The sequence below is a fragment of the Zingiber officinale genome, chromosome 1A, assembly GCF_018446385.1.
Source record: "Zingiber officinale cultivar Zhangliang chromosome 1A, Zo_v1.1, whole genome shotgun sequence".
NCBI classification, from domain to species: domain Eukaryota; kingdom Viridiplantae; phylum Streptophyta; class Magnoliopsida; order Zingiberales; family Zingiberaceae; genus Zingiber; species Zingiber officinale.
Genome location: NC_055987.1, coordinates 184,784,872 through 184,929,050, shown reverse-complemented (window position 1 = coordinate 184,929,050; position 144,179 = coordinate 184,784,872). Strand labels below are relative to the sequence as shown.

Below are 144,179 nucleotides of genomic sequence, written 5' to 3'. Positions count from 1 at the left end.
TAATAACATATTATTAAATAAATAATCAAGATAAATATATAAATTATCATCCTTGCACTTCTATAACCAATATAATTACTTGCAAGCAAAGAAATTTAATTAGGAATCATTCAAAATTACTCCTCTTAACTATATCTTATTGCATGAACTTAAAGATCTTGGTAGATGTCACTTATCCTCTTGCCTTGAATGTTCATGCTTTAACCATCACTACAATAAAAACTATCATAGACAACGGATAAAATCCGTTGTCTTTGTCATTTAAAAATTGTTGTAATTGACATTGTTGTTAAAAGTGCACTCAACGACAATGATTTGAAATTGTTCTCTTTTAATACTAAAGATAACATTTTCACAATGTTTAAAAATTGTTATCTTTGAGCGCAATAGGCAACAGTTTTACAAGTTCTCCTCATCACACCCCTGGAGTTCGAATGTAGTGCCACATAGCATGCAGTTGTTGTTGCCTGTAATTATCCATACAAATCTATTATCATCTCATTTCCTGACTCATTTAGATATTTATTAAGATTTACATGGAATTATTTGAATAAACCAAGATTAAACTAAGGTGCAAGTTAATTTAGCTATATTGTTATATAAAAGAAAGTGATAAGCAAGTCTGATAAACTTGAGGTACATTTTTCCACAAGAAAGAAGTGTTTGTAATAAAGAAGTGTTTGTCCTGACATGAAACATTATTTAGTTTTGTAATTGACACAACAATTTTCATGAATAATACATGTATAAATTTCCAAGTGGTATATCCAAATGGTCATCTTTAATAACAAGCTTAAATTTAGCTACAATTAAAACAAACAAAAAAAAAACTGACATAAAAACTAATAAAAATCAATGGCTTAGCAAGATTAAAAAATCTATCAAAGTAGTTAGATGATTACCCTTTTTTAACATTGAGAATTTAACTAACCTTCTCTTTCCTAATAAGCTTACACCCCTTGATCAAATCAGTACTTTAAAAAACTTCTTGAAGAAGTGGTTTAGTAAGTTGAAGATGAACATTGCCTACTTAGCTGCAATGTAGTTACATTATAGAGGAGACAAATCAATTAGATTCAATTACATCATTAAACAAAAAATTTTAAAATTACAAACATAATGAGCAAAATCCTAAATATGTTATTGATTGCAAAGATTCAAGGACAGTAGCAGTATCAACATAGTTAAACATGATAAGAGCTTCCCATAAAAGAAGAGAGTTATATGTTTGATTACTTGTTTTGAAAGGTTATTAAGAAATATCATTAATCATATGACTATGGAAACCAATATAAGAGATATCAAAATATTAAAAAAAAATGAAAGTGTCAAATAATAACTAAACAAGGAACAAGATAACCCATGGACTAATGCACAATCTAGAGAGGATACAACACAATGTATAATTTTGTTATATGATACATGAAATGCTTAATTAATTTTCTATCTTGGTTTACCTTTGAGATTTTGAAATTGGATTACAACATCATCTTTAAAAATATTGACTTCTTCTATAGCAAGGATGGTATTTACCCCAATAAACTTCTTCATATATCAATAAGAGTCAACATATGAGTGTTTTATTGACTAAATTAAATGCTTAATAAAAATAGAATATGATAACCCTAGGATCGAATGTTATTACTTAGGATTTTTGATGTTTAAATGAAGGATTTGGATTTGAGTGCTAAGACTAAGAAATGAAATAGCAATACATGTAATAAAATCTAATCCTAATAAATGAAAACAATGCAAGTAATGGATATTTAATCTACCCTAAACTACAATTGTAAGAAAATTTATAAAAACATAAAGTAAGCATGACATGAACTTGACATAGAAATGTAATATAATCTAGCATAATTGCTCCAAAATTAAGAACAAGAATAAACATCCTAACTAAATTCAACAAGAAAAGTATTACATGAAATTAAACTAAACTAGTTATAACAATTAAAGTCTAACTAAGTAAAGAGACATTTTATCAGATACATTGTGGGTATGAATCAAATTAACTAAAATGTGTGTAAATTAATTATAGGAGATCAATTCAATACAAGAATTAACACGATTGAACAACGATTGTAGGCTCTTGCGGAGGGGCTAATGTCAAAATCGCTGGAAGATGGTTGCCCTCCTCTTCTAACCTGAAGAGGAGAATAGTTGCTGTCCGAAAGTGAAAGAGATGAACAGAACTCTCCTCTTCTAATCCAAAGAGGAGAAGGGGCTGCCGACGATAATGAAGGGTTGCTAGATGACAAAGTGGTCGGATCTCCTCTTCTAACTATAAGAGGAGGTAGAAATGAAGTCGTCAGATCTCTCTCTTCTAACCTGTAGAGAAGAGATGGCCAGAAATAGAGAAGAAGGATGGATGAAAGGTGGTGTTGGGAGCTTGGCGTCGAGTGTCTCCTTGTGTTGGTGTGACGAAGAGGTGATGAGGAAGGGATGTGGTGGAGGCTTGAGAAGAGGGATGGAGAGGAGATGAACAATTGACGGCGGTGCGGAAGGATGTGGAACCGTTAGACATGGTGGAGGAAGAGAAGAAGAGGGGTTGTTGACAACATCCAAGGTTGGCGTGGAAGAGATGAAATTCACCTGAAATACTTGACGTGAAAAGAGAATAGAGGGATTAAGTTTGTACAAAAGTACAACAATTTTAAAAAATCGTTATTGTAGCCCCCAAAAAAACATAAATAAACAAAAGTTTTAAAAAATCATTGTCATAGCCTCCCAAAAAAAGCATAAATAGACAACGATTTTCAAAAACCATTATTGTAACCCCCAAACATCATTCAAAGACAACAGTTTTTCACAAACTATTGTCTTTGATTTTAAAAAAATGCTCAAAGACAATGTCGTTGTAAAAAAAATGTAAAAAATAACAATTTTGGCATAAAACTGTTGTCTTTTGAGTGTTGTTGAATAAGGATTTTCTTATAGTGTAATTTAGGGGCTTCGATAAATTATTGAGTAACAATATGAACTTCAGGACTCTATATAATTATGCTACTTTGTCTCTATGATCCTGCCATGTTAAACTCAATTGACTGAATAAGGATTTATGGATTTCCTCCAACTTATAATCTATTTGATACGACGAATAGAGTGGGACCTTTAACATGAGTGTGGAAGTCAAACGGACCGAGGGACGTGGCGGTCAAAGTCCCAAAGGGGTAACTTGAGCGGTCTGGCCTCGGGCTAACCTATAGAGGAGGATCATGAAAACTAGCCTAAGCCCTCAAAATGAGAAAGGGAGTAAGGGCGCAATTCTTGGAGTCCCGGTCGAATACTTGTAAAAATCACTCAAACAATCTCGAGTAGGTTCCTTGAAAAGCTCTGAGCGTACTTTGTAAGGTTTCGAGAAAATGTTTACCCTATAAGGTTCCGAGCGAACATTTGACCTGTAGATTCGATAAACTTGACTTTTCTCCTCATGTCCGACTGGACTTACTGGACGAGCAGAGGGGAACCACCAGATGGATTGAATCATCAACAATCAGCCCGACTGCACTGATACTTAATCCCTCATAGTCGATCAGACATTTTAAAGCGGGAGGTCCGATCGAATAACAAAAAAAAAGATAAGGTCATTACTGAAACATCACTGGATCCCATCAAGGCCTTAAGGCCTTGAAAGGTTGACTGTTAAGGGATAATAGCCAATAGCCCATCGGCCCAATGACTCTTTTAACGTTTTGTGTAACTGTTGGTTGCTACTTGGAAAACCTAGAGGTTTCACTGTACAAAAATTTTGTACAAAGGTCTGAACCTTTTCCTAGCTACCATGTGTTCTTTTAAATTAAATCTTGGATCGCCTGCGGAACTTAACACGTTTGATCCAAAACTTAATCTATTCGTTCTTTTAGGTTTTGACTTGGATCTCCTGCGGAACTTAACACGTTCGACCCAAATCACCTTAAGTTATTAATTCCATTAAATATTAATTTCCATAATTGGTTCCCAGTACTGACGTGGCGAGGCACACGGCCTTCTTGGATATGGGAGCAACCACCACCGACTAGACAAAACCTTTTATAGAAATCTAATATTTAATTTCCTAAAATAACTTTAGGTTAACCGAAAAGAACAATCAAATCACAAGGAAAAGAAAAAACAAAAGAACACAACATCGAAAAACATATTTGAAATTCTAGAACGTAAGTCTCTTGTATTTGGTATTATTTCCATAAATAACTAGTATGACGCGGAAAGGAAAAATTACTAATTATACCTTGTAGAAAAACCTCTTGATCTTCTACCGTATTCCTCTTCTAACCTCGGACGTTGTGTGGGCAACGATCTTCCGAGATGAGAAACCACCAACCACCTTCTTCTCCTCCTAGCTAGGTTCGGCCACAAAGAAAGAAGCTTCACCAAGGAAGAAAATCAAAACACTAACCAAGCTCCAAGAGATGCTCGCTTCCTCTCCTTCTTCTTCTTCTCCAAGTAGTATCCGGCCACCACAAGAGCTCCAAGGAAAGCGAGGGGTTCGGCCACCACAAGAGGAAGAGAGGGAAAGGATGGCCGGCCACACCAAGGAACAAAAGAGGGAGAGAAAATAATAGAGGTTGTGTCTTGTGAAGGCACCCTCACCCCTTCTTTTATATTCCTTGGCCAAGGCAAATTAGGAAATTTAATTACAATAAAATTTCCTTAATTTTCTTGATATGATTTAATTGAGAAAAATAAAATAAAATTTCCCAATTTAATCTATATTGGCCGGCCACATCAAGGGGAAACAATTTAGACAAGTTTTAATCAACAAATTAAAACTTCCTAATTTGTTTCCGGAAATTTTAAAGAATAAAATTTCTCTTCAAAAATCTCTTCATGGTGGATAAAAGGAAATTTCTATAATTTTAATTTTACAACATGTGAATAATTTTTAAAGAGAAAATAAAATATCTCACCAATCTACAAATAAGGAAAGAGATCTAATCTCTTTCTTTAATCTTTTGTAGATCTTTTATAAGAGAGATATTTTAATTTTAATTCTCTTTAATAAATTATTTCTTCCACATAATAAAAATTAAAATTAAAATTCTTTTTTAATTTAATTTGGCCGGCCCCCACTAACTTGGGTTCAAGCTAGGGCCGGCCACCCCAATTTATACCTAGGCCGGCCCTAGCTTGGTTCCCAAGCTAGCTTGGTCGGCCCCCTATTGGTGGGTATAGAAGGTGGGTATAGGTGGGTATAGTACTCTATAAATAAGAGGCTACGATAGGGACCGAGAGGAGGAATTGGTTTTGGTCTCCCGATAAAATTAAGCATCCCGTGTTCGCCCCGAACACACAACTTAATTTTATCAATAATAATTCATTCAACTAGAGAACTATTATTGAACTACCGCACCAATCCCAAATTACATTTTTGGGCTCCTTCTTATTATGAGTGTGTTAGTCTCCCTGTGTTTAAGATATCGAATGTCCACTAATTAAGTGAGTTACTGACAACTCATTTAATTAATATCTAAGTCCAAGAGTAGTACCACTCAACCTTATCGTCATGTCGGACTAAGTCCACCTGCAGGGTTTAACATGACAATCCTTATGAGCTCCTCTTGGGGACATTATCAACCTAGTATCTCTAGGACACAGTTTCCTTCTATAATCAACAACACACACTATAAGTGATATCATTTCCCAACTTATCGGGCTTATTGATTCATCGAACTAAATCTCACCCATTGATAAATTAAAGAAATAAATATCAAATATATATGCTTGTTATTATATTAGGATTAAGAGTACACACTTCCATAATAACCGAGGTCTTTGTTCCTTTATAAAGTCAGTATAAAAGAAACGACCTCAAATGGTCCTACTCAATACACTCTGAGTGTACTAGTGTAATTATATAGTCAAGATAAACTAATACCTAATTACACTACGACCTTCTAATGGTTTGTTCCTTTCCATTTTGGTCGTGAGCTACTGTTTATAATTTATAAGGTACTGATAACATCATCTTCTGCATGTGGCACCACATACTATGTTATCTACAATATAAATTAAATGAACAACTACAAACAAATGTAGACAATTTGACCAAATGTGATTCTTTATACATAATGAATGTTTACAAAGCTTAGGCTTTCAGTATACACTCCAACAGTAACCACTATCAGGGAATCACCAGAATATTCTCCGTGCAACCTATACAATGGATGCTTCCACCATCTATGCGCAGAATTGGTTTGTACAATTTGGGAAAGACAGCAGGATGTTAGTATGGTGGGCCTTATTTTAGTAACATACATCGTTATTCGTGCTAAAAGAAATAACACTATATATAAGAGATCCCTTCTTCCCATCTAGGTAAGCTCTCCCGTTGCTCTTTACTATTTCTCATCACTGTCCTTTGATTACCGCTACTCAACCCCTCACTAACTTGAGCATCAGAGTAACTGCGCTGGGGACTTTGCCCTAGCCCGTCTACAATCATCTTCTTCTATCTTTGCTTTTCTGTGACGTGGCAGGCCTACCCTTTCAAAGTCTTCTTATTAAAGAAAAGATTCTAATTGATTGACATATTAAAAGAAAATATTCTAATTGATTGACACAATCAATTTAATTAAATGTGATATACAAAATATATTCTGATCTTGTCCGAGCGCTGAGTCGACGGACGCTGGGGACGTGGCACGCTCCGCTGTCTCCGGCTGGTGGTGTAGATCTCCGGCGAACCTGTAAAGAAGCCGAATCGGGAGGGGTTTCCAGGCGACGGCCCTTCGACGCTCAAGTCAGGCAACGAGAGAGGCAGCGTAATGTGGCTACAGTAGAGATTTGCGCATACCTTCGTCGACGTCTGGGGGTCCTTATATAGGACCCCGGGGAGGTGCGGGCACGCTTCTCGATGCGTGCATGCTTCCCCAAACATACCTTAACGAGCCTGTGTCAGAAAAGTACCCCTGACGCCATTCCGCAATCGTCCGAGCATATCCCGGATGTGACGGTGGAAGCTTCCGCCGTATGATCCTGTGTACGGCTCGGCCGCCAACTCTGCTGCTTGTCGGCGGCAGGTGTCTCGAGGATGATGTTATCCTCTGTCTCCTCTGTCCTCTTGCGTTCCCTGTCTGTTCCAGGGCCAAGCGAGACGGCCGCTCGGCGGGCGTATTACTTCTGTCGTCGATTGTAGGTATCGGTTCGACCGGGAGAACTCCCGGCCGTATGCTCGGATGAGATTGCTCCTGCCTCTGTTGCCTGGTGCCCCGGCCGAATGGACATTCCGCTCGGCCTTGAAATCTTTTTACCTTAGAGCATCGGAAACCCGACCCCTAGTCGGGTTGTCTTTCATTTGTCTGATCGGTCGGGCTGCTTCGCCTGATCGGCCGAGACTCAGAGTTGAATCTTTCGACCTTTGACCTCCATGTGTCGTTGACCTTCCGCCAACGAGGGCCCCCCCCGTCCTTATCACCGGATCACATGTCTCCCCTTCAAGTCTAGTCGAAGGAGGCGCTAAGTCCGACTGACTGGACTGCCGGTCGGCCTGCCGATCTGGAATGTCCCTCCCCCCGGCCGCTCGGCTCCTTCCGAGCGCTGGGTTTACTTCGGCATTGACAGTCAATGCTGACACCCTTCGATCTCCTCGGGATTCGTGCAAATCCTCTTTATTAAGACCGAGCATGCGCGCTGCGTGCCGTAATGGCGCTCATTAAATGCGCCCCTATGGCATGGTGCCACGTGGCGCCTTCGCTGGCCTCATCGTACGGCTCGGTGATGTGTCCGATGGGACATCGACGGTTTGAAATGAACGACCCGATGCGAGCCTCGGTTCTTGTGACCTGCATCCAATGGTTGAGGCCGATCGGGCTCGACCTTATAAAGCCTTCACCTTCTTCCTCCGCCGCACCCTTGCCTTCGCGTGTCCCGTATCCCTCCTCGGTGCTTCAGCGTTCCGGCGACTCCGATTTCCCCTCCGACGATTCTCCGCCTTCTTCCTTCGATCCTCAACTCCTTTGTAAGGTTCTTCCTCCTTTCTTCCTTTCATCCTAGTGTTTTCTCCGCGTTCTCGGCTATGTTTCGTCCTTTGGTTTCTGTTTTGCTCCTTTCTTCGCTTGCGCATTTGCTTTCCCTTTCGGTTTCTGCTTCCTCCATTGCTCTGGCGATGGCAAGCTCCTCTCAGCCTGCGGACCTAGCTCTCGACCCATGGTATACTACCATGGAGTCGCGGTTCGATCGGCGCGATGCCGAGAGCCTGTTCAATGCTTTTGATATCCCTTCCGACTTTGAGCTAATTTTACCTTCACCTTCCGCTCGCCCGCACAGACCGCCGAGCGGCGCCTTTTGTCTTTTACGCGACCAATTCGTAGCCGGTCTGCGGTTTCCCCTTCACCCTTTCATTGTTGAAGTTTGTAACTTTTTTGACATTCTGCTCGCCCAACTGGTTCCCAACACCTTTCGCCTCCTATGCGAGGTTGTGGTCTTATTTAAGATACACAACATTCTCCTCCATCCGGAGATCTTCTATTATTTTTATTACCCCAAACAGTCCGAGCCGGGCACTTATCTGTTTCAAGCTCGGCCCGGCTTAGTCTTTTTTGATAAGTTGCCTTCTTCCAACAAACACTGGAAGGAGAATTTTTTCTACCTTCGTGTTCCCGGGGCGGCTCCCCTTCCGTACGAAATGGCAGGTCGGACCGCCCATCTCTCCTGAGCCGAAGAAATATAAGACCCGACCGGACTATCTTCAAGCAGCGAATCTGCTAGCCGGTCTGAAGCTCGACATCAACAAGCTCCTACCTGAAGGAGTGATGTACATATTTGGTTTGAGTCCGAGCCGTACCCCTCTCCCGAGCAGCTTCGGTAAGAACTTCACTTGTACATTTGCCTTGAGTTCTAACTGATTTCCTTCTCTTTTCTTTGCAGCGAATATCGTAATGGAGTCGGTGCTGCTCGGAATTTTGAAGAAGAAAGTGGTCATGCTCGAAGCGGCAGCGGCCAAGGAAATGGAGCAACTGGGCATTGCTCCGGTCGGCTCTCATGAGGACGAGAGTGAGGCGCAGGCAGACGAGTCGGTCGCTCAGGCTTCGCCTATGGATGCTGCCAGCGGTGCAACTTCTGGTAATGTCACGCACCGGAGGAGTCCCTGTCCGAAGAAATTTCGACAACATCTCCCCTGTACGGCGGACAATCTGAAACTTTATACATCACCATATACCTCAGCCACATGCGGTTGAAATAACAACAGTAATAAATATACAACAATACAGACAACCACGTAGTTTATATAAATTTCAGCCTCCGACTGACACAACCACGCAGTTTAATAATAATTAAACTGAACAGTAGTACGATGACTCGAAAACAACCCTACTCAACTACACTCATAAAACCCAAAACATATTCCTACTCCACTACACTCGTAAAGCTCAAATCCGACAATAAAACCAACATACCTCTTCTGCCATCTAGGCAGGTATGTAGTAAAAGCAAATCCCAAAACCAAATCCATCGACATCACAAAATCCATACAATGTCCATACCATCAAACAGAACAAGTTTAGCATAATCTAAATAAGAAAACCAAAAGACCAACAATATCCTCGTGGTCTGCAGGGGACTAGCGGCTGGAACTCTCTCCTGACAGCATCAACCTGAAAAATAACAACAATGGAGGCGGGGTGAGTTCAACACTCAGCAGGTACAACTGATATGTAAAGTAGGGAAATAACATCTAGCACTAATCATGCGTACAGTCTCCTGATATAAAAGGATGAAGTGCAACTGAAGTAAACAGGAGAAAAACTGTACTAACCAGGACCTGAGTATAAGAACAAACAGTCCGAGTGGCATAGAAATCCTGTATGCATGTCAAACATAGGCGTCCAAACAATATACAACATATAAATGCAGCAAGCACAAATACAAGCAATAAATGCATCATGCATATGATGCCAATGATGCGTCCTGGTCACCCCTGACGCCAGTCGATCATCTCACACACAATAGTGAGGCTGAGTGGGTAGGGTTGTGACAACCGTGCACTCTGTCGTCACTACTCCTGATGAGTGACCGAGTGGACGGGATGTTGTCGGAGTACACCTATCCTCCTACCCCAAATCATAAATGGGGGAGCGCAATGCTCTCAACTCCCGATATACGATGACGGGGAGGAATCCCTGTCGGCTAACACGTTGCATCACGCTATCCATGAGCGGACCAACGGAGCCAAACAAAGTCCCTGCTACAACACACACTGCCTGAATTGACCAATAACCCATGAGTGGTGGTGTGTGAAGATCCATGTAACTGGCGATGTGCTCAACAATAATGGAGCGGACTATCGCACAACATGCAATCATGCAAATAGTGCATGACACTAACCACAAAATATCCTGAGCTAATCCATATATATATAAAAGTGCACCATAGATCAACGAATCAAATCAAAGGTACACTGAAGGTATAAAACCTAGGTCCTGAACATGGTGAAGCATGGTATATCACTACCCCTATAAGCATGTATCAACAGGTAAGGAATACATGAGATGCAAAATAAGCAATCAACCAATCATGTAACAGGTATCGGGTAGTGATTAACCGAAACAAATAAGAGAACATAATTATTGCTACTTGTTAAATTCACTACTATGCATATCAAAGACATAAAGTCAAAAGTACCCGCCTCCAAAAGAAAGGATCCAATCCGACGTCGAGATGCTCGTCTCGCGTCAAAGCCCTATAATATCAAACATATACGGATTTAGCTAATTCCTACATGTATCTAGTAGCTAAATCAAATTCCTATTAAACCAAGAACCCTAATCAACATCACACTATTATCATCCTTAATAGAAATGAAATAACATCAATACTCACCCAAATCCGGATGGTCTGCCGGTGATTCACAGCAGGAGACCACTTGCTGCCAATAGACCTGACTGGAGCGAGGTTGGAGCTGTGGATTTCCAAAACAATTTACCCTAAAGAACATCAATACATCCACAGATAAACATTAGATCCAATTACCAATGCATAATCACTAAACCAACCACTTACCCCCAATCGACCATTTTCTTATGGCCGGAACAGAGGAAGAACCCGGCACCTGGACACTAGGGCACAGCGTGGAGGCAGCCGACGATGTTCCGTGCGGCGGCGACGCTGTGGAGAGGTGCGGCAGAGAGGCTTGATGGTGGGTCGGTCCTCTCTGCCCGAGAGTGAACAGAGGGAAGCTTGATGGTGACTCGGTCCTCCTGGTGATCAACAACCAGTGATGTCGAGATCATGTCTAGGGCAGAGGGAAATGACAGTGGTGGCGTCGGCTAGGGCAAAGTGGCGGCAGCCGGAGCTAGGGCGCAGACGACTGGTGCCGGACCTGGTGACCGGCGCTCGTCATCGGGCAGAAGAGAGGAGGAAGATCTAGGGCTCGGGTCGATGCCGCTTGGCGCGAGGAAATGCACAGATCAAAGGGCTTTAGTCGACTTCCGGCGCTCGGAATGATTGAGAGGGAAAGAATCGGGAAGAAGGTGACCCTAGGCTTCCTTGGCCGAGGCTTCGTACGCGGAGAAGTGGCACCGTCGGGTGGAGGACGAAGGAAATTGGGAGAAGAGCTCGGTGAGGAAAAAGGGAAGGAGAGGCAAGGGGTTTGGAACCGCCGCGTGAGAGGAGAAGAAAAAGGGGCGGCATCGGGAAAACGAAGAATAAAAGAAAAGAGAAAAACAAAAGGAAAATAAAACATTTCCTCACTTAAACGGGATAGCCTAAACAGACTTTTCCGGACCCCGTTTTTATCCCCGTAAACTCGTCCATACGAGCTCCGAAAAATTCCTGAAAAATTTCCAAAAATTCTGGAAAATTCCCTTATGGTGTTATGCCCATTTCCGGTATTTTACATTCTCCCCCACTAATAAAAATTTGGTCCCCAAATTTCGTTATCTACCATCAGCAAGTACTAACAATAGACAGAAAGTATAAATGCTGAACGGTAAACTGAATCACATACCTCAAATGAAAAGATGAGGATATCGAGCTCGGATAGTATCCTCGAGCTCCCAAGTAGCCTCCTCGTCGGAATGATGTTGTCATCCAACTTTAACCAATCGGATTATCTTGTTCCGCAACTGACGCTCTTTCCGGTCCAGAATCCGTACCGGAATCTCCTCATAAGTGATGTTAGGCTGAACTAGAACTGAGATATCTGTCAGCGCATGCGTCGGTCATGTACGTATCTCCTTAGCATCGATACGTGGAATACATCGTGAACGCCTGCCAAGGACGGTGATAGTGCCAGCCGATAAGCTACCGCTCCAATCCTCTCCATGATCTGGAAAGGCCAATGTATCGCGGAGCTAGCTTACCTCTGAAGTCAAATCTCTTCACCTCTTTCGTGGGTGAAACTCGCAGAAATACATGGTCGCCAACAGAGAACTCTAGTGGTCTGCGTCTCCGATCAACATAACTCTTCTGACGGTCCTGCGCCTCTGGCATCCTTCGTCTGATAGTACGGACCAACTCTGCATTCTACTGAGCTCTATGAGGTCCCAACATCTGGGCCTCTCCAACCTCATCCCAGAGGGTGGGTGCCCGACAAGACCTACCATACAACGCCTCAAACGGTGTCAACTGGATACCCGAATGAAAGCTGTTGTTGTAGACGAATTCTACCAATGGCAAGTGGTCCTCTCAACTGCCTCCAAAATCCAATACACAAAACCTTAGCTGAACCGGAGGTCTCTATCCGAAATAATACTCAAAGGATCACCATGTAATTCGATGATCTCTCAGCAATACAGATCTATTAATCGATCCAAAGAATCAGTCTTCCGGATAGCTAAGAAGTGCGCAAATTTGGTTAATCGATCAACGATTACCCAAATCGCGTCATGGCCTCATCGTGTCCTCGGCAAACCCACCACACTTCCGTTGCACACTATATACACAAAGTCCATAGTAATATGTTCCCATTTCCACTCGGGAATAGGAATCTGCTGAGGTAAGCCGGCAGGTCTCTGGTGTTCAGCCTTCGCCTGCTGACAAACAAGACATTTAGCTACAAAAATCCGCGATGTCTTCCTTCATGTCATTCCACCAATAGAAACCCTCAAATCTTGGTACATACAGGTACCGCCTGGGTGGACAGCAAATCATGAGCGATGAGCCTCCTAAAGTAATTCCTCCCTGACCGGGTGAAATAGAGGTACGCATAAGCGACCTCGGAAATATATAATCACTGCTTCATCTCGGGTAAACTCGGTCTGCTGCCTGGAAACTATCCGGCTGCCAATAAACTACAAATACTGATCAGCAGCCTAGGGCTCTCGTATCCTCGTCCTGATCAACGACTGAGCAACCATGGTAACCAGAGTACCCTGCTCTGTCTGTCCTTACCCCTCAAGGTCTAACTCGGAGAAACCCCTGAACATATCTCCGGAAATATCGAGCTAAACAAAGGAAGTTGCGAGCCTCTTCTATAGACTCCGTCTACTCCCAATGGTAACAACCTCGATCTCCTGTGGAACCACGGTATACTCCTACTAGTGACCGTGTGTCTCAAACATCTCACAGAAGACAACCAAAATACGCACTACTGATCTTCACATCTAGACGTTTCCATCGAAACATCTCTAGAACTATGCAAAGATGATGTGCGTGACTCACCATGGATCCGAAATAGATCACAACATCGTCAACAAAGACAATGGAAACCGATCCAAACATCCTGGGAATACCAAAATCATCAAGTCTCTGAAAACATCTAAGGCTTCCCCAAACCCTAATGGTAAAATCATGACACATAATGTCCGTATCACAGACATTTCTAACTATAAGATCCCTGACAATAAGTCTGAAATATAATCACCAATAATACAAATCACCAAGGAATAGATCCACCAGTGTGAGAGCAACGCTCCATCACAAGAAATACCACATATGTGGGAGCAACGCTCTACCACAAACAATCCGTAATATGTGGGAGCAACACTCCACCACAATAATCCAAAATATGTAAGAGCAACGCTCTATCACAAACCAACAATAATATGTGGGAGCTCCGCTCTACCACAAACGATCCATAAGTGTCCAAGGCACCTAACTATCCAACTAGAGGCTGCACGAGATCACTCAACCACATATCACTGTGGGCAGCCAAAGGTATAACAATCCAGCAATCACATCAAACCCATCGTTAAATCTATCAACATCATAGTGAGTCACCACTGATAAGAATATGGGTTGATAGGGTAATCCAACAAATGACATAATGCAGACACTCCACATCCTGCATTCAATATAAGTAGAATTATCATGCTGCTACCAACAATACACCTGGCACACTTACTCACACAATATATGTATGATCGACATAATCCTCCAATTTGTACACACCCCAAATACTCACAACATAGGTATAATTCATCATGATACCTCCAACAATGCATACTGAACCCGTGTGCATATATCAACATAGGTATAATCAACAATACGCCTTAACAACACTCACATGACATATATACACCTATGCCAAGAGTATAATCAACGTAATACTTCCAACAAATCAAAATCGACACGAGTATACTCTCAGAACAATCATATAATAAACAAGATACCTCAAATATTACACCGAACACATCTGCACATATCACAACTCAGATTAAATCGATAAGATACATCCAATAAAACACTCAAACATATGTGCACATTTCACAACATAGTTTTTAATTGACAAAATACCTCCAATAAACAATCAGATATGTATGCCTAACCACTCGGGTATAATCTACTAGAAACCCACAATAATCATATGTATAAATGTGTACGACCCAAAAGAAAAAGTCAGAATTCAAGAACATCAAGACACTCTCATTTTTATCCTCAAAAATATCAGCCCACATAATATCAGGTGAATAAGTCTCTACTCCCCATGAGAGCAAGTTAGCATTTAAGACATCAAATCATTATTTATCCACATAGTCCAATATCAGAGGAAGCAAATATCAATTTTATCATCCTGTTAACTAACCACAACTAACCAGATTTATTAAAATCTCATAGGCACACTCAACCGTAAACTCTCTAGCACCCGATTATAATCTGATCACCAACTATAATCATCAAACCTGTGAATATCATACATGACACTCACTATGTCACCATCAACGACAACCCAAATAATAGATCATCAAAATAGTTATCCACTAATAGATCATCAAAACAAATATCTAGTAATAGATCATCAGACAACCACATAACATTTACTCTCATAATCATTAGAAATCAACATAACACAATATCTGATCTCACAATATCCCTCAACCTCAAACCATTCTCAACAATGATTAAACATGATAACTCCCCAATGACCAATTTTCATCGTATCGGGTACCCTAATATCCAAAAGATATGAGTATAAAAACTCTACTGGCTAAGTCAACAGGAAAATGTAGGTATCATCCATTATCCAGCTAACAATAGCAGAGGCTGGTATGTGCCTCCATCTCCTACTAGTAGTAACAGAAGCTAAAACTACTGATGGTATGATATGAAAAATCTCCTCATATCTGTTAAATTATATCACAGATATTACTACAAGTAGAAATAATTACTAAATAACATCATACCTAATTGCTGTCTGGAGATGTTCCGTCGCTGTCCAGTCCTCAAATTGACCTCCAAATTCCGTACATGAAAATCATCGGAAATCCATATAAATCTGAAACGGAAGTCCGAATCATAACATAACGAAAATCCGTACAAACCGAAGTAGATATCCAAATATCCAGAATACATAAAACAGGTATCATAACCCACTCTGATACCAATAAATTGGTATCAGATAAATCTCGAAAATCCAACACACGGAAATCAAACAAGTATCGCCAACCTGGCGCTCTGATACCATATCAATTGGTATCAGGTTATCCCAAATATCCAAAATACGAAAACAAAGATTGTAAAACTTAAGCTCTGATACCACTAAATTGTCACGCCCCGGAGGAGTCCCTGTCTGAAGAAATTTCGACAGCAGCTCTCTTGTACGACAGACAATCTGAAACTTTATACACCACCATATACCTCAGCCACATGTGGCTAGAATAACAATAGTAATAAATATACAACAATACAGACAACCACGCAATTTATATAAATTTCAGCCTCCGACTGACACAACCACGCAGTTTAATAATAATCAAACTGAACAGTAGTACGATGACTCGAAAACAACCCTACTCAACTACACTCATAAAGCTCAAAACATATTCCTACTCCACTACACTCGTAAAGCTCAAATCCGACGATAAAACCAACTTACCTCTTTTGCCATCTAGGCAGGCATGTAGTAAAAGTAAATCCCAAAACCAAATCCATCGACATCACAAAATCCATACAATGTCCATACCATCAAACAGAACAAGTTTAGCATAATCTAAATAAGAAAACCAAAAGACCAACAATATCCTCGTGGTCTGCAGGGGACTAGCGACTGGAACTCTCTCCTGACAGCATCAACCTGAAAAATAACAACAATGGAGGCGGGGTGAGTCCAACACTCAGCAGGTACAACTGATATGCAAAGTAGGGAAATAACATCTAGCACTAATCATGCGTACAGTCTCCTGATATAAAAGGATGAAGTGCAACTGAAGTAAACAGGAGAAAAACTGTACTAACCAGGACCTGGGTATAAGAACAAACAGTCCGAGTGGCATAGAAATCCTGTATGCATGTCAAACATAGGCGTCCAAACAATATACAGCATATAAATGCAGTAAGCACAAACACAAGCAATAAATGCATCATGCATATGATGCCAATGATGCGTCCTGGTCACCCCTGATGCCAGTCGATCATCTCACACACAATAGTGAGGTCGAGTGGGTAGGGCTGTGACAACCGTGCACTCTGTCGTCACTACTCCTGATGAGTGACCGAGTGGACGGGATGTTATCGGAGTACACCTATCCTCCTACCCTAAATCATAAATGGGGGAGCGCAATGCTCTCAACTCCCGGTACACGATGACGGGGAGGAATCCCTGCCGGCTAACACGTTGCATCACGCTACCCATGAGCGGACCAACGGAGCCAAACAAAGTCCCTGCTGCAACACACACTGCCTGAATCGACCACTAACCCATGAGTGGTGGTGTGTGCAGATCCATGTAACTGGCGATGTGCTCAACAATAATGGAGCGGACTATCGCACAGCATGCAATCATGCAAATGGTGCATGGCACTAACCACAAAATATCCTGAGCTAATCCATATATATATAAAAGTGCACCATAGATCAACGAATCAAATCAAAGGTACACTGAAGGTATAAAACCTAGGTCCTGAACATGGTGAAGCATGGTATATCACTACCCCTATAAGCATGTATCAACAGGTAAGGAATACATGAGATGCAAAACAAGCAATCAACCAATCATGTAGCAGGTATCGGGTAGTGATTAACCGAAACAAATAAGAGAACATAATTATTGCTACTTGTTAAATTCACTACTATGCATATCAAAGACATAAAGTCAAAAGTACCCGCCTCCAAAAGAAAGGATCCAATCCGACGTCGAGATGCTCGTCTCGTGTCAAAGCCCTATAATATCAAACATATACGGATTTAGCTAATTCCTACATGTATCTAGTAGCTAAATCAAATTCCTATTAAACCAAGAACCCTAATCAACATCACACTATTATCATCCTTAATAGAAATGAAATAACATCAATACTCACCCAAATCCGGATGGTCTGCCGGTGATTCACAGTAGGAGACCACTTGCTGCCAATAGACCTGACTGGAGCGAGGTTGGAGCTGTGGATTTCCAAAACAATTTACCCTAAAGAACATCAATACATCCACAGATAAACATTAGATCCAATTACCAATGCATAACCACTAAACGAACCACTTACCCCCAATAGACCATTTTCTTCTGGCCGAAACAGAGGAAGAACCCGGCACCTGGACACTAGGGCACAGCGTGGAGGCAGCCGATGATGTTCCGTGCGGCGGCGACGCTGTGGAGAGGTGCGGCAGAGAGGCTTGATGGTGGCTCGGTCCTCTCTGCCCGAGAGTGAACAGAGGGAAGCTTGATGGTGACTCGGTCCTCCTGGTGATCAGCAACCAATGATGTCGAGATCACGTCTAGGGCAGAGGGAAACGGCGGTGGTGGCGTCGGCTAGGGCAAAGTGGCGGCAGCCAAAGCTAGGGCACAGACGACTGGTGCCGGACCTGGTAACCGGTGCTCGTCATCGAGCAAGAGAGGAGGAAGATCTTGGGCTCGGGTCAATGCCTCTTGGCGCGAGGAAATGCACAGATCAAAGGGCTTTAGCCGAGTGCCGGTGCTCGGAATGAATGAGAGGGAAAGAATCGGGAAGAATCAGGAAGAAGGTGACCCTAGGCTTCCTTGGCCGAGGCTTCGTACGCGGAGAAGTGGCACCGTCGGGTGGAGGACGAAGGAAATTGGGAGAAGAGCTCGGTGAGGAAAAAGGGAAGGAGAGGCGAGGGGTTTGGAACCGCCGCGTGAGAGGAGAAGAAAAAGGGGCGGCATCGGGAAAACGAAGAATAAAAGAAAAGAGGAAAACAAAAGGAAAATAAAACATTTCCTCACTTAAACGGGATAGCCTAAACAGGCTTTTCCGGACCTCGTTTTATCCCCATAAACTCGTCCATACGAGCTCCGAAAAATTCCCGAAAAAATTCCAAAAATTCGAAAAAATTCTCTTATGGTGTTATGCCCATTTTCGATATTTTACAGGCAAAGAACCGTCCGTTCGGGAGGAAAGCTCTGATCCAGAGGACGAACTCCCGCTCAACAAGAAAAGACGGAGAGTTGAGAAGCCCCTCCGTTCGGCCACCTCCGCAGTGCAAGCGTCCGGGCGGACGGGCACCGCCTCTCCACAAGGCCAAGCCCCCTCGGTCGAGGCGCTATCCTCCGATCGGACTCCTCAACTGGAGGCGCCTGCGGCTCCCATCGAAGCGGTTCTGGTTGCCTCCCTTCCTCCTGCACCACGCCGAGTTCCCCGCTCGGGCATTTTGTCCACCGTGTCCAGCCCAGCCTCTGACCCTTTAGCGTCCGCTCAGACGACTCCGGGCCGGCGCCGCACTGTTAGAGCCACTTTGCACCTCCCACCAAAGCGTTCATGGCCGAGTCCGATCGGCCGACGGCCCCCGAGCATATGATCACTATGAAGGGGCCCCTCGTTGAGATGTGGGCGGACGCTCGGGCCCGTGTGGCCATGATACCGCTCGACAAGCTGGCTGACAGCCACATGCAGCAATCCACAGGGGTAAGATTTACCCCTTCTTTATGTAGTTTTCCCGATCGGCCCCTTTAACCTTTCCTTGTACATCAGCGATGGGTGGAAGAGATTGCTGTCTCAAACCGTTTGGCGATGGTGGAGGACGAGTTGAAGAGGCTAAAGAGTCAGGGCGGCCCATCGTCTTCTCGAGGCCTTTTCTTACGCCGAGCTGCAGAAGGAGCTCGACAAAACCAAGGATCTGTTAGAGGCCGAGAGAAAGAAGACGGCCGACCAGGCGTACATGCTGGAGCAGCTTAATAAGCAGGTCAAAAGTTATGACCACAAAATTGAGCTCGCCACCACTCGGAAGAACACTGCCATCGCCGATTTGGAAAAGAAGAATGTGGAAGCTCGGGCTCTGCAGCAGTGTGTGAATGAGCTGGCCGAGCTGTTGGAAGGTGAGCAGAAAGGTCGCTCGGAGGAGGTGACCAAGCTCAAGGATGATTTAAAGGACTTGCAGGGGGCCCTTGATGCTTCCCGTGCTGCCTTCAAAGAGTACCAAGAGGAGGAGCCGGGCCGCGTCGCTGCCTTGAGGCAAAACTACATCCGCTCGGCGGAGTCTGTAGAGAAGGTGTGCGACCGGCTGGTCATCGCCTTCGAGTTGGCCATCACAGCCACGGCGGATTATCTAAAGGCCAAGGGTCAGCTCCCCGAGTCCATGGTTATCCCTGTGACGGAGCACGTGGCGCTTCTTACTGTTGGATCGAGACGCGCTAGAGGGGGGGGTGAATAGCGCTCGCGGCTCTTTCATTTTTCGATTATCGAAAAACTATCGGAGTGAAAACGTGCAGTGGAATAAGCGGAAATAAAATAAAGAAACACAGAGACACAAGGAATTACTTCGTTCGGAGCCTAAGGCGACTCCTACTCGAAGGCCCGCGATCCTTGATCGCTTCCGGTGGGCAACAACTATAAGTACGAAAAGGATTTACAGCTTTGAAGTACAAGTAAATGCAAAAGCTAATTATACCGACGACAAGAACAGAATCTCGGAGCTTCGGGTCGTCGGAGACTTGTAGCAGCACTTCCAGGTGTCTTTAGGAGCAGCACGTTGAAGAAAGAAGACTTGGAATTCGATGTCTTGAGCTGCTGGTCGAGATCCCTTATAAAGGGTGTTCAAGGCGCCTTCTACTGTTCACTAAAGCGCCTTGAATGAGCCGAGTCAGCCGCGGAGATAAGTGCTGAACTGGTCGAACCTTATCAGGTTCAAGGCGCCTTCATCAAGCTGTCCAAGGCGCCTTGGCTTCCTTCAAGGCGCCTCCAAGCCTGCTTCGCAGCCAGCTCAAGTTTTGCACCCGAGGCGCCTCCAAGCCCCATGGAGGCGCCTCGGACACTGTTCATCCGAGGGAAAACATCATTATTTTGTACCTGCAAGACATGTTATTCCCAAACAATATCCTACAACACAAAGTTAGCAAAAAACAATATGATAAAGAATATTATGACAGTCTCTGGACTGTCCGGGTCTGACTTCAAATTTTCGTCCGGAAACCCTAGGTTGACCCGACGCTTATTGTTCCCTCTACGGGGAACGCGTCCTCACCTACTCCACTCAGGAGATTTACATGCTGCAGTGCGATCCTCCAGATCGACTGGACTTTTGCTCAGCACTCGACGCTTCCGGACTTTCTGCTGGACATCCGCTTCCCGGCTAGTCTAGTCTTTCACCTGGTTCGCGACACCAGGACTTTCCACCTAGGGTTACCACCCCCTAGGACTTTTGCCTGAAGCCATCGACCTGCCAAGACTTTCCGCATAGGGTTACCGCCCCCTATGACCTAGGGTTACAACCCCCTAGGGTTTTTCCTTTGCCTAACCGCAGTTAGGACTTTCCTGAAATACTCAAGCAGACTTGTTAGATCACAAAACATCTTAACTTTGAATCCTTTGCCATTATCAAAACACGAGTTTGATCGTCGGATGCTTCCTGCATCAACAATCTCCCCCTTTTTGATTATGGCAACTCAAATTCAAAGTTAAGTAAACAGATATCAAAAACGAATAGATGAACACATTTAACAAAAAGATAAACTCTATGAGTTTGAAGTATAGCGCCAAGTATAGGCTCCCCCTTAACTGTTACTCCCCCTTTAATATTCATTATTTTAAGTTTGAGGTATTTGAATTTAAGTATTTGAATTTGCTACTCTCTCCCTTTGCCATATATCAAAAATAAACAAAAAATTATCATTTTGAATTTAAGTAATTGTCATTTGATTTGACAAGATTTTGAAAACACTTAATAGTTTATAATTGTCAGTTGTTATTTTTAGCTAAGTGAGAAAATGATGTTAGCTCTTTGGAAATTATAAAACTACTAGAAGATGGAACCTTTTTGAAAAGCCAGTAAAACCATACATTTGAAAATTTGTTGGAGAAAATATTTTTGAAGTCGCTTTTAAATTTTGAAAGCAATGAGTTGAATTTTGCAAAACTGTGCTTTACTTAGGAAAGCAAGAATTTACCAAGTTAGATTTCAAAGTGAGCCAAGTTTTAAAATTTTGACAATAAAGATTGGAACTTAGCTTAGCTCTTTGCAAGTATTGGATTTTGAAATCTATAGCTTAGGTAAAAAAAAATTTAGCTTAATTTTAAACAATACTTATTAAATTTAGGACAAGGAGAGAGTAGAGTAGCTAAAAACATGGTTTAAGTTATTTATTCAAAGTCAGTTGATCCTTAAGTCCAAGCATGAGTCAGGTTCTATAGATTCACTTTAAGAGGTATCAGAGCCCTAAGGATCAAACATGCTTAACCAGAAAATTGAGTGTCCTTTACCAACTGTCTAACCTTTAGCTACTTGTTGATTGCCTACAAGGCAACAACTTTCACATGGTTAGTCAAGTTAAGTCAATTTGATCCAGTTAGATTTGACTAGAGCTGGAAAACTTGACTTGATTGATGTATATTGCGTGTTTAACGCCCAGACTCATATTGATGCACAGATATAAGCATTCTTGAGTCCAGGCTATACCCTATGCATCTCACACCATTCTATTTTTTTCAACCACAATCAAGGTATACCTAGGTGTTTGTGAGATGCTCTGGCTTAAGTCTAGGGGAACATGATTTCTAGGAGTAAACCTAAAGTAAGTCAACCTTTTTGAAAACTTCTAAGAAAAGGGATTTTAAAAGTTGTTTTCCTAGAACTTTTAAAATGATAGGTAAACCCAGATTATTTGAAACTGAGTGAGTTGTTGACTAAGCATGCAAATAAGTATATATCACTTCAAGAAGGTCTAACAAAATGAATAGATAGTGAAGTGAAGGTGTCCATAGTCAACAAATCATAGTACAATGCATAAAAGGGTCATATCAAATAGCAGGATCATCTACTCAAGGAGCATCAACTGGCGGGTCATCAGCGGGAGGTGGTGCATGGGGCTGCTCGGGTGCTGGCTGAACTAGACGTCGTATCTCGTCCCGGAGGGACGTAAATCCGGTAGCCATCTCGGATCGAATGGAGAGAACTATCCGTCGTGTCTGGATGGACTCGACCTCGAGTCGAGCAAGTCTGTCCTCGACGGAGAGTGATGCAGAGGTCAAAGGTCCAGCTGAGGTGGATGGTCCGGCAGACGAGGAGGGATCCGTAAAAAGATCCTCAACTAAGAAATCAGCCCACTCCTCTCCCTCGCCTGGTATATCCTCGGCTGCTGGAGCGATAGGGGCAGCCGCTGGCTGTGGTCGTCCTGTCCAGGCTAGAACTCTATCAACGGTGATATCAGCACTGGCTAGTCTACAACTACGAGATCCTAGCTCGTCATATATAGTAAGAGGAATGATTGTCCCCCTGGTCACATCTATGCCCTCTATGGTCGAAAAGAAGCGTGTCAAAATATGACAATAGGGCATGTGTACTATCTTGGAAGTGATTGTCCCAGATGCACAAATAATATTCTGGAACATATGCAAGGCTATATCGATATCTAATCGATGACACAAGGCGTACAAGAAAAATGAGTGTGAAGGCCTCATCTTCGGGACATCCCTAGATGAGATCGGCAAAATACATGTTGTCAGGACCCTATACATCACGTAGTCCTGAACCCGAAGAGAGACTGACCTGAACTCAGTCAGGCCAAGAGGTCTCTCTTCCCCTAAGAAATACGTATAGATAGTATCTAACGTAATATGGGAGTAAGGATCGCCAAATGGCAGGTCCCTACTGGGGTAGCATAGGAAAGCATACTCTAAAGCCCTAAGTCCTAGGGTTGTACGTAACAAAGAGGGAGTAAGCTCAATGTCAACACCAGCCACTCTGGTGGAGTACCTACTATCATCAACCCTTTCAAGGTTGTGATAGAACTATGCACATAATTCCTGATTTACTGTATCAGTGCAGTAAACCAGTTGGTCCAGCTGATAGTGCTCTATCATCTGGATAGATGGCTGACAATACTGGGTAAAAAAGGTCCTATTTACATATCTAGGTTTGATAGGTTCAAAAGTGTAATTAGCAAAGGTATCCCTAAGATGTACAGTAGGGAATCTGATATCTGCTGATGGAAGTCTAGCTGGAGTAGGATCGACGTGACAACGCTTCCTATTTTCAATGATTTTACCAAAAATTGGCAAAAACAAGTAGAAATTTTATGTAAAATTTGATCGGGAAAGATTGAGATTATACCTAGGAGGCATTGCTAACAAGTTGAAAATATCGATCCGACAGGTCAAAACAATCACCATTGTTGTTGCAGCAATAGGCTTGTAGAAAGTTAAATATGATGGAGGAGAAAAATAATTGTGGGATTATGAAGGAGGAGAATGGCACAATGCATTATATACATTAGATGCAGAATCAAATCCAAATCATGGTTGCTGAAGCAAAGGAGTTGTGCAACGAAAGAGGGAATAACTCTCGACCATAGAATTTGGTTGGTAGAGAATTTTCTTCGATTTTCGGTGGTTTCTGAAGAAGGTTTCAACTTGTGTTGGCTTGTTTCTAAATCCAATTTTTTTCAGTGATATGTAGTTCGAAGGCTGAAAAGACGATAGGCTGAGAATATAGTTCTGCGGTTGACGGGATAAAGATTCTACAATGTCCTACAAAACCAAGATCATTAGTACCGAGTCAGAAAAGAGGTCCCGATGTTAACCTTCCGATGCTCAAGTCTGTTCTCGGTTTAGTGGAGAAGAATAATAGAAATGAATAGTAGCATAGAGCGTGTAGAATAACGAAGCATCGAATACCTTCGTCTGTGGATGGAGAACCCATTTTATAGTGTGACTGTAACCTCTATGCACGCATCCCAAAGTATATGTATGTTTTTCAAAACGTCTTAGTAAAAGACAAGTCAAAAAATGTCTCTGACACTTTTCTTTAAACGAACATATAAATCTCTGATGTGGCAGACTAAAAGCTTCTAAAGTACTATTTGCTTGCTGGACATTCTCTGTTATAGGTGGTTCAATCTTCTAAAAGAGTACAGTAAGGTATGTATATGAGTCCCGCTATAGACCGACCAAGGGCCGCTCGACAAGGATGTCACCAACTAGGCCGTATTGAACGGAGCTATCGACTTGTTCCTTACTCGGCTTTACTATTGTCAAAGAGGCACATTATACCTAATCGGACCTAAGGTCCGATCGGACAAGGCGATGAGCTGGATAACTTAGTATTTGGCTTTGGACCTCGGCTGTGAGTTGTGGAGGTTGACTGCTCGGATGGTCCAGTAAGCCTTGCACGTTCAACCGGCTCTAAAGCCTGCTCGGCCACCCACAATTCGTTGTTTCATAGTGTACTCAACCCTGCGACTTTTACTGTTTGACTTTGATCATTTAACTTTGACCTCCACGTCAATCAGTCTTCATTGTTTTGACCCACTTTTAGAGGGGTTCATCTTTATCACCATATCAATTATCCTTATTAAAAGAAAAAGTAAAAAAAAATCCTATTTTATATTTATTCTTATAACAATATGGATATCTATTTAATTAAGATAAAAATTAAAAAGATCTTTAATTCTATTTATTCTTTCATTATGTGATTTTTTTAATAATAAAATATGATTTCTTTCACATGATTTTTTTTTTTTTTACTTGGGAAGAAAAAGTACTTGAATTAGTTTATCCCTAGCCAATGATAATCCTAATATAAATATCGCTTAATGTGCATAACATATAGGTGAATTTAAAATAATGAAAGTGAAATTAGTAAGTCTTAGGATGAATAAAAATCTAATTTTGCAAAACTTATTGGGACATTTTAAAAGATAAAACATCTAACTTTATAATCTCCTTTGTTAAATACGAAACTATTTTATTGTATTTTCTTTTTATAACTATGTAAAGTTCTTGTCCGAACAAGTTATCTTTGAAAAGTCATATTTTAAAGTCATCTAATGTTGCATAAAATAAAGTCATATTTTAAAATATTCATAATATGCATGAGTTATTCGTAATATGCACAAAATGGATCATATTTGAAACTTAATCAATTTAAGGCTATATGATCATGTTCGAATGAGGGAAACTGGAAAGTCGGAAATGGGGTGATTACTGATAGGATGAAGATCTCAATCCTATAAAATAAAATAAAATTAGAGAATAGGTCCCTAGTGTTAATCCTTCGACGCTCAAGTTAGTATCAGGAAGAGGGAATGAGTAATCAAGAAATAGATAAATCTTGCCTTTCCTCATATTTGGAGTATCCTTTTATACCTTTCTTTGTGATCGTTTATCTGTCCTTATTTAATGATATTAATTGCCAGAGGAAGGCTTTTTTGTCTTAACTTTCGTGCATTAATGATAGATGGAGTGTTATTCTTTATCTTGACTTCTTCATATTTCATGATAGACGGAGTGTTCATTTTTATTTTCTCGTCTCCTCTTGTGTAATGTCATTCCTTGCGTCAGACAGGTGGTTCGAGTGGCTCGTTTTCCTGCCAACCGAAACAACCGGCTACAGGTTTATCCATTCGTCCGACCGGCCCATGATGTCCATTCGTCCGACTGGTCGGGTAATCCGCTCGGCCACTCCTTTGTAACGCTCAAGTTTTGACTGCAAGAAATCCATCCCTATTGTAGTAACTAATTGGGCAAATTTGAAGTCATTGAAACTGAAGTAGTGTTAATCTACTATTGTAGGGTGTTGGATGTAGCACACTGGGAACGACAAAACTAGATTAATTTGCAAAATGTTGTTAAGTCCTAATCTTGGAAGCACAAAAAAACAAAAGGAGGTTGAGAGTTGACATCGTGAAGCGCAATGACAACACATAGTAATGAACAACAGGTTAAAGCCAGATAATTTTGTTTCAACAAAGTAAAGATATGTGGAGGTTGATTATACTGTGAGCAAATTATCTGACGCTTATGTTTCCATCAAATTACTTGAAGATGAATTGGCAAAAGCAAAAACGGATATGAACCAAAAAGTCCTACAGATTATAGCAAGGTGTAAGACATGGCACGTAGATCGTAGGAAAGATATGTGGTTCATGATGCTTCTGATGATGTATTCTTGGCAATGTCGAGCATGTTTCAGTGATCAGAATTGTACATGAGAATATAAATCAAAAAGTCTTGAATAAATGAAGTGACAATTCTCTATTTTTTGTATTTGTGTTTGTTTATTTTAGTGTTGAGCCCTACATGTTAGTGCCAATGATATGTGATTAGGGATGATATGTACAACTTTGTATGATATTGAATCAATTGAAACAAAAGTGCTACAATTCAGTAGAGATTTGCTAATTGGATTTCATTCTTGTAGAACTTTGTCATTCAATAATAAGATTTCAAGGAACAAGACACACTTTTATGCTTCCAAGCAACAATACACTAAAAGAGAACAATCAGAAAAGCGATGATAGTTAGGACCCAACGAAAAAATCGCAAAGAAGAAAGAAAAACGTTCAGTAGCTATGATTCTTCACCAGATTAGAAGAAGATAAACGCACCTTGGGACAAAGCCTGGTCTGGGCTGCTGGCGAGCCACGATGATCGCGAACTTGGGACCGGCTTGGGCGGGAAGGAGAGAAGATGGTGGTCATCAAAGGTGGAGCCAAGTGAAACACTACCTGGGTTGTAGCCCGGGGCCATTTTCTGTAAATTCCTTATTACCATGTAATGTTCTCTTTTAATTTAACCCGGGGCCCATTTTTTTAACTTCACAACCCGGGTGGCATCCAAATCCAGCGAAGAGACCAGGAAAAATAAAATAAAATTCTTTTTTTCACATCTGTCTGATTCCTGCATCCAAATCCAACGAAGTGTCCGTCTTTCTCACATACCCGCTTAATTTCTTCTCGATTCTTCTTCTTGCTCTTCAGGTTCCGCTCCTCTCTCGATTAGTCGATTGATTGCTTGCTCGGGCTGCAACATCCTCAAGGAAGTCATCTTCCTCTTCACCGAGAATCCCCGCATCTTGTCCTCCCTCCTCCTCATCTCTCTCTTTGCCAACTCCCTCTTTTTTTCCGCCTTTGAGTTTTCCACCTTCTCCCTCTTAGGCAGCAATTTTGCTGCTTTAGCTACCAGTCCACCACTAACCCCAAGAGCCTTGCCTACTCTGAACTCCTCTATCGGTCAGGTAAAAATTTTCTTGAAGAAAAATTCGAATTTAGGACTTTTTCTATCTGTTGTATTGTATTTATTGCATCTCTTTTTTCTTATTCTAGTTTGGAATTTCTTTGTTTTCCCTCCATGAATTGATATCTGGTTACAATTTGTTCATTTAATGCTATTTTTTTATTTGGTCATTCTTCATTATTAACATGACTTTTTATCTGGTTATCTACAATTTGTTGATTAGTCCAGCATATGAATAGACTAGGTTGAAACTTAACTGCCAATTTATTTTAGAAACACAAGGATATCTACTACAATTCAGCATAATGCTTTAAATTTTGATTGAGGGTCTCAAGTTTGCCCATATGTTCACATCTGCAGAAAGGAGACAAGTAGAAGGTTGCTCGTATCAGGGAGAAATGCTCTGATAGAATTCCTGTAAATAATCCATGTTATTGTTTTTTAAATAACAGTAGTTTCCATTGTCTCATGCTAATTGTTTGTATGCTACAGGTGATTGTGGAGAAAGCTGAGAGAAGTGACATACCAGACATTGACAAAAAGAAGTTAGTTATTTCTAACACATGACTCCTAGGATTTTGATAGCAAATACAAACTTTTTCCTATTTGCTTGCTGTATTATTTATTCGTTTATCTGTCAAGTAGCTTTATTTTAGAACAGATGTGTGTTTTTAAAGGTTTTGCTACATGATTTGAATTGCATGTGACTGTTTTATTATTTTATGGATAATCATCTTTTCTATCATATTTCAATATGGAAAGTCCTCCACGCGATTAAGTCCTTACTGTTGGTGCGGAAAGCATCCGACGATCAAACCTGAGTTTTGATAATGACAAAGGATTCAAAGTTAAGGTGTGTGGTGATCTAACAGTCTGAATGAGATTGCAGGAAAGTCCTAAGTGTACTTAGGCAAAAGCCCTAACTGTGGTTAGGCAAGGTAAAAACCCTAGGGGGTGGTAACCCTAGGTCATAGGGGGTGATAACCCTATGCAGAAAGTCTTGGTGGGTCGAGTGCTTCAGGCAAAAGTCTTAGGGGGGTAACCCTAGGTGGAAAGTCCTGGTGTCGCGAACCAGGTGAAAGACTGTATCAGCCGGAAAGCGGAAGTTCAGCAGAAAGTCCGGAAGCATCGAACACCGAGCAAAAGTCTAGTCGATCTGGAGGATAGCACTGGCATCAGGTAAATCTTCTGAGTAGAGTAGGTGAGGACGCGTTCCTCGTAGAGGGAACAGTAGGCGTCGGGTCGACCTAGGGTTTCCGGTCGGAAATCCGAAGTCAGACCCGGACAGTCTGATGACTGTCAAACTTCATATTTATGATATTATATGTGCTAACTTTTGTTTTGCAGGATATGTTTGTATTTTGGATCTAACATGTCTTGCAGGTACGAAAGAACAAGGTTAAGCCTCGGATAAACAGTGTCCGAGGTGCCTCTATGGAGCTTGGAGGCGCCTCGGGTGCAAAAGATGAGCTGGCTACAAAGCAGGCTTGGAGGCGCTTTGAAGGAAGCTCAAGGCACCTTGGACTGGTGGATGAAGGCGGCTTAGAGAGCAAAGAAGACGCCTTGAACCTGATAAGGTTCGACCAGTTCAGCCCTTATCTCAGCGTGTGACTCGGCCAACATGGAGGCGCCTTGGATGGCTTTCAAGGCGCCTTGAACATGTTGGTGCGGGAAGCATCCAACGATCGAACCTGAGTTTTGATAATGGCAAAGGATTCAAAGTTAAGGGTTGTTGTTATCTAACATGTTGAATGAGTGTTTCAGGAAAGTCCTAATTGCGGTTAGGCAGGTGAAAACCCTAGGGGGTGGTAACCCTAGGTCCTAGGGGGCGGTAACCCTAGGTCCTAGGGGGCGGTAACCCTAGGTGGAGAAAAGTTCTAGCTGCGGTTAGGCAAAGGTAAAACCCCTAGGGGGTGGTAACCCTAGGTCATAGGGGGTGGTAACCCTATGCGGAAAGTCTTGGCAGGTCGATGGCTTTAGGCAAAAGTCTTAGGGGGTGGTAACCCTAGGTGGAAAGTCCTGGTGTCGCGAACCAGGTGAAAGACTAGACTAGCCGGGAAGCGGATGTCCAGCAGAAAGTCCGGAAGCATCGAGTGCTGAGCAAAAGTCTAGTCGATCTGGAGGATCGCACTGGCAACAGGTAAATCTCCTGAGTGGAGTAGGTGAGGACGCGTTCCCTGTAGAGGGAACAGTAGGCGTCGGGTCGACCTAGGGTTTCCGGTTGGAAACCTGAAGTCAGACTCGGACAGTCCGGAGACTATCAATACTTCATTTATCATATTTATTGTATTATGTGCTAACTTTGTGCTGCAGGGTAGTGTTTGGGACTAACGTATCTTGCAGGTGCAAAGAAGCAACCTAAAGTCTCGGATGAACAGTGTCCGAGGCGCCTTCATGGAGCTTGGAGGCGCCTCGGGTGCAAGGCTGGAGCTGGCTGCGAGAAGTTGTTCAAGGCGCCTTGATGAACAGTTGAAGGCACCTTGAACAGATGAAGGCGCCCTGTGAACAGTGGAAGGCGCCTTGAATCTGTGATAAGATTCGACCAGTTCGCTCCTTATCTCCGCGGCTGACTTGGCCTATTCAAGGCGCCTTGGGTAGCATTCAAGGCGCCTTGAACACTATTTATAAAGGGGGTTCGACCAGCAGCTAATATCAACGAATTCCAAGTCTTCCTTCTGCATTCAGCTGCTAACGAACTCATCTCGAAGTGCTGCAACTCGACGCCGACGACCCGAACCTTCAATTTAGAATTTCCTATTGTTGGTATAATTTATTTATTGCATTTCTTGTAAATAATCTTTTGTAAATTCATCGAGCTTATAGTTGTTGTCCACCGGAAGCGATCAAGGATCGCGGGCCTTCGAGTAGGAGTCGCCTTAGGCTCCGAACGAAGTAAATCTTCCGTGTTCTTCTGTGTGTGTTTCTCCATTTCATTTCCGCTGCATTAATTTCTGAACGAGGCTTTAATTACTACGATAGTTTTACGATTCCGATAAACGAACGATTTAGCCACGAGCGCTATTCACCCCCCCTTCTAGCGCAGTCTCGATCCAACAATTGGTATCAGAGCCCGGACTGCCAGAAGGTTTAACCGCCGACTGTGCACAAGAGCTATGGTCATTGAGCCACGTGGGTACAATATTGACCTCGAACAAAGAAAATGGGAGCTCCTATGTTCGGATCAAGAGGACCAGACACTAGGCAGGAAGTCCTGGTTGCGACTAGGCAAGGAAGTCCTAGTAGGTCGGGTGGACCGAGGGGCAGGAAGACTTGGTGGGTCGAGGATCGGACGTGGGAAGCCTATGGTCCTTTGTTTGAGGGGGGGATTGTTGGGGTTGCAAGGTTACAAACATAGTCTCATATTGGAAACACATGGGAAAGATCATGAGTTTATAAGAGAAAAGATATCTCCATTGGCATGAGGCCTTTTGGAGAGAGCCCAAAGTGGACAATATCATGCTATTGTGGAGATATCTAAATTCTTTTCGATCCTACAGAACACCCTTTATAAGAGGGTCTCGACCAGCAGCTCAGAACAACGAATTCCAAGCGATCCCTTTGTAACTAGCTGCTAATAAGACGACCCGGAAGTGCTGCGACTTGACACCGACAACCCGGAGCTCCGAAATCTTCAGATTACTATACTGTTGTCGGTATAACTGTCCTTTTTCAATTGTACTTAATTGTAATACTTGTACTCTATTCGAGCTTATAGTTGTTGCCCACGAAAAGCGATCAAGGATCGCGGGTCTTCGAGTAGGAGTCGTCACAGGCTCCGAACGAAGTAAATTCCTTTGTCTCTATGTTTGATTGTTCTCTTTATTCCGCTGCTTATTACTCTGTTAGTTTCTCGAACGATTTACGAATTCAAAAATCGAAATAGCCACGAGCGCTATTCACCCCCTCTAGCGCTTCTCGATCCAACAATTGGTATCAGAGCGGGGTCGTTTTGAATCGGTGCAACCACCTTTCAAAACAAATTTTCGTGGTATTTTCAGATTTTTCGGAGTCAATTAGAATTTAGCTTTATGGCTATATTCTAATTCTTTTCTCGAATCGGTTTTTGCTCGAAGTTGGTGCAACACCACTCGAGTACGTTTTCTTTTAAATTATTCCCGCACTACTAATCCAAGACTTAGTCTTGGAATAGATTTTCGTTGTTTTTGTCATGCAGAAGTTCAAATGGCCCATCAAGAGGGTTATAGCACCGTTCGTCTCCCGCTCTTCACCGGAGAAGACTTCGGGTACTGGAAGGGGCGAATGGAAACATTCCTCAAAACCCAGTTCGCGACATGGATGATCGTTAAGACTGGACTACAACTCCCATCCGATGAAGATTGAAAGCTGACACCCTGCGAAAAATGGGAACCGACCATAATCAAGAAGGTGGAAGCTGATGCTAAAGCGACCTGCACCCTCCAGTGCGGACTGACCAAGGAGGAGCTCAATCGAGTTGGCCCGTTCACATCAGCAAAGGAGCTCTGGGAGAAGCTGATCGAACTCCACGAGGGAACCTCCGACACAAAGGTAAGTAAACGTGACTTGTTTCTTAATAAATTGTATAATCTAAAGATGCAGGAAGGTGAGACGGTGAGTTCACTGCACGCAAGAATTCAAGACATCCTCAACTCCCTCCACGGAATCGGGCAGAAGGTAGAAAATAGGGATATCATAAGGTACACTCTTAACTCGTTTCCCAGGAGTACATTATGGGCATCAATGGTAGATGCCTACAAAGTCTCTAAGGATCTATCTTGTATTAAATTAGATGAATTATTTTTGAACTTCACGAGCATACTAATGCACAACCAACCGAGAAGGGGGTTGCTTTGGTTGCAGGTACCAGTCGAACACGTGAACCGAGATCACGACGAATAACTGAACCGGAGTCGGAAGAAGAACCTGACTCAGACGATGAAGACGATGAATTAACAACCAAGCTCGTAAACCTCGTAAAGAAGCTCTACAAGAAGAAGAAGGGCTTCAACAAGAGAGATCTAAAGAAGGTGGTACAATCCAAGGAGGTTCAACCGAGTTCGAAGGGTAAGTTCGAGGTTATCTGCTACGGGTGAAACCAGAAGGGGCACATCAAGGCCAACTGCCCAAGTCTGAAGGAAGCAAAGAAGCAAAGAAGGAAGAAGGCCCTGAAGGTGACGTGGGACGAATCTTCCTCAGAAGATACTGACGACGAACTCGATTAGACGAGTCTCCTCGCACTGATGGCCCGGGACCAGATCGACGTGTCCGAGAGCGAGAGCGAGTTGGAGGCCGAGTCCGAGCGAAGCCACGGATCCGTATCTGTTTCCGAAGGGCCAGACCCCGCTGTGAGTATTTCTAGACTTAATAATCTAGTTAATTATTTATTACGAAAGTTAGCTAAATCAAACCTTAGAATTAAGTCACTTCTAAAGGAAGTAGTTGTCCTTAAAGAAGTGACTAACTCTGAATCTTTGACTGAACCAGTTTAGACTGGAAACTCAACTCAAGTCCACAAACTTGAGGAAGAGAATTCCAGCCTGAAAACTCAAGTCAAGGATATGGAGAAAACACTAGAACGGTTTTCTTTAGGTTCCAAAAATCTTGACCTAATTCTTGGGACACAAAGAGCCGTTTACAATAGAACTGGTCTAAGATTTAAACCAAAGAAAAAATACAAATCTTATTTATCTCTTGTACAAAAAGCAAATAGAAAATCAGTCCAAGCATGGGTCCCCAAGTCCAAATTGATTAATCAAGTTAGACTTGGTCAATATTGGGTCTCGAAGGATCAAATACACTACCTTGACAGACCATATCGAGGCTATGATCCAAGGGGACCAAAAAGAAAAACGATATTAATAAAACAAACATAATTTCAAATTCAATTTAAAAAAAACTTGAAATTAAATTAAAAATTAAAAATTCATTAAAAATTAAAAATTCGAAATTAAAATTCAAAATTAAATTAAAATTCAAAATTAAATTTCAAAATTGATTAAAAATTTGAAATTAAATTAAAATTAAAATTAAAATTCAATTAAAAATTCAAAATTCAATTCGAAATTAATTCAAATTCAATTTAAATCAAATAAAAAATAGAAGGAGGATCCAGAATAGCTGGCACCCCCAACTAAACTACCCGACTAGGTAACCAAACTTAATCTACCCGAAATGGGTAAACAAAAGTAGACTACCCGACAGGGTAATTAAGGTTAGATTAAAAGGAGCTAGGTTTAACTTGACCTATGGTACTGGTGAAGTATTGGATGATAGTACGTTGGGGAAGCTTAGTCATCGCATGTCTAGGAAGATATGGCTTCGACCTGGTGCATTTGGCTAAGTGGAACTGACCGAAGCTACCCTTTATGAATCCTAACCAGTTAGACCAAGGTTTTGTACTAAGTTTAATGGGTAGGACTATTTGGAAAACCTCGAAGGCATGGTTACTTTAATGATGTCCTTGTGACTCATCATAGCCTAGAAGTTTATCCAAAGAATGTCTACTTGTTGAACCCAAAGCTAAACATGAATCTAACACAAAGTTAAACCAACCCCTTAAATTGAACCTCAATTCATCTCATAACAATTATAGGAGTACCTGATTGAAAATTTAGATCGGGTGAGATGACTAAGTAAAATTAAAATTAATTCAAAATTCAATTCATAATCAAAATTAATTTACTTAAAATTATTTTTCAAAATTACATAAAATTATTTTTCAAAATTATTTAAAACTTAATTTCAAAATCATTTTAAAAATCTTTTAAAACTTGATTTCAAAATCATTTTAAAAATCTTTTAAAAAATCATTTTAAAAATCTTTTAAAACTTAATTTCAAAATTATTTGAAAAATCTTTTAAAAAATCATTTTAAAATCTTTTAAAACTTAATTTCAAAATTATTTGAAAAATCTTTTAAAAAATCAAATCTTTTAAAACTTAACTTTAAAATTATTTGAAAAATCTTTTAAAAAATCATTTTAAAAATATTTTAAAATTTAACTTCAAAATTATTTGAAAAATATTTTAAAAAATCATTTTAAATCTTTTAGAACTTAATTTCAAAATTATTTGAAAAATCTTTTAAACAATCATTTTAAAAATCTTTTAAAACTTAACTTCAAAATTATTTGAAAAAGTCTTTTAAATTATTTTTCAAATTAATTAACTTAAATTATTTTCAAAATTAATCAAACTTAATTAAACTAAATTCAGTGCTAAACATAATTTTAAAAAAATAGTTTTTAAAATTCATCATTAATTAAAAATGGAGTTAACCTAGTGTTACACTTATGTTTCAATCAAATTCAAACTCAAACTTAATCACTTCACTTTCTTTTCATAAAATAGAGTCCAATTCAAACAATTTATGTGTAGGAACATAAAGAATTGGATCAGTGGATGTTAGATAGTGGATGCTCCAGACACATGACTGGAGATAAATTAAAGTTCACAAAGCTCAAACTAAAGAATTTAGGGTCTGTTGCATTCGGCAACAACGGCAAACTTAAGGTAATCGGAAGAGGTAACATCGAACTTAGTTCCGATTTTATTATTCAAAAAGTTCTACTAGTTGAAAACTTCAATTTTAATCTTCTAAGTATAAGCCAATTGTGTGATAGTGGATACTTAGTTACCTTTGACAAATCTAGTTGTTTAGTTAAAAATATTGAAAACCCTGAAATCACACTTAAAGGGCTTATGAAAAATAACATGTACTCAATTAATCTACCCACTTCCTCAATAAAGTGTTTTCTAACACAAGAAGAGGAAACTGAGTTGTGGCATAGAAGATTGGGTCACACTCACACTAGACTCATTTAAAAAATGAGTCAAAATGGTCTAGTTAAAGGTTTGCCCAAATTAAAATTTATTGAAAACTCAATCTGTAATGCTTGCCAACAAGGAAAACAAACCAAGTCAACCCACAAATCAACTAATCTAGAAAGAACTAACTCTTTACTTGAGCTCCTTCACCTTGACCTATTTGATTCATATGGAGCCAAGTCACTAAGCAAGAACCAGTATTGCTTAGTTATAATTGATGACTACTCTAGGTTCACCTGGGTAAAATTTCTAAAAACAAAAGATGAAACTTTTGAAGAATTTAGTAATTTTTGCAAGTTAACAGAAAATGAAAAAGATACTAAAATTAAAAGAATAAGAAGCGATCATGGGGAGGGGGATTTGAAAATCATAGGTTTACCCAATTCTGTAAAATCAATGGATACCAACATGAATTTTCATGTCCTAGAACCCCCTAACAAAACAGTCTAGTGGAACGTAAAAATAGAACCCTACAAGAAGCCGCTAGAACCATGCTAAATGAATATAACTTAAATCATCAATTTTTGGCCGAAGGCATAAATACAGCAAATTATATTCAAAATAGAATTCTAATTAACAAATATCACAATAAAACTCCTTATGAAATGTATTATAATAAAATTCCCAACCTAAACTATTTAAAAGTTTTTGGATGTAAAGTTCATATTTTAAATACTAAAGATTACTTAGGAAAATTTACACTCAAATCAAACCAAGAAATCTTTTTAGGGTACTCCACAACCAGTAGCGCCTATAGAGTCTATAACTAAAATACCCTAAAAGTTGAAGAAACAACTAATATAATATTTGATGAAGAAAATAATCTACCTAACTTAAATGAAAATGTTGACATTAATCCAAGAATTATTGAAGACGATGAAATGCATCCCAACACCAATAAACCAGAGGAACCAATTTCTGACCCAAACATAAGACCAACTAGAACAAGTATCTCTCACCCACCTGACCAAATTTTGGGTGATCCAAACCTAGGAGTCAGGACTAGATCCTCTTATAGAAACTTTAGTCAGATTGCCCTTATTTCTAAAATTGAACCTAAGACTATAGAAGAGGCCCTACCTGATCCAGACTGGATCATTGCTATGCAAGAAGAATTAGCTCAATTTGATAGAAACCAAGTCTGGCAACTTGTACCTAAACCCTTAGATAAGTCAATAATAGATACCAAATGGGTATTTAGAAACAAGTTGGATGATCAGGATGAAATAATTAGAAATAAGGCTAGACTAGTGGCCAAAGGATTTAGTCAAGTTGAGGGTTTAGACTATGACAAAACCTATGCACCAGTAGCTAGGCTCGAATCCATTAGTATGTTGTTAGCCTATGCAGCCCATAAAGGGTTTAAGTTATACCAAATGGATGTAAAATCCGCGTTCCTAAATGGATTCATTAAGGAAGAGGTCTATGTAAACCAACCCCCAGGATTTGAGGACCTAGACTACCCTAATCATGTATTTAAACTGAAAAATGTCTTATATGGACTTAAACAAGCTCCTAGAGCATGGTATGAATGGTTATCCAATTACTTAACATCCAAAGGCTTTAACCAAGGTCACATAGATCTGACCATATTTGTAAAAACTATAGAAAAAGACATCTTCATAGCACAAATCTATGTTGATGATATAATTTTTGGCTCAACTAACTCTAAATTTCTAAAAAAATTCGTTAAATTAATGGAAAATGAATTTGAAATGAGTATGGTTGGGGAACTAAATTTTTTCTTAGGTTTACAAATTAAACAAACGAAAGATGGAATCTATATTTACCAAACTAAATATGCTAAAGAACTAATTAAAAATTTGGCATGGAAAACTAAAAAATCATAAATACCCCAATGGCCACTAACATCAACATTGACTCTGACCCAGAAGGAAAAACAGTAGACCCAAAATACTATAGAAGTATAATAGGAAGCCTACTCTACCTAACTGCAAGTCGACCAGATATAATGTTTGCAGTTGGTATGTGCGTAAGATACCAATCTTGTGCAAAAGAATCACATCTCACATATGTTAAAAGAATATTTAGGTATATTAAGGGCACCCTAAATATAGGACTTTGGTACCCTAGAACTAGCACCTTTGACCTTTTTGGCTATTCTAACTCAGACTATGCCGAGTGCAAATTAGACAGAAAAAGTACAAGTGGTAGCTGCCAAATCCTAGGTCAGTGCCTAGTAAGTTGGTCAAGCAGAAAGCAACATTGTGTTGCTCTATCCACCACTGAAGCTGAATACATAGCCCTAGGAGAGTGTGCCTCTCAACTTTTGTGGATGATGCATGCCTTAAAAGACTATCAATTAGAATACAAAAATACAAAAATCTCAATTGATAATATAAGCTCAGTTAATCTAACTAAAAATCCAATTCACCACTCTAGAACTAAACACATAGAGGTAAAACACCACTTTGTAAGGGATCATGTAGCTAAAGGTGAACTTGCACTCAACTATGTTGAGTCCAAATCAAACCTAGCTGATATTTTCACAAAACCCTTACCTGAACTTGAGTTCAGTACACTTAGAAGACAAATAGGAATGTGCTAGGTAGAATAGATGTTGATTTTCAAACTTATTGTCTTACTTAATCATCCTATTCTTTTCAAAAAACTATTTCAAAAATTCTAGGAAAAATAATGATTTTAAAATCCCATTTTCTTAGAATTTTCAAAAAATTGGACTTAGTTTAGGTTCTACCCTAGAAATCTTGTTCCCTTAGATTTAAGTCAGAGCATCTCACAAACACCTAGGTATACCTTGCTTGTGTTTGAAAAACATAGAATGGTGTGAGATGCATAGAGTACAGCCTGGACTGAAGAATGCTTATTTCTGTGCATCAATATAAGTCTGGGCGTTAAATACTTTATTAACAGCAATCAAGTCAAGTCTTCCAGCCTCAGTCAAATCTAATTGGACTAAATGACTTCACTTGACTAACCAAGTGAAAGCTGCTGCCCTCTAGGCAATCAGCAAGTAGCTAAAGGTTAGACAGTTGGTGAAGGAAATGGAAATATTAAGATTAAGCATGCTTGTACTTTAGGGCTCTGATACCTGATCAAAACCAACTAGATAATTTGATTACTATTTAACTTGACTCATGCTTGGACTTAAGGACCAACTGAATAAATAACCTAGATTAAATTTTTAGCTACTCCCTCTTCGTCCTAAAAGTTAACAAGTTCTTACTCCTATTTTTTCAAAAATAAGTATTGTTTTATTCAAATTAAGCTAAGTACCTTTTTAACTTAAGCTATACTTTCAAAATTCAATGTTTGCAAAAGGCTTAGCTAAGTGACTCATATAACAACTTTCAAACTTTCTCAAACTTAGCCACCTTTATAAATTTTAACTCTAAGTGCTAAAATACTTTTCTAAGTTACCTCTTAGATTCATTCTATACTTAGCTAAAAGTATTAAAAGCATATTTCTTTACTTGCAAAATTTAACTCATGGCTTTCAAAAGATTTTTTGCTAAGTAAAATGAGACTTCAAATTTCTTTAAACATAATTTGGCTTCAAAAATTCTTTAAAATCTAGCTAAGTTTTTTTTCTAAATTTAGTTAAGTATTTTTTTTTTTTAAAAACAACTAAGTTTAAAAAAAGAGGCTAAAGTCATCCTTCAAAGTCATCCATATATTAGCCTTTTTAACTTAGGAGAAAAATACTCCTTTTTAAGTCCTCTTTCTCCCTTAACTAACAATTTTTTCAGTAAAATTTAATATAAGCTAAGTGATACACAAGCATTTTTTCTTTCAAAGACTAAATCTATTTTTTTTTCTAAAAACTTAAAACTTGCTTTCAACTGACTTATTTTTTGATAAATGGAAAAGGGGGAGAGTAGGAAATTCAAAAGTAAAAATTCAAAAAGGAAGCCCTGTATTAAGGGGGAGCTTCACAAAAGTTTAAGTGTTAGCTTAAGTTATGCTTTTATTTAAATTTATATACTTAAGCTTGCTCACTTAAAACCTTTTAATATATTTATGCATTTGTTTTACTTAACTTTGAATTTGGGTTGTCATAATCAAAAAGGGGGAGATTGTTGGTGCGGGAAGCATCCGACGATCAAACCTAACTTTTGATAATGGCAAAGGATTCAAAGTTAAGGTGTGTGGTGATCTAACAGTCTGAATGAGATTGCAGGAAAGTCCTAAGTCTACTTAGGCAAAAGCCCTAACTGTGGTTAGGCAAGGTAAAAACCCTAGGGGGTGGTAACCCTAGGTCATAGGGGGTGGTAACCCTATGCAGAAAGTCTTGGTGGGTCGAGTGCTTCAGGAAAAAGTCCTAGGGGGGTAACCCTAGGTGGAAAGTCCTGGTGTCGCGAACCAGGTGAAAGACTGGATCAGCCGGGAAGCGGAAGTCCAGCAGAAAGTCCGGAAGCATCGAGCACCGAGCAAAAGTCCAGTTGATCTGGAGGATCGCACTGACATCAGGTAAATCTCCTGAGTGGAGTAGGTGAGGACGCGTTCCCCGTAGAGGGAACAGTAGGCGTCGGGTAGACCTAGGTTTCCGATCGGAAATCCGAAGTAAGACCCGGACAGTCCGATGACTGTCAAACTTCATATTTATGATATTATATGTGCTAACTTTTGTTTTACAGGATATGTTTGTGTTTTGGATCTAACATATCTTGCAGGTACGAAAGAACAAGGTTAAGTCTCGGATAAACAGTGTCCGAGGCGCCTCCATAGAGCTTGGAGGCGCCTCAAGTGCAAAAGATGAGCTGGCTACGAAGCAGGCTTGGAGGCGCCTTGAGCTTCGCCTCGGATAAACAGTGTCCGAGGCGCCTCCATAGAGCTTGGAGGCGCCTCAAGTGCAAAAGATGAGCTGGCTACGAAGCATGCTTGGAGGCGCCTTGAAAGAAGCTCAAGGCGCCTTGGACTGGTGGATGAAGGCGCCTTGGAGAGCAAAGAAGGCACCTTGAACTTGATAAGGTTCGACTAGTTCAGCCCTTATCTTAGCGTGTGACTCGGCCAGCATGGAGGCGCCTTGGATGTCTTTCAAGGCGCCTTGAACACCCTTTATAAGAGGGTCTCGACCAGCAGCTCAGAACAACGAATTCCAAGCGATCCCTTTGCAACTAGCTGCTAATAAGACGACCCGGAAGTGCTGCGACTTGACACCGACAACCCGGAGCTCCGAAATCTTCAGATTACTATACTATTGTCGGTATAACTGTCCTTTTTCAATTGTACTTAATTGTAATACTTGTAATCTATTCGAGCTTATAGTTGTTGCCCATGGAAAGCGATCAAGGATCGCGGGCCTTCGAGTAAGAGTCGTCACAGGCTCCGAACGTAGTAAATTCCTTTGTCTCTATGTTTGATTGTTCTCTTTATTTTGCTACTTATTACTCTGTTAGTTTCTCGAATGATTTACGAATTCAAAAATCGAAATAGCCACGAGCGCTATTCCCCCCCCCCCCCCCCCTCTAGCGCTTCTCGATCCAACACTTACTAGCACTGAAATGAATGATTTGCATCTATTTAACTAAATGTTCCATTTCCTTTTACTATGTGAAGCTAATAAATGAATATCTACATTGAAATTATAACATCTTGTTGATTCCATACATTGGTACATTTCCTTAACAGCTTGATATATGTTTTTTCTCTGCTTCTCTCTAACATTGTCGCATTGCATATCGATATGTAACACAAGTTTATTTTCACTCATGTTGCAAGCAAAAAACAATGCTAGATTGATTGCCAAACGTGATAAAAAGACCACGTGCGTTACCTCTTGTTATTACTAGTTAGTAGAGTTTTTAATCCTTTTATAATCCTCTTAGGAGTATGCCACCGTGGTTGCTTTGCTATATCTTGTAATAAATGAGTTTTTGTACTTTTTAATTCAATAAATAATGTTGGGTTTTTAGCCACTAATATTGTTGTTGAATTAGGTAGGTGAAGGTGAGATTTATACTAGAAATTGTATTAGAAATAGTTCTTTAAGGTTCATGAGATTCTAAGCTAATCATGTCAATGTTTATTTGTGTTAGGTTATTTTAATGTCAAATCAAGACAGAAAAAGTGAAACAATATTCTATCATTCTTTAAGCCAAGAATTGATAATCCTTTATCATCTGAGAGGACCGAGACTAATACATCCATTCCTAATGAGGAGTTCTAACCTTCTTCTAAATCTCAAAGAGTTGAGTTTGATGAAACTTCACTTGAATGAGATCCTGGATTGCGTATTTCAATGTGACGACATCTAGTTAATTATCGTGATGAAATTAGGCGAGCTTATATTAAAATGGGCCCATATCAACCTAAATTGTAAGAGTATCCACGATCTGAATTAGGAAATCAACATCGTCGATTTCAATATACATGGTTTAAAAAATTTCCATGGTTGGAGTACTCTTCTTCAAAGGATGCAACATTTTGTTTGCCATGTTATCTTTTTGAATTAAGTGAAGCACAACAATCTGCATTTACAGTTGAAGGGTTTAAAAGTTGGAAACGCGTTAATGATAGAGCCAAGTGTGCCTTTTTGTCTCACATGGGAAGTTCTAACTCGGTGTATAATAAATCTGTAAAATTTGTTGTTGATGTGATGAATGTAACTCAACATATAGATAAAGTTATGAATTGAGAATTTTCTGAACAGATTCGAAAGAATAGATTAAGGCTTACAGCAACAATTGAGAGCGTTCATTGGCTTAGTTTGCAAGCCTGTGGATTGAGAGGTCATGATGAAGCTTTAGATTCCCAAAATCATGGTAATTTCATTGAGATGCTAAAACTTTTGGGAAAATGAAATGCTAGTATTGGCGATGTTATCTTAGAGAAAACTCCGGGAAATGCAAAGTATACCTCACCAGATGTTCAAAAAGAAATTTTACATATTATTAGTAACAGTCATAAATAAAATCCGTGATGAAATTGGAGATTCTAAGTTTTGTATTTTGGTGGATGAAGCGAAGGATGTATCTAACAAAGAACAGATACCTATAATTATGAAATTTGTTGATGTCCATGGCTTTTTACGGGAGCGTTTTTTTTTTCAAATTGTGCATGTTCATGACACCACAACTGCAATACTTAAGAAAGAAATATGTGATGTCCTCATTAGATATAATCTAGAAATACATAATATGCGAGGTCAAGGGAATGATGGTGCTAGCAACATGTCTGGTGCTTTTAATGGATTGTAAGCTTTATTTCTTAAAGATTGCCCTTATGCATATTATGTGCATTGTTTTGCCCACCGACTCCAACTAACGTTAGTTGCAGCCGCTGAAAATGAGATCTCTATATGGCTTTTCTTTTCAAATATGACGACTATTGTTAATCTTGTTACATCTTCTGCCAAACGCAATGCCGAGTTACAATCTGCTCAAGTTAATGAAATTGCACGTTCTGTTGTTGCTGGTGAACGTGAGACTGGGTGAGGAGCTAATCAGATTGGTACTTTGCATCGAGCAGGAACTACTAATTGGAGCTCCCATTTTGAATCTATTTGCGACTTAATAGATAAGTATAATGCAACTATTAATGTGCTTGAAAACATTGTCACTGATGGTTCCTCTACTTCGATGCGTGGGGAAGCTGGCGGTTCCTTAATAGTGATGAAGTCTTTTGATTTCATTTTTATTTTGCATTTGATGCATAAAATTATGGGGATCACAGATTTACTTTGTCGTGCCTTGCAACAAAAATCTCTTGATATCATAAATGCAATGGATTTGATCTCTACAACTAAAACACTTCTTCTGACATTGAGAAATGATGGTTTAATTTTGATATTCTTCTTTCATATGTCAAATCATTTTGCACAAGATTAGATTTAGACATGAGTGCTCATTATAAGCATTCTAGTCATTCATGCCAGCAAAGGGATACCATCACAGTTGAGCATCACTTTCATTACGATATATTTAATATTCTAATAGATTTTCAATTGGAAGAGTTAAACTCTAGATTCAGTGATGAGACAGTAGAACTTCTTATGCTTAGCTCTGCCTTAGATCCAAAAGATAATTTTAATTGGTTCAACATTGATAAGATTTGTACTCTCGTCGAGAAGTATTATCCTGAGGACTTCACTGAACAGAAAATGCATAATTTAAGGTGTCAACTACAACATTATGAGCTCGATGTGGTTTGTCATGAAAAATTTAAAAAAATGTCCACTATCTCATAATTGTGCCAAGGATTATTTGAAACAAAAAAATTGCAATACTATAATTTGATTGACAAGTTGATTTGTCTAGTTTTAACTTTGTCTGTTTCTACGGTAACTACAACGTGTGCATTTTCGGCTATGAAGCATATGAAAACAGTTCTTCGTAATATAATGGGAGAGGATTTTCTGACAGATTCTATGATTATTCACATTGAGAGATAGTTTGCTGTAAGTATTGATTTAGATTCTATAATTGATGAATATTATACTTTGAAGAATCGTAGATCACAACTTCAATAATATGTGTATGTATTATGGATCATAAAATGATTTTTTTTTACTTTGTGACTTATTTATACTAATTACTTTTTTTTTTACTTTTATTTAGGAAGTTGATGGCGTGAAAGTTCTTCAACTGGAACTCCAGCTGGAGCAGCAATTCAAGTAATCTTTTAGCTGCTTAGATACTTTGTCTCTTGTAGTTCAAATCATATATATCTAAAACGTACCAAACTATGCTTTAACAATTTTTAACAATGCGATTGAGATTAATGTACCACAGTCCTGGTTTTTGCCCATGAAGGCAACATCTGATCTGCTTCTAGTGCAGGTATACATCCATCATCTTTTCTATAAGGAACAACATGATTTCAGCTATCGTTTTTTTATACTTTCTGATCTTGACTAACTTTATATTTTTTTTTACTTGGACATACATTTAAGAAAGTAAAATCACGACCAAGCGGTTTTTTAACTCTAATTAGTTTTCCGTTAGCTAGCAATTTGTTTGATTAATTTTGCTTCTCAACTTGTAGGTGGCAAACTTCCTTTCCCGTTTCAAGTCCATACCCAGTATTGTTGACCTTGACAACTTAAAGGTTTCCGGTGATGTTTGGTTTGGTTAAAGAATAGCGTTGAAGGTATTCTTCCTAGATTTGATTTATCTATTATCTAATTTTCACTTGACAAATTAGGCATGTGTTTCGTATGGAGTCTATTTTAATTTCTTTTTTATTCTTAAAATTCAAAATTTTAATAGATACTCTGTGTATTATAGTTGCACATTGATTTCCTTTTATTTCTCTTGTTAGCACATAATCACAAAATACTATGAAGAAGTACTATATGCTTCATTTTATTGGGCAATCAACTACCATGAAGACCTCTCAGCATTGACTAATTATTTATTCCTAATAGTATATTGGTGTTTTGTTATATTTTGGTTTTCAATCCATTTTAAATATAATGTTCTATTGCAAAACTCAAGAAGAAACATCATAGAGATTCCCTTTGCAGAACTTGACTTTGGCCACTCAACCTTTCAAGACTTTTTATTTGTTTATGTTTGTTACACTTCTAATATTTTGTATTAATGAGGTGAGTTTAGTTTTCCTTTTCATGCTATTGAACTTTATACTGCTAACAAATTGACTAGTGCTCTCGTGTTTTATAGGGTTCGATCGACAAATACTTTGAGGTCATCGTTGTTGATGCAGCTCACAGTATCATTATCCACAACGACCTAAGGATTAATTCTAGAGTTATCGTTAAACTTACTTTCATGATACCTTTTGTCTAGAATTGATGTGATTTCAACTCAGTGTTAGTTACCTATTTGATGTGCTTGTCTAGCCCCATAAGTTAGTAATTCTACTCAACTTGTATCCTTTGATAATTTGCATTCTGATATATTTTTTAAAATCTATTATTTTTCTATGGGTTTGTTTGACAAATGAGTTTTTTTTATGAATTAAGTAAAAGATATAAGTTATATTGTTCTATTTGTCTTGTAAAATATATTTTTTGAAATATTTTTTTTGTGATAATATTACAGTTTTTAATATTTATTTTTTAAAATATTAAGAAAATTAACGATGGAAATTTAATTTCATCACTAGATTTGGTGACGGATATTAAATTTCATTGCAAAATTTAATGACGAAATTAAACTTTCTTCACAAAAAGCATTAGCGATAAAAAATTTTACGATCGACAATTTTGATTTTAGTTTCTAATTTTTAGCTCGGGTAGTTTATAATTCCTGGCTCCACCATTGGCATTCGCCGTCGAGTAGAAGATTGCGATTAGGATTGGTGTGCGGGTTTTTGGTGGCGGTGCAATGCAATAAAGGGAAAAAGAAAGAAGAACTGTTGTCGCAGCCTAGTTTAGTACAAAATTATAAATTTGTCCTTACTATTTGAATAAATCCATCCATCTTAAAATAGACCACAAACTTCATCTTAGAGAAAACATTAAGGGATATAAATTTCACTTCATCTATGAAAATAAGCACAGATAAGCATTCTATGAAGACAATATTATCCATGAAAATAGCCAAATAACTATGTTCGACTATTTTTTTAAAAAATAATTTTTAAAAATAACACTATAGTCTGAGACCCCAAAATATGCACATAGATAAAAATTTAATAAAACTATTGTTTATTAACATGTAAGCAACGCTAATTGACAATGGTTGATTAAAACTATTATCGTATGTCAAATAAAGATTTCTCATAGACAATAGTTTAAAAAAATCGTTGTATGTGTATGTCAAAGACAACATTTTTTTAAAAATAATTGTCTTTTTTTTTAAAAATACATGGCCAACAACAACAGTTTTCAATAAACTATTGTTAAATGAAAAAAAGATAATAGTTTTTCAAAAAATTGTTATCTATTAGGTGTGGTTAAATCCCAAATTTCTTGTAGTGGCGCCTCATCCAAGCAAGATCCCTGGTCTCTATCCGCTTGGCCCCTTTCTTCTGGGGGAGCCCATGATAGCGCTCGGTCGAAGGGGACTAGCGTATTATGGGCATCCCCATAAGAGTTAATCGGTCTCCTATTTGACTCCCAAGTGGAAAGTTGATCCGCTTGATCTCCTCTTTCAGCCTGTCGACCTGTTGTAGAGGCAGTAAGCTCATGCGTTGGCCAATCGGGCAACGCCTATTGCTGTTACTTCAATATTTTCATCACTCGAACTTGTATTAGCGCATTGAGATCCTCTTGCGTCAGCGTCACTATTGTGAGTCATCCAGCGTCTTTTATTTTTTTATTCAGATGCAGGCTACGTTCCCACAGACGGTGCCAAAATGATCCTGTCCGAATGAGGGAAGCTGGAAAGTCGGGGATGGGGTGACTGCTGACGGGATGAAGACCTCAATCCTGCAAAACAAAACCAAACCAGGGAAGGGGCCCCTGACATTGACCCTCCGATGCTCAAGTTAGAATCAGGAAGAGAGAATGAGTAATCAAGAAATAGATAAATCTTACCTTTCTTCATACTTGGGTACCCTTTTATACCTTTTTTTGTGATCGTTCATCTGCCCTTATTTAATTATATTAATTACCAGAAGAAGACTTCTTTGTCTTGACTTCAGTGCATTAATAATAGATGAAGTGTTCTTCTTTATCTTGGCTTCTTCATATTTAATGATAGACAGAGTGCTTTTTTTGTTTTCTCGTCTCCTCCTGTGTAATGTCATTCCTTGCGTCGGACGGGCGGTCCAAGCGACTCGTTTTCCTGCCGATCGAAACAACTGACTACATGTTTGTCCATTCGTCCGACTGGCCCACGATGTCCATTCGTCCGATCCGTCGGATGATCTGCTCGGCCACTCCTTTACCGGCCGGGTGAAAGAAATGATTTTCATTTTTTTATTTTTTTAGAACAGAACAAAATCAGATTTTTATTTTTGTGAAATTAATTTTAGAATATTTGAAAAACATAAAAAAAGGAATAATTTTGAACTTTTTTATAACCATACGAGGAAACAACAAACAACGGTTTCATTTTACTTTCGATTCTTTGGTCCTTTCCTACCTAAAACGTAAGCTTAATTAAAATATAAGTCACCAATCGCCAACCATCTAGGATTCCATCTCAGTTATAGTAAATTTATAGAAATATTTATTTCAAATGAGACATGTAATTAAAGAATACTGAATTTTTTAACTATCTGTCATGAATATTTTTTAATTTATCTTAATTATCAATAAAAACAATTATAAAACTAAATCATTCATCTTAAGATTAATCAATAAATCTAACTGAATTTATCCGTAATTAAAATATAAGTCATTTGAATATGCATTGGTGCCCGGACAATGACGTAAGCTAGGAGGATGGTTTCTTAGTTTTACCTGATTTTACCTGATGGAGTTTCAGATTTAATAAATTAATGGATAATTTTTTTAAATAAAGTTAAACTTGTCACTACGATTAATTAACATAAATTGGAAAAATAAAATCAACAAAAACACCATTTAATAATTTCTTGGCAATTTGAGATTACGAATTAATAAAAAAGCAAAATATCAAGAAAGAGATATCTAAAAATATTCCTAAATTATCTTACACATATATCTACGTGAATCTGTGCGCCACATTTCGACTTCTTCTATCGTCCGCCCCCGCGAGTCCCGATCTCGTTCTTCAAGCCCTTGTGGTCGCCATTTGCCTCAGGTAGTCAGGTGTTCACCGGCGTCAATCCTTTCCTCTCCCAGGTGACTTGTTTTCTTCCTCTCTAGTCGATGCTTTTTTGGGTTTAGATTTTGGGTTTTTTTTCTTTCTCAACCGAGAACACCGAGAATGGAGCTTCCGATCATTAGAACAAACCCTTGCTGTCTCCATCTCCTTCATGATATTCGCCGATGCAGATCCTTTTGTCTCCCAGGTGTTTTTTTTTTTCTTCCCATGTTTGATGCATTGCCCTTCTCTATTTTTGATTTGGCCTTTTTTCTTTATATTTTCCCAAGCAAGATAACCAGAAATTTCGTATTTCAATGATTAGTTCAACTAGTGATGTTTAGTGAGAGGTTTATAATAGGGTGTCCATGTTAGTCCCTGTCCTGCAGTCAAACAATGAACGATATGTCTTTCGTGAACAGATCGAGCAGAGTGTATGTAGATGTATGGAAATTATGGGAAACCAATCGATGATTATTTCTTGACATTGAAACTCGGTTGAAGTTGTGCGATGATGCAGTTTAGTTGTAGCACTTGAGTATTATTTTTTTTAGATTGGATGTGGGTCGAGATAGGTATAGTCTGCGGTTCTTCAAGTAGGTATTAGATACTTCTTCTCATAAAGCTTAATAATAAGTGAAACCGGCACCGAACTAGTGAAGATTTCGTCGTCCGTCACATGTAGGAGTCGTGCGCGCTCGTCGTCGCGCGACAACATGAGTAGCGTCACGAGACGCTTCCGGTGCCGTCGGAAGCATTGCAGGGTGCCTAAAGCATCGCGGGCGCTTGAGGCGTCGTGATGTGATGTTTCTAGCGACGTCGAAAGCATCTTGTGATGCTTCCGGTGCCGCTGGAAGCACCTCTAGTGCCGCCAGAGGTGTCGCTGAATACCTCCGACGCCGTCGGAGGCGTTGCGAGCGAGTCGCGGACGTCGGGGGCAAGTTGTGGGTGTCGGGCATGGGAGTTACTGTGTAAAATTAATATTATAATTTAAATAAATCAAACAATTCTCACTCCCATTTAATTGTGATATTTTAAAGAGAATTTCATAAATCCTAATTAAATTATCTCAATAAAATATGAAAAATATATTTAAAATTTTAAATAGATTAATAAATTTTATTAAATAATATTCTAAAGAAGGGGAGCTTTGGCGCAACTGTAAAGTTGTTGTTATGTGACCAAAATGGCACGGGTTCGAATCTTGGAAACAACTTCTTGCAAAAAGTAGGGTAAGGCTGCGGATCCTTCCCTGGACCCCGCATAAAATTTTTTATAAAAATTATAATAAATCAAATTTATATTCTTATATATATATATTAATTATTTTATATTTTTTTACTGTTTTAATGTTTAATTGATATTCTAATTTCTTTACTATTTTAAATATATATAATTTAAATTATTAATTAAATAAAAAAATAGTTAATTTATATGATTATTATATATAAAATAGTATTTTGTATTAATTTATATAATTATGATTATTTAATCTGGATATTGGAGGATTATAAAGGTTATCTAAGTAAAATAGTACAAGAACCATTGCTTCCATTTGATTCACGTCACTCCTTTTAGTAAGGTAACATATTATGATATTATGATGTATCAATTTTAATTGAAGTTATTTATACAATCAATTGTTTTTTTAAAGAAAACTATATTTAATTATTTTTTATAACAATATTAAGTTGTTTAATAATGGAGAACGTATATAAAATCAATATATACCTTATTTTTAAATTATATACAATAAATATATTTATCTAATAATTACTATATATAAATAAAAAAATACCGAAACTATATCGGCATGGTATGATACGATACCGAAATCGTATCATTCCGGTCTAGGACCGAAACCACGGGTCAAAATTTTAAACCTTGCTATGGAGAACTATTGTCCTTATCCACTTTCTCGCTTATTGTAAAATAGTAGTACTTTCTTGTACAACTGTATCCTATATCTATTTTTAAAATTATGATTTCTCTTTTAATGTTTCACAAATCACAAATAAGTTAACATGATCTGTGGATAGATTACACAACAAATAAGCTTATCACATCTCTTAGCTCTATGACTTTGAGGGATATTCTTTACTATAAAGGGGTTTTGGGTAAATAGTCACTATTAGTAGGAACAATTTTATTGTGTGCTTCATAATACACTTTTTCATTTTCAAAGTCTTAATTTTTTTTTTGGTAAAAAAGTGTCAAACTTTTAGAAAAATCTATTTTGTAATGTTGTGTCCTCAATCATTAATGACAACATCATTATTTCATCTAGCTAAATATAAATATTATCATCCTTATTTTGTCTAGCTGAATAATAGCACGTCAAATTTTGCATGGTTGACATGCCCAATATTTTATCAAGGAAACTATAACTCTCAAGGTAATTTTAAGATTTTAAAAGTCATATAGACAAACATTTTCAAATAATATAGATGTAAGAAAGTGTATAATTTAATAAAAGGGAATATTGATCCCAAACAAAGTATTGACAATAACTTTCAAACTCTTATCATCTTGGATAGTGTCACTTTTAAGACATTTGCACGAGTTTAAAGAAATGAAAGATAATTTAGAAAAAAAAATAGAGTGAATTAAATTATTCTCACCAATATTAATCTATCATATAAAGTGGGTTTTGTGCAAATAATCTTTACTAATATGGAAAATTCATTCAACCACCCTTAGTATTATTTCTTCTGTTTAAATTTCTAAAATTTTAGGACAAACTTATGGAATTTAAAGTTTGAATCATTTTATTCTTAATTACTAATAAAAACATGTTTAATCAATCTTGCCAATTATTAGCACGGGAGTTTCACGTGTTTGCCATATCAGTATTAAATGAAGTTGTTTCAAAGAAATTCAAAATTATAGAAAATATTTGATTTTTTTTTGAAACATTGAAAATAATTTTGAACGCTAAGGGATTAAATCACATTTTCCCTCACAAATAATATTGTATGATGTGATTATATTAAGATTAATTAGTTCAACGTTATTTTTGTATTTCTTGGATGGGTGACATTGGTACAGGGGAGAAGATCCAGTGAAAGAATGTGGCATGAGGTTTCGTGTTTTAGAAGCACTGTCACCCCACTTGCCATGATGTCTCACCGACGGTCTCTCAAATGCGTTATCCCAACTAAACGGGTTCCCGCGTGTTGTGTTAAGGGAACACCCGACTTGCCAGAGCCATTCAATCGCCGTTGGTCCAATCCGAGGAGGAGAAAGGGGGAGTTTCATCATTCTTTGAAACCTGTTCGACGGTGGATCCAAGGCGAGGGCTACAATCATTTTGATTGCCACTCCAAAGGTACTATTTCAGATATCATACATAAAAAGGACCCTCCTTGTTTAGGTTAGTTGAGCCTTAAATTCTTGTTCTAGAGTAATGTTATTTTGATACTTAGGGTATGTTGTTGCCATTTAAAATGAGGACGAGTCATACCTATCCAAGAAAACACTTCTTATGGTGATTCTTGTTGATCGCTTCTTGAGTTCTTGAACAAGAAGAAAATAGACCAATTATTTTATTCTATAAAACTTGGGCACAATCTTTATTGGGAATTTATTGAAGAATTGAATAATTTGATTCATATTTGTATTGCTGTTTGTGGAAATCTTTTCATTTTAAAGCCAAATTATTGCCTATTTCAGCCTCGTGACTTGTAATGTTTCTTATTTCCCAGAATCTATCAAGACTTTAGAGGGCTTGGTATATGTAGCTTGAGAGAAACCCCATAAGACTAGATTTTTTCCACCAAAGATCTGAATTAACTCATTGTTACATTAGATCTTAATTTGATCCTCAAGACTTGTGTATTGTGATTATTCTGATTGCCACTCCAAAGGCACGTTTTCAGACCTCATATATTGAACTGAACCCTCCATAAGTTAGTTCTCTAAATTCTTGTTCGAGTTTAATACTCTCTTGTTAGTTAGGTCATGTTGTTGCTATCTCAAATCATAGTTATTTAAGGCATGAGGCATCTAAAAGCATATAAGTGTTGTGGGGCCTAAGGCGCAATACACAAAGTGAGGCACGCGCCTTACTAAAGTAAGGCACTCTAGATATAAATTTTTACAATTCAAACATGTATAGGGAATTTGTACTAAAATATTTCACTAACAAAACTATAATGGATAAAATATTAAACACTAATGTAAATATAAAATTCACTAGTAAATAAATACCTTATACACATAATTCAAAATTTTTAAAAAACTTCAAATATCTAAATCATTAAAATCTTCATCATCTTTCTCAATCATATCATTATCATCATCATCACGGGATGTTTCAAATTTGTATAACTAAATTTTTATCGGTTTCGTAAGATCAAGCGCCTTAAGTGTGTCCGGTTCCTCTCACAAGGTGCACGCTTAATGCGATGAGGCGCAAGAGGCTCGCCTGGCTGCACCTTGAGCCTAGGCGCAGCAAGGCGAGCACTTTTAATAACTATGTCTCAAATGAAAACCGGTAGTATCTGTTGAATAAAATACTTCTTTATTGTTATTCTTATTAATGACATCTTAAATTTTTTTAAAAGAAGAAAACGGATTAGATATTTGATTGATTAGAAATTGTGATGAATTCCTTTCTTTTAGATTGTTAACTAGTTTGCTTCTTCAATTGTATTACCTGGATGTTTTGGCCTGCCAATTCAAGTGCCCAGTCGTTTCTCATGCCTCTTGAATGCTTCTTCCCGCTTGCTTGGCTGGTCAGATTGAGTCTTCCTTTTTTTTCCCAATTGGGTATATGGGTTTCTCCTCTTATCATATCAGTCATATTCCCAAAAGAAGATGATCAATGTTTTGTTCATTTAGGAAACTCTAGGATGAACAATCAAGTTAAATATCTCTTTTCTTTCCACCTGTTTTTTCTGTTCAAGTATTTAGCAGAAAGGATTGGATGTAAAGTATCTTTCCTCTCCTCTCCTCATCTGAAGTAATCAAGCTTTTAAATCCTTACATTTCCTTCCAACTCTTCACCTACCTCCCCTATAATTAAATAATATATGGGATGATTACTTTCATTTACATATGTATTTGATTTCATTAAATATAACGAGTAAAAAAATAGAAAAGATAAAATTTGGTAAACTAGGCACATATAGGTATTGTTAAAAAAAAGAAAAGAACAAAAGAAAAGAGTGATTATGGCACTCAGTTCACTGACCTAGTTGACCAATTCCCCTATTGTGTCATCTGAATTTGTCTAAATAGATCGATCTTGCTCAATTGAGCAAATCCCTGTATGTTTAATACTCAAGCCATGAAGCGTGAAACAATGTTAAAAAATATGACATAATCAAACTCTCAAATACATGACACTCATACCTCTCATAAAATTAAAGTTAGTACTGAGTAGACTTTCGCAATATTTGTACAAAATGCCTACATTCTTTACATACTCGGGATGAAGTTACCATCAATATACATGGGTTTGTAGAGGTGTTGGAAGGATTTGGTTCGCTCGTCGCCCCAGTTGAGCTGGTCCCACCATGATCTCTCACACATGATCTCTTTCAGCCCATCAGCAACCAATGTAAGCATCGTAAGTTTGGGACAATCTTCCACCGCAATAGTCTTCAACGATGGGAAATTTAATGTTTGTTCCCCATCACTCAAACTCTTCAATTCTGGTAGCCGCCGTATCACCATTGTGTGGAGATGAGGGAAGATTCTTATAACTCTCTCCCTACTACTATTTCCCTGTCCCTCCAATTTGATCAATCTATCTATTGCCCTGCAATCCTCAATTTTTAGTGCAAGAAGAGTATTAGGGAACCTAGCCCTGCAGACTAGCTTTGCTTTTGGGAGACTCGAAAGTCGAAGCTCTTGTAGAGGTAGAAGAATAGGCTGAAGATTGCCAATTACTACCTCTTCTAGCTCACTCATTGCATGAAGCTGGAAGTCTGGGCATAGTTTCCGCATGAAAATCCATGGATGGGATGTTGAACATCGTCAAATTTTGACACCCTTCTATATGGAGCCAATGTGTGAATGCTGCCAGTCTTGGAGAGTCACAGAGGTTTTGAAGAGCAGCAAGCGTGTTGACTGTGATCCCAATGACTTTTAATCTCTTCAAGCTTTCCAGCTCTTCAAAAGTCGCACCTCCTTCCAAAGTGTGTCCTTCCCTCCACCCACTGTAGCTGTCCACCATGTTAAGCCATTGCAATTCTCGAAGACTGGAGATTAGTTGGTCAGGAATGATTCTCAAAGATGTCGTGGATGACAACGTCAAATATCTGAGATTTACTAACGCGGCCATCTCCTTAGGTAAAGAAGTAATCCTAGTTCTGGATAGTTCAAGAAAGTGTAGTTGCACCAGATTACCAATGCTTACTGGGAGCTCCTCTATAGGAGTCTCTCGCAAATCAAGGATTTTGAGGTGAGGCATGTGCAAGAAGAAGCCATTTGGAATCGTGTTGAGAAGTTTGTTAAACTGAAGATCCAGAAAAATCAAATCAGGACATTGAGGTGCTTTTGGAAGGTCGCTGATTTTGTTGCCCCCAAGTGATATTCTCTCTGCAGCTTGCCATTTCTCGGCTACCGGAGCTTCTTCAACCAACTCCCTATCCAGCACCAACCATTTGTTCTCCTTCTTCCCGCACTCACGTTCCACCCACAATATCATGGCCCGGGTCATGGGATGCATCGTGAAGTAGTCATCATGAACCCTTACGGTTAAAGATGCTGCATGTAGTATGCCAAGTAGAAACTGTGTCTTGTTGTCAGCATCCATTAGATTCTGCACATTATTAATAATCCCTTCACCTTGCCATAAATTCCTAAGGTTATGCTTGCTGATCCAACATCCTTGTTTGACTAATGCACCATAGGAGGCACAAACTCGCAAGTTGTCACTAGATAGACGATCATAGCTTAGTTTCAGGATAGAAAAAACATTATCTGTCATACCAGGAAGTTGGTGTGGTGTGTCCTTCATGATGGTCAAGGCATGCATCCACTCTTCCAAAGTCTTTTTTTGGTGCCATTGCTTGTGCCAGGATAATGAGAGCTGCAGGTAAGCCGCCACATTCTTTGACTAAAGCTCTAGCCATGATCAGTATAATCACGTTGGTGTCAATGACATCCATCCTTGCGCTATTTCTGAAGAGATTCCAGGCTGCCTCCTCTTCTAAGCATTCCACTTTAATCATCTTCTCTGTGCCCATATAACTGCAAGTGTCTTCTGTTCGGGTTGTGAATATGATCTTGCACTTTGATGGAGGCTCAGGAAGTGGAATTCCAACAACCTGATAATTTAGCGGCTCCCATAAATTATCAAGTAACAATATGAAGTTCAACTTACTCAGGACTCTATATAATTTGGCTGCTCTGTCTCTGTGTGTGACCTCATCCTGCCATGTCAAACCCAGTCGGTTGAATAAAGACCTTTGGAGTTCCTCCATCTTATAGTCTATTGATAGCTCAAGGAAGATAACCACGTCTACCTCTGCTTCACTCGTTTCACTCAGGAAATCATTGTTGAGTCTTCTCAAGAGTGCCGTCTTGCCCACACCGCCCATTCCGTGAATGCCAATCACACTCAAACTTTCATCTTTGGCATGGCGTCGAAGCTCCTCGAAGACCTTGTCCATGCCAATTGTTTTGGGGATTGGCATCTTGATGGAGTGGATAAGATTCTGGTTATCTGCAAGCTTAGTGAACTCTGCACTTTGTTTGAGCTCTCTGATTGTTGCAAGTGTTGCTTCAGCTCTGTTTCTGAGGGGATAGATAGAACAAACGTTGAGTGGGAAACTGCACAAACACTTGATCTTTTGATTGTATTTTCCCTCTATTGACTTGGCTTCATCTTCCATGTGTTGCACAGAGCTGAGCCACCCAAGCACTTCGCTCCTGGGAGTCAGGCCATCCCTTTTCGCTGCCTCAATGTCTCTCCTGACATCAGAACTCTTGTCCTTGAGTTGGCCAACCTCACTAACCAAGGAGCTAAAGGTCCCCTCATAGGTCATGATATAATTGCATGACTGAGAGCAACAAGCCTTCAACAAGTTGAAAATATCCATCAGGCAACTCGTGGAAATAGATTCCATTGTAGTTGTTGCAGCAATAGGCTTGGACAAAGTTAAGTATGATGCAGGAGAAAAATAATTGTGGGATTATGAAGACAGAGAATGATGCAGGGCATTATATATAGTAGATGCAGAATCAAATCCAAATCATGATTGCTCTCTGTGGAAGCAAAGGAGTGGGCAAAGAGAGAGGGCATTGCTCTTGAAGAGAGCAAAGTAAAGGAAAAAAGCTAGTATTGTACAAAGAGAGAGGGCATAGCTCTTGAAGAGAGCAAAGTAAAGAAAATAAAGCTTGTACTAGTGATGGTATTTGGTTGGTAGAGAATTTTCTTCGTTTTTCTGTGGTTTCTGAAGAAGGTTTCAATTTTTATTGGTTGTTTCTAAAACTAAAGAAGAGGGTGTTGATTAGCCTTATTAAAAGAAAAAGTAAAAAAAGATATTATTTTGATTTTTGAATTTATTCTTATAACAATATGGATATCCCGTTAATTAAAATTAAAAAAAAAAAGAGCATTGCTTTAATTCTATTTATTCTTCCATTAAGTGTTCGCTTAGAGATTACCCATAAATATAACTTACAATTTGATTAAAAAGCACAATATTTGATCAAAACAATTTCTGATGCAGAAAAGTAATATCTATGTAAATAAGTGTTTGAAAACCACCAAAGTTTTGGACATGACTAGAGGATGCATTACACAAATTTGTATCATACACAAGTTAATAATCTTGTATAAATATGCTTTTTCAGCGGGATGAGTATTGAGTCGTGTCCTTTAGTCAATGCATTCATAGATTAATGGATCTTCCTTGCTATTTAGTAGAGATTAATATATCTTGGATACTTTATACTTCAATTTGTAGTATTATCTTCTTTTGTTCTTTGTAGTTTAACATTTAGAAAGCAAGTTATATATATATTTTTTGCAAAAACCTTTATTAATCGTTGAAATGTTTGACATTATAAAATGTGTTTTTTTGTTTCTTTGCTTAGACTATTTTATGCTTATTTCATACAATATCCTGGGAGATAATAATGCTTCCAAACATGGTGAACTTTATCATAACATTCCTTTGGATATCATGAACTGGAACTCAAGGAAGAGGTTCATCTTCCATGAAATTGATAGTTTGAATGGCGATTTACTGTGCCTTCAAGTGAGTCCCCTATAACTTCATTCATTTAAATTATGTCCATTAATTGCCTTTCAAAATAAGGTTGCCTTCTCATGTTTTCAGGAAGTAGATAATTACGAAGATATCTCAGCATATTTGAAGAGAAAAGGTTATATTGGTCATTATAAGGTAAAAATATCCTCTAACCAATGAGGAATTCAATCATCTGCAATGATTAACTATAACACGCCATGTGCTCTAACAAACGAGGGATTTATTCATCTGCAAGGATTATGCTCATGTGCTTGCTTCATAGTCTAACATTTAGCTCCATAATAGTGATACTGTTTTGTAAAAATATTTTGCATTTAAATAAGTGATAGAATTCACATTTACAATAGGATTCTGTCCACCAACACATACTTGTCCAAATTCACCCTTACAAAGTTTGGAATGTGAAGCAAGGGAAGTGTGATTGCTTTATGGTTGTAACTTGCCTTAAATAAGTCATGTGTGTACTTTCAACAATCAGATGCCTTTCGGTGGAATTGGTTGGCTTCTTTGCAAGAACATAAGTGTGTTTAGCATGGAGCAAACCTGGGATGGGTTACCTCCTACCCTAGAGTGACATTCCACCACCGGACAAAACCATATGGTTGATAATATAAAATGTTGGTCAAATCAGATGATTCCTCCATGTTGCTATGTATATGTCATGTGTTATGTAAAGCTTTTAATAATGTAAAATTCTCATAAGAAATCATAGATGCATATTTGAATGTCAGCGTCGCACTGGATGGGCTAAGGATGGATGTGCTCTTTTCTGGAAAGCTGAGAGGTGCCAAAATTTTGTTTTATTCTTCTGCTTTTATTGAACCTTATATCAATTCTTGTTATGGTTGATTTACTGCAGGTTTAAATTACTTGAGGCAGATAACATCGAGTTTAGGTCTTTTGGCCTTCGTGATAATGTAGCCCAACTCCTTGTTTTCGAGGTAATTATGCAACAAGTAGGAAAAGAAGAGTTTTCCTATTAGAACCTGTACATTCTATCTTTAACTGTCCCTACAAATAAAGTCATACATTTGCAGGAGACATGTATCTTATTAGAACCTGTTATCTTATATATTTGGAGCATATTGTTTTTTATTTATTAGAAGGGGAGCCTTGGCGCAATGGTAAAGTTGTTGCCATGTGACCAAAAGGTCACGGGTTCGAATCCTAGAAACAACCTCTTGCAAAAAACAGGGTAAGACTGTGTAGAATGGATCATTCCCTGGGACCTCGCATGGCGGGAGCTTCGTGCACCAGGCTGCCTTTTTTTTATTGCTTTTTATTTATTAGAGAGCTAACAACATTTTTTTTCTGAAACTTTTGGTGGAAAAAGGTTTGATTAGCAACTGACGCAAATAGCTTAAGTGCATGACCTAGTTAAATAAAAGAAAAACAGAGCAATGAGGCATACATTCTTAATTCTTTTCTTTAATTTTTTGGTGCTTGTTGAAACCAAATATATAAGATATAATTTTAGTAATAAGAAAAGAATAGAGGGAATAATTAAAATGGATTAACATGAAATTCACTTAGGAGTTTTAGATATCTTAGATCTATTATTGAATAGAGATATTGTGAAGATTCTATGATTCAACAATGAGAAAATATTGATATTTGATGTAGATATCCTTAATAAGGTAAAGAGTGGGAGACTAAAACATAGAGGAGCTTTGGCAATTTTGTGTCTACACCTTATGCCCGGTAAAACAATTTTCATATTTTACGGATCGAGTGCCAAACAATTAGAAACCAATATGGATAAAATTTAATGAATTTAAGATAAATGGGAAAATTATTACAAAGGGAAGAAAAAACTTTTATCCAGGAACATTTTGTATGGTCCAATAGATGAGAAATGATAGAGGGCGTTTGGTTCTTTCCTAGGACTAGAAATCGGAATGGGAATCATTGTATTGTGGAATGGGAATGGGTATGAGCATAGATATCACTCTTAAAAGCAATGTTTGGTTAGTTGCATATTTTCTATCGGAATAAATCAAAATTTCCTTTTTTACCCCTAAAGGAAAATAAGAGAAAAAATTAGATGTGAGAGAAAGATGAATGTGAGAGAAAAATATGATGAAAGAGAAAGTATGATGAGAGAGAAAGTGTGATGATAAAAAATGAAGAGAGAAAAAGTGTGATGAGAGAAAATGAGAAAAACGAGTGTGATAGGAGAGAGCATGATGAGAAAAGATGAGAGAGAAAATATGATGTGAGAGAAAGTATGATGTAGAGGATGAAGAGAGAGAAAATATAATGAGAAAAAAATAAGGAGATAGAGTGTGATGAGAGAGATTGAGGAGAGAGAAAGTATGATGAGAGAGAAAGTGAAAGAGAACAGTGAGTGTGATGAGAGAAAGTATGATGAGAGAGAAAGTGTGTTGAAGGAAAAAAAGGGAGTGTAACAAGAGAGATTGAGAAGAGAGAAAGTATAATGAGAAAAAAAAAAGAAAAGAGAGTGTGATGGGAGAGATTGAGGAGAGAGAAAGTATGATGAGAAAAAAAGGAAGAGAGTGCAATGGAAGAGATTGAGGAGAGAGAAAGTATGATGAGAGAGAAGTGTAATGAGAAAAAAAAAAGAGGAAAGAGAGTGTGATAGGAGAGATAAAGTAGAGAGAAAGTGTGTGATAAAATGATGAGAGAGAAAATATGATGAGTGAGAACAAGGAGAGAGAAGTGATATGAAAGAAAAAATAAATAAATATATTTTGATATTTGATATTAAGGGAGAAAATTTTAGTTTTATATCAAGAGTATTTTTGGAATAAAGGAATATTTTGATTGATGAAAATAGGATAATGGCTCATTGAAGGGGAGGTACATGGGAATGAGTTATTACCCAATTTCAAAGATTAAATCCCTTATTTGTATTCCTATTCCTATAATCCAAACATTAACAATGGCAATCAATGATTCTCATTCTCATTCCCCACTTCTATTCCCCTAAACCAAACACCCCCTAAGTTAATATTGTATTGACATGTTCAATGTTCAAAGGGCAGTGGCTGATTTTCTGGTTGAACAAATTGAAACAATTAGTGTTGAAAGTGTAAGAGATAAAGGAAGATAAAAAAAACTCTATTTAAAATATTAAGTGGTTAATTGATTTAAATATTATTAAATATTGACTATGCAAAATAGAGTTCAACTGAGAGAATATCCATTTACTGATTTCCAATAGTTGGGACTCCATGATGATGATTTTTCTCTCCGCAAGAAATGTTGGTATAATTTTCTTCAGCAATTTTAGTATATTACTTCTTTTCTTTATCGCCCATTAAGTAATACCTGTAAATTGGTACTCAGCTGTGCTCTTCTAGAATAGTGAAACAACTTTTTTCCCCCTCTAATCTTCATATCTTTGAGTTTTTTATGGCTTTATGTACGCTTTTATCTTTGAGCTCTTTGAGAACCCTAAATGGAGAATTGAGTTTGCTTTTCCATGCTTCAAGCCATGTCACATGTGATATATTCTGTGGCATAGGTTTTTTTGGATATAACGATGCAAGAGCCTCCATGCTTGCTATTTTGTCTCTGAACTCCATTTGCTATAGGCAGTTATCAAAAGGTAATCCAAGAAGATTAGTAGTTGGAAACATCCATGTGCTGTTTAACCCAAAGCGTGGAGATATTAAGCTGGGACAGGTTCGTGATTTAAAATTTTAAGATCTACCTATAAAAAATTTCCTGGATGTGTTCTTTTATCTTTTCACTACTATTATGTGTTTGGGGTTTTATAATTTTTATTTCCGATTTTCCTAGTCTATGTCTGGTTTTAAAAGTTTCTTTAGATGCTACATGGCACTTGATTTTTAGTAAGAAAGGAAATAAGAGAAACAAGATCTATTCTAACATCTCATTTATTGTTGTAAATCAACAAGCTTGAATTCTTAAATGTGTGAAAAGAAATACTATCGGATTAAAACTTGCATTCTATTAAATGCTATTAGGGAGGAGGAGAGCTGGGAGAGAGTAAAAAAAATGCTGATACGAGTTCATCAACCTTCAAGAGTAGCAAGATTTATGACAGAAAAAGAGAAGTGAATATCAAATATAATACAATGATTTTATATTCTTTGACATTGGTTCACCTACAACCATGGTTGCATGGAGTTTCTGTTGTTTATCTGCAGAGAGAAGAATTTACTAGCTCCATTTTAAATATACTTGTTGTCTGGGGCATAAATGAGTGCAAGTATTTGGAATACCCATAGCCTATAATTTACTGAAAGCTGGAGAAAAAGAAGTCAGATTCCATTAGTTAAGGAAAGAGATTCTTTGTTGTTGCACGCTTTCCATTCTCCCTATCCTATGCCTTTTCCCTTTGTTTTTCTTGTGTTCGTCTTCCTTCATTTAATGTCGTTTCTTCTTAGCTTTATCTCTTCTATTAAAAAGGCAATTACCCTCCCAGTCTCTCTTCTTCTCTTCCTTGTTACTTCACAAAGATGATGGTTTTATCAATCCAAGGAGGAAAGAAATAATAAGTAATAACTGCAGTCAGCATGATTTATTGCAATTTGCGAAGCAACATGCATAGAAGCTATGAAGATGAGAGATTTATCATCAAAAGCACTGGAGGGAGAGACAACATCCTAGACAATAAGACAAAACATTGGTATGGGATGAGATTGGGACATCAACAAATAATCAGTAGTGCACATGACAGAGAGAGTCCTCAAGGGTTATTCCAAAATTTTCAGCTCGTAGGAAAGTGATCAATCTATATATTTATATACTTATTACTACACCATATTCATTTGTCTTATCCCAAATGCAACACATGAAATTGATGTGATAATGTTATCTTAGATAGGATTTGCACTCAAGACCTCCTGCTTTGATTGGCTTGCTACTTATCTCAAAAGCTCGAGCTGTTAGGAAAGAGACCAATCTTTTCATCTATGTACTTGATAACATGTGGGGACTTTGGCGAAAAGAAAAACTCATGTATTGTTGTTTGAGAACTGTTACATCAATGGTAGCTGGATGAACCAGAGTTGATCCCACTTTCCTTTAATTGAACAAAGTAAGTTTGACCACAGCTACCGTGTTTGTGCATACAATCGCAATCATACTTTAACTAAGCCCTACTTTTGAATGAATAATTATACAGTAACATTTTAAGTCCATCTTTATGATGATTTCCTCCATAAGATTTTACTTCTTTTCCATTTAAGATTTTCAAGCTTCTTATTGTTTCTTCAGATCTATAGATTTTTATTGAAGGCAACTCAGCTTTCAGAGAAGTGGGGTGGAATTCCTGTTGTACTTGCTGGTGATTTTAACAGCACACCTAAAGTATGGTCAGCTGATTCTTTATATAATGCTATGCTGATATGGTTTATCTCTCCATACTTCTGCATTATATTCTCCTTTTGAGGGCTAATGATATACTCGAGATTATTGTCAAGATGAATCCAACTAAATATCATAACAGTTTTTGGCAGTCTTGAGCTACCCTTTCAGTGCACGTAACCAATGGAACATGACAATTTCTTCTAGTGTTTGTGAACTTATTAACTTAGGTTTTTCATAGTTGCTTATAGAAGCATGAAAAGAAATCCATTATTCTAATGGGATTGGGAGCTGCTGACCTTTTCTCTCTTCATATTAACAGAGTGCAATCTATGACTTTTTGTTGACATCCAAGGTAAATCAGTAGTTTGTTGTTCATAGAATAAAATGCCATTTTCATCTTGGGAAATTGTAATTGAGATAAAACAAGAGTTCTGCAGCTGAAGGTTGACATGCGCAACAGAAGAAAATTTCTAGAGCAGAATAATTTCCAGTTGGCTTCATGCGATTTGTCTGTGTAAGTACAAGCTTTTATGTTTAATAAAAGTATATCTCATTTTTCTTTGAGAAAAAATCAAGAGAACATCAACTTGGGAATAATAAAAAGGTACCCTTGTTTTAGAAATCACCAAATGGCTGCCCTTTAATTATTGTCTATCCAAAATACCCTTATTTTGTGACCTCCACCTTCATCCCTATCACCTTCCCACGTCTGAAAACATTGCCCCCATCTTGTCCAGAGTTGTCATCCTCACTGGCTATGCAGGTGTCATCCACTGCCTAACTCCTTGGCGAGTTCACCCTCAACACCTCACAAGATCATGATATCATAGCATGGTGTCCCCAGGGCGTAGCACAGATGGGGAGTACATGGTTCTGTGGCCGAAAGGTCCAGGGGTCGATCCCCGGGGTGTCACTGCCTAGGGTTAACGTCTCCGCCATGCACTTTCCACCTGTGTACCTGCATTTACCTCCCTCCATATCCGTGGAACCGGCTCTAGGGGGGCTGCTGATATGATATCATAGCATGGTGACTGCCAGACCTTCACCCAATCTAACTGAGACAAACTGAAGCAGCATCAAGGCTCTCAGTCTTTGGCAAGTGCTCTGGAAGATGGTGACAATCTAATTGGGTGGGGGTGGAGAGCTGCTTTCAATCTTCAACAAAGACAATGTTCAGGAGATGGGGATAACGTTGGAGGTGGAGGTAGAAGATAACAGTATTTGGGGTAGACAAATGTTAAGGGGTGCTTCTTGTTGTTTTTGAAAAGAGGGATGCCCTTTTGATTTTTTTTTTTTCCAAAATTTGGGGCATTCTCTTGATTTTCCCAAAATAGGGATGCCCATTTGATCATCTTTAGTTTTTGTTGCAGTCTAAATTATTATTGGACTGGTAAGGAGTTGGCAAATGGTTCACCTCATTCCCTAATTACACATGACTTGAATCTGCAAAGCTCTTATGCTACCATCAAGGTTCATTCTTCTTAATCTCTCTTATTTTTTTCCCCCTCCGTCCTATATTTCTGTCAGAATTTGCACGCTGTTTGCAGAGTACTGCAATGACGAGAGATTATCTAGGTGAACCACTAGCCACTAGCTACCACTCCAAGTTTCTTGGAACTGTTGACTATATCTGGTGAATTCATCTCTTTCTCGGCATTCTACTCTCAAGTTCATATTTCTGTTTTGATAAGTTGCTCTTAATCTAGGTACTCAACTGGACTTACTTGTACCAGAGTTCTGGATACACTGCCCTTGGACACGCTGAGAATGCTTGGTGGTCTACCTTGCCAGGTATAATAGAACAAAACTTAAGTGTCACTTTCTTTCAATTGTGAAGGGAGTGCTCCCAAGTTTGTTTGATATAATGTTATTTTCAATGTACTTTGTGTAGCAACAAATGACATTCAAATTACTGGATAAGAACAGTGGGTAGTGAAGTGATTGTTACCTTTGGCATTTGTAATAAATTGTGTCAGTAATTAGATTCTGATGACACTAAATGCATCTTGAATCCATTCCTTTTTCAGGATATTGGAAGTGACCACGTATCCCTTGTAGCTGAGTTGGTGTTCACAGAAAGCAAAGAAATAGAAATACAATCGACCGATGAAAGCAGCAATGATGAAGGCACTGTTATCTCCAAAGTCAATTTAAAATGATACTAGGTATTCAACTTAAGATGTATGTTGGTGTTGATCCTAGGTATTCAGCAGCAACCTTGGAACCATGGATTATAATTGATAGTCCTGTAAGGAAACAATCCAAATTGAAGATCACGGCCAATGCAAGTTTTACAAACAAGGTTGGGCTTCTAGTACAACTATTCAAGTGCTAACTCAAGGATCTTCCAATACGTATTTCGTTTTTTTATTTTTCATGTTAGGTTTGTTGGACATAAATTATGTTGAAATTATTATGTACAAACCTTTTTAAAATTTCATCTGAATCGCTTATAATTTGTTCGAACTATTTCAGAATTCCTTTGGCTTGTTATCAATTGTCATTTAACGTTGTTTATTAATCCTTTTGTCTCCTTATCTTGAGCAATATTCATGTTGTAAAGTTGGATTATCATAGAGATGTTATTGTAAAATAGAAATAAAAGGATAGTTCGGTGGTGCATGAAGTTTCTATCGCAGAGTCTGGAAAAGAATCGTATTATATTGGATTTATTGTATGTAGTTTTATTTTGCTATATGCTAATGCTCTAATATCTCAGAATTTCAAATGCTACATAAATATGTAATATAAGATTGTTAGAAAGGATACAATAACAATGCACTAATATCTCATAATTTCATCTCGTACCATTCAATTCAAGTGGAGATGCACATTCTTTACAATATGTCTAAAAAAGCACAAGAAGTTTGCTTGGCCGATGAAAATATAACAAAGTAATAATGGCAAATTACTGAACCAGTTAGTTGAAGTTCTTGAATATTCAGATCACATACTTGGTGCATGTAATTAAAGGATGTTGGGCTCTTGAGTTATTGATTGTGAGCGTTTCCCGATTTATCTTGATGGTCGTGGGAAATTTCTGTGGGCCGGACCAGTCATCCCAGATTCGATGTTACCCAATCTAGTTAATCATTTTTTTTTTAATATTCAGATCACATACCTAAATTTAAAAAATATGAAATCATGCATTAAATACCAATTTTACCCCCTCCTATTGATCTCAATATAATTTGTTAAATTGATATTTGAGGATATGAATATAATTAGGAGAACTATATGAACATATATGTTAGGATTGTAGATATCTCCACAATAGCATGATATTGTCCACTTTGTCCACTTTGGGCCTAGGCCCATGATCTTTTCCATGTGTTTCCAATATGGGACTATGTTTGCAACCTTGCAACTCCAACAATCCCCCCCTCAAACAACCCATATGGCTCAATCAGACCATAGCTCTTGTGCACAGTCGGCGGTTAAACCTTCTGGCAGTCCGGGCTCTGATACCAATTGTAGGATCAAAAAGAAATTTAGATATCTCCACAATAGCATGATATTGTCCACTTTGGGCATAAGCCCTCATGGTTTTGCTCTTGGGCTCTCCCCAAAAGGCCTCATACCAATGGAGATATCTTTTCTCTTTATAAACCCATGATCTTTTCCATGTGTTTCCAATATGGGACTATGTTTGCAACCTTGCAACCCCAACAATATAGAATCTGGTTCCATGTCATTCCGAGCTTTCTAGATTTATCAATCGATTTTGGTCGAAATATACTAATGGATCTAGAGAGCTTAGAAGGATATAGAATCATGTCATATGTGTTCGTCTAATTCTCCTGATTATATTTATGCCCTCAAATATCAATTTGACATAATATATTGATAACAATAATTTTTTGAACACGAATCAAGTTTTTTAATCGATGCATGTTCAAAAATTGTTACTTTCAATATGGTGTATCTCAATGATGTTTGAGAGTATGAGTATAATCAAAAGAATAAAACGAGGACATAGATCTAGTTTCATGTCATTTCAGTCTTTTAAGGTCCATCAGTCATTTTTAATTGAAGTTGATTAAAATAGGTTGATGGACCTAAAGAGCTCAAAATGACATGAAATTATATTTTATGTGCTCATCTAGTTCTCCTGATTATATTCATACCTTTAAACATCATTGTGATATATCATACTGAGAGCAATAATTTTTTAAACATGAATTGATTAAAAATCCGATTTTTGTTTAAAAAAGCACTGCTCTCAATATAATATGTCAAATTGATGTTTAAGGACATAAATATAATCAGGAGAACTAGACAAACACACAAGAAAATGATATTGAATATATCAATCGGTTTCAGCCGAAATCAACTAATAAATTTAAAGAGCTCGAAATCAATTTTATATATATTAAAAGTAATAATTTTTTAAACATAAAATAATTTTTTTAATCGATTGCTACAGTATATCAATCGATTCAAAATATAATCATGCGGATGACATAATCTGAATCGATTGTTATGTTAATTAAAGAAAATGGTATTGAATATATGCGGATGAACATAATCTGAATCGATCGATTGTTATAGTAATCAAAGAAAATGATATTGGATATGTGGTTTCGTCATTTTAAAACTTGAATAAGTCGAGACGGTAAAACTTCAACTGCATAGTTTAGTAATTTACCGAATTAATAAACAAACCAACCTATTCATGTTGGCTCATTTGAACCCTTTTTTAAATATTGCAGGTTTTTTATTTATTTTTTATTCATATAAAATTAAAGAAAATAAGTCGGGACGGTAAAAATATGCAATAAACAAATAAATTTGATTGGTAGAAGAGATTAATTTATTTAGAGCGGAAGGTGCGGATAATAGAGAGGTAAAAATAATACTAATCAAGGAAATAAAATAATTCTAATAAACCGAAATATTATTGATTTAATGAAGATAAAAAAAACACGAAGATTCATGAGTCAATTGCGTGTTGGGACATCTACCGTAAAGGATTTATATTAAAAAGGAAATTGTAGAGAGAGCCTCATAAGAGTTAGAAAATCATATGTTAAGCATGAAAATTATAAGCATTGTTGACTTTCTCTTGTCCATGTTTCATAGCATTTAAATTGAGCTCGATAAACTTCATATAATTATTCTATCTTAATCCAATCGACTCAACTTTACTTTAACTGACTGAAACATAAACAATATTGAAAGTCTTATCTATCAATGACTATTTTTACCAACAGATGCCATGTTTAGTTGACTCAAATAAGCTTCGATGTAATCAACTTCATAGATTATTAGGAACCTATTGTTCCTTAGTCAAAGGCTCCATAAGTCAAACAAGGCAGCGCTCAATGATGCTGCCTAAATACGCTAATCTAGATTTTAAGTCATCTAAATCTCATCATCTTTTAGGTCTTCCTTTCTCATAGTTATGCATTGCTTAAGAGTCCACCTCTATTGGAAGTCGTCCAAACTTATTTCACTTGTCATCCTTTGCTAAGTCACTTATTTAACCAACCTTCTACCAAATTGCTTTGTAGTTCACTTTCATGCCAAGTCTTCAGTCCTTGGAAATTCATCCATACTTTACTAGGTCACTTATAGAGCTCTACTTGTTTCAAGTCATCAAATCTTCTTGACTCATCAATTACTCATGCTCCTCCTCGTCCTAGAGTTCATCTTGCTAAAATTGTTTATCCTTTAGCTGTCTCATACCGTGCTTCATATCTTACCTCTTAGTCCATCTCATATTAGGCATTCAAGCCATTGAACCAACTTGATCCCACTAAAACATCCATGTAGTACAACCTAGTAAATCCAGACTCCCATCGATTAACACAGATGGTAAATTCGGTTGCTCCAATAGTAAATCTATGCTAATTTAATGCATACAAAGTAGTGATATATGCAATTCTAACTTAAGTCATTTATTTAAACACATTAAAATATTTTATTTACACACGGGTGCTTGGAACTCGATTTTATCAACACAAGATATGGTTGTCATCTTGACATTGTTGTCTTAGTCTTCATCACCGATCTTGTCCTTTAACCTTCGAGTTTCCATGGGGATATTTGAAGTCACGGTTAAAAATATGAATGAAATAAAGAGATGGAGATAAAGAAATTCTATTATGTATGAGTTATTAGTCTCATATTAGAAGTCTTTTGCTTTATTGTTAGTTTAAATTATTACACATGTATTAATGTTGTATATATATATATATATATATGGAGAAACTCTCTCAGCATGGATGCCTAAGTAAGGGTGCAAATTTAAGACCCAGATTGTATTGAACCAATGTTGACTCTTGTGCGAGCACGACCTATACACATCGAATGTTGAACTGGTCGAAACAAGATTTGCCCAAGTGAATAAACTAACGTTTTACCATCAATCTCTTTTCGCTACATGTTAAGAAGGTAACGGAAGTATTAATATGAATTAATAGTGATTCGATAATGTCTTAACATTAATGAAGACATTAAATCCATCATTAAATGACCATAATTTGATCATTTATTGCAGACAAGATGAGGACTTCTATATAATAAGGCTAGATCTTGAGCAAAAGATAGAGAGTAACAGAAGATAAGCGAAAGAGAAAGCTAAAAGAGCAGTAGGAAACGAACCTCTACCCACCCATGTTCTCCCACAAAACTCTCTCAGTCGTGCATTCGTTTAGCTGAACTACTCATGATAGCGCTGAGATGCATTCTCGATTCGCCACGAACAACAAGTGTTTGGTTGCATGCGTGGTTTTGTCGTTGTATCCTGGGAAACAGACAACCCGAGAGAACCTCGAAGCACAGCTGGAGGTGGGATAAATCTGTTTCAAGAAAATTGCTTTGAATGCAGCCCTCGGTATCTTAGTCAGTGAATTCTATTACCAACTCGGCGATCGACTGCGGATTATGCTGCGTACCGTATCAACTCCGAAACTCGGACCACCAGAAGTTTGGTAGAATCAGCCCCACTGACAGCTTGAAATTATCCGTTCAGGTCATCGCAACAGATAAGTTGAAATTAATTTTATATAATTTTAATTTAATAATTTCCTTCAATATCTTTAATAATAAATTGTCCAGCAACTACCAGGGGCGAAATTGTAAATTCCAAACAAAGAACCAATAGAGGCGAACTTCAGTGACAACCAACACCTCCACTAAATATATTTAGCGAAACTCAGGATTAAGAAGTAAGATGTAATTTATCAATTCTCAAGGGGGAAAACGAAAATATTTAGCTATAATTTTCTCAATGTAAAATGTAAGCCATCTGAACATCGTGATCCGACCGATTTCCGCCAAGTTTGACCAAATTCGTCAATAATATCGAGCCGAACCGGTCCAAATCAGAGCAAATTGAGCTCTAAACCGGAACTGCCGACCGGTTTTTTCTAAATACATAAATACAGAAGCAAGCACCAAGACAAGCATTGACTTTGACCATGCTCGCGAAGACAGCACCAGTCCTTCGTCCATGCTCTCTGTTTGTAATGCGCGCGGGTTCGCCGCTGCCACGCCGGCGATTCCGCCCTTGTCGGAGGGGCGCGTCGCCTCATGCGCGCATTGCACTACAGCGCGTATTTGTTGGTGCCCACGAGGACTCTTCTAACTTGTATGCTTCGGTGGATTCCTTCCTCTTTTGTCGCACAGCCGTTCTTTTTAGCATTTCCTTCTCTGATCTTATCCGCTGCCCGGCTATCTTAGGGTGTTTGTTTCTTCTTGTTTTTATAACAGCTAAAAATCCTTCTTTTGGTCTTCTCTGATTTAGGGTTCCTGTCACGCCCATAAATATTCCATCTTTAAGGTACCTTTGGATCAATTTTCCTTGCCAAGTTTGATCCTTTTGCGTTAGAATTAGCGCACTAAGTACGATTGTTTGTTTGTTTTCCTTTTCTCTAGTTTTTGTTGTGGTGACTTCTCAAAGATGGGAGTAGCTGAGGTATCGGAACTCACCGGGGGAGCCGAGAGGATCCCTAAGGAGGCAAAGAAGATCCTGTACGAGTTGGCTTCGAAATGGAGCAACGTCGCGGATTCCCGGGCGTTGGAGGTGGTGCAACTCGAGGGTGCGATGACGAACGCGGTGTACCAGGTCAACTGGCCAACCATGTCCAAGGACGGCGTCTCGCAGAAAGTGCTGGTTCGGATTTACGGTGAGGGGGTGGACGCCTTCTTTGATCGTGAGGGCGAGATCCGGACGTTCGAGTGCATGTCGCGGCACGGGCAGGGACCGTTGCTCCTCGGGCGTTTTGCAAACGGCCGGGTCGAGGAATTCATCAACGCTCGCGTATGTGCTTCATGCTCTTAAAAATCCCCCCTTTTATGATTACCGTTTTTGCTAATTAATATATGAAAAATCAAAAAATATTTTGATTGATGCTTTATGCATTTCCTGGTGGCATCAAAGTTTGAGAATCCGTATTATAATTCAGACATAGTTTGTGATGTTTTCAATCCTTTTGCATTAATGCCCATTAGACGTTCGTATTCTCTTGCACGGTTTCTAAGTAAAATGCGATTTTTACCTGTAAATTTTTTTGAGTATACTTGTTATAGTTCTTATCCAACGTCAAATAATCGTGACCAACAAAGGTTGATGATGATGACAACCACGAACTGCTGATTATTGTTCAATCAGATGGAATTTCTTTATGAAATTGTTCCTTGTGATGTCGTTGAGGCATCTGGTTCGTTATTTAAAGCATGATTCTTGATTCCTTCTTCCAGCTTCTATGAATTCTATAGTAGATGTTACTTTGGACATCTGCTTTGCACCTTATGCTTTATTCTGTTCCTATCTACTGGAAGCATAAAACTTATAGCATGATTTCAGTTCTACAAATTGTAGAAAAAAAGGAGTAAATTTAAGTTTATTACTCATAAAAACCAAGTAATAAAAAATGATTTAGTTAATTTAAATATTAATTGTGATATTGTCGTCAATAGAGCCCAATGGAGGGGCACCGGGTGCACCATTGGAATATTGATGATCTGGCTGTCTTAATCATGTATCTAGTAGCTGAATGAGATTAAAGCAATGGTGGTGAATTTATTGTGATAGTTCGCTGAGATTCTATCTCTCTCTAAATTGAAAAATATGATACCTTCAAGCTGTAAAGGCTGGTTATCTGAAATTATGTCCCTTAATTATGTGTTAGGGCCCATGGTATATACCACTAATGAATCATTTTAAGGATGTTCTTTTACATTTTGACTCGGTCCCTACTTTTCCTTCTTTAGCTCTCTATGGCCTTAATCTTGGCATTGCATACAAAAATTTAGTATCCTACTGTTGAAACAAGTTATATTTTTCTTTAGTGAAACTAAAGGACAAATGTGAGCTAGGAACAGATAAATAGATGCATGTAGAAGATACAAGTGTGCATAGCTATAGTATTCTGGGAAAGACATCCACCAAGCAGTGAAGTTTTTTAATAGGAAGTAAATCATTTAAGAAGAACGGTAGTGAAAGTATGAAATACTTGGTGAATAACACCACTAGTGCTAATGACTTGCCTGTTCAAGAAATATTGTGAAGCATGATTCCACAACATAGATATTCAATTTTCTGGAACTTGTCCTCCATAGTACACATTCCAATTCCAACAGATTCATTGTTACATGGATTGATTCTCTGGCGGTATTTTTTTGTTTTGACAATCTAATTGTCTTGGATTTCTGTTCAAGATTAAAATAAAAAAGTTGCTAGAGCATTAGAAGTCTTTATGGTTGGAAATTCATCTTTAATTTTAGGTTCCTTTTCTTAAGAAAAAATCCTCATATAATGTAGCAGATCATTGTGATTTTCTTCTGTAATTTTGATGGATGTAGACTTTCCTTAGTTTATAAGAGCACCAGATTCAACTTTATCTGTATTCTTCTCTAGTGAGGTGTTTTAGCCTCACTGTCATTTCCAGTTTTTTTTTTTTTTTTTAATTAGAAACTATCTGACTGATCTGTTCTTAAGGTATACATCCAAGTAGATGTACAAGAATACAACTTAGCTTGTATGCAAGGTGTGCTGCAACCTTTGATTGGTTTTTCACTGTTTTTTAAATGCATCTCAATTCTCATGGGACATAAGTTTCTGAGACATTCGGTCAGTGGACCAATTGTTGAATAATAGTAAAGTCAATTTTTTGCAACATGCTTTGCTTTATTTTGCTTATTCATGTTGCTTCTCATGTATCAACATCATCATCCTCATCCCAACTATCTGGGGGCGGGTACATGAATATTTTCATCCCCATTGGACTCTATGCAAGGCTCTAACATATATTATCCTCAGCTATACTGTGATACACAATTTCCATAGTTCAAGAAATTCCTTGTCTTGCAAATTTTTGACTATTTATATCTTGTCAACTTTATAGAGTGGAACCCCTCTGGATTAATTGTCTGAGTATAGTGATGATAATAAATATAGCTTTACTGCACACAAGGAAAACCGTATTTTTAAAAAAGTAACATTGTCATCTCAGAATTCAGTAGAGAAACCTGTTAATTGTTTTTTTAAAAAAAAAAAAAGAATAAGAAACTGAAGAATATCTTCTTCATACATGGTTAATTTTTTTAATAGATAAGTTACAGTTTATACATAATTTGCATATGTCCATTTTTTTGTATTCAGACACTTTCTGCAGCTGACCTTCGGGACCCCAATGTGTCTTCTCTGATAGCCTCAAAATTAAAGGAGTTCCATGATCTCAGCATGCCTGGTCCAAGGAAAGTCTCCTTATGGGAAAGATTAAGGTAAATCGTAGTTGTTTGGGTAATGTCAAGTTATTTGGTGGTTTTGAAGCTAGAGTGTAGCTCATATTTTATTGTCAGAAATTGGCTTAAAGGAGCTATCAGATTGTGCTCACCTGAAGAAATTGAAGAATTTCAGTTGAATAAACTTGCTGATGAGATAAAGATGTTGGAAAAGATACTGTCTGCAGAAGATCAAAGTATTGGGTTTTGCCATAATGATCTCCAATATGGCAATATCATGATGGATGAAGAGTTCAAACAAATGACAATCATTGTAAGTTATCTTTGTGGCCTTATTTTTTGAGATGATACCTATTATTGTTTGGTCTCTGCTAAACTTGTCATTTTCCTCAGACTTCTACTGAGCTGTTTATGGAAGGGTATCCATTCCAGCCCAGTTATTAGATTTTATTTTTTTGGTGTTATCATTATCTTACACTCTTACTAACCTTGCAATTAAAAATAACTTAAGAAGTCTTCTGTTTAATGTGGAGATGAGATCTTGTTTCTTGGTTCTCTTGTCCAGTACGTCTTGGCTTTTGTGATTAGCTCAGATCTCTTGGCATTTTGATTCAATCTCCCTACTTGCTCTTCATTTCTGTCGAGCATTTCTAAGCATGCAAAATTTTGCTTTCTAATTCCCGTCTTTTCCTTTTTGTTGTAGGACTACGAATATGCAAGTTTTAACCCTGTCGCATATGATCTTGCCAATCATTTCTGTGAGATGGCTGCTGATTACCATACACAAACACCTCACATTTTGGATTTCAACAAGTACCCAGGTTGCTGATTGTTGTGATATATGTTTCCATATAGTCTTATTATTGAGGTTTATACCCATGATATTCTTTCTTGTAAAACAGATGTTGAGGAGCGAAAAAGATTTGTTCAGACATATCTAACTTCTTCAGGTAATATATAGGATATCATGACAAACATTCTCACCCTAGTGGAGTCAGAAGCACCATGACTGAAGCATGGATTAAATACCTTTTTTTTCTTCTCTTTGTTCAATTATCACAATTCCAGGTGACAAGTTGATTGAGGCTGAAGTCGAGACAATGCTGCAGCTTATCGAGAAATATGCTCTTGCCAGTCATCTTCTTTGGGGCCTCTGGGGGATTATATCCGTAGGCTTGCTGTCTTCTGTTTACCTTCTACAATCTCTTTATTCAATACCATTGCCAAGTTGATTAATGCTCATTCCTTTCACCTATAGGAACGCCTTAACGAAATCGACTTCGAGTACATGGAATACGCAAGGCAGAGATTTCAGCGATATTGGTTGGTGAAACCTGAAGTATTAGGATCGAACTGAATTGTTTCTTATATAATCTACCTATTCTGCCATGTGATATAAGGCAAATGTTATGAAAACTGCAAATGGCCCAAAAGGAAACCTATCTCTTCTATGATTAAAGTTTAATTTAGTTTGTGCAAATTCAAAACCTTTTTTTTTCTGTTATTAAGTAAAGAAAATAATACTAAACTATCCTATTTATACTTCGCCTTTCAATAATGACCATATTAGAGTGGCTTCCTCGAGTATCAGCAGCAGGGGCATTCAAATATCCTGAAAATTCAGTCAAGGAGGGAAACAAAGAAAGTTGATCAATAAGTAGCTCATAGCAACATGAGTCACGGGTCCTTTATTACAAATAAACTGTCCATAATCCTTCTCTTATTGATAAAGAATTAACAGTCTCCACAAAGAATGGCTGTAAAAGAATTCGGTATACACTTGGACTCGTAATCGCACATGAACAATTTACGAACTAAGTAAAACTTGAATCAAAAAATGATATCGGGTCTATATGACTTTGTGCTGCTAGTTTGAGGCGAGCTAGAAGCTGAGAATCTGTGTAAATTGTAGTTCTCAGACCCTGAGACAGGCTGCTGTGGATATATGGCCGGTGCGATGTTCAGCAGCGGAAGTGGTGGTACATTGTACTTGATATCATCAGTGCTAAAATTGATAGAAAAGAAATGCATTAATCCCATGATTACAAATTGATGGGTATGTGCAGAAAATAAAATTTCTAGATTAGCCTAAGATGGCAGCAAAATGAAAGGAACTCTTTACTTTTGTGTATTCACTTAACAATCCTGCAGTCCTAGTATTCTTAATCTAGGAAATATACCTCAATCTTCTGTGAAATTGATCATCATCACTTGAGTTATTGAATGTTTGTAGAAGGGAGTTCTGCAAGGGGTTTATGGACCAAGGAGTAGGAGCTGGTGGTTCATCAGAGAAATATCTTCTCCTAATCAACTGAGACCAACATGATCTAATAATCAATAATCAATTGGAATGAAATAGCCACCAAAATCAACAGAACAATACAAACCACACGAAAGAACTTAATAACAGCTTCCTTATCATATCTGGCTTCTTTAGCAGCCTGCGGATGTGAATACAATTAGAATAGTTGTTCCATATAGTTAAAATGCAGACTAAACAGTTGAATTCCCTTATTTCTCACAAACAACAATAGAAGAGCACATATTAATTTTTTTTTAAAACACTAGAATTAGTGAAAGAAATTGAGTATTCTTCACAGTGACATTTGAAGATAAATGTTCGGAGAGGAATACTTTCGCCAGTATAAGGTCTAAACTATTTACGATACTTTCAATGAAATACTAGAGATGTAACTTCCTAGTTCAAGATTGAAAGCCTTCGAGTGATTGCTTTTCGCATCAACAACTGGTATTGTGTTTTCATGTAACTTCCAATTGGTCAGGTTTGGGTTAGTTATTTTTATATGTTTGACAAAGAGTTTAAATCAGATTTGATATGTATTTCAAGTAAGACCTTGAAATAGTGCACATGGAGTTCGTGAAGGTTAATGACTTGGTGCATTATAACTTTGATTCACAGTGAACCAACTCCGTAATAAAACTAATTACGATGATCAAAAATAGAAAGGAAGCCTAAAATTCTCATGGAGTATTGAATTATTGCAAGGATTCTGAGATACTTTTCTTACTGTTAAGAGGCCAGAAATTCCAGGAAAGCTATCAGTCAATGGAAGTTCTTCACTAGGAGGGAGAAACCCTTGCTTCTCAACCCAATGACGAGCAACATCAACAAGATTGCCACCACTCGCCCTCATTCTCTCTTTGGCAACAATGTCGTTCTTGTTAGCAATAACAAGATAAGGAACAGGAAGTCCTCCAGGACCACCAGATCCTGGAGCTGAAAATGTACCATTTGCTGCAATCTCGGCAGCCCACTTTTGCAAATTGGTCTTTGTCCTCCTTTGGGAGAGATCATGAACAAATATAACGCCTACGAAGGAAATTAAGTAAAAATTGTCTTCTTTCATGGATTCTCAGTAAATCATAGAGCAAGTTAATTCAAACAACATAAAAGATGCGGCATCTTACATGAAACTATGAGTTACCTTTATTACTATTTACTATTATATATTATGTAATATTAAACATTAATGACAGAAATTTGTCAGATAGTCTGTCATGATCAAGTAAGTTTTAATTAATATATTGGTGGTTCAAAAAATTTGCTTTCTACAATAGGAGATTTTCCAGAAAAATAAACTGTCAAAGTTACTGAAATATCAGTTGGATACTAATTAAATTATTATTTTCAAGTCATCAGCGATTCAAATAGCTTTTCTTTTTTTATATTCATGACGGATTTAATGAGATTTTGGGCCAAATGTATGTATTATGACGCTAAAGAAGTTTTTGTCTGAAAAATAATAATATATGATAGATGAAAAGAATGCAAGTCCTGATTCCAGTATCATGTATGTTCCATCTTACAAGAGTTAAAGAATCTGAATAACTAAAATAAAGCATACATCGTAGAAGATAGGTACTAAAGGTCCTAGAAAAAAAAATCCCACAAACTTGTGGTAGATATGTGCCTACAGGCAATCAAAGTATATTTCTTATTTAACATCCTATGCCATCAGCTTGTAAATTGGTAATATGATATTAGCAAATTCCCAGGTTGCCCCCTATGAAATACTCACCTAGGTCAATTTTTGTTCCACTAGAATACCTAAAGCTATGTACTTTAAAGTTTAAACCAATTGTAAAGACAATGAACTAAATCTGCTAGTTATTTCAACTTTAATTATCTGAACATACAACAGATCGAAGTACAATCATTCAATGTTCAAATACAGACTAATCATTATCACCATCAAACTGTGATCTGAACAATTGTGTTCATATATCAACCTATAACCATTAATGGAATGCGAAGAAATCCCTATCCCTTAAATGTTTGACTACTTGTGCATTTTGTATGGAAACATGGCAAAGAAGCACCAAGCATTTATAAGAAATTCTTTCATTAAATCACCACTCTACCAGAATTAACATGCTGCCAACCATTCCATTCGTGTCATTCACACAGATATTTCTCTCATGAAGTCAATGATGTCAAAAGTGAAATTCAGTACTAGATAAACTAAATGAAAAGGCATAAGTACCATTAATTTCTCTATAGAAAAGAGATCGACAATCCTTGTAGCGTTCATGCCCTGAGACATCCCACAGCTCGATAAAAAAATCTCTTTGTGAATCCACATTTAAGCTATTGGAGGAACTACTAGCACTTCCATATGAAATATGCTGGTAAGATAACACTAGATTTATAAGCAAACAATGACAGAAACAACATACCCTAAGAGAAACTGAGCTTAAACAATGAGTTACCTTGATACCAACTGTACAACCAACTGTTTGAGAAGGTCGAGAAATTGAAGCACCTTTCAAGATTAGGTGTACTAGGGATGTCTTTCCAACGCCTAACACAAGATTGAATATCACACTCAAGTGGTTAACAACAAGAACTATCCATAATAACCACACTCCACATGCAAAACTCCTAAAAGTTAAAAGGTTATGGTATAAGTGCATGAATATATATATATATATATATATATATATATATATATATATATATAGCAGTCTACCACAGGATTGAAGTTCACACTTACGTGGTTAACTACAACAGTTACCCAGACATAATTGCAATTCATAGACACGACTTGTATAAGTGCATGAAGATATATACATTAATTTGCAATGCAAGGTTTTCGAAATCATTTGAAAAACTAAACAAAGAAAAAGCAACTGATCAGGCTTCAAGTCATTAACAAAAATGAATGGCGTGTTTCTCCTAATCATTGGGCATTTGAAACAATTCCCAATAATGAAACTTAGAATTACAATCTTACTGAACTCATGATGATTCTAAAAGAATGTTTCAGTTCTTATAACAACTAGATTCATCCAGAAAAGGAAATAATTAGTTATCTAAAAAGCCTCTGATTGGGTTATTTTTGTACTTTACTGAAATGCATGCCAAAGTGAATCTTAATTTTTGATAAGTCAAGTATTTATTAGGCCATCATACCTTGTCAGCAAAAGCTAGCAACCATATCTTGTCAGATCAGTTTCACAAACTTCTTGAGATGAATCACCACTTTTTAATTTCGAAAAGTTGGTCTACAAATGCATATATACACAGCAGATGGGGTTCATTTAGGTCATTAACCTTAATGTCATACCAATAGTATTCGGCTCAAATCATAACAGTAAAAAAAATATCTAGAGAAATTAAACAATGAATTGGAATATACATTGACAGATAAGGGAAGAAATCTAATTGTTTATCTCAAAACCATTCGCTTTAAAAAGAGTTAATGGCTAAAAGTCTTAAAGACTCGGAAATAAGAGCAAAGAAGAAAACGTACGAAAACAACTACTGCATAATGTTTATTTCTTCAATCACCATTAGCAAATTGGTATAAAATGGTAAAAAGACCATCTACAGGAGGGGATCTGTTTCAGAAATGAAGTACCTGAATCGCCAACTACAAGAACACGGACCTGCCCAAGAGGAGGGCCGCTGTTGTACTCCCAGCTACTGTTCTCCCTCTCCCTCTGCCTCCAAAACATGGTAGTTGCGCACAGATCCTTGGATCAGAATAAACACCTCCTCAGCTAGGGGCAAGCAGAATCAAGATCGACTTCCTGCAGATCGAAGACGGAGAGGACCGGTTGCAACGTCACCTCGCCAAATTGAGCATCATCATCCAGGAACGCCAACAAATTAAAAGACTCAAAATCACAACGAGAAAAGCATCGGCGTTCGATCGCGATCCAGCAGGAAATGCAACCGTGCGCACCTTCTAGGATCAAGAAGGCATGACGATGGAGAGCCCGAGAGCTAAAGCAATCGTGAGTTTGAGAGATCTTTGGCTTAATTTTTCCTGATTATTATTATTTTTTTCTTCTTTTGATCCATTTTCATTCATTTGGTTTTCCACTCACGCGAGTAAAAACAGAGACGGTGCAGGAACACGCATAGTTGTGAGATGGGCTGGGCCTCCGTGGCATTTTATTAGGAAGTCGGGACACGGGTATATCCTTTTGTAATAATAATAATAATAATAATAATTATGCGTGTTCCTGCACATAAAAGAAATATTTATAATTATCATAATCATTATCCGTGACTGGCCTTTGGAATAATAACAATCATAATCATAATAATAGACTAGGTAGACAATTTATAATTATCGTCCATTTATGATCGCCGATTAAAATCTAGTCATAATTATTTGTGATCTCTTTTTAATTTCATCGTCCTCCCAAATTATAATTTGGGTATGATCGAAAGCCGTCAATAGTGGATAAGTGGTCGGGCAACTTGACGTCGAGCAGGGAATTCAGAAATTTAAAGATAGTCAATTATGATAATATGAGAAATTATGATAATATGAGAGGATGATGAATTCTTTAGATCATAGTTAATTATGATCAAATGAATTATTATAATGATAAGTGATTCATTTTTTAATGTATTTTTTTTTTATATATAGATCAAGAGATCTGGATTCTCGAGGCATGCCCTAAGTGGTTATTTAGAACGATAACGACTAAGGGATAAGGTTTGTGCTCACGTTGGTTCAAAATATATATAATTAAATAAATTAATTAATTAAAATAATTCATTAAATTAAATTAAATTAAATAAATAAACGTGAAAATAATTCCGTAGTTAATATTCATGAAAAAGAATAATAAATGATTCATGAACAATATTTAATGAGAAAAAAACATAAAAGTTTATTAACTCTACCGGGAAATATGACTCTACTTATTGCTATATGTATAGATGTTTATCTCAATAAATTTTAGGATTAGTTTTTAATATGTATAAATATTTTGTCTAATCTCTTCATCTAAAGTGATGCCATAATAGAAAATATGCTCTTTGTAATTTATCTCTTTTCAGAGAATATGATGTCATTTTAAGGGACTGTTAAGGTGACGAGTTGACTTCAATTTATAGGAGAAAATCAATCTAATATTAATTTTGTTTTTTTTAAAATTAGTTTCTATTTTTTAAATCAAAATAGCATTTATTAAAAGTGAAAAAAAATCTATTCACTTTTATTAATCTAAAGAAAAAAAATATTTTAATTTCTCCTATAATTTAGGTTTGCTATGAGAGATTATTTGCAGCGTAAATATTTATTAAAATTTACATATAAATACAAATGAACACTTCAAATGGAACTTTTGATTTATGCTAATTTGAAATGAAAATATATTTTTTTTACTTTACTCATGAATAGTTAATAATTTAAAAGTATTTATATTCATAGTTTCCTTCTTATTAGAAAAACGAATAACAAATTAGGGTAATGGGAAGCATACTGATTAAAAATAAGAAATTGATGATTTAAAAAAAAATAGAATGATAAACGAACAAGATATTTCTGAATAAGTAAGATATTTGTATGGATAAAAACTTATTTATATTTTATTGGATCAAAGTTCATTGAATTAATTTATCCGGTAGACAAATTAAGAAAAGACCAAGATTAGTCGGGCGAATAAATTTTATGTGCGATAATTTTTAAATAAAAAAAACAAACTCAATTTAAATTTGATAAAAAAATAATAAATAAATTTTAAAAGGCTTAATAAAATAGATGATCCAGAGTACAGCTCAGATTATTTCTCACTCTCTTTTTTTTCGAGATCACTAAACAAGGTAACATTGTGCCTAAATTTAAGACATGAAAAATAAGTCCAACGTCCGACACATTCCAAATATAGTAAGAATGTCAACGGCCCCCTAGATCCTCCTTTCCCTCGTAACAATCCAAATCTAATCCCTCAACTCCATGCCAACACTAGCAACCCACCTTCATCCCAAACCTCTGGTGGCCAACCTCCCTTGTCGCTTCCTCTTCCTCGCTATTTAAGCAGCTACCTTCTTCCTCCCATTGCTCCATCTTGGGTCACCAACAATGGCCCTCTCCTCTTAGGCTTCACCTCTCCCCTTCTATTTCGAACGCAGATAGATCATAGCTAGAAAGAAATAGCTAGGGGGAGAGGAGGAAGCCGCCATGGAGTCATCAAGGCCAAAGCTCCTCTTCCTCTGCTTCATCTTCTTGGCCTCCGCTGCCTCCACCACCGCCCACATCGCCGAGTACGATGAGTACTGGGAGAAGAAGGCGGCGCTGGCCCGCGCCGCGTCCCAAGCCGCCTACAACCCCAACCCCGAGTCCGTCGCCAACACCTTCAATGCCGATGTCCACAGGTATGATGGTTGTTTTTAGATTTTCCATTAACACAGAGGATTTTTAATTTTGGTTAATTTCGAATCGGAAGAGAGATGGATAAGGCGGAGGTGGAGCATGCGATCATGAACAGCACGAGGAGAGGGCTGCGCGGGAGGAAGAAGAAGGGCGGGCCGTGCGTGGCGACGAACCCGATCGACCGGTGCTGGAGGTGCCGCGGCGATTGGAACAAGAACCGGAAGCGGCTGGCGAAGTGCGCGAGGGGGTTCGGGCGGCACACCACCGGCGGGCTGGCCGGGCGGTTCTACGTCGTGACCGACCCGAGGGACGACGACATGGTGAACCCGCGGAAGGGAACTCTGCGGTGGGGCGTGATCCAGAACCGGCCGCTCTGGATCATCTTCGCCAAGGACATGATCATCCGCCTCAGCGAGGAGCTGATCGTGAACAGCAACAAGACGATCGACGGCCGCGGAGTCAACGTCCGCATCGCCAACGGCGCCGGCATCACCATCCAGTACGTCCACAACGTCATCCTCCACAGCCTCCACATCCAGGACATCACGCAGGGGAACGGCGGCTTGATCCGCGACTCCGAGACGCACTACGGCCTCCGCACCCGCAGCGACGGCGACGGCATCTCCATCTTCGGCTCCACCAACATCTGGGTCGACCACGTCTCCATGTCCAACTGCGGCGACGGCCTCATCGACGCCATCATGGGCTCCACCGCCATCACCATCTCCAACTCCCACTTCACCCAGCACAACGACGTACGGACACAAACACAATTCATCGAATCGACCACAAACTAACAAAATCTCTGCTTCAGGTGATGCTGTTTGGAGCTAGCGATGCTTACTCGCCCGATGCGCTCATGCAGATCACCGTCGCCTTCAACCACTTCGGGAGAGGTCTCGTTCAGAGAATGCCAAGGTACGTATTTCTCGATCGATCGTCTTGCTCGATATATATGATCACAATTCACAAACTAATTAATGTTCTCTGCAATAATACCGTCGGCGAAGCAGATGCCGGTGGGGATTCGTCCACGTCGTGAACAACGACTACACCCACTGGCTGATGTACGCGATCGGCGGCAGCAAGCACCCCACCATTCTCAGCCAAGGGAACCGATTCTTCGCTCCACCAAACATCCATGCCAAAGAGGTAATTAATTAATTAATTAATTAATTAAGAAGCAAATACCTGCAGCCTCATTTTCTAAACTCGATCGTTGCAGGTGACGAAGAGAGAGTACTCGCCGGACAACGTCTGGAAGGACTGGAGCTGGAGGTCGGAAGGTGACCTGATGCGGAACGGAGCGTTCTTCGTGCCGTCGGGAAGGGACCCGGACAAGTCGACGTTCGACCAGAAGGATCTGATCAAGGCGAAGCCGGGAACGTTCGTGGCCAGGCTCACGCGCTACTCGGGCTCCCTCGACTGCGTCCGAGGCCAGCCCTGCTAAATGCATGCATCATATAATTTTAATTGTAAAACTTGTAATTGATATTTTAAATGATAATTGATTTCAAAGCAGATATTTTACGCTTACATTTTACGTAAGTTAATTATCAATGAATAGAACATATATAAGACGTCTGCAAAACCATGCAACCTCCGGTTATAATTATAAAAAAGAGAGATTATTTTTTCTTAAACAGATAGAGTGCGACCATCCACTCGTCCCCGTTGTTATATCCAAAAAGCTCCGCGACTGAGATGAAGAAGGTCCTCCAATATGCCGTCCATTTGGTAGCTGAGTCCTTGCCGTAAGTAGCTTCAAAAATTGGTCTTATAGAATTCAAATTGCAGTCCATTCTTTTAAGCCACTGTTCGCTGTAAATAAATGTTTTTTTTATATTAAGAAACGCAAATATGAAGAACTAGTTCACTGTATTTTGATCTTATAATCACCTTACGCAAATGAACTATTGGTGAATTAACACTTGTGCATTGATACTTCAAGGATCAAAATGTGTCATTACAACAACCAAGTTTGCAGCTTGGTAGAAATCATATAATGTCATTGTAGAAAAGTCGAAACGGATGAAGCCAATGATAGTAAACACAGAGAATAGTTGGAAAAATAAAAACTGCAACTAAAGGATGTTAAATAGGGCTGAGCAGAAATATATAAAATCTACCTCCAGAATGCAATGCCCACCATGAAATCCCCAAGCTGGCACTCCTAGACAACTCTCAGAATCAAGCACTAAAGCACTCAGAGAGTTTAAATCGTGCAATATTTAGTGTGTATTAGTTTGGGACTATCACTGCCCTTTTATATAAATCCTTAGCCCGGCCCTCCCAAATAGGTTTTACCAGTTTGAGTGCCAGTTTAAAGGGTTGCCGTCATCTTTAATTTGGACTACAGTTCGATCAATGCAATTGCGCTGTCAAGCTCAGGTTAGATGGCCGTTTTCGATTAACTTTCTTTTTCCTTTTTCTATATATCTAAAATTTTTTAATTTTAAATTTTTTTAGCTTGAAGAATATAATTCAATCCTTCTTAAAATTAAAATCTAATTCACTTAACAAAAGAACTAAAAAAATAAATAAAAAAAATATTATTAGGCATCCTAAATATATACATCATGAGCACCTAATTTTTTTAGTTTTAAATTTTTTTTAACTTGAAGACTATTACCCAATTCCAAAACCCTAAAGGTAAAATCTATTTGGCTTAATCCCGGAGCTAAAAAAACATTTAAAAAAACTATTGAATTAATCGAGTCATTTAGATTCAATTCAGGTGTCTTATTTATATATATATATATAGAGAGAGAAACTATAAATGAAAAAATAATAAAAAAGGTTTAAATGTCTTTTGGATGATTAAAAAATACATCTAATGAAGAGGTAGTATGTCTCTTAGGAAAGGATGCGATCTACATCACTCATTTTAAAATGAATGGATGAGATTTAATTGAACCAAGAGGTTCTTATACCCTTTCATATGTATAAATAAAGTCCCTCACATACTCATTCATTCATTCACTCACTTCCTTCCAAGCAAAGTAAGCATTGCATTCTTGCATTGGAGAGTTCAAAAAGTTTCCTTGGTTCGGAGGTCTTGCGATTTGCAGTGCTGCTATCGCAAGACAAAAGTCGTTGTATCTTAGGAGACGATTGTCGTATTCTGTGAGCACCGTATGCGGGGCAAATTCGTCTTAAAGAGATAGAGTCTAATTGTAGCCTTAACTTAGCCGAAAACGGTGGTATACCGGCATTCTGCCTGCGCTCAGTTTGCATCAGCAATAAAGCACCCAATATTTTTAAGATGAATTTTCTTCGTGCAAACTGATGGTTGGAATCAATGACGTTCCAACCGGAGAGAAGCTGGAAAAGTTCAACGGAGCCGACTTCAAAAGATGGCAGCAGAAGATGTTCTACCTGACAATATTAAACCTCGTACGGTTTATGCATGAAGACCCGCTAACCGCTACGGAAGGTAATTCCGATAGTAAGGCTACATGCGATGCGTGGTCACACAGAGATTTCATGTGCCATAACTACGTTCTCAATGCATTGGACAACACGTGTATAACGTGTATTGTTCAATAGAAATGACAAAATCTCTAGGGGAGTCACTTGAAAAGAAATACAAAACTGAAAGCGCCGGGTTGAAGAAATTCATCGTCGGCCGGTTTCTGGATTTCAAAATGCTGGATTATAAGAGCGTAACATCTCAAGTCCAAGAAATGCAACTGATAATGCATGATCTGGATGTCGAAGGCATGAAGCTGAACGAGTCGTTCAAAGTAGTCATGGTAATCGAGAAACTCCCTCCGTCGTGGAAGGATTTCAAAAATTACCTAAAGCACAAGCAAAAGGAGATGAGACTTGAAGACCTAATCCTGAGGCTACGAATAGAGGAAGATAATCAAAAGATGTCCGACTCCAGAGGAACGAAGTGGGCAGTCGACGAGATGTCCAACCTGCCTGAGCCAAAAGCCAAAAAGTCGAAGTAATCCAAAAAGAATGCTCAAGGCAAGAGATTCAAGGGCACATGCTACAACTGCGGAAAGCCAGGACACATGTCCAAGGATTGCAGACGCCCGAAGAAACCAACCAAGAGTCAGAAGGTTGCTGTGAACCAAGTTGTAACTTCTGACGACATGGAATTGGATCTCATTGCGGTCGTGTTTGAAGCCAACACTGTGGTGGATAACCTGAAGCAGTGGTGGATCGATACTGGAGCAACCCGTTATATCTGTTCTGATAAGGTGATGTTCTCCAAGTACACTCCAATAAGTAGAAGAAAGCTCTATATGGGCAATTCCATGACATCCCCAATTGTCGGACTCGAAAAAGTTGTTCTGAAAATGATGTCTGGGAAAGAGCTAACGCTCATTGATGTGCTCTATATTCTCGACATCAGGAAAAACTTAATTTCTGGATCAGCACTTGTTAAGGCCGGTTTCAAACAGTGTTCCAGTCAAACAACTTTGTATTTACGAAAAATGGTGTATTCGTAGGTAAAGGGTACTTAGAACATAGTTTGTTCAAAATGGTTGTAATGACTGTACATCGTGAATTTGATGGTAATAAAATAAAAGCTTCCAGCTATGTTGTTGAGTGTTTTAATTTGTGGCATGATCGACTTGGGCATGTCAATAATAATACTCTGAAACGTCTCGTCAAGTTAAATTTATTACCAAACGTCAATGTTGATGAAACACATAAATGTGAAGTGTGCGTGGAAGCAAAAATGACGAGACTACCTTTTCATTCGGTGGAAAGGTCAACGACTCCTTTAGAGTTAATACACAGTGATCTGTGACTTAAAATTCATGCAAACTAGAGGAGGTAAAAAGTATTTTATTACTTTTATCGATGACTGCACGAGGTTCTGTTATGTCTTTTTTTTAAGAAGTAAAGATGAAGCCTTAGAAGCTTTCAGAACCTATAAAATAGAAGTTGAAACAACTTGATAAATGAATTAAAATAATTCATAGCGATATAGAAGGAAAATATGGTGTACCGTTTGATGAGTTTTGTTCAGAATCTGACATTATCCATCAAATAACGTCGCCTTACTCACCTCAATCAAATGATGTTGTTGAACATAAAAATTGGACACTAAAAGAAATGATGAATGTCTTATTGATAAATTCAGGCTTACCCCAGAACTTGTGGGGGGAAGCTATACTATCAGCAAACCACATTCTCAACAAAATCCCTCAAAAGAATAACGATAAAACACCATATGAACTATGGAAAGGTCGCGAGTCATCGTACAAATACCTAAAGGTATGGGGGTGCTTAACAAAAAGTCGAAGTACGTAAGTAAAAGCAAGTAAAGATCGGACCTAAAACGTTCGATGCGATATTTGTCGGATATGGCCATAACAATAGTGCATATCGATTCATAGTTCACAAGTCAAACATTCCTGATATTCATGTGGGAACAACCATAGAATCTTGGAATGCGATATTCTTTGAAAACATATTCCCAAATAAGAAGGGAAACGTTCAAAGTGATAACAATAGAAGTTCTAACGAAAATGACGTTTCTGAACTTAGTTGTCGTAAAAGGACTATTGACAATCAAAGCGAAGAGCCACGTCAAAGAAAACGAGCTAGAGTTGAGAAATCGTTCGGGCCAGACTTCATGACTTTTATGTCGGAAATGGACCCAAGAACATTAAGTGAAGCTATCTCTAGTCCCGACGCTCCAATGTGGAAAGAAACCGTCAATAGTGAAATCGAGTCCATCATGAATAACCATACTTGGGAACTAGTAGACCTTCCTTCTGATACCAAACCATTAGGTTGTAAGTGGATACTAAAACACAAGCATAAAGCTGATGGATCAATTGACAAGTAGAAGGCCAAACTTGTAGCCAAAAGGTACAAGCAAAAGGAAAGTCTTGACTACTTTGATACCTACTTACCGGTGACAAGGATTACATCCATACGAGTGTTGATAGCCATCGCAGCACTGTATGATCTTGAAATACACCAAATGGATGTTAAGACTGCGTTCTTAAATGGTGAGTTGGAAGAAGAAATCTATATGGAGCAACCCGAGGGGGTTGTAGATCCAGGAAAAGAGGAAAAAATGTGTCGACTTGTTAAGTCGTTATACGGACTTAAACAAGCGTCTAAACAATGACATGAAAAATTTGACAAAATAATACTGTCAAACGAATTCAAAATAAATGAATGTGGCAAATGCATTTATGTCAAAAATACACCTGAAGGTCATGTAATGATTTGTCTATACGTAAACGACATGCTTATAATGAGCAGTAATCATGAGGTAATCATGAGTACAAAGAAAATGTTGACTAAGAATTTCGATATGAAAGACATGGGTCTAGCAGATGTTATATTAGGAATTAAAATTCTCAAGACATCCGATGGGATAGTTTTGACACAATCCCATTATGTATAATCAGTATTGAAAAGATTCAATGCGAACGATCTCTCTATAGTAAAAACACCTATGGATCTAAGTCAACACTTAGTGAAAAACCATAGTGAGTCCATACCGCAATTGGAATATTCTCGGATAATAGGCAGCTTGATGTATCTCACAAACTGTACACGTCCAGATATTGCCTGTACGGTCAACAAGCTGAGTCGTTTTACGAGTAATCCAAACGACATCCATTGGAAAGCATTGATGCGAGTTCTTAGATATTTGAAATATACTATAAGCTATGGATTACATTACGAAAAGTATGCCGCTATCTTAGAGAGATATTGTGATGCTAATTGGATATCAGATACAAAAGATTCAAAATCCACTAGTGGGTATGTATTCACAATCGGTGGAAGAGCGGTATCTTGGAAATCCACAAAGCAGACATGTATAGCTCGGTCAACTATGGAATCCGAGTTTATAGCATTAGACAAAGTAGCTGAAGAAGTTGAATGACTGCAGAATTTCTTGAAAGATATTCCGAGCTGGACGAAACCTGTGCCCGCCGTATTATACATTGTGATAGTCAATCGACGATTGGAATGACACATAGTAGTATGTATAATGGTAAGTCTCGACATATACGTCGTAGACACAATACCATTAGGCAGTTGATTTCGAATAGAGTGATTACAATCAACTATGTCAAGTCCAAAGATAATTTAGCAGATCCTCTTACGAAGGGGCTAAGTCGAGATCAAGTATGCTGCTCATCGAGAGGAATGAGATTAAAAATCTACAACTAAAAACGGCTATAGCGGTAACCCAACCTTGACTAGAGATCCCATGATCTTGGTTCAATGGGACAACGAAGTTACAGAAGTTGTGTTACAACACACGAGATATATTATCATTATCTCTATCCCAATCCTAGGATGAACTTGTAATGTCCTACCACATGTAGTGAGGTTAAACTTATGCTTTTAATAACTTCTATACCTTTATAAGGTGGAGTATGGTAGGATACTCTTAATAGAAGTATCCCCTATGTGAGTGTGAAAATTGACCATTTCAATGAAACACTCATGAATCCAAGATGGTATCCATGGCCAAAACGGAACCAACCATGAGAACTCAAAGTAAGTGAGATAAATCTTTGTGTGGGTGTTATTGTCTTAGTATATACAAACAGCTGAGCAGTTCAAGACATAATGTTCACTGCGCAGCCTGGTATGCTCGATAGCATTCTACTATGGAAGGTTCAAAGCCACAAGCTACCTCTCCCGATGCATGGACTTATCGATTGAACTCTCCTTAGGTGAAAACATGCATGCATTATTTTTCATTTATGTGGAGGATTGTTAGAAATTATAAATGGAAAAATAATCAGAAAGGTTTAAATGCCTTTTGGATGATTAAAGGGTGCATCTAATGAAAAGGTAGTATGCCTCTTAGGAAAGGATGCGATCTACATAACCCATTTTGAAATGGATGGATGAGATCTAATTGAACCAAGAGGTTGTTATACCCTTTCATATGTATAAATAAAGTCCCTCACATACTCATTCATTCATTCGCTCACTTCCTTCCAAGCAAAGTAAGCATTGCATTCTTGCATTGGAGAGTTCAAGAAGCTTCCTCGGTTCAGAGGTCTTGCGATTTGCAGTGCTGCTATCGTAAGATAAAAGTCGTTGTATCTTGAGAGACAATTACCGTATTCCGTGAGCACCGTGTGCGGAGCAAATTCGTCTTAAAGAGATATAGTCTAACTCTAGCCTCGACTTAGCTGAAAACGGTGGTATACCGACATTCTACCTGCACTCAGTTTGCATCAGCAATAAAGCACCCAACAATATATATACCGAATTTGTTAAAATACAAACCTAGGCTTGCGGACTCGTCTGCTACAAACACAATTTTCCTTTTTTTAATATTTTTTTATTTTTTTTAAGCTCCCGGTTATGCCAATGAGATTTTATCTTTAGGGTGTGTTTGATTCAAGTTATCATGTATAACCTTAGTTATGTGATTACTTATAGGGAATAAAACATAACCAAATGTTGTTTAATTCAACCTAGGTAATGCAACAAAAACTTGTTTGTTTGAAGGTTTTAATGAATAACCTAGTTTAATATTTTACTAGATTACCTTTAGTTATAGAACCAACCATATATTATTATTATTTTAAACTCTACATTTTTTTATTTTTTCTTTTTCACGTTTTTCATTATTTTTATGTGTATTTTTAAAATTTTTTATTTTTTATTAATTTTTTATGTTTCTTTCTATTTTTCTATTTTTTTATTTTTTTATATATTTTTAAAATTTTTTACATTTTCTATTTTTTTTGTTTTTTTATTTTTTTATTTTTTTCTATTTTCTATTTTTCTATTTTTTATGTTTTTTATTTTCCCCCCTTTTTATTATTTTAAAATTTTTTTATGTTTTTTCTATTTTTTACTTTTTTTTTTAATATTTTAAAGTTTTTTATTTTATTTTTATATTTTATATTTTTTCTTTACATTTTTTATCACATTTTTCTTTTATTCGAGGGTATTTTGGTAAAAAAAATTCGTTAATCCCAAAATCAAGAAAAACCTCAATTTTTCGAGATTTTCCGATTCCGGATTGCATGCCCCTTTTGCTAACGTGTCGGGCATGAAACATTACTCGGGAATCATCGATTACCTAAACTAAACAGGGTTTTCGTTGATAACCTTGGATGGATAACCAAGATTATCAATGATAATCCCCAACCAAACACACCCTTAGGGTTTAGAGGTTGGATTATAGTATTAAGAGAAAAAAAATATTCAAACCGAAAAAATGTTTGAGGTTTGGACGGAGTATGCGCGGTAAGGTCCTTAGGGAAACATTATTAATATAAAATTTTGATATCTTGCGGACCTTATCCTGCGGACTCATCCGGACTGGACTCGGAGTGCTCGGAATTGATCTAGGCGCCTGAAATTGATCTAGGTGCTCGGAATTGATCTAGGTGCCCGTGTGTGAATGAGTCTAGGCGCCTGGATTCTTCTCGTAAGTTTGTTTTTTAATTTTTAATTTTTTGTTTTGGGGTATATTATATATATTTAGGGTTCAAAATTTTAGAATTTAGGAGTTGGGTTATAACAGGTTTGAGTCAATAAGATTTTTTCTCTAGGGTTCAGACTTTCCTTTTGAGTTATAGTGTTCAAGATTAAAAATTTTAAATGCTCACGGGGTATATTATATATATTTAGAGTTTAAAATTTTAGAATTTAGGAGTTGGGTTATAACAGGTTTGAATCAATAAGATTTTCTCTCTAGGGTTCAGACTTTCCTTTTGAGTTATAGTGTTCAAGATTAAAAACTTTAAATGCTCACGGGGTATATTATATGTATTTAGAGTTTAAAATTTTAAAATTTAGGGATTGGGTTATAATGGGTGCTAATAAGATTTTCCTCTAGGGTGCAGGCTTCCCTCTTGGGTTATAGTGTTCAAGATAAATAATTTTAGGTACTCGCAAGGTATAATATACGTATTTGGGATGTTTTAAATAATAAAAAAAGAGACGGACGCCTGGATAAAATCCAAGGGCCCGACTAAAAATTAAAAAAAAAAAACAAATCGAGGCACCTGAAATTAATCCAGGCGCCGCAAAATTTGTTGTGAACCGTTCCGCAGTATGTGATCAAATCGGAGAAGATGGAAAAATAAGGGAGATGGAAGCTCTTGCTGTAAGAAGAGAAACAGACCTTCGATAACTTTCAGCACTTCCATACTAATCATTAGAGCTTCAAGACAAATAATAAGTGGGTCAAGAAGAACTTATTGAGTCTTATGCATCATTTCTCTATACTAATCATTCAAAACACTTTACTAATGACAAGCGAGTAAATTTATTTAAGAGATGGACTCATGAACACTTGTACAAACCTGGCTTGAACATTGGTACTCTTTGTCGCATCATTGTCAAATTACACCACTTAAAATGTTTGTCAAATTTCAGGTGATCGCCTACAATGTCTGGCTCAAAGAAAATGAAAAACATGCAAACAGAAATTCCCTATTTATATAGGCTCATCGTTAAACATTCAGCACTTCCATATATTGTACTGCATATAAGGGAATCAATCTTCTGAGTAGACATATAATAGTCATTATTCTTGATTCTGGATCACTAGATATATCCAAATATTTATTCCAGACATTAGTCTTGGTTTTAATAATTAATCAGCACCATTTTCGCTTCCATGACATGAGGTCAACATCTAATCAGGCATTCCCAAATGGGCCTTCCCAGGATGTGAAGTCAGAGATAAACTATGAAGTCAGAGATTAGAAAATGAGCTGTTGAACTAAAATCCAAAAATAATGACAGCCATTTTGAGTATGAATATTTAATAATTTCTTGAATGATAGTGGGCAAAGGCTCATAGTATTACATGCACAGTATCTTGCTTGCTTTCAAAAGAATAGCGAAATCAAAGTTTTAAGCTTAACCTTACCTTGTCCTTGCATAATGTGACCCATTGACGAGCCAATGGTTTAGCACATTAACATCATCCTACAAAGTGAGATAAAGGTTAAAACGTTATAAGTTATCCTTGGGTCAGTTATATAGTATGTGATCAAAATTCCATTCCTGTTATTAATTGGTAATGGCTGCAACTTAAGATTTTAGCATTGTAGGATGATTAATGTTTTTCTAGTCAAATTAACCATGTTTCTACACTGGATAAAATTCTATCTTTTGAGTGTAGGTGGACCAACAATTCTGATCCTACTGTTTGTGTCGGTAAAAGCAATCGAATTACTATAACTATGAAGGGAAATTATGGGGCATTTCATATAGTAACATCTCTTAGACATAACTAATTATAATGAGAGAAAAAAAAAACCTATTTTGAACTCCTACAATTTGATAGAGGAAATCCATGTTGAAACATCACTAGGGGATGACTCTGTCATATCTGTCATAGTGAAGAAGTCCATATTGAAGATAATCGAGGAAGATGCTATGATGTGTGGCATTTCAATTGAGGATTTGTTGGATATCTTTCCTCAAAAGAAAAATATGGGTATATTGATCTTCGATATTGAGATCCAACAGTTAAGCCTGGTTAGTCATCTCGACGATGAGTCAATGATTTTAACCGGTGGAGCTTGGTATGGCGATGTGGACCTTGTCCCATTTATACTCTCGACATTTCCTTTCGATTATCGAAGTACCCCTTCGGATAAGAGACATACCATTCTTGGTATCGTCGCTACCGACATAATCTTGTCGGTAGTCGAGTTATCCCTTCGGATATCGACACAACCCCTTTGGGTAAACTCATCCCTAAGGATAAGAGTATTGAGGTCGAGGTGAAGGCTAGACCTTCTTTCCTTAAGACGATATTGCCCCGCCCAAGATACAACGACTTGCGTCTCGAAATAGAAGCACTCCAAATTTCGAGCCCTGTTGAACTTTTGAAGCCTTGAAACTTTTAAGAGAGGAGAGGGAGAATAGAAATCAAGAGGAGAATTCACAACTTAAGAATTGAGTTAGAATTGAGTGATTTGAGTGGAAGGAATAAGATTTGTTTTATAGGGATGAAGGGTTACTCTCAAGAGGTAAAAGGTTTTTTCCAAGAGGTGAAAGGATATGGGATGTGTCTTTTTCCTTAAACCTTTTCACTTAAACCTTTTCATTATAATTAATTTAATTGATTAATATGATTAACTATTTACTTAAGATATTGTAAATATGAATTAATCAATTAATTAATATCACAATGATTAATCTTTTAATCAATCAATAAATTAATCAATGAAATTAATTATAATTTTATACCCCTCAATAATTCCACATACTCAAGTTAGCGTTCATCCATGAATCAACTCGTATACGAATCAAATTTTCATCCGATCATACCGGAGCAACCCTTCATTAAACATTAATTTCTCATTCACTCGAGAAATTAGTTTACAACGGTCTACTCGTGAAATAACCGTCTTATCCCTAATGGTCATCAAACCAATTTTCCAACAATCTCCCACATGAATGGAAATTATGGATAAGTTTCAAATCTCAAACAAGAGTTTCATCAGAAGACTATTGTATCAGGAAAGGTAGCTTGTGGCTTTGAACCTTCCGGAGTGGAATACGATCGAATTTATTTGGCTGCCCAATTAACTATGTCTTGAATTGTTCAGTTGTTGATGTAAACCGAGACAATCATATCCACACAATAGCCCTTAGGTTTTTACTAGTTCTCTATCGTGTCCGTTTTGACCGTGGACAAAGCTTGGGATTCATAAGTGTTTCATTGAAGCGGCCTGTCTTCACACTTATATAGGTGATCTCCTATTAAGAGTATTATGCAATACCCTATTATACCCTTTACGGTATAATATAGGAATCATTAAGAACTTTTGTTCATCCTTTACTCATTTCACAGGTTGCGCCTTTTGTCTCTAGGAATGAGTTGGAGTAATTACTCCTAGGTGCCTCGAATCTTATAGCTTAGTTGTCCTTTTTGAACCATGATCTTGGGATCTCCAGTCAATATGGTTGGGTTACCACTACTCAATTTAAATGTTGAGTTTTAGACTCATTCCCCTAGACATGCAATATAATTGATCTCTAGGTAAGCCTAGCAAATCCGCACAATTTTCCATATTTAATGGAGATTTTACCACTAGAGATCTACTGATTTAATGGTATTAAGTCATTTCAAAACTTACCATTTTACACTAGTGTCCTCATAATTTCTTAGATACCATAATGTATCATATATATTGGCACAATGGTTAATCCCTACATTAGAAGGTTCATGACCTTTCAATGTCTTATAGAGATTTTTCATTTCTATCTCACTGAGGCTTGTGGTTTACCGAGAGGATAATTTCCCCCACAATTTTCAGGATAAATCTAAAACTTATCAGCATAGCTTTTATCATCTCCTCAATGTTTAAGCCATCATTGTTGAATTGAGGTAAATGTGATATAGTTAATTATCAGAATGTTGTTCTTCCTTGAGAAACATTCCTTGAGCAATATCCTACATTCTCTCCCTCAATCACCATGGATGATCTTGCTTACTTCATTTTTCCAACCACATTTCTGGTGTTTATAAAACACTTCAAGGGCCTCAATCTTACTTAAAAGCAAGTCTCTATAATTCCAATCTTCTGATTTCACCGAGTTAAAACTGCAGTTGTCTAATCAGGATGATGATCACGATTACACTTGTTGTCAAAAAAGTGCTCAATCTAGTATGCATCACTTGGTCTTCTAATTTCACTGAGCTAGAGCTATGATCGTCTACTTGGAGTGTTGACCAGGAAAGAGGTATACATCCCTTGGTATTCCAATCTTATCGAACTAAGTTTGTGGTCATCCGATCGGAGTGCTGACCAAGATTGTATTTACTCTTCGAGAGACACTCGACTCAAGAAATATACATCTCTTGGTCTTCCAACCTTATTGAGCCAAAGCTGCGGTCATCTGATTAGAGTGCTAACTAGGATTGTATTATTTTTCGAGATATACCTGACTCAAGAAGTATACTTCCCTTGGTCTTCCAATCTTATCGAGCCAAAGTTGTGGTCGTCTGATTAGAGTGCTAACTAAGATTGTATTACTCTTCGAGAGACACTCGACTCAAGAAGTATACATCCCTTTATCTTCCCATCTTATCAAGCCAAAGCTGCGTCGCTTGATTGGAGTGCTGACCAAGATTGTATTACTCTTTGAGAGATAGTCGACTCAAAAAGTATACATCTCTTGGTCTTCCAATCTTATCGAGCCATAGTTGTAATTGTTTAATTGGAGTACTAACTATGATTGCATTTACTCTTCGTGAGACACTTGACTTGATTCTTAGTCACTTGCAACACATGTAATGCAATCCTTCTAACTCATCTATTTTGACCTCAACTAAGGTCTTATTGAGTTAGACTCAAGTCTAGCTTTTTTCTAAGTGGGCTTGATCTTCTATCTGAAGACTCATTAGCCCTCTTTTTGAATAGTTTAAACTCACTATCCTCAACTTTGTGACTCTAGTCAAATGACTCCTACAAAGCCTTGACCATCACTGTTATAATTATACCCATAGTATAATTTTGTTGTCCATCCTTTTTAAGGCATGGTTCTCACATAGGAAAATTCTATTCTTCCTTGCGAGTAATTCTCCTATCGCTTGAGATTCACTTTTAGATGTGCTAGGACATCTTTTGATAGTAACCTTAAAAGATACATTTTCTTCAAGTAATACAGTGTCTTTTACTGTCATTACTTGAAGACAATTACGGAGAATTTCTCCAATTTTTTCTCTGGTAGGAGTGGGACCCATGGTCGCCATAATCGTCAATATCGCCTTAAGATTGTTGGATATCTTTCCTTGAAGAAAAATATGGGTATATTGATCTTCGGTATTGAGATCCAACAGTTGGGCCCGGTTAGTCATCTCGACGAAGAGTCAATGACTCTAACTGGCGGAGCTTGGTATATGGTGATATGGACCTTATCCCATTTATACTCTCGACATCCCCTTTCGGTTATCGAAATACACCTTCGGGTAAGAGATATACCATTCTTAGTATCATCGCTACCGACCTAAGCTTGTCGGTCGTCGAGTTATCCCTTCGGATATCGACACAACCCCTTTGGGTAAACTCATCCCTAAGGATATGAGTATTGAGGTCAAGGTGAAGGCTGGACCTTCTTTCCTTAAGATGATATTGCCCCTCCCAGATGCTTACGATTTATTGGCAATTGTCTCCCAAGATACAACGACTTGCGTCTCGAAATAGGAGCACTCCAAATTCGAGTCCTGTCGAACTTTTGAAGCCTTAAAACTCTTAAGAGAGGAGAGAGAGAACAAAAATCAAGAGGAGAATTCACAACTTAAGAATTGAGTTAGAATTGAGTGATTTGAGTGAAAGGAATGAGGTTTGTTTTATAGGGATGAAGGGTTACTCTCAAGAGGTGAAAGATTTCTTCCAAGAGGTGAAAGGATATGGGATGTGTCTTTTCCCTTAAACCATTTCACTTAAACCTTTTCATTAAACTTTTTCGTTATAATTAATTTAATTGATTAATATGATTAACTATTTACTTAATTTATTGTAAATATTAATTAATCAATTAATTAATATCACAATGATTAATCTTTTAATCAATTAATAAATTAATCAATGAAATTAATTATAATTTCATACCCCTCAATAATTCCACATACTCAAGTTAGCGTTCATCCATGAATCAACTCGTATACGAATCAATTTTCCGTCCGATTATACCGGAGTAATCCTTCATTAAACATTAATTTCTCATTCACTCAAGAAATTGATTTACGACAGTCTACTCGCGAAATAGCCGTCTTATCCCTAATGGTCACCAAACCAATTTTTCAATAGGATTTGCTGCAATGGAGGAACACCACTATCAAGGAATTTGGTTTCTTGCTCTCTAAGGACTCTTGCAATTTTTAAGTTGTTGATGTTGTGTACAAGCAAAAGGAGTACCAAACCTAGAAGAGAAAAAACAAAATTTTGGAAAATAAGATTCTATAATGGTGAAGGGGAAAGGTTGAAGAGGAAAGAAAAATAGGTTTTATGAAGGGGAGGTCATGGTGCCATATTAAATTTGCAGCCTCCTCTTGAGGGAATTGAAGAGGGATAAAAAATCTCATTATGATACGAAGTTGTGAGAGAAAATATTGTATTATCCATTAGAAATACAAAACATGTATTATTCCTTAAGACAAATACTTCTAAAACTTAGACATAAGACTAGGGATATCTTAAACTAAGTTGCATCTAATATTTTAAATATGCTAAAATTGTGCAGCATGGTATTAATTTATCGTCTTTGCCTGTGGTCATTTACTATTTACAAGGCAAATTTCTTAAATTCTATTAATATGCAATGCACATGACATTTTACTAGTTTCCTACCCATTGATGTTTTGAGAATTAGGTGAGTGGTTGGCACCTGAAAATAGAGAAGTAGATTTGCTGAAGGCATGGTTCCTCCAGTGAAGAAGTATCTTGTAATCCAGTCAGCTTCATTTTTATCCTGAGTTAAGAGGGAATATTCAGGACATGACATGAAGGCGACAACAAAAAATTAGAATGCAAATAGTACTCAGCAGCAACACAAAGCAAATGGTTCTTTCATGTGATTAAGAAACCAAAAATATACAAACATGAAAAAGATGAAATAAACATGTGTAGGAATTTGATTTACTGTGGAGTATTATTTGATAATCCTCAAAGACTAGTCATCTCATAATGGGGAAACAAACACCAACTAGTGCACAAAAAGGAGTAAAGAGTACCTCAAAGTGATAAGCAAATGTTTTATGACAAAAGTGTTGCATCAAAAACAAGCTATCTTCCTTCATCCACAATGATATCTTCTTAAGAAGTTCCTTGTAGTTCTTCATATGCTGCAATAATTAATGCAACAATTAACTAGTTTCGATGGGGAAAAGGAAATGAGTTAGATTACCTCAAACATTCCTATTGAGACAATTCGGTCGAATGAAGCCTCCATTTCAAAATTGCTGATGTCAGCAACAATAATTTCTACATTGGGGAGCTCAAGGTGCCTAAAGATAGTTTGGTGTAAATTTCAACTTTCATGCACAAAACTATGCATACAATTCATACAATATACTTTCATTACTTTAGAAATGACATTAACCTATCAAATCAATGGAAACTGAGAATTTCAAATTAGAGATGAAAATCAATAGAAAACAAGTAGAGCAAAAAAAAAAAAGGGAGGAGCTTACCTACACTGCTCTTCTATGTAAGCTTTCTGAGTAGATGAGTTGCATATTCCTGTGACCATGCAGTTTTTGTATTTCTTTGCAACATATATTGAAACGGAACCCCAGCCACATCCTATGTCAAGAATTTTTTGGCCATCTTTCAGTTGAGCTCTTTCACAGTACAATTCTAACATTGCATTTTCGGCATCTTCCAATCTGCTTGTTTTGTCCTTGAAGTAACAACAGCTGCAACCAATTAGGAATTTAGAATCTCTAGCAACATAAAAGAATAAACATCTAAGTAAATAAAAAAAAAAGGGATCAAATTTAAATATTATCAACCAGTTCTGTAAGGTGTGTGACCACATTAAAGGAGGGGAAGATAAAGAATAGAGGACTAGAAGATCAGATACTGGTGAGATCTCTATCCAGAACTAATTGTCTAAGTTTGACTTGACCTTCACATTATCTATGTGGGGGATTCATGTTTGATAAATAATATGGATATATCAAATCAAGTTTAAAATATTGATCCTTCCCCGTGCACCGAGCTGTCTTTTTTTTTTAATCAAATCAAATTTAAAATATTGATCTACGCTGGAATTTGATCTAAGATGGACAGATAAGATTTTGGCATCATGTCATGCGAATACTAGGCATGCTTTAGAACAAGGTTCAAAATCTTAGTTTTTAACTAAAATGATATTATTTTGATGTCGAACTAATATTTCGACAAATAGAACTAGCAGCAAATTGAAGGTGGGAGGAAGGGCATGAAGAAAAAAAGTCAACTATATACTTAAGCACAGACATTGTGTTTTATTTAAAATGGAGTTTTATCTTGTGTGGACGTAAGTTATAAAAAACTAACAAGATTATTTTAATTCATCTCAACTAGTGTTGTAGCATGCATTACATCTCAACTAGTGTTGTAGCATGCATTATATTGGAATATAGAAAAATGTGGAACCGCCGTATTAACGGTCTCCCCAAGCCACCCACTACCATTGGAAGTAACGTAAAGCGGGGAAATCCAAGTGGCAAGTGCACAACCTTATCACAAGCACTTACCACTGAATCATGCCTCAGGGCATGCATTGGGGTATCAAATGTATCAAAATTGGGGTATAAGGACCCAATTAATCTTGCTTAATATTTTATCAAAATTGTATTTTCTTAGGTTTAATTGTTTAATTAAGCCTAATATGTTCTTTCAAGGTTCATGTTTTGAAAAATCTATTCTTACTTATAAATATTTTGAAAATTTTATTCTCATACATATTTTTGAAAAAGCTTGCTTCCAAACTGAAAAATCTGTTTGAAAAAATAGTCTTACTGACAAATAGTTTTCAAAATTCTTTTAAAATTCTATTTAGAATTTCAAAACATGTTTTCTTTTTTACTTAAAATTTCAAAATATCATCTTGAAAATCCTTCTACTTGAAAAATATTTTGAAAAAGATAATTTTTGAAACATTCTTTTTGACTTGAAAATATTTCTGAAAATTATTTTCTCTAAGTTTTTTTTTAGTATTTTTGAATACTTAGAAAAAAATTAAAACTAATATCTTCAAGTACTTAGAAAATTTATGCCAAATACCTTGAGTACTTAGAAAATGATTATAAAACCTTTTTGAAACATTCAATCATGCTAAGTGTTTTAAAAGCCATGAAACTTGTTGAAAAGTCCCATGCATTTGAAAATATCTGTTTTAAATATTATTTTTAAAGTGTGCTTACAATGCTTTTTCAAAAATTGTTACCACACACTTAAATATTTTTATCTTTTGAAAATATTTTGAACTTGCCCTTCATATGTTTTATGATGTTTTGGTCTTCTTTATTATTTATATATGTCAAAGGGGGAGAGGATAAGGTTAAAAGTTAAGTTTTCTGTTTTGAAAAAGTTAAGTATTTTCAAAGACATTAATTTCAAGGAGAGAGGTTAAGTTAAAGGGGAGTTGTTTTTGAAAAGTTCTTAATATTTACCTTTTGAATTGCTTTATCTTTCCTTAACTTTGAACCGCGTTTCCATAATAAAAAAGGGGAGATTGTTAATGAATAGAGCATCAAATAATCGAACATGATTTTGATATTGGCAAAAGGTTCAAAATTAAGTTTCATTGTAATCTGACGTAGGTTCATCAATTGTGCAGGGAGCACAACCAGGAAAGTCCTAGTAGGTCAAGTTAATCAGATATTAGGCAAATACTAGGCAAAGGTGAAAGACTAGATGGGTCAGCAGATCAGACATCTAGCAAGTCGACAGATTAAGCAAGGATCAGACATCAAAGAAAGCCCTGGGGTCATAGGATCAGATGCTGAGCAAAAGTCTAAATAGATCAGAATGACCGGATATTTGGCACCAAGTAAACTCTCCTAAGTGAAGTGGGTAAGGATGAGTTTCGTCAATCTGACCTACGATTTTAATGGAAGTTCAAAGTCAAGATAAAACAGTTGTAAGACTGTCACCCCTTAATATTTTATTATTATTGTGATAACATTGTGGTGGACGGATTGATAATTAGAAGTTGGCCGGAACAGTGAACTCTAGAAGACCGGATTGGTCCAGGCGACTAGACAAGTCCAGGAGCATGGATGGTCCGAACTCAGCCTAGCATCTAGATGAGGTGACACATTCTGATTGGTATGCACACATCAGCATTCAGGCGCCCCGGAAGGGTTCTAGGCATCCAGAAAAGGATAAAGTCGGCGCTGAAGGAGTCGGATAAAGCTTCGTCTGGATCATGCCACGTCAACAGTCCAGGTGTCCGGAAGGTGTCCAGGCGCTCGGAGATGGATAATTTGTGGTGCAACCGGATATGATAAGGCCAAGCTGGGGATGCCCGGGGATAGACTAGGTAGCCAAAAAGTCTTATAAAACAAGTCACGATCAAAGGCTTCATACAACAATTCCCTATGCCTCTCTACTTCCATTCTGTGCCAAAGCTCTGATATTGCGACGTCGTGCTGCTCCGACAACACAAACTTCATCTTGTGTAATTATTTTTGTCGGTATATCGTTTTCATTTTCGTCTTTCATACTCGTTTTTTGAAAAGGGTCGGTAAACTTGTTAGCGGTCTCTATCCTTTGTAAGAGACAAACCTCCTTCTCTTTTGAGAAGGAGGGCATTAGTGGATTGCCCATTAAAAGCGGTCAACGATTGCAGGTCTTGGACTAGCAACTATCAAGCTGTGAACCAAGTAAAAAAAAAACAGTGTACTTGTTGTGATTGTTTTCTTATTTCCACTGGTTATACTTTGAAAAGAGAGAAATGAATTTTCGAAAAAGTGAAAAAGCAACACGTGCTATTCACCCCTCCTCCCCTCTCTAGGGGTTTTGTGATCCTTCATAATGCATTTTGATCGGACCACTCGATACAATATGAAATTTTAATGCATGTTTTAAACATTCCAAGATCTACTCAAATGAACTTTAATCCTATAATACCCTTCTACTTAGTTTGCTTACTTTCAAATATAAGCCTCAATTGAAACATAGATAAATTGAGAGTGAAACTAGATAAAATCAATTGAATTCTTGTAAAAGTAGATTGATTTGGTGAAACTAAGCTGATCTAACCAATTCCCCCCTACTAACTAAAATAAATTTGAGCAAAAGATAGTCTTTGTCACTCACAAGAATTCCGGCTTAAATCACTCAACCTTATAGACAACCAACCTTTCAGTTGCTTACAAGCTTACTAGTTAGACTAAGCACCTCATCGGCCTCTCTCTTGGTTACTATTAATCCACAGGTTATTGCCAATAATACAGTACCTCTCTCAATCAATAGTAGCCTTAAAACCCCATCCCTACATATTACTAATCTAGTGAATAATAATAACTTTATACTAATATATCTTAGCAATTATTTTGATATATTATGACAAAGACAGATATCACTAAACTGGTAATAATAATAATAATTGTGATTATGATGATATTTTATTAATTTTCTAATTCTACTATTTGTTGTTCAAAATTTGTTCTCTAATTATGTATTTAACGAAACACAATATGCATTCTCATTATGATTAAAACCGATTTGTTATCTCAAATATAGAATTATTTTATCTTTACTTTTATGGTTTTTTTTCTTAACAATTCAATCTCATCGATGCTACCACTTTGATACGATGACACATTCTTTGATCATCTGAATCTAACACTGATATTAATTTTGACAAGCATGATGCATTCATATATACATAAAAAACAACTAAGTATGAAGATGAGCAACAAAAATTCATTAAATATTTTTCGACATAAATAGAGCTAAAATGAGTATTAAAATAAAGGTATTACTCATTTAGATATGTAGAAAGATCATTGTTCAGCTTTAGCACCATGTAGTGTAGGACTTTAGAGAATGGACAGTTAAAAAACTGTTTTGGATGATAAACCATAAAATTTGAAAAAAAAAAAAAACAAACAAAGAAGCAGAGTATCAGAAACAATGGAATAAATCAATGAAGGTGTACTCCCCATCAGGCAGAAAATTCTAGTTCTGATTTACTGCTGATATCATCCTAGGACATCAAGTGGCCCTGATGCTTTAAAAATTGGCCTTCTTGTTAAATTTGAAGTAGAAAAGCTATAGCTTAGAGAAATGGCCAACCTGTACTTTAAATTCTGTCCAAGCACCAACTTGAAAAATGAGGTGGGTAACTCATAGTGTTGGGATTTGGCTTTATCAGTTTCCACAGCTATAGGCATATCTTCAAGAGCTGTTGAAGATATACAAGATCAGAACATTACCAGAACTGACAAATGAAACAACTTACATAGTAAATTAGTGGAAACAGTGCAACTTAAGAAAGACAAAAAGGTTGTATGAGTAGTCATCAGGAGTAGTCATCAGGTCAGTTTTAAATAAGTACCATCGTGAATAGGGTGGTTTGAGTTAAAAAAAAAAAATACAACAACCAGAATGGAAGGGCCTCTTGCAACAGATTGCACTTTGGATGTGTTCATTGCATCACAAAAATAGTATAGTTCGAAATATACATATTCAAGGAGACAACACATTTCACACAGAACTCTGAATCTAAGACTAGAGCACTAAAAGTGTGCTAGGAGAAGGAAAATGGAGATGACTAAAGAAACTAGTAAAAAGTATTGATGGAAATAGAATCAATACAAGATCAAAAACATAATAATTCACTAGCTCAAGCGGGAAAGATACAATGGAGAGAGCCAATGCTACACCTATAGTTAAGTTAAAAGAAAACCTCACTAAACTGCAGAAAGTTTGAATGATATAGAATTCATACTTTGACAAACCAGAATCAATTTTTTTTTTTTTTTTTTTGAACAATTCTACTTCACAAAATCAAATTTTCAAAGTTCTCTTGAAGGGAAGAACAGAAACGAATATTTTAGAAATCAAAACATCAAAAAAATTAGGGAAATGTTCGAAATTTGCGACGGCTGAATTACATGATTAAAACGAAATGAAGTGATTAGGCCGACAGCAGGCGTGGCTTTGAGCCTTACCCTGCTTGAACCGGAGGAGTTCCGCTAGCTGGAGCTCGGCGGAGGGTTGGTAGCCGAGGCGGAGGCGGCCTGCGAGGAGTAGCCGCGTCAGCCTCCTGACCAATGCATCCGGGAGGAGGTTTCTTTCCAGTGCCGCCATTGCCGCCCGCACCGCCGCTTCGCAGGGCATCCGAACTATCTCCTCCATATTCTCTCCTCTACGTCTCGTCCACCTTGCTATCTCAGGCCCCTCCGTACGCTTAACTGAGTTGGTAAGAAATACATTAATTATTAGCACGGCGTCGAATCTCAGGCTTGGGGGATACGTAAATTCTTATAAATCGTATAAACTCATGTCACCTATTTTAATCTCCGGGCACGGCACGACATTACGAATTGTACCATTTTGGTGTTGCACCAGCACCACGGCGTCGCTGGCCCGTAATGTGACTTGCAATTTTGTTTGATTTGACAATATTCCAGTTTTGAAATATACAAACATTGATAAATTTAATGGAATTATGAATCAGCCAGGATTTTATGCTTTATTTTTAATTTAGTAAAAATCGTGCTGCTTTCTAATGTTACATAACCTTTTTTATCCTTTGGATTAAGTAACAATTTCGAGAATGGTTAACTTATTCGATTTTATCTCGAATGGACTTACATGTTATTTTTCAACATACATATTTATGTCAATATTATGGAACAAATCCATTAAATAATCTAATTAATATTAATTACGGATTTATATTATTGGAGGTAGATTTATGTGTAGAATATATTAACCTGTTATGTTATTAATAATAGATTGATAATTGAATCGGATGCATTACTATATATTGGGCATAGTCCCCATAGGATTGGATAATTTGATATCTGTACGCTTTTCATTGATGAAGAGAGTACGATGTCGTCACGCAAATCCCTATGGAAAATTAATTTATCATTCTTTGCTCACCGAATTTCATGAATAACATAAAGACAACAACGATTCCGTTGCATTCAGGACACTTTTATTTTGATCATCATCGTTTCAATTTTATTTGTTATACTGTAATTTTGATGATACTAAATCTTGTGCATATTTTCATTTTATTGAGTTCATAAAATTTTGAATTTATATTTAGGAAATCTTCATAAAATAGTATCAGAGTAAAGTCATTTTATATATCTTATAGCTATAAAATTAGGGTTTTCGTTGATGTTTTGATTGCTTTACGTTAGATTTAAGTATAATGGCGTAAAACAATATTTGATCATGAAATATAAAGAAGAAAACCTAGGATTTGGCATCGATGTCAAGTTTCTCACATTTTTTTCACAAAGAAAATGAAGAACAATGGTAACCATCATTGTTTTTAGAGGTAACCATCGCATTTGATTCAAAAAAATCAAACTACAATGATATCAGCCGATTGCTATGTGAAATCTTAGAAGTATTACATACCGACATATGTGGATTGCTCCCTAAAATGGAAAGGACATAAGTATTTTGTTAGTTTCATAGATGAGTATTACATAAAAATATTATGCTTATCCCGAGCTTCATACAATCCTTGCTCGTTTAGCATGCAGAACTCTAAGAAAGGTTTCTTACCTTTTAGGCATGGAGTATCTTTATCTAAAGAGATGTCTCCGAAAACATCAAAGGAGATAAAGGACATGAAGGCAGTTCCTTATGCTTCGGCTGTGGGAAGCCGAATGTATGCAATGCTGTGTACAAGACTGGATATCTGTTTTGTCGTGGGCATGATTAGCAGATATCAAAGTAACTCTGGACAAGGACATTGGTCTGCAGTAAAACATATATTGAAGTACCTTAGAGGTACTAGAGATTATATGCTAGCTTACAAGGCAGATGATTTGATCCCTGTGGATAACAAGGATTTTGACTTCTAATTAGATAGGGACAGTAGTAAGTCAACCTCGGGGTTTTGTGATTACTTTAGGAGGTAAAGTCATAACTATGGAAGAGTGATAAGCATAGGTGCTTTTTCGGACTCCACCATAGAAACTGAATATATGACAGCCTCTGAGGTAGCCATAAAAGCTGAATGACTCAATAACCTCAAGATGGACTTAGATATGATTTCTGGTTTGTCCAAAGATTATTACAATTTATTGTAATAATAGCGGTGCAGTTGCAAACTCGAAGAAACCATAAGTCCATAAGGCAAGTAAAACACAATAGAGCGCAAGTACTACCCAATACAAGAAATCGTATAACGAGGAGAAGTTGTTGCTGCTTAGATTACATCAAGTGATAACCTGGAAGATCCTTTCACTAAGGCTCTTAAGGCAAGAGTTTTTTATAGGCGTGTTGAAGGTTTGATTCAGATGTATGGCAGCAGATAAGGCAGCTTAGATTTTTAGTATAAGTGGGAGATTGTTAGGATGTATACTAAAAGCCTAAGCTTTTGGTATAAACATTTATCTAGAAATAAGAATCACATTGGTCAAATATCTATATTTATGATAAATGTAGTTGTTCAATTAATTTATATTGTAGATAACATGGTGTGTGGTGTCACACATAGATGATCATGTTATCAGTACCTTATAAATTATAAACAGTAGCTCACGATCAAGATGGAAAGGAACAAACCATTGGAAGATCGTAGTGTAATTAGGTATTACTTTGTCTTGACTATATAATTACACTAGTACACTTAGAGTGTATTGAGTAGGACCATTAGAGGTCGTCTCTTTTATACTGACTTTATAAAGGGACATAGACCTCAGTTATTATGGAAGTGTGTGCTCTTAATCCTAATATAATAACAAGCACATATATTTTATATTTATTTCTTTAATTTATCAATGGGTGAGATTTAGTTCGATAAATCAATAAGCCCGATAAGTTGGGAAATGATATCACTTATAGTGTGTGTTGTTGATTATAGAAGGAAACGGTGTCCTAGTAATCTAGGTTGAGAATGTCCCCAAGAGGAGCTCATAAGGATGGTCATGTTAAACCCTGCAGGTGGACTTAGTCCGACATGATAATAAGGTTGAGTGGTACTACTCTTGGACTAAGATATTAATTAAGTGAGTTGTAGTAACTCTTTTAATTAGTGGACATATATTATCTTAAACACAGGGAGACTAACACACTCATAATAAGAAGGAGCTCAAAATGTAATTTGGGATTGGTGCGGTAGTTCAATAATAGTTCTTTAGTGGAATGAATTATTATTGATGGAATTAAGTTGTGTGTTCGGGGCGAACACGGGATGCTTAATTTCATCAGGAGACCAAAACCAATTCCTCCTCTCAGTCCCTATCGTAGCCTCTTAATTATAGAGAACTATACCTGTAGGACCGTTGGGCCGGCTAGAAGGGTTGGTAAATAACCTGTCAATTAAAAACAAACAACCCTTCCTCGAACGATTAGGCTAACACTTGTAAAATGAATTAAGCAGATAAATAAAAGCATAAAAGAAAAGACGAGGCACCAGATGTTTACTTGGTTACAACCGATGTAGTTGTTAATCCAAGGAAGATTAAGCTCAAAAACTCCTTCAGGCGGAGAAGCCTCTTACAGCGTTTAGGCACAGAAAACAGAAGCTTAACTACAACTAAAGCATACAAGTGTTTGGAAATAGAATGATCGCGATTGTTGAAAAGCTTCTGGACCAAGGCTATATTTATAGCCTTGGTTGGGGCGCCTGGAAGGGTTCTGGGCGCCCTGGAGGGGGGATAAAATTTATCCCCCAACGGTTGGATCAAGTCAAAGCTCGATCGTGTGAAAAAGTCACTTCCGGGCGCCCGGAAGGGTTCCGGACGCCCGGAAGGGTTCCGGGCGCCCCGGACAGTTCCGGGTGCCCCGAAGCCAAAAGTCAACCCAGTTGACTTTTGGTCCGTGCTCTCTTCTCCGGTTCAGCTCACCTCTGGTCCGGGTCTTTCTGCTCCGGCTCCGCTTGCTTGGGTGATCTCTGACATCCAGAATAGGGCTCACCCGAACCCATCTTCCGGTCTTCTCGAGCGTGCTTCCCTCCGGCTTCTCGTCCCTCGGAATTGCCGCGTGTCCCTTCTCGTCCACCAGTGTACTCATCCACAGACTTCGTCCCTCGGTCGCACCCTGTGCCGACCTTCGCGCTAGCTGCGTCTCTTGCTCCCCGAGCAATCTTCCGCTCCGGCTTTCGTACCTCGGAACCACCGCGCGCACTTCCTTCTCGTCCGCCGGTGTACTCTTCCGCAGCACCTCGTCCCTCGGACGCACAGCATGTCGTCCTTCTCGCTAGCTGCGTCTTCCGCTCGAGTACCTGTGCTCCTCAGCTCCTGCACACTTAGACACAAGGTTAAATACACACAGGACCTAACTTAACTTGTTGATCACACCAAAACAACCTTGGGGTTCCAACAATCTCCCTTTTTTTGGTGTGATCAACCCAAGTTAAGCTAGGATCAACAATAGATATGAAATTAAACAGTTTATTGCAATAACATGCAACATGATAGAAAAAATTAAATTTCAAACATTCCAAATTTTAATTTTCAATTTTCTACCTCCCCCTAGGCTTATACTTTCCTTCTCCCCCTTTGATCATAATAAAAATGGGGAACAACCAAAATCTAAGGGTTGACATTAAAAAAAATTTTTGAAAATATATTTCAATAATTTTCAGGGAAATATTTCTAAGTCAAGACAATTTTCTAAGTCAAGAAATATATATATATATATATATATATATATATTTTTAAAATTTCAATTATTCGTCATCAATAATTAAAAACTTTCTAAGCCGAAAAATTTATGCAAGAAAATTTAAGAGAATTGATAACATTAAAAGAAATTTTCTATGCATTTATTTATTTATTTATTTATTTATATATTCTAATGCTTTTATCAGAAAATTTTAAATTTCCATTTTAATTTATCATAATTTCTTAACTTTGAAGCAAGAAATTTTGAGCATGTAGAAATTTGTGCAAATTGTAACATATCATTTTGAATTCCTAATTTGCAAAGATATTTCGATAATATAAACTTGATAAAGTTTTTCGGCAATACTTCTGATTTGCAAACTTCGTTCGATAAAATATTTTGTAATTTGCAAAAGTATTTTGACAACATAAATTTGCAACAATCTGTGGATAATAGATTTACTACTCCGAAAAACTCTTTCGATAATATCTCTAATTTGCAAACTTTGTTCAAAAAAATGTTTCGTAATTTGCAAGATTCTTTTGTCAAATCATTTTGCGATTCGAAAAACTCTTTCAACGAGATAATTTGTACTTCGGAAAAATTTTTAGATCCGGAAAAAGTTTTCAAAAAATTACTTTGTAATTTGCAAGAATCTTTCGTCAAAACACTTTGTAATTCGAAATTTTTTTTCGATGATTCAATTTTTGACTTGCAAAAATCTTCAGGTAATTGAACCAGTTGTTCAGAGAGTAGAGGACATACCTTACTTACCTCGTTGGCCGTTGGTTCTCCCCCTGTTGAGTTGCTTTCTTCCAATATCTCTCCTCCTTCATTGATGCTCACCTGGGATGAGTTTTCTGTGTCCTCGGGATGGAGATCGACTATCTCGGCATTTTCCTCATTCTCGGACTGTTCTGGCGTTGAATCGGTGTTGGATTCAATTTTGACTTGTTCTTCGTAGAGTTTTAAGAACTTTTCCCAAAGTTCTTTTGCGCTGTTGTATTCGCCAACTCTATCAAAGTCTTCATTTGGTATTGCGGTTAGAATGTGAAATGTTGCCCGACCGTTTGCCATAAACTCGTCGCGTTGCTTCTCGTTCCAAAGGCGTATGTCGATCTTTTCTCCGTTTGCTTTCTTTGGTGCTTCATAACCAAATTTCATTATTAAAGAAATACCAATATTAGAATTAAGAAATACCATCATTTGTTGCTTCCAAGAAGCAAGCTCCCCCTTGAATGCTGGTGGGTAGTCGCTAGCTTCGGCCATCGTTTTGTTGCTTCAGACGGCGGTTAGTCCTTCTGAGGCGTCTCGGCTCTGATACCACTTGTAGGACCGTTGGGCCGGCTAGAAGGGTTGGTAAATAACCTGTCAATTAAAAACAAACAACCCTTCCTCGAACGATTAAGCTAACACTTGTAAAATGAATTAAGCAGATAAATAAAAGCATAAAAGAAAAGACGAGGCACCAGATGTTTACTTGGTTACAACCGATGTTGTTGTTAATCCAAGGAAGATTAAGCTCAAAAACTCCTTCAGGCGGAGAAGCCTCTTACAGCGTTTAGGCACAGAAAACAGAAGCTTAACTACAACTAAAGCATACAAGTGTTTGGAAATAGAATGATCGTGATTGTTGAAAAGCTTCTGGGCCAAGGCTATATTTATAGCCTTGGTCGGGGCGCCTGGAAGGGTTCCGGGTGCCCTGGGGGAGATAAAATTTATCCCCCAACGGTTGGATCGAGTCAAAGCTCGATCCTGTGAAAAAGTCACTTCCGAGCGCCCGGAAGGGTTCCGAGCGCCCCGGAGCCAAAAGTCAACCCAGTTGACTTTTGGTCGGTGCTCTCTTCTCCGGTTCAGCTCGCCTCTGGTCCGGGTCTTTCTGCTCCAGCTCTGCTTGCTTGGGTGATCTCTGACATCCGGAATAGGGCTCACCCGAACCCATCTTCCGGTCTTCTCGAGCGTGCTTCCCTCCGGCATCTCGTCTCTCGGAATTGGCGCGTGTCCCTTCTCGTCCACCAGCGTACTCATCCGCAGACTTCGTCCCTCGGTCGCACCCCGTGCCGACCTTCGCGCTAGCTGCGTCTCTTGCTCCCCGAGCAATCTTCCGCTCCGGCTTTCGTACCTCGGAACCACCGCGCGCACTTCCTTCTCATCCGCCGGTGTACTCTTCCGCAGCACCTCGTCCCTCGGACACATAGCGTGCTGTCCTTCTCGCTAGCTGCGTCTTCCGCTCGAGTACCTGTGCTCCTCAGCTCCTGCACACTTAGACACAAGGTTAAATACACACAGGACCTAACTTAACTTGTTGATCACACCAAAACAACCTTGGGGTTCCAACAATACCCACCTTCTTACCCATCCTATAGGGGCCGGCCAAGCTAGCTTGGAGACCAAGCTAGGGCCGGCCATGGCTTGGTTCATGGGTGAATTCATGTGGCCGGCCCTAGCTTGAACTCAAGCTTAGGTGGCCGGCCCTATTAAAATAAAAAGGAATTTTAATTTTAAAAAATTTTCTTATGTGGATAAAATGATTTAAAAGAGATTTTAAAAATTTAAATCTTTCCTTTTATAAGATTCTACAAAAGATTAAGAGAAGAGCTAAATCTCTTTCCTTATTTGTAGATTAAAAGGTTAATTTTAATTTTGGTAAAAACTTTCCTTTTAATCATGTTCATGATTTAAAAGAAAGTTTAAAAATTAAAAATTCTCTTTTATTAGTTTCTACAAAAGATTAAGAAAAGATTTAATATCTTTCCTTATTTGTAGATTGAAAGGAGATTTTAATTTTTAGAGATAACTTTTCTTTTTAGAAATTATCCACATGTTTAAAAGAAATATTTTAATTTATAAAATTTCCTTTTTATTAACCAATCATAAAGGGATAAAAATTATTGGAGAAATTTTTATAAATTTTAGAAAATAAATTAGGAAGTTTTAATTCTTGTTTTAATTAAAACTTTCCTTTTTTTGGGGAGAAAGTGGCCGACCAAGAAAATTGGAAAAAGAAATTTGATTTTTAATTAATTAATTTTTCTTTTTTATGGCAAAAGAATTAAGGAAGTTTTTATTAAAATTTCCTTATTTGCCAAGACCAAGGATTATAAAAGAGGGGGTAGAGGTGCCTTAATGGCGAACGACTCTATTCTTTTTCTTCCTTTCTTTTCTTCCTAGGTGTGGCCGGCCCCTAGAGGTTCCCCTTCCCCTTCTCTCTTCTCCTTCTTGTGGCCGAGACTTCATCACCTCTTGGAGACATAGAAGTGGCCGGATCTAGCTTGGAGAAAAGGAGAGAATGGAGGCTTGTTTCTAGCATCCCTTGAAGCTTGGTAGTGGTGGCCGAACCTCAACTTCTCTTGGAGTCTTGTGGTGGCCGAACTTTGCAAGGAGAAGAAGGTGACTTGGTGGTTCTCATCTCGGAAGATCGTTGCCCACACAACGTCCGAGATTAGAAGAGGAATACGGTAGAAGATCAATAGGTCGTTGTCTATAACAAAGGTATAACTAGTAATTGTTTTCCGCATCATACTAGTTTTATTTCTTTGTAAAAATACCAAATACAAGAGACATGTGATTCTAGGTTTCGAATTAGTTTTCAATGTTGTGTTCTTTTGTTTTCTTTTCGAACTTGTGCATCGATTATTCTTTTTGGTTAACCTATAGTTATTTAAGGAAATTAAATATTAACTTTTCTTAAAAAGCTTTGTCTATGCGGTGGTGGTTGCTCCCATATCCAAGAAGGCCATGTGCCTCACCATGTAGTCCTGGAAGCCAAATTTGGAAATTAATATTTAATCAACTTTGTGACCTAGGTGATTTGGATCGAACGTGTTAAGTTCCGCAAGAGATCCAAATTTAAACCTAAAAGAACATATAAATTAAACTTGGGATCAAACGTGTTAAGTTCCGCAGGCGATCCAAGTTTAATTTAAAAGAACACATGGTAGCTAGGAAAGGTTCAGATCTTGTACAAAATTTTTGTACAGAAGAACCATTAGGTTTTCCGAGTAGCAACCAACAATTGGTATTAGAGCTAGGGTTTTACCTCTGTGTATTTGGTATTAGTTTAATTATGCACATGCCATACATAATTTAGGCAGGATAATAGTAGGATGTGCTAACTTTGTAGATGCAGGATCCAACTATTATGGCTTATAGATATTGTGTGTGTGATTAGACCCTTGGACATGTCAAGGGCATTTTATTGTGTGTGTGTGATTGTATTATAAAATACAGCAGGAGCTGTATTTAGTTTTATTAGGATTTTATTTTTTGATCTAGATACATGTACATTCCTTCGAGGAATATAGGATCAAAAAATGTAAAATTCTATTTATGTCGCGGATCGAATCTTGCAAGGCGTGGAACCTTTTGAGGACCAGAGGCGCAGCGGAACAAGGAGCAAGATGGATGTGACAACTAGACCCTGTGGCGGTGGCCAAAGATGGCAGCAGCTAGGGTGGCAACACACAAAGAACAGCAATAGATAAAAGCCATAATAGTTGAAAATTAGTTTTTCTATTTATTACTTTTTATGATGTGTTGTGTGTGCTTGTTAGTATGTATGTTAAGTAGGCTAGCATAGTCAAAATTCCTCACTTTAAATAACTAAGTGGGAGAGAGATTTATTTTTAAATAAATTTCACGGTCTCCATTACTGGTTTATAAGTGATGCAATAAGCTTGCGCGTTGGCTCTGAGTGCCTTCCTCCAAATCGGATAAGCTTGTTTGCAGATCACTAGATTAAACTTCCATTTTGGATGACTATAGGAAATTAGCTAAGAGCGTGTGATCTTCCCCATCGGAAGGGGCACAATCTTATTTGATGGACTAAGTGTCAAGTAATGGTATACACTTAGGCACATCTAATAGTATCCTCCCCATTGGAGTCACTGATATTATTTGTGTGACCAAAGCAAAACCAACTATTAATTTGTCAAAAAGATAAGTTGACAAGATAATAAAATTAAAACCCCTCTTACAAATGTCTGATTTTGTATACGTCCACACTATCGTGGCATACAAAATTTATGGTGTTTGAGGTAATTTTATTTGTCATAAAGTTTTTTTTTTGACAAGGTAATTAATGGGTAAAACCTCCTCTTACAAATGTCTGAATTTGTATACGTCCACACTATCGTGGCATGCAAAATTCATGGTGTTTGAGGTGTTGGTGAGTTTAAATAATATTGTTTGAGGAATTAATATTATTTTAAATTCAAAGTTTTAACCAAAATATTTGATCTAAGATAAACCAACTATTAATTTTATTTGTCATAAAGTTAAGATGACGAGATAATAAAATTAATGGACAAAATCTCCTTTTGAATTTGTATACGTCCACACTATCGTGGCATACAAAATTTACGGGGATTTTAAAAGTGTTGGTCTTGACCAAATATTTTTGTGATTCTTAGGATTTAAAATGTTTGTCAATCCCCTAGTTGTTATACTATAGAAAAGACTTAGTAGTCCCAATTATAATGATTGGAAATAGGACTTTGATATTAAGGTAGACTGTCATCTTAGAATTAAAAACAAGATAGGTGTATTTTATTCATTAGTTGATACATGTTTAGTGGTATTATCTATCGGTACCTAGTGTATAGATACAGGAGCCACTAATCATGTCTGCAATTCATTGCAGGGGTTCCAGGAAACCCGATAACTATATGAAAGGTAAATCACCGTTTACATGGGCACTACTGCAAAAGGTGGTAGCTATTGTAGCGGGAGATGCTTATCCTCTAATAGGAATATAATATGGATTTTAGAAATTATCTTTACGTACTAAGTTTAGAAAGAACTTGTTTTCAGTTTCTAAACTATTAAAGAATAGATATTGTGTCTATTTTTGATAACAAAGTGGTTATCAAGAAAATAGAAAAGATATCTATTTTGGTACGTTGGTTGACAATTTATAATCCAATAACTCCCACGATGCAATAAATGGAAATTGATAACACATCCTCTAACTTTAATAAGAGAAAGAACCTTCAAAATGAACCAAACATATTTTTGGCATCTGAGGCTAGGTTATATTAACTTGAGTAGGATTCAAAGGATAATAACTAATGAACTCTTGGGTTCATTGGTAGTGGAAATCTTTCCAACCTGTGAGTCTTACTTAGAAGGAAAAATAACCAAAGAAGCTTTTAAGTCTACGGGGTATGGAGCTAAAGAAATGTTGGAACTGGTTCATTCTAATTAGTGTACACTTTTGACTATCCAGGCAAGAGGTTGTTTCGAATATTTTGTCTCTTTTCGAGATGAGAATACATTTACTTGACACATCACAAGTCTAAGTGCTTTGATTAGTTCAAAGAGTACTAGACTGATGTGGAGTAACGTCAAAGTAAAAGTACTAAGACACTACGGTTAGATCGTAGTGGCGAGCACCTCTTAGGAGAGTTTAGGAGTCACTTATCAGAAGTCGGGACTCAATCCCAACTAACTACACCTGGTACACCCCAACAAAATGGTGTAGTAGAAAGAAAGTATAAGACTCTTATGGAATAATTAGATCGATGATGAGTTATTCAGAAAAATTACCAAATTCATTTTAAGGATATAGACTAGAAACAGAAGTGAACATAACACCTTCTAAAGTTAGAACTCTCTACTTCCATAGAATTGCAGAATGGGCGTAAGCCTAGTTTGAAGCATATTCAGATTTGGGTGGTCTAGCACATGAGAGACACTGATAAGTTGGGCAGGAGTTCACTTGTTTGTGAGTTATCCTAAAGAAACAAAAGGAGGTTTATAGTCCTCAAAATCGGAAGGTCATTGTTAGCATCAATGCCCGATTTAAGAAAAGGACTATATATATTATGAACCATAAGCCCATGAGTAAAAATTGTTCTTAAAGAAATTAAAGGACATGACTAATCTAATATCAACTGTACAAGCACTACAACAAAAACATTAAAAGACAATGGTTAAAAACCGTTGTCATAGGCCCTTTAAAACCGTTGTAATTGGCAGTGTTGTTAAATGTGCGATAAAAGACAACGGTTTAAAACCGTTGTCTTTGACCACATTAATTAGACAACAGTCATGCAACGGATTTAAAGTGTTATCTTTTAATACCAAAGACAACAGTTCTGCAATAGTATAAAATCATTGTAATTGCTAGTTTTGCAATAATTTTGATCGCAGATATGCTTTTGACAACAAATACACTGTTGTCTTTCTTCAAAATTTAGTTTAAAACCATTTTCTTTGCATACTTTTGACAACGGTTAAAAAATCGTTGTCTATGTTGATTAGAAAATGCATCGCGAATAGATAAAATAATTTTTTTGCACACAAACTAGTACAACATATATACATTCACAAAAACCATTTTCAACATATATACATTCAGTTGTCTTTAATACATCTCTTGTCTCAATCAAAAACTGGTACAACATATATGTACATTCACTTAAGTTAAGTTTATAAACTTCTACAATTACTACAAGCTATCCAAACATGACCACAAGTAGTATCCAATCATGACAACAACAAGAGATGAGACCACAAATTAAGTTTATCATACCACAACCATGAAAATTAACTTGTCCTTTTCTAAATAGATCAAGTTAGGATGTGCAACAATCTTCACGTACTGGTCCTTTTTCTACACACAGTATTTCATAGACTTAGCTTGCAAACCCAGCTTTCTCCCTTTTCTGAAAATAAAATATAGTTAAAACCATAGAAAAAGTAGAAACATGCATGTATAAACTGATAAACATTGTAAACTGATAATTGAAATGGATAATCTAATAAACCACTACAAACTAAAGTGATAATTGAAACAAATAAGTCCCAAAAGTAGAAAACCAAATTATAAACTTCTTGCAGCTTTGCATCTTTTGCACAGTAGAAACCAAATTGTGAAGTAGATAAATCTGGACCTTCTGAAATGTTGAAGTAAAAAAATGGCCAAATAAGCACGAGAAATGTTGTCACTTCACATTTTCATGACTAGTCAAGCAAGTGAGCACGAAAAAGTTTGATGAATATATAAACTTGACATCATATCTTAAACCATGTATTATGTGAAAGCAGCTAGAATAGCTAACAGCAGCAACAGAAAGAAGGAATCATAGAGGAAGTCATGTACCTTATGTCTCAACATTACAGCAGCAACACTCTAGTAAGATCTCAAAGCTTGAGGATGTGCAGTTTGCATAAAAACCACAAAGCAGTATATGAAACTAGTTTCAACATTATTTCTATAAAAAAGCAAGAACAAACTAATCCATTAAACCATCTAAATTATTAATCACTTTATGCAATCCAGAATATGATTTTCTAAACTGATAATCACTATCACCTAAACTTACAATCACTACAAACTTAATTAACTGATAATCGCGAATAAATTAAAACTGATATTATAAGTCTTACTTACCCAACATTATGTGACACCAAAACTAGTTGATTTCTTGATGTTTGACTCAGCTTATCTGCCAAGATATTCATTGAGATAAATTGAGCACAACTTAAAACATTCATTGAATTTCACTATAGGCAACAAAGCCAATGAATAATATTGTCACTTTATAAATCAAGTTTCAAGAAAATTCCAGATAGAAGAGATCATTTTAGGAATATATTCTACCATTTTCTGTGTTTCTTGAGATAAATGGCTAACAAAGGTAACACCCAAGGAAAGAGTAGATAAATCACAAAGACCATAATATCTTAGCTTAAAAAAATCACCACATGTTGGATTAACGTCACTATTAGCAGCCTCCCTTAAAAAAGATAATGCAATAATATTAAAAATTGTCTCAAGACAAGCATAAAAAAAATGACAAGCGGCTTACAAATTAGAAAAGAGTTTGTAGCAACAACATTCACAGATTTGAAAAAATTTCCATTTTAAAGACATACTAGAATAGTTCAAAGCAGCTGCCAATATTATGCAGTCAACCATACCAAAGAAATTCATGAAAAGCTAACTAGTTGTAGATTCTAAAATATATTCAAATGCTTAAGCATAACTGTTAAGAGGTGATTCGGCGGTAAGAATGGGGGACCCACTTCCTGAAGGGTCCCAGCCTGAGGACGGATGGAGGGCTGACTAAGCAGGTAATGGCCGCGTCAAGCAGTTGAGCAGGTCCGAGCGGAGCCAGAGATAACCCAGCCATAGGCTTGGGTTTCCGACGCCAAGGCGGGAGGATTGAATGGCCGAGCGGGTGTCTGCCCGGCTGGAACCGAAGGGCCGAGCGGGTGGTCCGTTCGGCCAGGATAAGGGCGAGGATACAAAGGTTAGCCGAGCGGCCTATTCGTTCGGCTCAGGATATGGGATGTCAGCAAAGGCAAGTCTGATGATTATGCCGTACACAAGATTTCACGATAGAGGGTCTTGCCGTCACATCATGGAGAGGTTGATACAGTAGCGGTATGACCTTATGGATGCCCTTCTGACAGACTCATACCTGGGCATGGTCGAAAGCAGGTGATTGCTTTGATTGACGCGCCCAGGCTCCTTCGAGAGGTCTATATAAGGCCTCCACTTCTTCAACCGAAGGTACGAGAGTCCTCATCCTGCAGCCACTTTTTTCATCTATTCCCTCGCCTGACTTGATCGTCGGAGGGCCGTCGCCGGGACACCCCTCGGCTCGGTTTTGTTGCAAGTTGGCCGGAGCACTCGAGGATCCAGCCGGGAGCGCCACATCCCCAGCGTTTGTTGACCCCTGGTTCGGACAGGATCAAGAGGTATTAGTATTAATAGAATTATGGTGTAACAAGTTCAGTCCTGCATTGATATTTCGGTTTAGGATTGTATCCAACATTCCATGCATATCCATGTTAATATTTCAGTTTAGGATTATTGTGACATTTTTTGTACTCAGTGTGAGATACTTTCTAGTGCTTCATCAATTTTGTGTCAATTTTCAATGTAATTTGAGGGTTTGTTTTGTTATTGCATCAGTTAAGAATAAATAAGTTTATATATATAACCACAAAAGAATGTTGCTTAAAGTTGCAATTTCGGATTTCATTGCTGCAGATAACACAATGGCCAAAAACTATAATACTTGATTGAAATTCTAGACAACAGCACTCACACCTGAGATGACTTTAAATAAAAGATATATTTAGAAACATAAAACAAAATAGTTGTTTTAAATATGGCAAATAAAGCAAACAAATACCAAGGAAAAATGAATTATGTGGCAGAAGCTTACATTTGCTCTAATTTTCCATTGTTTACAAAATATCCATTATGTTTTGTTGACATTTTGTTTACTTGAAAGTATTCATCCTGCAAAAAACAGCATATTCAATATAATCTTTCAATGTTAAACCAGCAAAAAGAAGAAAATAGAATTAAAGGCATCATTAATCAAATGCAAGATGGAAGACAATCTTTGATGCACCTTCTGATCCAGAACTTAAAAGGAACAAGCAATGCATACAAAAACAACTTGGTTGGCAGACGGTAGGTAGGTGCTAGCTCAATTTCTGCTCAGGATATATGTTGCCAGTCAGGGCCTCCTAATAAATGGAAAGACAAACATGACTTGAAATATGCATAGCTTATCATTAAATGTCAATCTCAAGAAATGTTTCTGAAATCGACAAGCTGCAGTTGTGGGCTAATGTTGCTGCCCATGTTCAGTGTACCATTTAAGCCATTATCACTTAGCAATCTATCAAGGTGTCAAAGTTTCAGCATTAGGTGCCATTCAGTCAAGTATCCTCTGCTTTCACATCAAATAAAAACTCGCAAATCAGTACTCACACTTGTTGCAATTGAGGCAAGCTGAATAGCTCTGCCAGAACATGAACTATTAACAAAATCAGATTATATTAGTAAAAAAATCAGTAATGAAGAAGCAAAATCAAATAAAGAAAATTATTTAAGAAACTTGAGCATATGTCAAATATTACCATTGAGAAAAGTGAATCCTTCTGGCTGGTAGCATTTCCTTCAATAATTTCTTTCATAAATTTCATCACATAAAATCCACATCGTTTCACATCAGGTTGCTAAGGACCCTATGTTAACAAAAAATTATCAACGAATAATGCACATATAACTATTTTTTAATTAATCACAAGTAGACATATATGTATATATATAATATAGAAACCTTTGGCAAAGAAATACATGTGCGCACTATAATTTTTTTTGGATCAGTGTTCATCCTATTAGTTCAAGCGAACAAACAGAAAGCATAGATGGATATACTTGAGCACAGAGAAGCTATTAGTCATCCAAGAGGGTCTTCAACATTTATGAAGTGAAACTACAAACCATGTATCAACCATATATTTGTTAAGTCAACACAATATTTGTGTTTGGTAGGTATTTGCACAAAAACTAACAAAAGAACAATATGATTTGATGATGATGATTGCTTCTCAGTTCTCTTATCTATTGATCTTTTTTACATTATTTCTAAAAAGGTGCCCAATTTCCATTAGGGTTCTTGAATCATTAGCTTAGGATTGACAATAAATAAATAAACACTGCTTAAAGCTAATCTTTTTATGTTGTACTCACCTCCCAACTCATGATTCTTCCCTTTCTCTTGCATCTCACAGACCAGATCCACAATTCTTTTTTGCTCGGCAGTGCTGAATACTCCAATATGCAGCTCGAGGACATTGAGGATATTAACTATCTTATCATTGGCCCTCTCCAGGCATATGAAATCCTTCTTCCTAACAACATTCCTAAAGTGTATTTCTTCCCTCTGCTCCTTTGACAATCCCGTCTCCTTCTTTGCAATCTCCCTTTTAACTCTTGTTGCTCCCTCAATCGAAGTTCTCCCTGACTCCTCCATCTTTTCCTCCTGCGCCGCAACCTCCTTGAGCTTGTCTTCTTGAGCCATGTCTGCCCAAGACATCCGGATTTGAGGGGACTCTAGCGAAGACATCGGATCCAGGTTCTACCTAGTTGGTTGGGCATCGGGAAAGGGGGCAACAAAGCTAGCAGAGGCATAAGACGCCTGATCCTCCATGGAAGTGGATCCGGAGGCATCCACGTCGGCTTCGGTAGCAAACCCTAAAGAAGAGCACCACCCCAGCGAACTAAGTAATCTCGCATTCTTCCAAAGGGAAAGGGATCAACAAATCAAGAACTGATAAAGGAAAAGCGATACTTGGGCGAAGGGAGTCGATGCGGCTTCAGATAGTGGCGGAGCAGCCGTCGCAGAGGGATCGGGTGAGGAAGGGAAGCCAATTGGTGAGGAACTCGGCTGCAATCTCCAAGTCTTTTAGATCGAACTGTTGGAGGAATAAATCGTCGTCCTCCATGAGCAGTTGTCTTCTTCGTTCAACAAGACAAACATGTTATGAATCGACGGAGGAGTGCCACCTTTAGTGAAGAAGCAGCAGTGGAAGGTCAAAGGGTCGAGGAGTGCCACCTTTGGCGAAGAAGCAGCAGTGGAAGGTCAAAGGGCCTCGTCGAGAGAGGAGAGCATGCAGTAGTGGATGGCGTGAAGAGATTATATGAGGAGAGGGAAAGAAAAATGGCTTAGAGATCGAGAATGCGAAGGGGAAAATAAGGCGCCGAAAAAATTTGCCGAGAGAGGGAAAGCAAAATTGTGAGAGGGAAAATGATGGAACAAATAAAGTCAAAGACAACGGTTTTATCAAAACCATTGTCGTAGCCCCTAAAAAAGCGATTAAAGACAACGGTTTTAGATAACTGTTGTAAAATGTGCTGTTGTTTTTAAAAATATTACTCAACGACAACGGTTTTCACAAAACTATTGTCTTTTGTATTTTATAGGAGCTCAAAGACAACGGTTTTTTCTAAAACTGTTGTCTTTTACCAAATTTACAACAGTTTCATCTAAAATCATTGTCTTTGTGGTGTTGTCGTTTAACATTTTTGTTGTAGTGAAGATGAGATACCACAAGAAAACTGCAACATGTATCACAATTGATACACAATAACAGGCAATGCCTCGTTGTAGTGGGAGGGTTGTGAGGCAACCTGAGAGATTCATGTTTTTGAGAGAGTTTTCGGACTTGATCCAAAGTAAACATAAACCTGATCCCCAGACATATGACAAAGCACTCCAAGATAAAGATGCAGCATCTTAGCAAAAAGCAATGAAAAAAGAATTAGAATATATGTATTCTAATAAAGTTTGGAAGCTTGAAAAATCACCAAATGGTGGAAAATCCATAGAAAAGGAAGGACAGATAGGAAGGTGTATACTTTCAAAGCAAGGCTTGTTGAAAAAGGGAAACCTTTTACCGGTAGTCATGATTAAAGTCTATCTGGATTCCTTTCTCTATTATTGCTCATATGGATTATGAGATTTGGCAAGTGGATGTCAAGACAGTTTTCCTTAACGGAAGTCTTGAAGAAAACATCCATATAAAGCAACCAGAAAGGTTCATTACAAAGAGCAAAGAGCATCTTGTGTGTAAGCTTAATCAGTCTATGGACTGAAGTAAAGCTTCAAGATCTTGGTACATCCGGTTTAATAAAGTAATCCAGACCTATGGATTTATTTTATAACCGAATGAGTTTTGTGAAGTGTGATGGAAACGTGGTGGTATTTCTTGTACTATACGTAGATGACATTTTTGATAGTTGGAAATAATATCAAAGTGTCGTCGGAAGTAAGGGTATGATTGTCCAAACAATTCGATATGAAGAACTTAGAAAATGTGCACACATTCTTGGGATCAAAAACATAAGGGATCGCAAGAAAAGAATGTTGTGCTTATCCCGAGCTTCATATCATCCTTGCTCGTTTAGCATGCAGAACTCTAAGAAAGGTTTCTTACCTTTTAGACATGGAGTATCTTTATCTAAAGAGATGTCTCCGAAGACATCAAAGGAGATAAAGGACATGAAGGCAGTTCCTTATGCTTCGGTTGTGGGAAGCCTAATGTATGCAATGCTGTGTACGAGACTGGATATCTGTTTTACCGTCGGCATGGTTAGCAGATATCAAAATAACCCTGGACAAGAACATTGGTCTGCAGTAAAGCATATATTGAAGTACCTTAGAGGCACTAGAGATTATATGCTAGCTTACAAGGCAAATGATTTGATCCCTGTAGATAACAAGGATTTTGACTTCTAATCAGATAGGAACAGTAGTAAGTCAACCTCGGGGTTTTGTGATTACATTAGGAGGTAAAGTCATAACTATGGAAGAGTGATAAGCATAGGTGCTTTTTCAGACTCCACCATAGAAACTGAATATATGGCAGCCTCTGAGGTAGCCATAAAAGCTGAATGACTCAATAACCTCAAGATGGACATAGATATGATTTCTGGTTTGTCTAAAGATTATTACAATTTATTGTAATAATAGTGGTGCAGTTGCAAACTCGAAGAAACCATGAGTCCATAAGGCAAGTAAAATACAATAGAGCGCAAGTACTACCCAATACGAGAAATCGTATAACGAGGAGAAGTTGTTGCTGCTAGATTGCATCAAGTGATAACCTGGAAGATCCTTTCACTAAGGCTCTTAAGGTAAGAGTTTTTGATAGGCGTGTTGAAGGGTTGAATCAGATGTATGGCAGCAGATAAGGCAGCTTAGTTTTTTAGTATAAGTGGGAGATTGTTAGGATGTATACTAAAAGCCTAAGCTTTTGGTATAAACATTTATCTAGAAATAAGAATCACATTGGTCAAATATCTACATTTATGATAAATGTAGTTGTTCAATTAATTTATATTGTAGATAACATGGTGTGTGGTGTCACACACAGAAGATCATGTTATCAGTACCTTATAAATTATAAACAGTAGCTCACGATCAAGATGGAAAGGAACAAACCATTGGAAGATCGTAGTGTAATTAGGTATTAGTTTGTCTTGACTATATAATTACACTAGTACACTTAGAGTGTATTGAGTAGGACCATTAGAGGTCGTCTCTTTTATACTGACTTTATAAAGGGACATAGACCTTAGTTATTATGGAAGTGTGTGCTCTTAATCCTAATATAATAACAAGCACATATATTTGATATTTATTTCTTTAATTTATCAATGGGTGAGATTTAGTTCGATAAATCAATAAGCCCGATAAGTTGGGAAATGATATCACTTATAGTGTGTGTTGTTGATTATAGAAGGAAACTGTGTCCTAGTAATCTAGGTTGAGAATGTCCTCAAGAGGAGCTCATAAGGATTGTCATGTTAAACCCTGCAGGTGGACTTAGTCCGACATGATAATATTGATGGAATTAAGTTGTGTGTTCGGGACGAACACGGGATGCTTAATTTCATTGGGAGACCAAAACCAAATCCTCCTCTCGGCCCCTATCATAGCCTCTTAATTATAGAGTACTATACCCACCTTCTTACTCATCCTATAGGGGTCAGCCATGCTAGCTTGGAGACTAAGCTAGGGCCGGCCATGGCTTGGCTTATGGGTGAATTCATGTGGCCGGCCCTAGCTTGAACTCAAGTTTAGGTGGCCGGCCCTATTAAAATAAAAAGGAATTTTAATTTAAAATTTTTTTCTTATGTGGATAAAATGATTTAAAATAGAGTTTAAAATTTTAAATCTTTCCTTTTATAAGATTCTACAAAATATTAAGAGAAGAGTTAAATCTCTTTCCTAATTTGTAGATTAAAAGGTTGATTTTAATTTTCATAAAAACCTTCCTTTTAATCATGTTCATGATTTAAAAGAAAGTTTAAAAATTAAAAATTCTCTTTTATTAATTTCTACAAAAGATTAAGGAAAGATTTAATATCTTTCCTTATTTGTACATTGAAAGGAGATTTTAATTTTTAGAGATAATTTTTCTTTTTGGAAATTATCCACATGTTTAAAAGAAAGATTTTAATTTATAAAATTTCCTTTTTATTAACCAATCATGAAGGGATAAAAATTATTGGAGAAATTTTTATAAATTTCCGGAAACAAATTAGGAAGTTTTAATTCTTGTTTTAATTAAAACTTTCCTTGTTTTGGGGAGAAAGTGGCCGGCCAAGAAAATTGATTTTTAATTAATTAATTTTTCTTTTTCATGGCAAAAGAATTAAGGCAGTTTTTATTAAAATTTCCTTATTTGCCAAGACCAAGGATTATAAAAGAGGGGGTAGAGGTGCCTTAATGGCGAACGACTCTATTCTTTTTCTTCCTCTCTTTTCTTCCTAGGTGTGGCCGACCCCTAGAGGTTCCCCTTCCCCTTCTCTCTTCTCCTTCTTGTGGCCGAGACTTCATCACCTCTTGGAGACATAGAAGTGGCCGGATCTAGCTTGGAGAAAAGGAGAGAAAGGAGGCTTGTTTCTAGCATCCCTTGAAGCTTGGTGGTGGTGGCCGAACCTCAACTTCTCTTGGAGTCTTGTGGTGGCCGAACTTTGCAAGGAGAAGAAGGTGACTTGGTGGTTCTCATCTCGAAAGATCGTTGCCCACACAACGTCCAAGATTAGAAGAGGAATACGGTAGAAGATTAAAAGGTCGTTGTCTATAAGAAAGGTATAACTAGTAATTATTTTCCGCATCATACTAGTTTTATTTCTTTGTAAAAATATCAAATACAAGAGGCATGTGATTCTAGGTTTCGAATTAGTTTTCGATGTTGTGTTCTTTTGTTTTCTTTACGAACTTGTGCATCGATTATTCTTTTTGGTTAACCTAGAGTTATTTAAGGAAATTAAATATTAACTTTCCTTAAAAGGCTTTGTCTAGGTGGTGGTAGTTGCTCCCATATCCAAGAAGGTCATGTGCGTCGCCATGCAGTCCTGGAAGCCAAATTTGAAAATTAATATTTAATCAACTTTGTGACCTAGGTGATTTGGATCGAACGTGTTAAGTTCCGCAGGAGATCCAAATCTAAACCTAATAGAACATATAAATTAAACTTGGGATCAAACGTGTTAAGTTCCGCAGGTGATCCAAATTTAATTTAAAAGAACACATGATAGCTAGGAAAGGTTCAGATCTTGTACAAAATTTTTGTATAGAGGAACCATTAGGTTTTCCGAGTAGCAACCAACAAAGCGGACATCCCGTTCAGCCGAAGACTAGATTACAACAGCGAAGCAGACGTCCGAGCATAGGACAATGACCGAGCGGCTATCCTGCTCAGCCCGGTGACATAACATCGGAAGTTGGACAATAGGACTATGGCCGAGCAGCCACCCGCTTGGCCCCAACGTCGACTCCACAGGCAAGGGCGGTTGAACGGCTCTCCCGCTCAGTCCAGGAAGGCAAGAACACGCCGAGCGACCATCTCGCTCGGCCCCAGGAGATGACAGCTACCTAGTGTAATGTAGATCGGCTGAGCGGCTCACCCGCTCGGTCCGCTAGCAGAAAAGAGAGGGATCAACCACTATCCTCTTAGAGATTCGTGCCACCGACAAGTGGCATGGTTGGAAACATGGTCAGACAGAGAATCGTATGGTAAAAGCTTCCAATGTCTTGTCAGAATACGCTCGGGCTATTGAAGTATGGTGTCAGGTACACTTTTCAGACACGTCTTATCAGGGAAAGCTTTGAGAAGCGTGCACGTCTCGAGGAGCATGCACGCGCACTCTCCAGGAGTCCTATATAAGGACCCCAGGGCTTCGATGGAGGTATATTGAATCTACTGTAGCTACTGTTACGCTGCTACTTTCTTCCTTCTCCACTTCATTTGCTTGCCGTCGGTGACTAACTTGAGCATTGGAGGGTCATCGCCGGGGAACCCCTCCCCGGCTCGGCACTAACGACTTGTGGTTGTAGGCTTAGCTCGTCGAAGGTCCACGTCATCCTTAGTCTACATCAAGTCAACGTGAGTGCCACCTCACCAACATCCAATGCCTCGACTCCCGGACAGGATCAAATTTGGCGCCGTCTGTGGGAACACACATGAATCTGAGCCGAGAAGATGGACGAAATTGGACGACTGCACACCGTGACGCTCACTCAGGAGGAGCTCGACACGCTCATACAAGTACGAGTGGCAAAAATAGTTAAGCAGCGACAATAAAAGGCACTAGCCGATCGACTGGCACAACAAGCAACATCGACCTCGGGAGGCTGAGCGGCGCACGAAGACCGACCGGAGTAACTCTCCATATAGGGGTAGAACAAGATGCCGACCGGCCCTCCCAGAGAAGCTCCCCCAGCGCCCATTCCATTTCACCAGGCATTATTTCAAACACCCTCAGAAATCGCGCAAGCAAATCAAGATGGAGGTTCATCAGACGAAGCTTCCGTTCGGGACGAGCGGAGGGGCAAGGCACCCCGGGGCAACGCCTCGCCCGAGCGGATCAACAAGCAATTTTCGGAGGAGATTCTACAAGATCCTCTACCAAGGCATTATGCTCCCTTGGCGATCAGAGAGTATAGTGGGTCGACCGACCCGGACGACCACCTCGGAAAGTTCGATAATGACACTACTCTTGGATGATGAGATATGAAGTCAAATGCCGAGTCTTCCTCACCATGCTCTCTGTCTCGACCCAACGATGGTTCAGAAGGCTGCCGGACGGATCCATCCGAAGCTTCAAAGACTTCCGAACGACCTTCCTTCACCACTTCGCGAGCAGCATGCATTATCAGAAGACAAGCGTCAACCTGTTCTCCATGAAGCAAGGCCCCGGGAGTCCCTCTGAGCGTACATCCAACACTTCAATCAGGTGGCTATGGATATTCCATCGGTCTTGTCCGAGACCATGATGAACGCTTTCACCCAAGAGCTCATGGACGGAGACTTCTTCCGGTCGCTCATCCAAAAGCCACCTTAGGACTACAACCACATGATGAAGAAGGCCAACAAACATATCAATGTGGAAGAGGCACAGGCAGAGAGAAGAAAGGAAACGTCGTCCGAATCGTCGACACCGATCGAACGAAGGCCGCCGATCAACTACCAGCCGCCAAGTGGACCCCGAGCCGAAGGAACACGTCCACACCAGGAAGCAAGGCCACACGCCGTTCAACATGTGGCCTCCGAGCGGCTGAAATCCAAGGGGAAGGTATGAACTCCTTTGTTCTGTTCATTCTATCAATCCACAATCCATAAAACTCGTGACTGTCACGGATTCAACTCGGTCGCCCAATCGGCGCCCCAAAATTATCACTGTCGGTCCCCCTCTCCTGACTGGCGACATGGGTATCACTAGGCCGAACGGCGAGAGGAAGTAAGGAGATCCTCATAGTAACTATTGGTTAGTCCTAGAAAGATCATACCGGTTCCACTGTACAAAATTTTTGTACAAGTGTCGAACCTTTCCTAAAATAACCTATTGTGTTCTTTAGAAGTTAAATTAGGAATCGCAGACAGAACTTAACATCATTGATTTCAAATTTAACTTATCTGTTCTGAATGGTTTAGATTTGAATCGCAAGCGGAACTTAACACTATTGATTCAAATCTACCTAAGTTATTAATTTCCAAAATTGGCTTCTAGGACTGCATGGCGAGACACATGGCCTTCTTGGATATGGGAGCAACCACCACCGCCTAGGCAAAGCCTTTTAAGGAAAGCTAATATTTATTTCCTTAAATAACTCTAGGTTAACCAAAAAGAACAATCGAATCACAAATTCGAAAAAGAAGAAAACACAAACTCGAAAAAAACTATTTCGAAAACTCTAGAATCATATGTCTCTTGTGTTTGGTATTTCCATAAATAACTATACAAAGAAAACTAGTATAATGCGGAAAACAATTACTAGTTATACCTTTTTTTGTAAGCAAAATAACCTCTTGATCTTCTATCGTATTCCTCTTTTTATCTCGGACGTTGTGTGGGCAACGATCTTCCGAGACGAGAACCACCAAGCTCCTTCTTCTCCAAGATAGACTCAGCCACCACATAAACTCCAAGAGATGTGAGGTTCGGCCACCACCATCAAGCTCCAAGGGATGCTAGAAACAAAAACTCCTTTCTCTCCTTCTTCTCCTAGCTAAAACCGGCCACCATCAAGAGCTCCAAGAGGGGTTACCGCCGGCCACAAGAAGAAGAGAAGAGGGAGAAGCTAGGGCCGGCCACCAAGGAGGAAAAGAGAGGAAGAATAGAATAGAGTCGTTAGCCATGAAGGCACCTCTACCCCCTCTTTTATAATCTTTGGTCTTGGCAAATAAGGAAATTTTAATAAAAACTTCTTTAATTCTTTTGCCATGAAAAGGAAAATTTAATAAATTAAAAACAATTTTCTTTTCTCAATTCATATGGCCGGCCACTTTCTCCCCAAAACAAGAAAAATTTAATTCACACAAGAATTAAAACTTCCTAATTTGTTTCCAGAAATTTATAAAAAATTTCTCCAATAATTTTAATCCCTTCATGATTGGTTAATAAAAAGGAAATTTTATAAATTAAAATCTTTCTTTTAAACATGTGGATAATTTCCAAAAAGGAAAGTTATCTCTAAAAATTAAAATCTCTTTTCAATCTACAAATAAGAAAAGATATCAAATCTTTTCTTAATCTTTTGTAGAAACTAATAAAAGAGAATATTTAATTTTTAAACTCTCTTTTAAATTATGATCATGGTTAAAAAAGGAAAGTTTTTCTTAAAAATAAAATCTCCTTTCAATCTACAAATAAGGAAAGATTTCAAATCTTTTCTTAATCTTTTGTAGAAAGCTTTAAAAGGAAAGATTTAATTTTTAAACTCTCTTTTAAAACCATGATATCCACATAAGAAATAATTTTAATAAAAAATCCTTTTTAATATTTTAGTGGCCGACCACCTAAGCTTGGGACCCATGCTTTGGCCGGCCACCAATTTGGCTCATCCACTTGGTCTTGGCCGGCCCTAGCTTGGGTTCCAAGCTAGCTTGGCCGGCCCCATTAGGATGAGTAAGAAGGTGGGTATGTGGTGGGTATAAATCTCTATATACAAGAGGCTACGATAGGGACCGAGAGGAGGAATTGGTTTTGGTCTCCCGATGAAATTAAGCATCCCGTGTTTGCCCCGAACACATAACTTAATTTCATCAATAATAATTCATTCCACTAAAGAACTATTATTGAACTACCGCACCAATCCCAAATTACATTTTGGGCTCCTTCTTATTATGAGTGTGTTAGTCTCCATGTGTTTAAGATGTCGAATGTCCACTAATTAAGTAAGTTACTGACAACTCATTTAATTAATATCTTAATCCAAGAGTAGTACCACTCAACCTTATCGTCATGTCGGACTAAGTCCACCTGCAGGGTTTAACATGACAATCCTTATGAGCTCCTCTTAGGGACATTATCAACCTAGATCACTAGGACACAGTTTCCTTCTATAATCAACAACACACACTATAAGTGATATCATTTCCCAACTTATCGGGCTTATTGATTTATCGAACTAAATCTCACCCATTGATAAATTAAAGAAATAAATATCAAATATATGTGCTTGTTATTATATTAGGATTAAGAGTACTCACTTCCATAATAACTGAGGTCTTTATTCCTTTATAAAGTCAGTATAAAAGAAATGACTTCTAATGGTCCTACTCAATACACTCTAAGTGTACTAGTTCAATTATATAGTTAAGATAAACTAATACCTAATTACACTACGACCTCTAATGTTTTGTTCCTTTCCATCTTGGTCGTGAGCTACTGTTTATAATTTATAAAGAACCGATAACACGATCTTCTGTGTGTGACACCACACACTATGTTATCTACAATATAAATTAATTGAACATCTACATTTGGTATATATAAATGTAGACACTTGACCAACGTGATTCTTATTTCTAAATAAATGTTTATACCAAAAGCTAGGCTTTTAGTATACATCCTAACAATCTCCCACTTATACTAAAAGACTAAGTTGTCATATCTGTTGCCATACATCTGATTCCCAACCCTTCAACATATCCATTAAAAGCTCTTGCCTTTAGGACCTTAGTGAAAAGATCTACAGGTTATCACCTGATGCAATCTAGGCGGCAACAACTTCTCCTCGTTTATACGATTTCTCGTATTAGGTGGTACTTGCGCTCTATTGTGTTTACTTGCCTTATGGACTTATGGTTTCTTCGAGTTTGCAACTGCACCATTATTATTACAATAAATTGTAATAATTTTTGGGCAAACCAGAAAACATGTCTAAGTCCATCATGAAGTATCTGAGCCATTCAGCTTCCATGACTACCTCAGAGGCTGCCACTTACTCAACTTCTATGGTGGAGTTCGAAAAGTACCTATGCTTAACACTCCTTCATAGTTATGGCTTTACCTCCTAAAGTAAACACAAAACTCCGAGGTCAACTTACTATTGTCCCTATCCGATTGGAAGTCAAAAATCCGTGCAACCCATAGGGACCAAATTAACTGCCTTGTAAGCTAGCATATAATTTCAAGTGCCTCTAAGGTACTTCAATATATGCTTTACCACAGTCCATTGTCCTTATTCAGGGTTACTTTGATATCTGCTAACTATGCCCTTAGTAAAACAGATTCCTGATCTCGTGCATAGCATACATTAGGCTTTCGACAATCGAAGTATAAGGAACTACCTTCATTTCCTTTATCTCCTTTGATGTCATCGGAGACATCTCTTTAGATAAAGACACTCCATGCTTAAAAGGTAGAAAACTTTTCTTGGAGTTTTGCATGCTAAAACGAGCTCGTTATATAAAGCTTGGGATAAGCACAACATTCTTTTCTTGCGAACCTTGTTCCCAAGAATATGTGCTCATTTTTGTAAGTCCTTTATAACGAATTGCTTGGACAACCATACCCTTACTTCCGATAACACCTTGATATTGTTTCCGACTATCAAAAATGTAATCTACGTATGGTACAAGAAATACCACCACGTTTCCATCACACTTCTTGTATGCACAAGACTTATCCAGTAACTAAATTCATAAGACTGGATTACAACCGGATGTTCCAAGACCTTGAAGCTTGCTTCAGTCCATAAACTGATTGAGCTTACAAACAAAATGCTCTTTTACTCTTTGCAATGAATCCCTCTGGTTGCTTTATATGGATGTTTCCTTCAAGACTTCCATTAAGGAAAACTATCTTGTCATCCATTTGTCAAATCTCATAGTCCATATGAGCAGCAATAGATAAAAGAATCCGGATAGACTAAAACATGGCTACCGGTAAAAGGTTTCCCTTTTCAACAAGCCTTGCTTTGGAAGTTCACACCTTCCTGTCTATCCTTCTTTTCCTATTGTAGACCTTTTTACACCCAATGACTTTTACACCATCTGGTGGTTCTACAAGCTTCCAGATTAGAATACATATATCCTAATTCTATATTCATTGCTCTTTGCTAAGATGTTGCATCTTTATCTTGGAGTGCTTTATCATATGTCCGGGATGTTGGTTGCTACTCGGAAAACCTAGAGTTTCCATTGTACAAAAATTTTGTCAAAGGTCTGAACCTTTTCCTAGCTACCATGTGTTCTTTTAAATTAAATTTTGAATCGCCTGCGGAACTTAACACGTTTGATCCAAAACTTAATCTATTTGTTCTTTTAGGTTTTGACTTGGATCTCCTGCGAAACTTAACACGTTCGATCCAAATCACCTAAATTATTAATTCCATTAAATATTAATTTCCATAATTGGTTCCCAGTACTGACGTGGCGAGGCACATGACCTTCTTGGATATGGGAACAACCACCACCGACTAGACAAAACCTTTTAAGGAAAGCTAATATTTAATTTCCTAAAATAACTTTAGGTTAACCGAAAAGAACAATCAAATCACAAGGAAAAGAAAAACATAAGAACATTACATCGAAAATAAATTCGAAATACTAGAATCGTAAGCCTCTTGTATTTGGTATTATTTCCAAAAATAACTAGTATGATGCGGAAAGGAAAAACTACTAGTTATACCTTTTAGAAAGACCTCTTGATCTTCTACCGTATTCCTCTTCTAACCTCGGACGTTGTGTGGGCAACGATTTTCCGAGATGAGAACCACCAAGCACCTTCTTCTTCCTTACAAGTTTCGGCCATCAAAACTTCTCCTAGGATGAAGAGGTTCGGTCACCACCACCATGCTCCAAGGGATGTAAGCTTTCTCTCCTTCTTCTCCAAGCGAAAATCCGGCCACCACTTGATCTCCAAGGAGGAAGAGAGGTTCGGCCACAAGGATGGAGAGAAGAGAAGGGGAAGGGCCGGCCACACTAAGGAAGAAAAGAGGGAGAAAAATAATAGAGTCGTTCACCCATGAAGGCTCCTCTATCCCCTCTTTTATAATCCTTGGTCTTGGCAAATAAGAAAATTTAAATAAAAACTTCCTTAATTCTTTTGCCATGAAAAGGAAAATTTATTTAATTAAAAATAATTTTCCTCTTCTCAATTTACAATGGTCGGCCATTATACAAATCTCCAAGCAAATAAAATTTTAAACACAAATTAAAACTTCCTTATTTGCTTCCGGAAATTTATAAAATTTTTCCAATAATTTTTATCCCTTCATGATTGGTTAATAAAAAAAAATTATAAATTAAAATCTTTCTTTTAACATGGGGATAAAAAGAAAGTTATCTCTAAAATTAAAATCTCTTTTAATATACAAATAAGGAAAGATATTAAATCTTTTCTTAATCTTCTGTAGAAACTAATAAAAGAGAATTTTTTTAATTTTTAAACTTTCTTTTAAATAATAAACATGATTAATAGGAAAGTTTTTACCAAAATTAAAATCAACCTTTTAATCAACAAATAAGGAAAGAGATTTAGCTCTTCTCTTAATCTTTTGTAGAATCTTATAAAAGGAAAGATTTAAATTTTCAAACTCTCTTTTAAATCATGTTATCCACATAAGAAAAAATTTTAAAATTAAAATTCCTTTTTATTTTAATAGGGCCGGCCATCTAAGCTTGAGTTCAAGCTAGGGCCGGCCACATGAATTCACCCATGAACCAAACCATGGCCGACCCTAGCTTGGTCTCCAAGCTAGCTTGGCCGGCCCCTATAGGATGGGTAAGAAGGTGGGTATGTGGTGGTTATAAATCTCTATATACAAGAGGCTACGATAGGGACCGAGAGGAGGAATTGGTTTTGGTCTCCCGATAAAATTAAGCATCTCATGTTCGCCCCGAACACATAACTTAATTTTATCAATAATAATTCATTCCACTAGAGAACTATTATTGAACTACCGCACCAATCCCAAATTACATTTTGGGCTCCTTCTTATTATGAGTCTGTTAGTCTCCCTGTGTTTAAGATAACAAATGTCCACTAATTAAGTAAGTTACTGACAACTCACTTAACTAATATCTAGCTCCAAGAGTAGTACCACTCAACTTCATCGTCATGTTGGACTAAGTCCACCTGCAGGGTTTAACATCACAATCCTTATGAGCTCCTCTTGGGGACATTCTCAACCTAGATCACTAGGACACAGTTTTCTTCTATAATCAACAACACACACTATAAGTGATATCATTTCCCAACTTATCGGGCTTATTGATTTATCGAACTAAATCTCACCCATTGATAAATTAAAGAAATAAATATCAAATATATGTGCTTGTTATTATATTAGGATTAAGAGCACACACTTCTATAATAACTGAGGTCTTTGTTCCTTTATAAAGTCAGTATAAAATAAATGACCTCTAATGGTCCTACTCAATACACTCTAAGTGTACTAGTGTAATTATATAGTTAAGATAAACTACTACCTAATTACACTACGATCTTCCAATGGTTTGTCCCTTTCCATCTTGGTCGTGAGCTACTGTTTATAATTTATAAGGAACCGATAACATGATCTTCTGTGTGTGACACCACACACCATGTTATCTACAATATAAATTAATTGAGCAACTACATTTATCATAAATGTAGACATTTGACCAATGTGATTCTTATTTCTAAATAAATGTTTATACTGTTGGTGCAACATCCCTCAGGTCAAGGTTGACCTGGGTGACCAAGCTGAGTCTTGGTTTGAGTTTAGATGTTTGACAATAAGAAATTGATTGAAGAAGAGTCAAGTAGGTCAAGGTTGACCGGATACTTGACAAGGAAGTCCTGGTGAGTGAAGCCAGGCAGAAGGAAAACCCTAGTGGGTGAAGCTAGGTGAAAGTCCTAGTGAGTGAAGCTAGGTGAAAGTCCTGGTGAGTGAAACCAGGTGAAAACCCTAGTGAGTGAAGCTAGGTGAAAGTCCTGGTGAGTGAAGCCAGGCAGAAGGAAAACCCTAGTGAGTGAAGCTAGGTGAAAGTCCTGGTGAGTGAAGCCAAGTGAAAGCCCTAGTGAGTGAAGCTAGGCAGATGGAAAACCCTAGTGAGTGAAGCTAGGTGAAAGTCCTGGTGAGTGAAGCCGGGCAGGAAAAACCGGATGGATCAAGGATGATCGGACATCCGGTGTTGGGAAGTCAAGTAGGTCAAAGGATTGTTGGATACTTGGCAGGAAATCTGAGATAGGTCAAAGGGATTGACCAGACATCCGATGGAAGTCCAAGTAGGTCAAGGAGTGACGGATACTTGGCATGAATAGAAAAGTCTAAGTGGGTCAAAGGATTGACCGGACACTTGGTGGGAAGTCCTAGCAGTCAAAGGGTGACGGATGCTAGGCATGATGTACCAACAGTCAAGGTTGACCGGATGTTGGTTTGAGAGGCTTGGAACTTGGTTTTGGGCAAAACCAAGTGTTGGATCGATCGATGGATCGATCCGGAGCTGATCGATCGGTGGATCGATCCGGAGCTTCTGTATCGAGCAAGCCTCCGGATCGATCCGTGGATCGATCCAGATGTTCAATCGATCGGTGGATCGATTGGGGCGAGTCCAGCGAGCTGGATCGATCCGTGGATCGATCCAGCGCTTTTAGAGGCGCTGGATCGATCCGTGGATCGATCCAAAGCCTCCCGATCGATTGGGAACATTCGAATCGATCGGGATCCGACCGTTAGCGTCGATAAAGGCCGCAGGCGTTCATTTCCTTCGGCATCTCTTCTCCGATTCACTCCAGATTTCTCGCCTCCATAGCACTCACAAAGCTCAGATCGCCAGTTCTTGAAGGATCTTGGAAGTTTTCCAAGTCAAGAGGCGGATCAAAGCCAAGAAGAGAAGCTAGGGTTAGGGTTTATACTCATTGTAAGCTTGTAAGCTTGTATTTCTTGTATCCTTTCCCTCTCTTCTTGTATTGAGTCTTGTAGGGCTTATCCGCCCTTGGTAGTTACCATAAAGGAGAGTTTTATTTAGTGGAGGGTGTGTGTGTTGGTGTGGATCCTTGGATTAGTCACCTCTTGTGAGGTGGATACCAAGTAAACCAACCGTGTTAGCGTTGTGTGATTGTTTCTTTGTATTTCCGCTGCACATCTTTGAAGGAACGAGCAACGAGCGAACGCGACGAGCTATTCACCCCCCCCCCTCTAGCTACTTTTGGTCCTAACAAGTGGTATCAGAGCGAGGCCGCTCTTCACTGGAATCATCGCCGGAAGGGTCAAGCATAACAAGAAAAGCTAGAGGGGTGAAGAAGTTGGAGCAAATTCTTCAAGTTCAAGATTTTATCAAGCTCAACTTCAAGATGCAATTCCAAGATGGACTCGGATTCGACACGAGGGTGGCTCCTCCATACACTTCCACGAGCTTCGATTCTTGGAAATCAAGAATAGAAAATTTTCTTATGATGGAGATAGAGCAATGGTTTGCTCTAATGGAAGGCTTCAAGGCTCCAAGAAATTCAAAGGGCAAAGTTCTAAAGAAAAGCAAATGGAGCCCGGAGCAAGTCCAAAGGTGCGAGGCAAATGACAAAGTGACCAAGCTTTTGGTCAATTTATTGCCAAGCACCATTCTTTGCAAAATTGGAGAATTTGAAGATGCAAAGGAACTTTGGAGCAAATTGGCTAAGCTTCATGAAGAGATCCCCTCTACTGTACAAGATCATGAAGAATCCAGAGAGGGTGACTCTTTGGAGCAAGACCAAGAGGAGGACTCCGAGGTTGAGAGATGCTCAACCTCCGAAGAAGAGGAAATCCAAGAAGCTTCATCCTCAAGGGAATGCACCGAAGGGAACAAGGAGGGAGCATACTCCTTGTTTCATGTTCAAGATGATGAAGCCTCCACCTCTAGGATTGAGGGGGAGCAATTTTTGGTGACGCCGGATCAAGAAGAAGGAGAAGCTTCTACATCCGGGTCAAGTGAAGAAGAAGAAGATGGTGCCACCTCCGAAATTCAAGAAATATCAAATGGAGGAGCAAGTGTCATCCCTATACAAGAAGGTATAAATGTTTCAATTAAAAATAAAAATCATATAATATGTTTTGAGTGTAGGGAAAGTGGGCACTACAAGAGCAAATGCCCTAAATTGGCCAAGAAGAAGGGCCAAGTGTTCTGCTGTGTCGCTAAAAGGAGCTCTTGAGGCAGCAGTCAGAAAACGAATTCAAAGCTTTCCTTCTCCTGTGTTCTGCTCAAGAATTGCTTCCGAAGTGTTGTAGCGACATCCCGACCACCCAGATCTTCAGTTTCAATTTTGTTGTTGTCGGTATAAAGTTTATTTCAGTTCATAATTGTATTTAGTTTATAATACTTTTCGAGATTATAGTTGTTGCCCAACGAAAACGCTCAACGAGCGTGAGCCTTGGAGTAGGAGTCGTCACAGGCTCCGAACCAAGTAAACAGCTTGTGTTCGTGTGTTGCTTTCTTTACTATTTCCGCTGCATTTATTCGAACGTTTTTCCAGTTACGAAATGTGTGAAAGCCACGAGCACTATTCACTCCCCCTCTAGCGCTTCTCGATCCAACAATACAAAACCCTGAACCCAACTCAATTTGAAAAATATATGTGGATGGGTCGTCCACCCGGAGGGGAGTGGGATCGGAATACTGCTGATTTCTCCCCAAGGAGAGCGGATGCAGCTGTCCATTCGGCTAGACTACCGGGCAACCAACAACAAAGCCGAGTACGAGGCGCTCATAGCTGGCCTGCAGGCCGCTCAGCACATAGGAGCCATCCGAGTCCAAATCCACTCAGATTCATAGTTGACAGCTCAGTAGCTGACTGGGACGTTCGAGATAAGCAACACGCGTCTCAGACTCTACGCAGAAGCCTTTGAGAAGCTCAGGGCTAATTTCCGAGAGGTCACCATACAGAAGATCCTCTGTCGGAGAATCAAGCGGCTGATAAATTGGCCAAACTAGCAAGCTCGCTATCGTCGGTCGTCATAGCCCAACCGATCGAGCAAGTATCTCTGGTAGCTTATATAGATAGGATGGAAGGGCTTACCTTCACGAATGATTGGACAACGGCGATAATCGAGCTTTTGAGATCAAGAACTACACCATCCGGTCAGGAGGAAGCCTAGCGGCTCAGGAAAAGGGTTGGTTGATTCACCCTGATCAAGGATCAGCTCTACAAGAAGGCTTTCTCCCGACCTTTGCTCAAGTGCGTCGGGTCGAAGGATGCCGACTACATACTGTGAGAAGTACATCAAGGCTCCTGTGGAGGACATCCGGGCGGCCGATAGTTGGCAAGGAAGATTCTGTTGGCCGGGTATTTTGGCCGACCTTAAAGGAAGATGCCGCTCGGACCGTGGCCACCTGCCTGTCCTGCCAGAAGTACCACAACCTCTTGCACCGGCCAACCGAAGAAATGAATGCTTCCACAATGGCGTGCCCGTTCGACCAATGGGGCATGAACATTGTAGGACCCTTCCCTATGGCGACCGGTCTGCGGAAGTTCCTGCTTATTGCTGTGGACTACTTCTCCAAGTGGGTTGAAGCTGAGCTACTGGCAAGAATCTCCGAGCAGATGGTCCAGAAGTTTATTTGGCAGCACATCATCTGTCGGTTTGGCATCCCTTGCCGGCTCGTCTCGGATAATGGTAGTCAGTTCACCGGTCAGAAGGTCAAGGAGCAGTATGAGGGGTACGGCATCCAGCAGGCCTTCACTTCAGTGGCATACCCTCACAGCAACGGACAGGCCGAGGTTGCCAATCGGGAGATCTTGTGTATATTGCAGGCTCGGCTCGACCATGTCAGAGGAAACTGGGTCGATGAACTGCCTAGCGTGTTATGGGCCATCCACACAACTCCTAAGGAAGGAACCGGAGCAACCCCGTTCCACCTAGTGTACGGCGGCGAAGCGGTCGTCCCAGTCGAGGTCGGAGTTGAATCTGATCGGATGCAACACTTACAGCGAAGACAACACCGAGCGGAGGCTTCTAGAGCTGGATTTTGTGAATGAGGCGCGTAATAAAGCAGTCGTTCGACTAATGGCTTATAGGCAAAGGATGAGGCAGAACTATAATCAATGGGTGATCCCGAGATCATTCCAGGTCCGCGACCTGGTGTGAAAGAAGGTGAAGCCGGTCGACGACGTCACCAAGTTGGAAGCCCCGTGGGCCGGACCCTTTAAAGTCGTGGAGAAGCTCCGCTCGGGCGCTTATTACCTAGATGATGAGGACGGGCGGCGACTAGAGCGCCCTTGGAGTGTGAACCATCTCCAGCTGTACCGAGCCGGATGAGAGGTGCGCTGATGTAATCAATGTACTTTATATATCCCTGCCCCCTTTTGAGTGTAGGAATGAAATGAAGAGCAAAAGGTTGCCAAAATTCCTGCCGAACGGCTAGTTAAATCGTCGAGCGGTGACGTTAAACTCAGATCTCCATCGATGGTCGAGTGACGACCTTAAACCCGAGTCTTCACCAAATCATTAAGCGGCGACATTAAACTTAGGTTTCCATCGATGGTCGAGCGGCGACCTTAAACCCGAGTATTTACTAAAAGGTCGAGCTGCGACGTTAAACCCAGGTCTCCACCGACGGTCGAGCGGCGACCTTAAACCCGAATCTTCCTCAAATCATCGAGCGACGACGTTAAACCCAGGTCTCCACCGACGGTCAAGCGACGACCTTAAACCCGAATCTTCCTCAAATCATCGAGCAGCGACGTTAAACCCAGGTCTCCATCGACGGTCGAACGGCGACCTTAAACGCTTGACTTCAGTAAATCGTCGAGCGGTGACGTTAAACCCAAGTCTCCACCGATGGTCAAGCGGCAACCTTAAACGCCTGACTTCAGCAAATCGTCGAGCGGCGACGTTAAACTCAGGTCTCCACCGACGATCGAGCGGCGACCTTAAACCCCAGGGTAATGAAAGGCAATCCGAGACCTCGAATGTGGTGCCCGGTGGGTACGTGTGGAAACCGTTCGGAGCTATGAAATCAACCCGATAGCATGAAAAAGGCTAGCTAACGACTAACTCTGGTCCGAAGGAGTGTACTAAAACAAAAGATGTCACCTCAACGGACAGACATGCATTGCATTGAAAAGAAGCATCGCCAAATGACGAATGTACATTCACGATTACAAAAATCTATCCTTACAGGACTCCTCACTCGATGCATTCAAAAATCTTGTCAAGAATGGAATCGAGAAGCTAGACGCGGTCAACGACAATGCTGGTCAAGGATTCGAAGAGGTGGTCGTTTGTCTTCAACTGGCTGAACGTCGCGCCGATGGCCAGCCCAAATGAATGGGCGATCCGATTAGCCACCTTCTCCAGGAATGGGTCCGGGCGGAGGTATTCCTGCCTCAGGACCACGAAGTGACCCAGTTCACCCTCCTAGTAAACCTTCAGTGCAGCACGAGAAGCCTCCAGAGCATCTTCCAAGGCCTTCACTTGCCCCTGGAGATCAGCCTCCCTAACTGAACGGCCATCCCGCTCGGTGACCAGCAAGTCCTGAGCCTCCACTAGTTTCTAGGACAAATTTCGAGCTTCCTGGTTCTTCAGCTCCAGGTCAGCTATAACGCGGTTCTTCCTGGTAGTAGCTGCTTGATCTTTTTGTCGTAGGTCTTCACTTGAGTCTCGAACTGGCCCAGCATTATAGCCTGATCGGAGGCTTTCTTCTACTGGGCCTCCAGGAGCTTATGAGCCTTCTCCAGATCGGCCTACAATTGAGCAATAGATGGCCCCTAGGAGGAAGAGGCTCCCCCGGAAATCTTAAGCTTCTTGAGCTCATCCTCTACCAACGTCAGGCGGTTGCACATCGCCACATTCTCCATCCAGAACTACGAGCAACAGCGGAAGTGTGAAAGACGATCGGAGGTATTTGGTAAATTACTTTATAAAATTGAAATACATACCCCGGTGGACATTTTCAGATGGTTGTTTGCAAGTTCCCCCGGAGGCTTCATCGTTGCCCGAGCTTTAGCCTCTTCCCAAACATGAGCGAGCCACCCACGAATGACAATTTAATGTTCGGGGGAGGATGTCTGCGCGCTCGGGTCGAGAAAGTCTTCAGTCGGTAGGTAGAGGATCGCCGTTATGGATCGTCGACCGGACGGGGCTGATTGAGAAGAAGCTGCTGGGACGGCAGCTAGGGAGGTCGAAGCTAGAAAAATGCCGGATCGATGAATCCTTCACCGAGCCAGAGGAAGCGATGCGAGCAGCTCGGCTGCGATGGGTTCCGTCGGTAGATCAGTCAACGATGGGGTCCGATCGAAGGAAATGGCTTCGACGATTTCAGGAGCTACTGGAGAAGAAGTGCCTCCCCGCTCGGAAGCCTGCACAGCCAAAGTGGCTGAGCGTGATGGAGTGTCCGTTCGGCGTCTCTTACACCGAGAGAGCAGCACTCCATCACCTGATGACCCCGAGCCCTCAGTATGGGCGGCGGGTGGCACTTCGGAGACCGGGGGCGGGTCAACCGCTCCTTCTGCACTGGACGTCTGTTCGGTGGTCCCCTCGCCGGCAGTTGGGGTCTCCCTAAGTGTACCCTCCTGGGAGCTGACCGGTGTCAAGCCGAGCCTCTCTATTTCTTTTATCGTAGTTGCCTCGATCTCAGCCTGCTTGAGCTTCAAAATACCAACTGTCCGGGTGCGCATCATGATGTCGGCTGCAAGAGAAGGAAAAAATCAGTTAGACATTCAAGAAATTTCATATCTAGGCTGCTCGGGAACTTCGTTCGGGTCGGACTCAGCCCGAACATGTACATAATGCCCTCCGACAACAGCTTGTGGATGTTGAACTTTTGGCCGGCCAACAAGTTAGCCGCATGGAGGTAGTCCGGGCTGCTCCGGTACTTCTGCAAGTCTGGTTGGGGTGGTAGTCCGACCTGCCACTTGGTGTGAAAGGGTGGCCGCACGGGAAGTTGAATATAAAGAAAGTAATCTTTCCAGTGTTTGTTGGAGGTCGGTATTTTGTCGAAGAAGACCAAGCCGACCCGAGACTGGAAAAGATAGGTTCCCAGCTCGGACTGCATGGGATAATAAAAGTAGTGGAATACTTGAGGGGTCAGGGGAATACTGTGCACTTTGAATAGAACGACTACGCCGCATAGGAGGCAAAAGGAATTAGGGAGGAGCTGCGCAAGAGGGATTCGAAAGTAATTACAGGCCTTGGTTATGAAAGGGTGAATAGGGAATCGAAGACCGACCATGAATTAGTCTCGGAAAAAACAAACAGTGTCGGTCGGTGGGTCATGGGGGCGGTCGGACGATGAGGCTAGAACGATTTCATGGTCAGCGGTAAGGTCAAAGGCATTTATGAGGTTTGCAACATCACCCGCGTCGAACTTGGTCTCCATAGTGGTATACCAAGGTCCGAGCACAGGGTCAGACGGTTGAGAAGAGCTCGCTATTGCCGAAAAACAAGAAAGTGTATGGATTGACGGAGAAGACAACTGAAAAACACACAAGAAACTGAAGGCTACAGAGGAGTAGAAAGGACTGTGAAAGATTATAGAGGGAGAAGGAGAAGCTTACGGAAGGAGTGAATGCAGTCGTCGCCGAAGGAAACCGGTGATCGCCGGAGTACTGAGCACTACAAAGACTGCCGACAGCAATCGGGGAAGAAGACAGTGGAGTGGGCACAGAGGAGGAAGCGACAGCTTTATAAAGGTTAGGCTCGGCTGACCGGAGTCGTCCGATTTAGGTTGTGGAGTCCAAAGTGCAGATCCCGCCGTTGAATTTGAACCGCCGAATGTCACATCAGCCCAGTCACTTCGATCATGCGAAGGTGGCGGTAGTGCCACGTGCTGCTCGCTTACAGGAAGGCATTTAATGAGCGTCATTATCAGGGATGGGCGCGTGCTCGACCTTAATGGGGTGATTTGCATGAATTTCAAAGAGATACGGGTGACATCAGTATTGACCGTGCAATTCGCGCCCACCCAAAAACACTGAATAAGAGAATATGCAAGGACAAATCCTTAGCGCGCCGAGTGGCCCGAAGGAGCAGTTCTACATAGCCCGATTGAGGTCCAATCAGTGCACTGGCCGATCAGCCAATCGATCACCAGACTACTTGTCCAGTCAGTCGGACTTGCAGCCTCCGAAAGCCAGAGCGGAAGATTGCTCGGGGAGCAAGAGACGCAGCTAGCGAGAAAATCGGCACGGGGTGCGACCGAGAGACGAAGACTGCGGATGAGTACGCTGGTGGACGAGAAGGAAGCACGCAGCGATTCCGAGGGACGAGAAGCCAGAGAGGAAGCCCGCTCAAGAACACCGGAAGTTGGGTTCGGGTGAGCCCTATTTCGGATGGCAGAAATCACCCAAGCGAGCGGAAGATTCGGTCTGAGGCGAACGGAGCTTGAGCAGAAGACCCGAGGCTGAAAAAGTCAACGGGGGTTGACTTGTTCCTCCGAGGCGCCCGGAAGTCAAGTTTTGACCAGATCGAGATTTGACTCGATCTGAACGTTGGGGATAAAGTTTTATCCCCTCAGGGCGCCCGGACCTTTCCAGGCTCCCCAACCAAGGCTATAAATATAGCCTTGGTCCAGAAGCTTTTCAACGAACTCATGAATTGTAATTCCAACACTTGTGTGCTATAATTTAGAGTTAAGCTTCTGTTTTCTGCGCTTCAACGTTGTAAGAGGCTTCTCTGCCTGAAGGAGTATTTAGTGCTTCAACTTCCTTGGATTAACAACCACATCGGTTGTAACCAAGTAAATACTTGTGCCTCTTCTTTCAATGTTCTATTTACTTTCTGCTTATTCTTTATATAATTGTTAGTTTAAGAGTTCGAGAAGGGTTGGTTTTGTTTTTGTGTTTGCAGGCTATCCAACCCCCCTTCTAGCCGGC

At 38.3% G+C, this 144,179-nt stretch overlaps 5 protein-coding genes across 9 annotated transcripts; 3 read left to right on the top strand and 2 right to left on the bottom strand.

The window, feature by feature from the left end:
- The first annotated feature begins 48,124 nt into the window (after positions 1-48,124).
- Positions 48,125-65,207, top strand: LOC122038650 (carbon catabolite repressor protein 4 homolog 3-like). Of its 3 annotated transcripts, XM_042598491.1 has the most exons (15): positions 48,125-48,240; positions 51,251-51,530; positions 57,254-57,417; positions 57,499-57,564; positions 58,161-58,213; positions 58,289-58,370; positions 60,991-61,077; positions 62,638-62,730; positions 63,050-63,082; positions 63,168-63,244; positions 64,089-64,200; positions 64,278-64,363; positions 64,437-64,521; positions 64,758-64,857; positions 64,933-65,207. In XM_042598491.1, exons 2-15 carry the CDS (start codon positions 51,272-51,274, stop codon positions 64,965-64,967), a joined length of 1,332 nt encoding a protein of 443 aa, XP_042454425.1. In that variant the 5' UTR covers positions 48,125-48,240; positions 51,251-51,271; the 3' UTR covers positions 64,968-65,207. The 3 variants fall into 3 exon arrangements, 2 of the variants coding, with proteins under 2 accessions (XP_042454425.1, XP_042454426.1); XM_042598492.1 differs by lacking the exon at positions 48,125-48,240 and having other exon boundaries at positions 49,649-51,530; positions 64,101-64,200; XR_006127923.1 differs by lacking the exons at positions 48,125-48,240; positions 64,933-65,207 and having other exon boundaries at positions 49,645-51,530; positions 64,464-64,521; positions 64,758-64,842.
- Positions 65,208-70,137: 4,930 nt separating this feature from the next.
- Positions 70,138-74,909, top strand: LOC122038648 (probable choline kinase 2). Its single transcript, XM_042598488.1, has 9 exons — positions 70,138-70,324; positions 70,481-70,516; positions 70,612-70,996; positions 73,340-73,461; positions 73,540-73,735; positions 74,126-74,243; positions 74,325-74,372; positions 74,491-74,591; positions 74,681-74,909. The coding sequence occupies exons 1-9, from the start codon at positions 70,155-70,157 to the stop codon at positions 74,777-74,779; spliced, it is 1,275 nt and encodes a 424-aa protein (XP_042454422.1). The 5' UTR covers positions 70,138-70,154; the 3' UTR covers positions 74,780-74,909.
- Positions 74,910-75,125: 216 nt separating this feature from the next.
- Positions 75,126-79,765, bottom strand: LOC122038649 (small GTPase LIP1-like). 2 transcript variants are annotated; one of them, XM_042598489.1, is made up of 7 exons: positions 79,305-79,765; positions 78,154-78,245; positions 77,928-78,069; positions 76,452-76,753; positions 75,810-75,863; positions 75,603-75,733; positions 75,126-75,433 (listed from the first exon to the last, which is right to left on the bottom strand). In XM_042598489.1, exons 1-7 carry the CDS (start codon positions 79,399-79,401, stop codon positions 75,253-75,255), a joined length of 999 nt encoding a protein of 332 aa, XP_042454423.1. In that variant the 5' UTR covers positions 79,402-79,765; the 3' UTR covers positions 75,126-75,252. The 2 variants fall into 2 exon arrangements, with proteins under 2 accessions (XP_042454423.1, XP_042454424.1); XM_042598490.1 differs by having other exon boundaries at positions 75,126-75,427; positions 79,305-79,764.
- Positions 79,766-81,866: 2,101 nt separating this feature from the next.
- Positions 81,867-83,508, top strand: LOC122007929 (pectate lyase-like). Its single transcript, XM_042563470.1, has 5 exons — positions 81,867-82,060; positions 82,132-82,813; positions 82,873-82,976; positions 83,072-83,210; positions 83,284-83,508. Exons 1-5 carry the CDS (start codon positions 81,867-81,869, stop codon positions 83,506-83,508), a joined length of 1,344 nt encoding a protein of 447 aa, XP_042419404.1.
- A 38-nt stretch (positions 83,509-83,546) lies between these two features.
- Positions 83,547-104,959, bottom strand: LOC122038647 ((S)-coclaurine N-methyltransferase-like). 2 transcript variants are annotated; one of them, XM_042598486.1, is made up of 8 exons: positions 104,665-104,959; positions 103,787-103,895; positions 99,187-99,411; positions 98,901-99,000; positions 98,728-98,838; positions 98,382-98,465; positions 92,905-92,963; positions 83,547-83,879 (listed from the first exon to the last, which is right to left on the bottom strand). In XM_042598486.1, exons 1-8 carry the CDS (start codon positions 104,849-104,851, stop codon positions 83,687-83,689), a joined length of 1,068 nt encoding a protein of 355 aa, XP_042454420.1. In that variant the 5' UTR covers positions 104,852-104,959; the 3' UTR covers positions 83,547-83,686. The 2 variants fall into 2 exon arrangements, with proteins under 2 accessions (XP_042454420.1, XP_042454421.1); XM_042598487.1 differs by lacking the exon at positions 83,547-83,879 and adding an exon at positions 92,277-92,719.
- Positions 104,960-144,179: the final 39,220 nt, after the last annotated feature.

Bases quoted from the DNA above. Each gene is read 5' to 3' on its own strand.
- LOC122007929 (XM_042563470.1), top strand. From the start codon at position 81,867: ATGGAGTCATCAAGGCCAAAGCTCCTCTTCCTCTGCTTCATCTTCTTG. The intron at 82,977-83,071 runs GTACGTATTTCT...TCGGCGAAGCAG, and splicing joins CTCGTTCAGAGAATGCCAAG to ATGCCGGTGGGGATTCGTCC. The intron at 83,211-83,283 runs GTAATTAATTAA...CGATCGTTGCAG, and splicing joins CAAACATCCATGCCAAAGAG to GTGACGAAGAGAGAGTACTC.
- LOC122038648 (XM_042598488.1), top strand. From the start codon at position 70,155: ATGCTCGCGAAGACAGCACCAGTCCTTCGTCCATGCTCTCTGTTTGTA. The intron at 74,244-74,324 runs GTTGCTGATTGT...CTTGTAAAACAG, and splicing joins GGATTTCAACAAGTACCCAG to ATGTTGAGGAGCGAAAAAGA. The intron at 74,592-74,680 runs GTAGGCTTGCTG...TTTCACCTATAG, and splicing joins GCCTCTGGGGGATTATATCC to GAACGCCTTAACGAAATCGA.
- LOC122038649 (XM_042598489.1), bottom strand. From the start codon at position 79,401: ATGTTTTGGAGGCAGAGGGAGAGGGAGAACAGTAGCTGGGAGTACAAC. The intron at 78,246-79,304 runs GTACTTCATTTC...ATCTTGTGTTAG, and splicing joins TCTTGTAGTTGGCGATTCAG to GCGTTGGAAAGACATCCCTA. The intron at 76,754-77,927 runs GTACTTATGCCT...TTTCCTTCGTAG, and splicing joins TTTCTATAGAGAAATTAATG to GCGTTATATTTGTTCATGAT.
- LOC122038650 (XM_042598491.1), top strand. From the start codon at position 51,272: ATGTGGCATGAGGTTTCGTGTTTTAGAAGCACTGTCACCCCACTTGCC. The intron at 57,418-57,498 runs GTGAGTCCCCTA...TCATGTTTTCAG, and splicing joins GCGATTTACTGTGCCTTCAA to GAAGTAGATAATTACGAAGA. The intron at 61,078-62,637 runs GTTCGTGATTTA...TTGTTTCTTCAG, and splicing joins GAGATATTAAGCTGGGACAG to ATCTATAGATTTTTATTGAA.
- LOC122038647 (XM_042598486.1), bottom strand. From the start codon at position 104,851: ATGGAGGAGATAGTTCGGATGCCCTGCGAAGCGGCGGTGCGGGCGGCA. The intron at 99,001-99,186 runs GTAAGCTCCTCC...AACTATCTTTAG, and splicing joins TACATAGAAGAGCAGTGTAG to GCACCTTGAGCTCCCCAATG. The intron at 83,880-92,904 runs GTAAGGTTAAGC...ATTTATTTACAG, and splicing joins TCACATTATGCAAGGACAAG to CGAACAGTGGCTTAAAAGAA.